The sequence below is a fragment of the Aegilops tauschii genome, chromosome 4, assembly GCF_002575655.3.
Source record: "Aegilops tauschii subsp. strangulata cultivar AL8/78 chromosome 4, Aet v6.0, whole genome shotgun sequence".
NCBI lineage: Eukaryota > Viridiplantae > Streptophyta > Magnoliopsida > Poales > Poaceae > Aegilops > Aegilops tauschii.
The window spans coordinates 522299195-522443373 of NC_053038.3; the positions used below are offsets into that span (position 1 = coordinate 522299195).

At 45.7% G+C, this 144179-nt stretch overlaps 5 protein-coding genes, 2 long non-coding RNA genes and 3 pseudogenes across 13 annotated transcripts in view; 8 read left to right on the forward strand and 2 right to left on the reverse strand.

Annotated features, from left to right (window-relative positions):
* Window positions 1-2815, forward strand: part of LOC109743374 (uncharacterized) — a 5556-nt gene extending 2741 nt beyond the window's left edge. The window contains exons 2-6 of one of the 6 annotated variants that reach the window (XM_020302461.3): window positions 1-177; window positions 300-602; window positions 698-838; window positions 934-1131; window positions 1236-2815. The exon at window positions 1-177 is cut by the window's left edge and continues 1884 nt beyond it. In XM_020302461.3, coding sequence (XP_020158050.1) covers window positions 1-177; window positions 300-602; window positions 698-838; window positions 934-1131; window positions 1236-2597 — 2181 coding nt within the window. In that variant the 3' untranslated portion in view covers window positions 2598-2815. The remainder of the gene's footprint in view (window positions 178-299; window positions 603-697; window positions 839-933; window positions 1132-1235) is intronic. The other 5 variants (XM_020302462.3, XM_020302463.3, XM_020302465.3 and 2 more) reach the window with 5 other exon arrangements.
* A 28717-nt stretch (window positions 2816-31532) lies between these two features.
* Window positions 31533-32210, forward strand: LOC109743367 (dirigent protein 1-like; annotated as a pseudogene).
* Window positions 32211-52260: 20050 nt separating this feature from the next.
* Window positions 52261-54317, forward strand: LOC109743379 (metacaspase-1). The gene is made up of 5 exons (XM_020302468.4): window positions 52261-52628; window positions 52762-53095; window positions 53462-53579; window positions 53663-53857; window positions 53948-54317. The coding sequence occupies exons 1-5, from the start codon at window positions 52265-52267 to the stop codon at window positions 54005-54007; spliced, it is 1071 nt and encodes a 356-aa protein (XP_020158057.1). The 5' UTR covers window positions 52261-52264; the 3' UTR covers window positions 54008-54317.
* Window positions 54318-63301: 8984 nt separating this feature from the next.
* On the forward strand, window positions 63302-66900 carry LOC123493451 (disease resistance protein RGA4-like). The gene is made up of 2 exons (XM_045227279.2): window positions 63302-63549; window positions 65766-66900. Exons 1-2 carry the CDS (start codon window positions 63302-63304, stop codon window positions 66898-66900), a joined length of 1383 nt encoding a protein of 460 aa, XP_045083214.2.
* A 1739-nt stretch (window positions 66901-68639) lies between these two features.
* Window positions 68640-76537, forward strand: LOC109743366 (uncharacterized). Its single transcript, XM_073497419.1, has 8 exons — window positions 68640-69096; window positions 69255-69288; window positions 69827-69853; window positions 69975-70535; window positions 71541-71937; window positions 72043-72170; window positions 74125-74915; window positions 74967-76537. Exons 1-8 carry the CDS (start codon window positions 68825-68827, stop codon window positions 76144-76146), a joined length of 3390 nt encoding a protein of 1129 aa, XP_073353520.1. The 5' UTR covers window positions 68640-68824; the 3' UTR covers window positions 76147-76537.
* A 12626-nt stretch (window positions 76538-89163) lies between these two features.
* LOC109743364 (uncharacterized) lies at window positions 89164-89967 on the reverse strand (annotated as a pseudogene).
* A 1579-nt stretch (window positions 89968-91546) lies between these two features.
* Window positions 91547-93543, forward strand: LOC109743377 (uncharacterized). 2 transcript variants are annotated; one of them, XR_006663204.2, is made up of 3 exons: window positions 91547-91564; window positions 92270-92415; window positions 93068-93543. It is a non-coding gene; the product is annotated as an uncharacterized lncRNA (long non-coding RNA). The 2 variants fall into 2 exon arrangements; XR_002228067.4 differs by lacking the exon at window positions 91547-91564 and having other exon boundaries at window positions 91834-92415.
* Window positions 93544-104218: 10675 nt separating this feature from the next.
* Window positions 104219-106530, forward strand: LOC109782396 (polyphenol oxidase I, chloroplastic-like; annotated as a pseudogene).
* A 6338-nt stretch (window positions 106531-112868) lies between these two features.
* On the forward strand, window positions 112869-114291 carry LOC120962651 (uncharacterized). The gene is made up of 3 exons (XR_012182905.1): window positions 112869-113129; window positions 113215-113659; window positions 113739-114291. It is a non-coding gene; the product is annotated as an uncharacterized lncRNA (long non-coding RNA).
* Window positions 114292-130907: 16616 nt separating this feature from the next.
* LOC109782397 (vacuolar protein sorting-associated protein 24 homolog 1) lies at window positions 130908-134075 on the reverse strand. Its single transcript, XM_020341024.4, has 6 exons — window positions 133823-134075; window positions 133654-133730; window positions 133466-133568; window positions 132305-132426; window positions 132026-132220; window positions 130908-131317 (listed from the first exon to the last, which is right to left on the reverse strand). Exons 1-6 carry the CDS (start codon window positions 133932-133934, stop codon window positions 131234-131236), a joined length of 693 nt encoding a protein of 230 aa, XP_020196613.1. The 5' UTR covers window positions 133935-134075; the 3' UTR covers window positions 130908-131233.
* Between the last annotated feature and the right edge of the window lie 10104 nt (window positions 134076-144179).

The window sequence follows — 144179 nt, forward strand, 5'->3', positions numbered from 1 at the left end:
CGAAGATGGCAACCTTTGGAGAAACTACGGAAGATCAAGAATGTACATAAACAGATGCAAGATGTGGAGAAGCAGCTGCAGGCCCTCGAAGCTTCTTCAAAGCAGCCGACGGAGAAAGAGCACATCGCTATTAATGAGACCATCATGAATTTGCTTCTGAACCTTGACACCATTCAGGTATTGCATCTTTTTAGCTTACTTTGATTTGATTCATTTTCTCGTGTGCCGAAAAATTGCACGCTAGCTAGGTACTTGGCCGTTGAATGGTGTTCGTTTTGATTCTTCATATACTTGTGCAGAACTTGCATCCAGTTGTGAGGGAGGCTAGGAAGTCTGTTGCTCGACAGCTAGTTTGTTTGCAGGAGAAGCTTGACTCTTTGTGCAAGAAACTGCCTGCTGAACCAAATCACCCTAAGAGTGAGGAAGCAAGTCTCACAGGAGTGGATGGGGAACAATTGCCTTCCTCAGTTAACTCCAACGAGTCTATGCACGATGAACTTTCATCGGAAGTTGCCTTGAAGTTGAGCCAAGATGGAGATTCTACTGAACAGAAACATCAGACGGAGGAACCAAGTACTGCAAAAGAAGAAGTGCAAGATGAAGTAAGTTAACTTTAGTTTTCAATTGTTTGGCATTCTAATATTGCAAAACCCTTCTGTTTTGAAGCGGTATATCTGACGCGCATCATGTCCAACAGGAGAAAGCTGCAGCAGCTGGTGAATGTCAAGGAGTACCACCGACGGATGTCATGCCTGATGCAGCTTCATCAGGACTTATCACTGAGAAGAAGCACCAAATTGAAGAGCCAGGCATTTTGAGGGAAGAATGTGCTGAAGAAGTAAGTTGTAGTCCTGTTTGTGTCGTCGGTCCGCATATGATACTTGTTCATCGGTTAGCAAGATGTTTTGTAGTTCACGGATTGAATGTTAACAGTGTTCATGTCAGCAGCAGAAAGATGGAGAGAAGGGTGAAGAATCATCAACGCACCACATCGAGCCATTGCATTATACACCTGCTAGGCAAAACTGCCACACTGAAGAATCAGATCAAAGGGTTTCTCGTACTACAACTGAGGATGGCAAAACTTCAATGACTACAGCATGTATGGACAGTGAATTGGCTGCTGATAATGTGAGTTTCGAATTTATTTATTTTGGAGATGGGTTTAATACCAATATTATCAATATAGAATTTTGTAACGAAAATATTAAATATTTTGTGTCTGATCGATGAAGCAGGACGGTTCGGCAGAAGGGGGTCAGGTGCAGGAATCTGCTCCCGTTGGTATCTCGTGGCTGAAACATGATGCTGCCCCTGCTGAAGACCAGTTCAAAGAACCAGGTGCTCCATCCCTTCATCTGGAGGATGAGGATTCTTCTGTGCCTTCAAAAGCTGCAGATCCACATGAAAATGATCCAGCCATTGCAGATGACTCCATAGCAATCATGACTCCAGCAGATCAACAAGAAGAGTCCGTCAATGCCGACATGCAGAAAGAAGTTGCAGAGACCATGGTTGATTCAGACAAAGAACCAAATGGAATGGGCGATGCCGGTAACATGGACTACGTTACCGGTGCAAATGCAGAGACCACAAAGCAAGAAAAAATTGGTTTGGTAGGACCAGAAGCGACAAGGCAATGTGATGTTTCTCATATGGGCGATTCAGCCCTTGTGGAGCAGCAAAATGAAGGTGGCTCTGCCATGGAAAATACTGTGAATGATGTCATTGGAGTGGAGCCTGAAGCCATTGCATTGGAAAGCAGAGTCGCTGCCATTGTAGAGGAGACTGAAGCTGTACCATTGGAAATCGATGGCAAGACCACCGAAAATACTCTGGATGATGCCGCACCATTGGAGAACAGAGACAAAATCATGGAAAATACTATGAATGTTGCAATTGGAGAGGACCCTGAAGCTGCTGTACCACTGGAAGTCGAAGGCAAGACCATTGAAAATACTCTGAATGATGCAGTTGGAGAGGAGCCTGAAGCCGTACCACTGGAAAGCAGAGTCAAGACCATGGAAAATACACTGAACGACGCAGGATGTCCGAGTAAAACGAGTGCTGAACCTGCCCTGCCTGAAAGTAGAGGCGACGGAGCACCATGTGAACACGGCGGTGCAACGGTTTACGCCAATCCTAACTCCAAGGTGCCTTCGGAGAGCCATGGTGGCGAGCAGAAGGAGCAGGATGATGATGGAGGTAAAGTAGATGTTTCTGAATCTCTAGCATGTGCAGTAGGAGCAAATTCTGCTGTACCTGCACAAGAAGCAGGCGAGCCGGAAGAAGGTGCTGCTGAAGGAGCATTTCCAGAGGAAGAAGAAGCAGCGGCTACGGCCCCTGCGACTCGCGATGATGGCCTGAAGAGCAGCTACGACGGCAACAACACAGGAGTGAGCGACGAGAACCAGAAGCTCAAGGAGATGCTGCAGAAGGTGCTCGCGTCCGGGAACGACCAGATGGGGGTCATCGCGGAGCTGAGCGACAAGGTGAAGTCGCTGGAGAGGAAGCTCGCGGCGCACAAGAGGAGGAGGCCCAAGGTGAGGGTGCAGCACCGGCCGGCCAGGGACGCAACGGCCAACGACGTGCACTGAAGAACGGCCATGATTGATCTCTGAAGCTTCAGGCTATGAAGCCTCCACCAACACTGTCTGTACTTCGTATGTACTCTCTCTCTAGTTACAAAATCTCTTATACGTATTCTGGTACAGAGGTACTGCTGTGCCATGCTGCAGTGTACTGTTAGCGGTTCACATGTACAGTTTAAGAGGGTGCTTGATATATGTGTACCACCCGTGTCTTATCCTTTCAACGCCTACTCGCCTCTCTCCATGTTTCTCTGCATCTCTCGCACATATCCATCCCCGCTCGCCTGGCTCCGGCCAGTGCCGCGGTTTCTCCGGCGAGCCCACCACAGGCGAGGCCCCCCTGCTCCTCTCTTCACCTCTCTTCGACGAGGATTTTCTCCTTTTATCTTGTTGAGCTCGTCGGCCCTCTCCTTTCTTGCTCCCCAACGCCCCCCGTGTGATGGACCATGGGTCGGCGGTGGGCTAAGGAGGAAGCACGCCGGGGAGCTGCACCTGGTTGACGGGAACAGCTACAACCAGCCTCGCCCGGAGCTGCAACCGACCACGGTGGGGAGATGCAACCGGTGGACAGAGGAGCTGCGACGGGTGGGTGACCACGACCACGGGCAGTCAACGGGGTGGGTGACCGCGACCCGACAAGTGCTACAACCACGGTGACCAGATGTTCGGACCAGCGCCTAATTGTGCTACTACAGGCATTTTGATTTCATGGAACCATTGCCCAATTTTCATTTTTTGCTACCACCGTAATATGCATTTGCTGGAACCATCAACATATTTTGCTACCATCGGTGTTTTAATTTTGTTGGAATCACGCCCAAATTTTTTGTTGCTACCACCATAATATTTTTTTGCAGGAACCATCAACATTTTTTGCTACCATCGATTTATTTGGTTTTGTTGGAACAACACCAAATTTTGGCAATTTTGCTATCACAGGCCTTTTGATTTGCTGGAACGAGCTTGATTTTTTGCTACCACTGACATCTTTGATTTTTTGCTTCAACAACGTCCATTTTTTCAATTTTCGCTATCAACACTTTCTAGTTTGTTGGAAGCAGCGCATTTTTTTTTGCTACAACCGCTGTTTTGGATGCGAACCACGGCATCCTCGCCATTGATTCTGGAGGGAGTGAGGGGATGGGCAGCACCAGCGACGGGCGAGCGTCGGCGGCGTTTGTCAACGGCAGACGCGCGCTGCACGACATGGAGGGGCTGCTGGAGGAGGGAGCGACGGCGTCCTGTTGGAGCCAGGCAATGACCGGCGACGAGGCGGAGGCGGCCTACTGCGCTGCGTGGGGAGGGAGGGCGTGAGGCGCGACCTCCTTCGAGGTCTACAGCCGGCGGGGCGCCCGGCGGCGCGTGAAACTACTCGCAGAGAGGGAGTTTTGGGGGGATCTCGCGGTGGTAGAAGACAAGGTCAACGAAGGGCGTGGGCTAGCTGGCAAAAACAGACGGTCGAGAACGCGCTAATCGTGCGGCTGCGGTGCGATCGGGCCAAATTTGTGCCGGCGCACCGGCGCCCAGCAGTGCCCTTTTTTGAAGGGGTGACTGCTTTGCTCCTATGTATTCTCCCAAAATCGTCACTCCATATATTTTTAGGAAGAATGGCGATTCAGGAAGAAACTGGAGAGGGGGCGATTCTGGAAGAATCGCCTAAAAGAACCGGCCCTCAGTTTGCAGTAACTGCTGACGTTGGGCCAACAATTTTCCACCTTTAAGCCTGTTTGTAAGCTAATGTCTCTCTCAGGTTGCGACAAATGGCGCACTGCATGCATGTCACTTGTCACAACATGAGAGTTTTTTTCGTAGATCCATTTATTCAAAACGTTTTATCTCTTAAATCGTGCGTCCAAATCTCAAACCGTTTTCACCATTGGATTGCTCGCGTCGAGAGCTTCAAATTAGATCCCACATTGACATGTTTTGACGAATTCTATTTTTTACGAAAAAACATACGGAAAAACCAAAGCGGGAGCACTTCTTTTTCTTTCTGAAAGAGGCAAGACTATGCCTCTTGCGGAAGCAAATCTGTGCCTCTACAAGAAGTAAACCCGTGTCTCTTGCAGACAAAAAAAACACATTTTTTTTATGTTTTAGAGAAGCAAGATCGTGGCTTCCGAAAAAGCAAATCCGTGCGTCTCGCGGAAACAAAACCGTTCCACTCGCGGAAGGAAAAAACGTGTTTTTTCCTTTTTCGGGAGGCACGACCGTGCCCCTCGCGTAAGCAAATCCGTACCTCTCGCGGAAGCAAAACCGTGCCTCTCGTGAAAGGAAAAAAAGTAAACGTCTTTTTTCCCCTTAACCGAGAGGTACGACCGTGCCTCTCGCGGAAGGAAAAAAACATGTTTTTTTTTTGTTTTCTGAGAGGCACGACTGAGCCTCTGGCAGAAGCAAAACCGTGTCTCTATAGAAGGAAAAAAATGCATTTTTCGCGCTAATTTTTTCGCTCAAAAGCAAAGAAAGACCGATGAAAAACAAAAAAGCCAAAAAAACCCATCCAAAAGCCAAAAACTAGTCCACCACTTATCCTAGCAGTTTTATGCAATGTGCGACCACCAGTGCTGCATATTTATACCCTTTGCGTCAAGCCATAGTTCGTAGATTGCATTTCATTGGCGAAGACAACCAACAAATCTGGAGGAAAGAACCCTCACGAGGACCCTTCGATGGCTACCGCACTCTGTAGGCCCACCACCACATGCAGAAGTGGTCACCACTGCTGGAATTTTGTCTATTTTGGGCCAGCCCAATAGCAGTTTCAGAAATTCCTAATAAATCCTAGAGGCCCACGCAGCCCATTCGTACAAGGCAAGAGGTGGAACTAATGGTTAGTCCCACATTGCTAGTTTGGTGAGAGTTGGACGTCCTTATAAGGAAGGATGTTTCCCCACATGTATGAGCATGAGAACAAGAGGGACATTCACGCGCGCTCCTCCTCCTCCGCCCGCCTCGCCATGACGCGCCGCGGCGCGGCGGGTTGCGGGAAGGAGCTGAGCCGATTTTGCCATGCACGACGAATATACGAAAGGTCACGCGGGAGCTGAAACCTCTCGCCTCCTTCTCTTGCGCCTATAAAAGGGAGGTCGCTCCTCTTAGAGAAACGCACCAGAACTTCTTCTTCCTCTCGCCTCAAGTTCCTGAGCACTGCACTGCTGCTGCGTCCTTCCCCATCCCGGCTTGCGGCGTGCACCGCAGGTCGGGACTGTAGGCCTCCGAAACTGCACCTCTTTGAGTCCTGTACGGGAGAAGGGTGGTAAGGTTTTTGGGGAGCGCTCTGCGCGACTACTGACCTTTCGTCACGGACGCCTCGGACTCCGACGACTACTTCCCCGACGACAACTTCTTCCCCGACGTCGACAACCTCTTCGACGACATGGCTGGCGAGGATGTCGACCCCAAGTCCAGTGCTACTGCTACTGCTGCTGTCCCGTACGTGTTCTTGTTCTTTCTGTTAGAGGTCCTGTCACAGTTCCTTGTTCTAGTGTTTGCCCTAGATATGTTAAGTTCTATTTCATATATGCAACTTGCTCCACTGTCTGCTCTAGATATGTCTGGTTACAGTTCATATATGCAGATACTATTTACCTTCTCTCTATCAGATCGCATGACTTGTTTTATCTCTGCTATATTAGTCATGCATTATCTAATATTTCTGTTAATAAAATCATTCGATAAATTGCTCATATTTCCAACAATCCAAAAACCTTATTATAGGTAATTTATCCCGAGTGGTTTTGCTGCTTCCATGAGACCACCTATGTTTGAGGGTATCCACTATAAGAGGTGGCGCGTGAGAGCAGTCTTATGGTTTCAAACCATGAGTTGCTATGATGCCACTCTTGGCAAACCTGAAGGAGAGTATGATGCTCAACAGGCACAAGCTTTTCAGAAAATGGATAGTCTGTTTAAGGTTGCTCTCTTGAGTGTTCTTTGTGAGAACATAGTTGATGCTTATGCATTAATTGATAATGGAAAAGATATGTGGGACGCACTCGAGGCCAAGTTTGGGGTCTCGGATGCTGGCACTGAGCTGTATATCATGGAGCAATTCTATGATTACAGGATGACTGAAGAGCGCTCCGTGGTTGACCAAGCTCATGAGATACAGTCATTTGTTAGAGAACTTCAGCACTTCAATTGTATGCTACCAGACAAGTTTGTTGCTGGAGGTATCATCACTAAGCTTCCTTCTTCGTGGAGGAACTTTGCTACCTTACTGAAGCATAAGAGACAGGAGTTTTCCGTTCCGGATCTCATTGGTACTCTTGATGTGGAAGAAAAGGTGAGAGCAAAGGACACACGTGCTCGAGGTATTGAGCGAGGATCTAGTGACAATCTTGTACAGAAGAAAAACTTCCAGTCCCACAAGTTCAAGAACAAGGGCAAGTTTAATGGTAAAGCAAAGTTTGATGGGAAAAACAAGGTTGTACAACACACAAACTTCAAGAAGAAGAATGACAAGAAGAAAGGTGTTTGTCATGTGTGCGGAGATCCTGATCATTGGGCTCCTAGTTGCCCTAATCGCTATGACAAGCGTCATCTTGGGAAAGGCGGCAAGACCGAATGTTGTCACTGGAGACACTGACATGAAGGATGCTGAGTATGGTATATTTCCCACTATTCTTTCAGCATGTCATCTCCTGATTGGTTGATTGGCACGGGTGCTAATGTGCATGTATGCGATGATATTTCCATGTTTTCGTCTTATCAGACCGCAGGAACTTCCACCGTGCTAATGGGCAACGATTCAAGTGCTTCTGTTCATGGTGTTGGCACATGGTCGATCTGAAGTTTACTTCCGGGAAGATCGTGCGGCTGAAGAACGTGCATTATGTCCCCTCCGTCAATAAAAATCTTGTTAGCAGATCTCTTCTGTGTATAGATGGCTACAAGCTTGTCTTTGAGTCGAATAAATTTGTAATATCCAAGTATGGAACCTTTGTTGTTAAAGGCTATGAGTCAGGACGCCTGTTTCGTTCATCCTTATCAGACGTTTGCAATGAAGTTATTAATCATGTTTGCAACAGTAGTGAATCAAATGTGTGGCATTCACGTCTTTGTCATGTTAACTTTGGTTGCATGTAGCGACTAGCAAAGTTGAACTTAATCCCTAGTTTCACCACTGTCAAGGGATCTAAGTGTCAAGTGTGTGTGCAAGCTAAGCAACCACGTAAGTCTCATGTGAGTGCGGAAACGAGAAATCTTGCACCATTAGAGCTCATACATTCAGATCTATGTGAAATGAATGGTGTCTTGACAAAAGGTGGAAAGAAGTATTTTATGATGTTAATTGATGACTCCACTAGATACTACCATGTGTATCTTCTAAAATATAAGGATGAGGCTTTGAACTATTTCAAGATTTATAAAGCTGAAGCAGAAAACCAACTTGATAGAAAGATCAAGAGGCTTAGGTCCGATCGTGGTGGAGAGTATTTTTCAAATGAATTTGATTCCTTTTATGCGGAGCATTGTATAATCCATGAGAGGACGCCTCCCTATTCACCTCAGTCAAATCGGGTCTCTCCAAGGCATGGTGGGGGGAGGCGATATTGACGGCATGTCATGTCCTAAACCGAGTTCCCACAAAGAACAAAGAGATAACTCCATTCAAGGAATGGGAGAAGAAAATGTTAAAGCTCTCTTATCTACGAACTTGGGGTTGTTTTGCGAAAGTCAATGTGCCAATTCCAAAGAAGGGCTAACTTGGACCAAAGACTGTGGATTGTGTTTTCCTGGGATATGCTTTTCATAGCATTGGTTATAGATTCTTGGTTGTAAAATCTGAGATACCTGGAATTTTGTCTGTTTTGGGCCAGCCCAATAGGAGTTTCAGAAATTCATAATAAATCCTAGAGGCCCATGCAGCCCATTCGTGCAAGGCAAGATGTTGAACTAAAGTTTAGTCCCACATTGCTAGTTTGGTGGGAGTTGGACCTCCTTATAAGGGAGGATGTTTCCCCACATGTATGAGCATGAGAACAAGAGGGACATTCACGCGCGCTCCTCCTCCGCCGCCCGCCACGCCGAGGGTTGCGGGAACGAGCCGATGTCTAAATTTTTGCCACACACGATGGGTATACGAAGGGAGCTGTCCGTTCGTTTTGTCTCCCTCGTTTGCTTCATCTCCCGTTGCTGGCCTTTCGCCTCCTTCTCTTGCGCCTATAAAAGGGAGGTCGCTCATCTCAGAGAAACGCACCAGAACTTCTTCTTCCTCTCGCCACAAGTTCCTGAGCACTGCGCTGCTGCTGCGTCCTTCCCATCCCGGCTTGCGGCGTGCACCGCAGGTCGGGACAATAGGCCTCCGAAACCACACATCTTTGAGTCATGTTCGGGAGAAGGGTGATAAGGTTTTTTCAGAGCGCTCTGCGCTACTACTGACCTTTCGTCACGGACGCCTCGGACACCGACGACTACTTCCCCGACGACGACTTCTTCCCCGACGTCGACAACCTCTTCGACGACATGGCTGGCGAGGATGTCGACCCCAAGTCCAGTGCTACTGCTACTGCTGCTGTCCCGTACGTGTTCTTGTTCTTTCTGTTAGAGGTCCTGTCACAGTTCCTTGTTCTAGTGTTTGCACTAGATATGTTAAGTTCTATTTCGTATATGCAACTTGCTCCACTGTCTGCTCTAGATATGTCTGGTTACAGTTCATATATGCAGATACTATTTACCTTCTCTCTATCAGATCGCATGACTTGTTTTATCTCTGCTATATTAGTCATGCGTTATCTAATATTTCTGTTAATAAAATCATTCGATAAATTGCTCATATTTCCAAAAATCCAAAAACCTTATTATAGGCAATTTACCCCGAGTGGTTTTGCTGCTTCCATGAGACCACCTATGTTTGAGGGTATCCACTATAAGAGGTGGCGCGTGAGAGCAGTCTTATGGTTTCAAACCATGAGTTGCTATGACGCCACTCTTGGCAAACCTGAAGGAGAGTATGATGCTCAACAGGCACAAGCTTTTCAGAAAATGGATAGTCTGTTTAAGGTTGCTCTCTTGAGTGTTCTTTGTGAGAACATAGTTGATGCTTATGCATTAATTGATAATGGAAAAGATATGTGGGACGCACTCGAGGCCAAGTTTGGGGTCTCGGATGCTGGCACTGAGCTGTATATCATGGAGCAATTCTATGATTACAGGATGACTGAAGAGCGCTCCGTGGTTGAGCAAGCTCATGAGATACAGTCATTTGCTAGAGAACTTGAGCACTTCAATTGTATGCTACCAGACAAGTTTGTTGCTGGAGGTATCATCACTAAGCTTCCTTCTTCGTGGAGGAACTTTGCTACCTTACTGAAGCATAAGAGACAGGAGTTTTTCGTTCCGGATCTCATTGGTACTCTTGATGTGGAAGAAAAGGTGAGAGCAAAGGACACACGTGCTCGAGGTATTGAGCGAGGATCTAGTGACAATCTTGTACAGAAGAAAAACTTCCAGTCCCACAAGTTCAAGAACAAGGGCAAGTTTAATGGTAAAGCAAAGTTTGATGGGAAAAACAAGGTTGTACAGCACACAAACTTCAAGAAGAAGAATGACAAGAAGAAAGGTGTTTGTCATGTGTGCGGAGATCCTGATCACTGGGCTCCTAGTTGCCCTAATCGCTATGACAAGCGTCATCTTGGGAAAGGCGGCAAGACCGCTAATGTTGTCACTGGAGACACTGACATGAAGGATGCCGAGTATGGTATATTTCCCACTATTCTTTCAGTATGTCATTCTCCTGATTGGTTGATTGGCACGGGTGCTAATGTGCATGTATGCGATGATATTTCCATGTTTTCGTCTTATCAGACCGCAGGGACTTCCACCGTGCTAATGGGCAACGATTCAAGTGCTTCTGTTCATGGTGTTGGCACATGGTCGATCTGAAGTTTACTTCCGGGAAGATCGTGCGGCTGAAGAACGTGCATTATGTCCCCTCCGTCAATAAAAATCTTGTTAGCAGATCTCTTCTGTGTATAGATGGCTACAAGCTTGTCTTTGAGTCGAATAAATTTGTAATATCCAAGTATGGAACCTTTGTTGTTAAAGGCTATGAGTCAGGACGCCTGTTTCGTTCATCCTTATCAGACGTTTGCAATGAAGTTATTAATCATGTTTGCAACAATAGTGAATCAAATGTGTGTCATTCACGTCTTTGTCATGTTAACTTTGGTTGCATGTCGCGACTAGCAAAGTTGAACTTAATCCCTAGTTTCACCACTGTCAAGGGATCTAAGTGTCAAGTGTGTGTGCAAGCTAAGCAACCTCGTAAGTCTCATGTGAGTGCGGAAACGAGAAATCTTACACCATTAGAGCTCATACATTCAGATCTATGTGAAATGAATGGTGTCTTGACAAAAGGTGGAAAGAAGTATTTTATGACGTTAATTGATGACTCCACTAGATACTACCATGTGTATCTTCTGAAATCTAAGGATGAGGCTTTGAACTATTTCAAGATTTATAAAGCTGAAGCAGAAAACCAACTTGATAGAAAGATCAAGAGGCTTAGGTCCGATCGTGGTGGAGAGTATTTTTCAAATGAATTTGATTCCTTTTATGCGGAACATTGTATAATCCATGAGAGGACGCCTCCCTATTCACCTCAGTCAAATCGGGTCTCTCCAAGGCATGGTGGGGGGAGGCGATATTGACGGCATGTCATGTCCTAAACCGAGTTCCCACAAAGAACAAAGAGATAACTCCATTCGAGGAATGGGAGAAGAAAATGTTAAAGCTCTCTTATCTACGAACTTGGGGTTGTTTGGCGAAAGTCAATGTGCCAATTCCAAAGAAGGGCTAACTTGGACCAAAGACTGTGGATTGTGTTTTCCTGGGATATGCTTTTCATAGCATTGGTTATAGATTCTTGGTTGTAAAATCTGAGATACCTGGAATTTTGTCTGTTTTGGGCCAGCCCAATAGGAGTTTCAGAAATTCATAATAAATCCTAGAGGCCCACACAGCCCATTCGTGCAAGGCAAGATGTTGAACTAAAGTTTAGTCCCACATTGCTAGTTTGGTGGGAGTTGGACCTCCTTATAAGGGAGGATGTTTCCCCACATGTATGAGCATGAGAACAAGAGGGACATTCACGCGCGCTCCTCCTCCGCTGCCCGCCACGCTGAGGGTTGCGGGAACGAGCCGATGTCTAAATTTTTGCCACGCACGACGGGTATACGAAGGGAGCTGTCCGTTCGTTCTGTCTCCCTCGTTTGCTTCATCTCCCGTCGCTGGCCTTTCGCCTCCTTCTCTTGTGCTTATAAAAGGGAGGTTGCTCATCTCAGAGAAACGCACCAGAACTTCTTCTTCCTCTCGCCACAAGTTCCTGAGCACTGCGCTGCTGCTGCGTCCTTCCCCATCCCGGCTTGCGGCGTGCACCGCAGGTCGGGACAGTAGGCCTCCGAAACCACACATCTTTGAGTCATGTTCGGGAGAAGGGTGATAAGGTTTTTGCAGAGCGCTCTGCGCTAATAATGACCTTTCGTCACGGACGCCTCGGACACCGACGACTACTTCCCCTACGAGGACTTCTTCCCCGACGTCGACAATCTCTTCGACGACATGGCTGGCGAGGATGTCGACCCCAAGTCCAGTGCTACTGCTACTGCTGCTATCCCGTACGTGTTCTTATTCTTTCTGTTAGAGGTCCTGTCATAGTTCCTTGTTCTAGTGTTTGCCCTAGATATGTTAAGTTGTATTTCGTATATGCAACTTGCTCTACCGTCTGCTCTAGTTATGTCTAGTTACAGTTCATATATGCAGATACTATTTACCTTCTCTCTATCAGATCGCATGACTTGTTTTATCTCTGCTATATTAGTCATGCTTTATCTAATATTTCTGTTAATAAAATCATTCGGTAAATTGCTCATATTTCCAACAACCACATGGACCAACACCGAGGATGGATCACACCACCTCCGACTACGACCTTGGCAAAGTGAGCCGTGCCCTTGGCCGCCCACGCTGGATCTGGAGCTCGAAACGTAGATCTGTCCGTCACATGAGAATATGACAAGGAGAGACCTCCACCCGTGGCTGCTGTGCCGGCAAGAGGCCCAGATCCAGCGTCACTAGTATAAAAAGGGGCTTTCGTTCAGGCCTGGCTAGCCCATTAGTCCCGGTTCTGCCACGAACCGGGACCAATGGAGGCATTTGTCCCGGTTCGTGAGCCCAGGGGGCCGGCCGGGGCCTCGTGGGCATTTGTCCCGGTTCGTCTGGGCCCATTTGTCCCGGCTCTTGGCACGAACCGGGACCAATGGGCCTCGCTCCTGGCCCACAACCGTTGGTCCCGGTTCGTGGCAGGAACCGGGACGGAAGGATGGCCTTTAGTCCCGCTTCCAGCCACGAACCGGGACAAATGAGTTGCCTATATATACCCCATCGCCGGCGAGCAGAGCACTCCACAGTGCTCTGTTTTTTACTGGCCGGCGAGGAAGGGCATTTGGGTGCTCTGGCTCACCTCTTATGCATGTGAGGTGTTCGATGAAATGCCCGAGCCACACTAGTTAAGCTTTCTCCTCTCGAAGCTCGACCTCCGAGCTCCATTTTTTCCGAGATTTGTCTAGGTTTAGCGGTCTGTCACGCCCCGTCCTCGTCTTCACCGCCGTCGATCGCCCGCGCCGATCTCGTCGCCGGCACCACCGTGGTGAGCCTCTTGTTCTTATCTTCTTTCTGAAAGAAAAAAAGCTTACTTTAGATAGATACATGTCTAATTTTCTTACTTTTGACACACATAATTATATATAATGCACGCAGATGAACCGGCAATGGATGTACGATGACAGACACACCTCTGAGTACATTAAGGGCGTGCATAATTTTCTCGAAGTGGCTGAGGCAAACAAGTAGAATGGTTTTATGTGTTGTCCATGCCCTAATTGTGGGAATACGAGGTCTTACTCTGACAAGAAAATCCTTCACACCCAACTGCTTTATAAGGGTTTCATGCCACACTATAATGTTTGGACGAAGCACGGAGAAATAGGGGTTATGATGGAAGACAACAAAGAAGAAGAGGACGATGACAACTATGTGCCCCCTGAATACGGTGATGCTGCAACGAGGGAAGCTGAAGATCAAGAGGAAGCTGAAGATCCAGAGGAACCAGACGATGTGCCCGATGATGATCTCCGCCGGGTCATTGTTGATGCAAGGGAAACGTGCGAAAGTGAAAAGGAGAAGCTGAAGTTCGATCGCATGTTAGAGGATCACAAAAAAGGGTTGTACCCGAATTGCGAAGATGGCAACACAAAGCTCGGCACCGTACTGGAATTGCTGCAGTGGAAGGCAGAGAATGCTGTGCCTGACAAAGGATTTGAGAAGCTACTGAAAATATTGAAGAAGAAGCTTCCAAAGGATAACGAATTGCCCGACAGTACGTACGCAACAAAGAAGGTCGTATGCCCTCTAGGATTGGAGGTGGAGAAGATACATGCATGCCCTAATGACTGCATCCTCTATCGCGGTGCGTACAAGGATTTCAACGCATGCCCGGTATGCGGTGCATTGCGGTATAAGATCAGACGAGATGACCCTGGTGATGTTGAGGGCGAGCCCCGCATGAACAGGGTTCCTGCAAAGGTGATGTGGTATGCTCCTATAATACCACGGTTGAAACGACTATTCAGAAACAAAGAGCATGTCAAGTTGATGCGATGGCACAGTGAGTACCGTAAGAAAGACGGGAAGTTGAGAGCACCCGCTGACGGGTCGCAGTGGAGAAAAATCGAGAGAAAGTTCTGGGCTGAGTTTGCAAGTGACCCAAGGAATGTATGGTTTGCTTTAAGCGCAGATGGCATTAATCCTTTCGGGGAGCAGAGCAGCAATCACAGCACCTGGCCCGTGACTCTATGTATGTATAACCTTCCTCCTTGGATGTGCATGAAGCGGAAGTTCATTATGATGCCAATTCTCATCCAAGGCCCTAAGCAACCCGGCAACGACATTGATGTGTACCTAAGGCCATTAGTTGAAGAACTCTTACAGTTGTGGAATGGAACAGGTGTACGTGCGTGGGATGAGCACATGGGGGAAGAATTTGACCTAAAGGCGTTGCTGTTCGTGACCATCAATGATTGGCCCGCTCTCAGTAACCTTTCAGGACAGACAAACAAGGGATACCATGCATGCACGCACTGTTTAGCTGACACCGAAAGTATATACCTGGACAGATGCAGGAAGAATGTGTACCTGGGTCATCGTCGATTTCTCCCGACCAACCATCAATGTCGAAAGAAAGGCAAGCATTTCAAAGGCGAGGCAGATCACCGGAAGAAGCCCGCCATGCGTACCGGCGATCACGTACTTGCTATGGTCACTAATTTACACGTAATATTTGGAAAGTGTCCCGGCGGACTAGCTGTTCCGAATGACGCTGAGGGACGCGCACCCATGTGGAAGAAGAAATCTATATTTTGGGACCTACCCTACTGGAAAGAGCTAGAGGTACGCTCTTCAATCGACGTGATGTATGTGACAAAGAACCTTTGCGTGAACCTGTTAGGCTTCTTGGGCGTGTATGGGAAGACAAAAGATACACCTGAGGCAAGGGAGGACCTGCAACGTTTGCACGAAAAAGACGGCATGCCTCCAAAGCAGTACGAAGATCCTGCCAGCTACGCTCTTACCAAAGAAGAGAAGGAAATCTTTTTTGAATGCCTGCTTAGTATGAAGGTCCCGACTGGCTTCTCGTCGAATATAAAGAGAATAATAAATATTCCAGAGAAAAAGTTCCAGAACCTAAAGTCTCATGACTGCCACGTGATTATGACGCAACTGCTTCCGGTTGCATTGAGGGGGCTTCTACCGGAAAACGTCTGATTAGCCATTGTGAAGCTATGTGCATTCCTCAATGCAATCTCTCAGAAGGTGATCGATCCAGAAATCATACCAAGGCTAAGGAGTGATGTGGCGCAATGTCTTGTCAGTTTCGAGCTGGTGTTCCCACCATCCTTCTTCAATATCATGACGCATGTCCTAGTTCATCTAGTCGACGAGATTGTCATTCTGGGCCCCGTATTTCTACACAATATGTTCCCCTTTGAGAGGTTCATGGGAGTCCTAAAGAAATATGTCCGTTACAAAGGATACGAGATAAATGGGAATACATTTTACACGATCGCCCAAGATCAAAAGAGCACCAACCAAAACAGCGGTGTCCGCTTTGATGCAGCAACCGAGAGGGGAAAGGACACATATTATGGTTACATAATGGACATATGGGAACTTGACTACGGACATGATTTTAAGGTCCCTTTGTTTAAGTGCAAATGGGTCAATCTGTCAGGACGCGGGGTAGAGGTAGACCCACAGTACGGAATGACAACAGTGGATCTGAACAATCTTGGGTACACTGACGAACCGTTCGTCCTAGCCAATGATGTGGCACAGGTTATCTATGTGAAGGACATGTCTACCAAACCGAGAAAAAGAAAAGATAAGGAAGCGAATACATCATATGATGAGCCAAAGCGCCACATAGTTCTTTCAGGAAAAAGGGACATAGTGGGAGTGGAGGGCAAGACAGACATGTCTGAAGATTATGAAAAGTTTCATGAAATTCCTCCCTTCAAAGTCAAGGCTGACCCAAGCATCCTGATAAACGATGAAGATTATCCATGGTTACGGCGCAATAAGCAAAGCACACAAGCGAAAAAAAAGTGAAGACTTTCTCTCCACAACTATTATGATGATACCATGCCAACTTTCAACCTTTTCGTAGTTCATTTGAAATGCCCGTTGTAACAGACGAGTTTCCGTATGAAATCGTGATACTTCGAAACAGATTGTCCGTTTTGTACACGAAGTGCATCCAGTTTTTGCCGTAACCCTCTCTACTTTCTTGCACATGCTATGTGGGTGAAATGATGATACCATGCCAACTTTCAACCTTTTCAGAGTTCATTTGTAGTGCTTTTCAATTTCATGGTCTGATAGCTCAAAATAATCAGTAAATGCATGGAAAATAACAAATGAAGTCAGAAAGGGTTAAAAATTGATGATGTGGCTTTGAATGGTGCATTTTGAACACAGAAAAACTATGGAGTTCAAATAAGTTCAAAAAATGAAATCCCTTTGTAACAGATGAGCTTTCGTCCGAAACCCTGATACTTCGAAAGAGATTGTCTGTTCTGTACACGAAGTGCATCTAGTTTGTGTCGTAACCCTCTCAACTTTCTTGCACATGCTATGTGGGTGAAATGATGATACCATGCCAATTTTCAACCTTTTCGGAGTTCATTTGAAATGCTTTTCAATTTCCGGGTCTTATAGCTCCTACTGGGCCACCACTGCCTGAATACGACTAGAAACCAACCAATGGGCCAGGATTCAGGCCAGCAGAAGGCCCAGTAGGCCCATCAGGCCAGCAGTGTCAATTAGGCCTGTAAGCCTGCAATGGAGAGGAGCTCGAGAGGGGTGCTGCAGTGGGGCTTATAAACCACTGCGCGCCCCTCTCAACTAGCGAGGTGGGACTAAACTTTCTGTTGGAAATATGCCCCAGAGGCAATAATAAATGGTTATTATTATATTTCTTTGTTCATGATAATTGTCTATTGTTCATGCTATAATTGTATTATCCGGAAATCGTAATACATGTGTGAATGCATAGACCACAACGTGTCCCTAGTAAGCCTCTAGTTGACTAGCTCGTTGATCAACAGATAGTCATGGGTTTCCTGACTATGGACATTGGATGTCATTGATAACGGGATCACATCATTAGGAGAATGATGTGATGGACAAGACCCAAACCTAAGCATAGCACAAAAGATCGTGTAGTTCGTTTGCTAGAGCTTTTCCAATGTCAAGTATCTTTTCCTTAGACCATGAGATCGTGTAACTCCCGGATGCCGTAGGAGTGCTTTGGGTGTACCAAACGTCACAACGTAACTGGGTGACTATAAAGGTACACTACGGGTATCTCCGAAAGTGTCTGTTGAGTTGGCACGGATCGAGACTGGGATTTGTCACTCCGTATGACGGAGAGGTATCTCTGGGCCCACTCGGTAATGCATCATCATAATGAGCTCAATGTGACTAAGGAGTTAGTCACGGGATCATGCATTGCGGTACGAGTAAAGAGACTTGCCGGTAACGAGATTGAACAAGGTATTGGGATACCGACGATCGAATCTCGGGCAAGTAACATACCGATTGACAAAGGGAATTGTATACGGGATTGATTGAATCCTCGACATCATGGTTCATCCGATGAGATCATCGTGGAACATGTGGGAGCCAACATGGGTATCCAGATCCCGCTGTTGGTTATTGACCGGAGAGGCGTCTCGGTCATGTCTGCATGTCTCCCGAACCCGTAGGGTCTACACACTTAAGGTTCGGTGACGCTAGGGTTGTAGAGATATGAGTATGCGGAAACACGAAAGTTGTTCGGAGTCCCGGATGAGATCCCGGACATCACGAGGAGTTCCGGAATGGTCTGGAGGTGAAGAATTATATATAGGAAGTCCAGTTTTGGCCACCGGGAAAGTTTCGGGGGTTATCGGTATTGTACCGGGACCACCGGAAGGGTCCCGGGGGTCCACCGGGTGGGGCCACCTATCCCGGAGGGCCCCATGGGCTGAAGTGGGAAGGGAACCAGCCCTTAGTGGGCTGGGGCGCCCCCCATGGGCCTCCCCCTGCGCCTAGGGTTGGAAACCCTAGGGTGGGGGGGTGGGCGCCCCACTTGACTTGGGGGGGAAGTTTCCCCTCCTTGGCCGCCGCCCCCCCCATAGATGGGTTCTTGGCCGGCGCCCCCCTCCCAGGGGGCCTATATAAAGGGGGGGGAGGGAGGGCAGCAATACTACAACCTTTGGTGCCTCCCTCCTCCCCTGCAACACCTCTCCCTCTCGCAGAAGCTTGGCGAAGCCCTGCCGAGATCCCGCTACATCCACCACCACGCCGTCGTGCTGCTGGATCTCCATCAACCTCTCCTTCCCCCTTGCTGGATCAAGAAGGAGGAGACGTCGCTGCTCCGTACGTGTGTTGAACGTGGAGATGCCGTCCGTTCGGCACTCGGTCATCGGTGATTTGGATCACGGCGAGTACGACTCCATCAACCCCGTTCATTGGAACGCTTCTGCTCGCGATCTACAAGGGTATGTAGATGCACTCCTTTCCCCTCGTTGCTAGTATACTCCATAGATGGATCTTGGTGATGCGTAGGAAATTTTAAAATTCTGCTACGATCCCCAACAGTGGCATCATGAGCCAGGCCTATGCGTAGTTACTATGCACGAGTAGAACACAAAGCAGTTGTGGGCGTAGATGTTGCCAATTCTTCTTGCCGCTACTAGTCTTATCTTGTTTCGGTGGTATTGTGGGATGAAGCGGCCCGGACCGACCTTACACGTACGCTTACGTGAGACAGGTTCCACCGACTGACATGCACTAGTTGCATAAGGTGGCTAGCGGGTGTCTGTCTCTCCCACTTTAGTCGGAACGGATTCGATGAAAAGGGTCCTTATGAAGGGTAAATTGAAATTGGCATATCACGTTGTGGTTTTATGTAGGTAAGAAACGTTCTTGCTAGAAACCTATACAAGCCACGTAAAAAACTTGCAACAACAATTAGAGGACGTCTAACTTGTTTTTGCAGCATGTGCTATGTGATGTGATATGGCCAGAAGATGTGATGAATGATATATGTGATGTATGAGATTGATCATATTCTTGTAATAGGAATCACGACTTGCATGTCGATGAGTATAACAACCGGCAGGAGCCATATGAGTTGTCTTTATTATTTTGCATGACCTGCGTGTCATTGAATAACGCCATGTAAATTACTTTACTTTGTTGCTAAACACGTTAGCCATAGAAGTAGAAGTAATCGTTGGCGTGACAACTTCATGAAGACACAATGATGGAGATCATGATGATGGAGATCATGGTGTCATGCCGGTGACGAAGATGATCATGGTGCCCCAAAGATGGAGATCAAAGGAGCAAAATGATATTGGCCATATCATGTCACTGTTTGATTGCATGTGATGTTTATCATGTTTTGCATCTTATTTGCTTAAAACGACGGTAGTAAGTAAGATGATCCCTTATAATAATTTCAAGAAAGTGTTCCCCCTAACTGTGCACCGTTGCGAAGGTTCGTTGTTTCGAAGCACCACGTGATGATCGGGTGTGATAGATTCTAACGTTCGCATACAACGGGTGTTGACGAGCCTAGCATGTACAGACATGGCCTCGGAACACACGCAATACACTTAGGTTGACTTGACGAGCCTAGCATGTACAGACATGGCCTCGGAACACAGAGGACCGAAAGGTCGAGCATGAGTCGTATAGAAGATACGATCAACATGGAGATGTTCACCGATCTTGACTAGTCCGTCTCACGTGATGATTGGACACGGCCTAGTTAACTCGGATCATGTTTCACTTGGATGACTAGAGGGATGTCTATCTGAGTGGGAGTTCATTGAATAATTTGATTATATGAACTTAATTATCATGAACTTAGTCTAAAATCTTTACAATATGTCTTGTAGATCAAATGGCCCACGTTGTCCTCAACTTCAACGCGTTCCTAGAGAAAACCAAGCTGAAAGATGATGGCAGTAACTATACGGACTGGGTCCGGAACCTGAGGATCATCCTCATAGCTGCCAAGAAAGATTATGTCCTAGAAGCACCGCTAGGTGAAGCACCAATCCCAGAGAACCAAGACGTTATGAACGCTTGGCAATCACGTGCTGATGATTACTCCCTCGTTCAGTGCGGCATGCTTTACAACTTAGAACCGGGTCTCCAAAAGCGTTTTGAGAAACATGGAGCATATGAGATGTTCGAAGAGCTGAAAATGGTTTTCCAAGCTCATGCCCGGGTCGAGAGATATGAAGTCTCCGACAAGTTTTTCAGCTGTAAAATGGAGGAGAATAGGTCTGTTAGTGAGCACATACTCAGAATGTCTGGGTTACACAACCGCTTGTCTCAACTGGGAGTTAATCTCCCGGATGACGCGGTCATTGACAGAATCCTTCAGTCGCTTCCACCAAGCTACAAGAGCTTTGTGATTAACTTCAATATGCAGGGGATGGAAAAGACCATTCCTGAGGTATATTCGATGCTGAAATCAGCGGAGGTGGAGATCAGAAAGGAACATCAAGTGTTGATGGTGAATAAAACCACTAAGTTCAAGAAGGGCAAGGGTAGGAAGAACTTCAAGATGGACGGCAAGGGAGTTGCCGCGCCCGGTAAGCCAGTTGCCGGGAAGAAGCCAAAGAATGGACCCAAGCCTGAGACTGAGTGCTTTTATTGCAAGGGAAGTGGTCACTGGAAGCGGAACTGCCCCAAATACTTAGCGGACAAGAAGGCCGGCAACACTAAAGGTATATGTGATATACATGTAATTGATGTGTACCTTACCAGTACTCGTAGTAGCTCCTGGGTATTTGATACCGGTGCGGTTGCTCATATTTGTAACTCAAAACAGGAGCTGCGGAATAAGCGGAGACTGGCGAAGGACGAGGTGACGATGCGCGTCGGGAATGGTTCCAAGGTCGATGTGATCGCCGTCAGCACGCTACCTCTGCATCTACCTACGGGATTAGTTTTAAACCTCGATAATTGTTATTTAGTGCCAGCTTTGAGCATGAACATTGTATCTGGATCTCGTTTAATTCGAGATGGCTACTCATTTAAATCCGAGAATAATGGTTGTTCTATTTATTTGAGAGATATGTTTTATGGTCATGCCCCGCTGGTCAATGGTTTATTCTTGATGAATCTCGAACGTGATGTTACACATATTCATAGTGTGAATACCAAAAGATGTAAAGTTGATAACGATAGTCCCACATACTTGTGGCACTGCCGCCTTGGTCACATTGGTGTCAAGCGCATGAAGAAGCTCCATGCAGATGGACTTTTGGAGTCTCTTGATTATGAATCATTTGACACGTGCGAGCCATGCCTCATGGGTAAGATGACCAAGAATCTGTTCTCCGGAACAATGGAGCGAGCAACCAACTTATTGGAAATCATACATACCGATGTGTGCGGTCCAATGAGTGTTGAGGCTCGCGGAGGATATCATTATGTTCTCACTCTCACTGATGACTTGAGTAGATATGGGTATGTCTACCTAATGAAACACAAGTCTGAAACCTTTGAAAAGTTCAAGGAATTTCAGAGTGAGGTTGAGAATCAACTTGACAGGAAAATAAAGTTCTTACGATTAGATCGTGGTGGAGAATATTTAAGTCACGAATTTGGTACGCACTTAAAGAAATGTGGAATTGTTTCACAACTCACGCCGCCTGGAACACCTCAGCGAAATGGTGTGCCCGAACGTCGTAATCGCACTCTATTGGATATGGTGCGATCTATGATGTCTCTTACCGATCTACCGCTCTCATTTTGGGGCTATGCTTTAGAGACTGCCGCATTCACTTTAAATAGGGCTCCGTCGAAATCCGTTGAGACGACACCGTATGAATTATGGTTTGGGAAGAAACCTAAGCTGTCGTTTCTAAAAGTTTGGGGATGCGATGCTTATGTCAAGAAACTTCAACCTGAAAAGCTCGAACCCAAGTCGGAGAAATGCGTCTTCATAGGATACCCTAAGGAAACTATTGGGTATACCTTCTACCTCAGATCCGAAGGCAAGATCTTTGTTGCCAAGAACGGGTCCTTTCTGGAGAAAGAGTTTCTCTCGAAAGAATTAAGTGGGAGGAAAGTGGAACTTGATGAGGTGATAGTCACCCCTTCCGAACCGGAAAGTAGCGCAGCGCGGGAAGATGTTCCTGTGGTGCCTACACCGATTGGAGAGGAAGTTAATGATGATGATCATGAAGCTTCGGATCAAGTTACTGCTGAACTTCGTAGGTCCACAAGGACACGTTCCGCACCAGAGTGGTACGGCAACCGTGTCCTGGAAATCATGTTGTTAGACAACGGTGAACCTTCGAACTATGAAGAAGCGATGGCGGGCCCGGATTCCGACAAACGGCTAGAAGCCATGAAATCCGAGATAGGATCCATGTATGAAAACGAAGTATGGACTTTGACTGACTTGCCCGATGATCGGCGAGCCATAGAAAATAAATGGATCTTTAAGAAGAAGACAGATGCGGATGGTAATGTGACCATCTATAAGGCTCGACTTGTCGCTAAGGGTTATCGACAAGTTCAAGCGGTTGACTACGATGAGACTTTCTCACCCGTAGCGAAGCTGAAGTCCGTCCGAATCATGTTAGCAATTGCCGCATACTATGATTATGAGATATGGCAGATGGACGTCAAAACGGCATTCCTTAATGGCTTCCTTAAGGAAGAATTGTATATGATGCAGCCGGAAGGTTTTGTCGATCCTAAGAATGCTGACAAAGTATGCAAGCTCCAGCGCTCAATCTATGGGCTGGTGCAAGCATCTCGGAGTTGGAACATTCGCTTTGATGAGATGATCAAAGCATTTGGGTTTACACAGACTTATGGAGAAGCCTGTGTTTACAAGAAAGTGAGTGGGAGCTCTGTAGCATTTCTCATATTATATGTGGATGACATACTATTGATGGGAAATGATATAGAATTCTTGGAAAGTATAAAGGCCTATTTGAATAAGTGTTTTTCAATGAAGGACCTTGGAGAAGCTGCTTATATATTAGGCATCAAGATCTATAGAGATAGATCAAGACGCCTCATTGGTCTTTCACAGAGTACGTACCTTGACAAGATATTGAAGAAGTTCAATATGGATCAGTCCAAGAAGGGGTTCTTGCCTGTATTGCAAGGTGTGCAATTGAGCACGGCTCAATGCCCGACCACGGCAGAAGATAGAGAAAAGATGAGTGTCATCCCCTATGCCTCGGCCATAGGGTCTATTATGTATGCCATGCTGTATACCAGACCTGATGTAAACCTTGCCGTAAGTTTGGTAGGAAGGTACCAAAGTAATCCCGGCATGGAACACTGGACAGCGGTCAAGAATATCCTGAAGTACCTGAAGAGGACTAAGGATATGTTTCTCGTTTATGGAGGTGACGAAGAGCTCGTCGTAAAGGGTTACGTCGACGCTAGCTTCGACACAGATCTGGATGACTCGAAGTCACAAACCGGATACATGTATATTTTGAATGGAGGAGCAGTAAGCTGGTGCAGTTGCAAGCAAAGCGTCGTGGCGGGATCTACATGTGAAGCGGAGTAGATGGCGGCCTCAGAGGCAGCACAGGAAGCAGTCTGGATAAAGGAGTTCATTACCGACCTAGGGGTGATTCCCAATGCGTCGGGCCCGATGACTCTCTTCTGTGACAACACTGGAGCTATTGCCCTTGCCAAGGAGCCCAGGTTTCACAGGAAGACCAGGCATATCAAGCGTCGCTTCAACTCCATTCGTGAAAGTGTTCAGAATGGAGACATAGATATTTGTAAAGTACATACGGACCTGAATGTAGCAGATCCGTTGACTAAACCTCTCCCTAGAGCAAAACATGATCAACACCAGAACGCTATGGGTGTTCGATTCATCACAATGTAACTAGATTATTGACTCTAGTGCAAGTGGGAGACTGTTGGAAATATGCCCTAGAGGCAATAATAAATGGTTATTATTATATTTCTTTGTTCATGATAATTGTCTATTGTTCATGCTATAATTGTATTATCCGGAAATCGTAATACATGTGTGAATGCATAGACCACAACGTGTCCCTAGTAAGCCTCTAGTTGACTAGCTCGTTGATCAACAGATAGTCATGGGTTTCCTGACTATGGACATTGGATGTCATTGATAACGGGATCACATCATTAGGAGAATGATGTGATGGACAAGACCCAAACCTAAGCATAGCACAAAAGATCGTGTAGTTCATTTGCTAGAGCTTTTCCAATGTCAAGTATCTTTTCCTTAGACCATGAGATCGTGTAACTCCCGGATGCCGTAGGAGTGCTTTGGGTGTACCAAACGTCACAACGTAACTGGGTGACTATAAAGGTACACTACGGGTATCTCCGAAAGTGTCTGTTGAGTTGGCACGGATCGAGACTGGGATTTGTCACTCCGTATGACGGAGAGGTATCTCTGGGCCCACTCGGTAATGCATCATCATAATGAGCTCAATGTGACTAAGGAGTTAGTAACGGGATCATGCATTGCGGTACGAGTAAAGAGACTTGCTGGTAACGAGATTGAACAAGGTATTGGGATACCGACGATCGAATCTCGGGCAAGTAACATACCGATTGACAAAGGGAATTGTATACGGGATTGATTGAATCCTCGACATCGTGGTTCAACCGATGAGATCATCGTGGAACATGTGGGAGCCAACATGGGTATCCAGATCCCGCTGTTGGTTATTGACCGGAGAGGCGTCTCGGTCATGTCTGCATGTCTCCCGAACCCGTAGGGTCTACACACTTAAGGTTCGGTGACGCTAGGGTTGTAGAGATATGAGTATGCGGAAACCCGAAAGTTGTTCGGAGTCCCGGATGAGATCCCGGACGTCACGAGGAGTTCCGGAATGGTCTGGAGGTGAAGAATTATATATAGGAAGTCCAGTTTTGGCCACCGGGAAAGTTTCGGGGGTTATCGGTATTGTACCGGGACCACCGGAAGGGTCCCGGGGGTCCACCGGGTGGGGCCACCTATCCCGAAGGGCCCCATGGGCTGAGTGGGAAGGGAACCAGCCCTTAGTGGGCTGGGGCGCCCCCCATGGGCCTCCCCCCTGCGCCTAGGGTTGGAAACCCTAGGGTGGGGGGGCGCCCCACTTGACTTGGGGGGGGGGGGAGTTTCCCCCGTTGGCCGCCGCCCCCCCCATAGATGGGTTCTTGGCCGGGGCCCCCCTCCCAGGGGGCCTATATAAAGGGGGGGAGGGAGGGCAGCAATACTACAGCCTTTGGCGCCTCCCTCCTCCCCTGCAACACCTCTCCCTCTCGCAGAAGCTTGGCGAAGCCCTGCCGAGATCCCGCTACATCCACCACCACGCCGTCGTGCTGCTGGATCTCCATCAACCTCTCCTTCCCCCTTGCTGGATCAAGAAGGAGGAGACGTCGCTGCTCCGTACGTGTGTTGAACGCGGAGATGCCGTCCGTTCGGCACTCGGTCATCGGTGATTTGGATCACGGCGAGTACGACTCCATCAACCCCGTTCATTGGAACGCTTCCGCTCGCGATCTACAAGGGTATGTAGACGCACTCCTTTCCCCTCGTTGCTAGTATACTCCATAGATGGATCTTGGTGATGCGTAGGAAATTTTAAAATTCTGCTACGATCCCCAACACTTTCGACGCGGGCGCAGCAGCACAAGGCCTTTGGTCCCGGTTGGTGGCACTAACCGGGACTAAAGGGGTGCATTGGTACCGGTCCGTGGCACTAACCGGTACCAATGCCACCCTTTAGTCCCGGTTGGTGCCACCAACCGGGACCAAAGGCCTCTTTTCAGCATGGTCCCGGTTGGTGGCACCAACCGGGACTAAAGGATGGCATTGGTACCGGTTGCTGTCACGAACCGGAACCAATGCTTCGTCTATATAACTAGCACTTGTGAAATTTTTCATTCAGTTCGTCTTCCCCGCCCGACGACGCCGACAGGCTGCCCCTCTGCGCCTCGCTGTCGCCGTCGTCGCCCTGCCTCCGACACCGTCCCGCGCCGCCCAGACGCCGTCGTCGCCCCGCGCCCCCTGCCTCCTCGCCGCCTGTCGCCGCGCCCCTCACCGTCTCCGCGCCGCGCCCCTCACCGCCGCCGTCGCCGCGCCCCTCAACGTCGCCGTCGCCGCGCCCCTCACCGTCGCCGTCGCCGCGCCCCTCACCGTCGCCCCCGTGCCCTGCCTCCTTGTCGATCGCCGCCCCGTTGCGCAGTGAGAGCTCCATATGTGAATTTCCTAATTTAGATGTGTAGTTAATTTAGATGCATAGCTTAGATGTGTAGTTAATTGAGTTGTTGTAATTTGTTCATAAATGAATACTATGCAAAAGTTAGAATTTATTTCTGTTCATAGATTTTTTTGGTGATATTATTGTTGAATATGCAAATGTTTGTGTGTTCATATATATGCAAAGAATATGTCAATTTTTTTCATAGAATTTTTATGATTTTTTTCTGTTGTAATTTTGTTCATAGAATTTTTATTTTGTTCATAGAATTTTTATGATTTTTTCTGTTGTAATTTTGTTCATAGAATAAGAAGAGAAAGTGTTTAATATAATTAGTTAGAAAAATAATAGAACTAGTTAAACTAGTTTATTTTTAATTAGTAAGTACTACTTTATTCTATTTATAGTAAGTGCTTAGTAGTTGAACTAGTTGATTTAACAAAACTAGTTTATTTTACTATAGAAGTAGTTTATTTTTAGGAAGAAAATTAATAGAACTAGTTTATTTTTTTAGTTAAAGCAATTATTCCCGCATCGACGTCGACGATGCCAATCCCGCATCATCGTCGTCGACTCGGCGGAGGAGGCCGGCTTGATCAGAGGGGCCATGTCCGGGACTGGGCTCCGCCGGGCTGGTTTTGGGAGGTGCTACCTTCCGGGGGCGTAGGTTGGTGAGGAGCCAGCCCGTCGTTGACCCGATCCTTGTTTGGTGGCGGTCGCGTGGGCCAGTGACGGTGTCGAGGCTTCCGGACACCGCGGAGGTGGTACGTCACCGTGTCAGCGAGGAGGACGAGCACGTCCGTCGCTACATGGTTGCGTTGGAGGGCAGGTTCGACAATACCTGACAGGTTCTTCAGGGATCTCACTGGAGCGATCCTGTGATGGTTCCTTCTCTTTGGGCGTCCACCGCCCGCGCCGATACCCGTCGGGCGCTACGGTTCTAGCTGTACTGGCGAGGCTATATGTATGATAGTATTCGAGGTGTATTATTGATAATATTCGACGATGTATGGACGCATGGAGATGATGTAGTTTTGCTTATAATTGAATGCATCCTAATTTGAATACTACTTTATTTTGCGATTTGATTTTGCTTATTGAATGCTCAAATTGGAAAACTACTCCTACTTTGAATGCTAAAATTGGAGAGCACTATGCAAGGCGTATGCATATGATTAGTTGATAGCTTATAGGGTTTTTGTTTTCGTAGAAATCTAGGAGCCCCCGGCCCCTCCATCATCCCCGCAGTCGTCCCCGTCACCGACCCCCTCCGACCTCGAGGTGAGACCAGCCAAATCCTCTTTTAGAAAGATAATTAAACGATATTTCGGGTTGACTTTAAGTCTGTCGAGTCTCCACCATATATGAGAGGACGAAGAATCCCGACTGTTGTCGTGGGGGTAGCTTCTCCTTCGTTCCCGTGTGCTAGACAATTTGGTGTAATGCACTCGGGAACGAAAGGAGGAGCTACCATCACCGACGGTCGCAAATGTCAGAGAGGAATCAGTGAGGGAGAGTTCCACCATATATATATGAGAGGACGAAGAATCCGGACTGTTGTCGTGGGGGTCGCTTCTCCTTCGTTCCCGTGTGCTAGACATTTTGGTGTAATGCACTCGGGGACAAATGGAGGAGCGACCATCATCAACGGTCGAATGTATACACCACGTGAGCTGAGAGTTTTCAAGAAAAGACTCGACAAACCGATAGTCAACCCGTGATGAATAATAATGATCTAATTTAGTTTTTGTAGTACATATATTTAATTGTACAAGTTTAATCTTTGAATTATGAACGTAGGAAATGTCATCATCGGACGACGAAAGTCTCCCGGGGGAGTGCGGCTGGTGCCACGACGATCGAGGTTTGTGCGACATGCCTCACCTGGACGATGATCGGCGCTTCAGCATTAAGCTCGAGGAGACCTTTGATGTTGAAAAGGTACGCAACGACGACATGTGTTTTTTCGTAATTAAGCATGACTTCAACTATTTCAACGTGTAATTTTCATCTTTTACAATTCGAGTATAGCTTATCCCATGCCATGCAAGACGCTATGTCTTGGAGAGGATGGATTTTGAAGACCATGAAAATTTTGAAACGAAGAAAATTCACCTAAGGACCCATCATGATGTGGATTTTGAAGTAAATCTGTATAATGCTGAGAGCGTAACCCATTTTGGTTGCAAAAATTGGGAAGCATTTCGCAAGATGTATGGTTTGATGAGGGTATGCTTGTCACCATGGATCTTGGTGATCCTGACATCGACCAAGACAATATGGACATTTGGGTCCTTGTTGATACGCCTCCAGTTCTACCGCTATGTGAGTTTCTCAAACATAGTTAATTATTAACTAATTTATATTGTTTATTTCAAAATAGTTGACAACTTATTTCCATTGACAGCTTATTTTGATTCTTCAAACAATGTGCGGAACATGGTAGACAAAACCCACTACACCGATGGCTCCGAGTTAACTTATCAGGAGAAAAATCATCTGGTCGGATTTTGTACTGATCTTGAGAATGACAATATCTACAATCAAACTCCTCAACATTATGGTCAATACGTGCCACTAGTGCACGGGTTGAACTACGGTAACTACCATGGAGATACCCTGGTAAGATTTTTTACTATTACGACATCCGTGCATCTTTTGCATACTTCTAAAACTAGTACATCATTGCTAACTATGAAGTTATTACTATGTTTTTCAACAGAGAATCCCAGAGGATTGCGTGCCTCATTTGATGTATCAGAATGGCAGCCTTCGTGTTTTGAACATATATCCAGGTCATCCTACGAATCTCAACTGTCCATACCGGATTTCTAAAAGAAGTGGAGACATGCTAATCAGATAATGGAAAAAAATGTATGGACAGTCGTAAGGAGGTTCTTGGAAGCAAAAGGAAGCGCCGCGCAAGAATTGGAGATAGGATGATCTCCATTCTCCATAATGGAGAGTCGGGGTCTATATTGTTTTATGCTATTTTACCTTAAATAGGGTATTTAGGTCCTGCATAATACTGATGATCATGTGCTAAGAACAATTAAGTAGGGTTGGTTCGATGACTATCAGGATGATGATCGTATGACTTGTTATTAATAACGAGTAGAAGTTGTATGATGATGATTAGTAGGACTTGTTATTATGATGATGCATGATGCGAGCATGAAGAGTTATTATATATCTGTGGGTGAAATGAACATGGATTGGATTGAAGTGAAGCCAACATGCATGTGGTGCATGTCGAAAGTAGTACAATCCAAACTTGATCAAGTTAGGATTAGTATTACTTTCGACATGCACCACATGTTGCCTCACTTCAATCTAAGTCATGTTTAGAAATAGTAGTATAGCAGTAGCACGCAGATAAGAGAGGACACATCTCTCTATTCAAAAAAATCCCTAAAAAAACCAGCCCCTGAAATGCTGACGCGTGGAAGCTTATTGGTCCCGTTTAGTGCTACCAACCGGGACCAAAGGCCCTCCTGCCTGGGCTCGCCGGAGCGGCCACGTGGAGGCCCATCTGTCCCGGTTGATATAAGAACCGGGACTAAAGGCCTAGGGCATTAGTAACGACCCTTTAGTCCCGGTTCCACAATCAGGACAGATGGGCCTTATGAACCGGGACAAATGGCCCTTTTTCTACTAGTGCGTGGAAACATGCGTACAAGTAAATTAGCTAGCCATTTGATAGCAGTTGGAAACATGCGTGTTCCTAGCAAGCTACCCGTTGCAAACTGAAGGGCCATGCACAAGGACCACCAGCATGCATACACATGTTGATTTACTGATCATCATCATCACTTATCAATGATTTGGTTGATTAGTTGGACGAAACTGCTCTGCGTACGATTCATATTCGTTGTAGACCGGTACGACCTGCAGATGCTATGGTCCACAAATTGAATCATTAACGATTTGTCTCCAATCGTAAGTATTGGACGGGGATTTCATCGTACACATAGCAAGGTCGTTAGTTGGATATGGACCCTCGTGTGTTGTGGCTGGCACCAATGAGCAAAAATCGCACAAGCAAGAGGAGCAGTAGGTTAGCCCTACAGCCAGCAGAGCTGCAGATGCTATGACCGGCACCGCGCTCGGCTAGCAGGTTGAAGTTGTACGAGAAGATAACGTGAGGCGTTTTTTTCGCTAGCTTGGTTTTAAAAAAAGAGGTCCAGGGTTCTTTTTTAAATACAGAGAAAATACCATAGTTTTGCCAATACCACTGTATTAAAAACACCGTTTTTAGTGATAGACAAATGGCTCACGGTAAATAAAACCATGGTAATATAAAAAACTGTAGTATTCTATAATAAATACTTAGAAAAAACTGAGCTATCAAACTGGGATCCTATTTGTCCCGTTTGTAACAGAGTTGAATCTTATCCATATTGAAAATGAATCTTTCAAGGCCATTTTTTGTGTTGAAAAAACTTGTATTTGAGTTTCAATTTTTCTTTTGTCCTAACATGTTCGCCCCGGCTAACTTGATTTTCTGGGTCCGCCACTGGTCACAGGAGAAGGTGACAAGGAGAGACCTCCACCCGTGGCTGCTGTACGGCAAGAGGCCCAGATCCATGGCCAACTATGCCAGCCGCGCCAGAAGCCGCCGGGAGGACGAAAGGAACCGTCGTCCTTGACTGTCGTGTCGGCCATCACCGAATGCCGCGGCAGGAGACCCAGCAACCACGTGATGCTCGGGTGAAGGTCCCGCCGCCGCCGTTGCCACATATATAGGCTTTGCCCACCGGCGAGGGGAGGCTTGCTAGAGTTGGCCGCTGTAGCGGCGAGATCGGGAACCGCTGTAGCGGCTGAAACGTTTTCTGGCTGTGGCTGGTCCAGGTTCCCTGACAGCTACAGTGAAGTGACATACAATCGCACTAGGAACAGCGGAGCAGTGATCGAGTACTAGTCTACTTTGGTGGCATGCATCCATCTTTATTACCTTAGCTAGCAGTGCGAGTAGCTCGGTGTCAATTCTCATCGTCTTGTGGCGAGTAATCAAGGTCAAGGCCACTCAAGGAAACGACCCCTTGCTGGATGCTCATGCTATTTAAGGACGTCCTTGTATGCACTAGTATTACTTTGTTAGGTCCGTCACCGCATGCAAGATCGGTCGACCAATATGGCTCGCCGACTCGCCTTTGCAGCTCTAGTCCCCCTGCTACTCATGTTCATGGCCTTCGTCGTCTCCCTTGCCTGTGCCTTCGGCCCGCAGCAATCCCACCACCTGCACTTGTACATGCACGACTTCGCCGCAGGCCCCAACGTCAGCACCATCCGTGTCGGTGTCGCCCATGACACCGGCCCGCTCCTCGGAGGCTCCAAGCTCTGGCGCTTTGGCGACATGGTGGTCATGGACGACGCACTCACCGAGGGCCCTGGCATGGGGTCCAGGGCTCTCGGACGCGCCCAGGGGTTCTACATCGCGGCGTCATCCAAGGGCAGCGACCCCACGCTGCACATGTCATTCGATCTGCTGCTCACCAGTGGGCCTTACAACGGGAGCACGCTTGCGGTCACGGGCCGCGACAACGTCATGGCGCCGGTGCGGGAGCTCTCGGTGGTGGGCGGCATGGGGAGGTTCAGGATGGCAACCGGGTACGTGCTGATGCAGACCGTCGAGTGGTGGCATGGCGAGTACGCTCTTAGAGCTCGATGTTTACGTGCATGCATGAACAGGTCCCATCACCTAATTAATAGGCCTGTTTGTGCTACTATTGTGAGTTGTGTGATATTTTTCTCATTTCTGTCGGTTTTATTTTCGTGTGAAAAAATGGGATGCAGATTGGAATAAAACAAAATGATTGTGCTTCAGCGGAAGTAGTTCGCGTCCCATTCTCTAGCATGGCCCGTGTCCTATGCTGGGCCATTTGGTTTAGAGCTCTCATATGTTACTCTGCAATATAGCGTCACTATGTAAAACTCAATTTATTTTTTCGGCTCAAATTTGCATGTACTCTCGCCATGATTGATCGAGCTGTACTTGTTTCATAATCGTGCTCGTTTCAATGCGTGATGCGTTGGATTTTGAGTTTGTGTTCTAGATCGAATCTGGTTTGAATGAGGGATGTGAAAAGCAAGTTCTTCGAGCCTAGACCCTACTCACTCTCAAGATGATTTTTTTCATACTTAGAACATTTCCGAAGCTGCAAACTTAGGACTAGACCACTAGTAGAAAAAGGGCCTTTAGTCCCGGTTCATAAGGGCCTTTAGAGCATCTCCAGCCGCGCCCCCAACAAGGCTTCCCAGGCGATTTTTCGGCCGCCGGCGCCAAAAAATCGGCCCAGTCGTGCCCCCAGGGGCCTTTTTTTCGCCGGCTGGGGCCGAAATTGGCGCCGGCGAACCCAACCCGAACCCGGTGCGCTGGGGGGGCGCTCGGGGGCGCCGGGCGAATCGTTTTTGGCGCGAAAGCGCCGCGGGCCAGCCGCGTCAGCAACACCGCCCACCTCGTCTTCTCCCGACGCCTCGGTTTCCCGCGGGGAATCAATGGCAAGGCTGCCGCCGGTCAGCTTTGCCATTGATTCCTCACGGGCGGCGCGTTCACAGGGCGGCGCGCCGACGCCTCCCCTCCCTCGGACGCATACACACGGACGCGGCGCGGCTATATATGGCCTCGCTCGCCTGTGATGAGTGCCACCTCTCCAGCTCTCCCGAGCGCCGCCGCCGAGCTCTTCTCCCCCAGCCCTCCCTCTCCCGAGCGCCGCCGCCGATCTCTTCTCCCCCAGCCACTCCATCTCCCGAGCGCCGCCGCCGATCTCTTCTCCCCAGCCACTCCATCTCCTCGATGGCCGAGCGTTTCCCCGGAGACGAGGCGGCGGCCAACGACTTCGGCCGCCGTTCGCTCCGCGAACAGGAGTCCTGGCTCCTGTTCCAGGCGAACATCCCGGCGCCGCCGGACATGCGCGCCGGGCCGACGGGCTGGAGGCTCAGCAATGGGGGAGTGCCGATTCCCCCGTTGCCCAACACCGTGGCCAAACCATCCTACTTCGCCGACGAGGTCGAGATCGTGCGCGCCTCCCTCACCGACGCCGAGCTCTCCCTCCCCCAGTACGCCGCCGACAACCACGCGGCTTGGGCGGCGTACTTCGAGCGCCGCCAGCAGCAGCGGTTGGCGTCCACCAACGGGGCGCCGGTGGTCGGCGGCGTGAAGAACAGCGAGGGGCGCCACCTGTGGTGGGGCGCCCCCGGCCGCACACTTGAGGGCGTGCTGACGCACCTCGAGGGCGGCAACAACCCGCCGTTGGCGTACCCCCCGGCGAGGGCGGCCGCCCCGGCGCACCGCCGACGCGACGGGCAATGGGCGCCAAGGAGGTTCGGCGCGTCCTCCTCCTCTTCCTCCTCCCACTCCTCCGGCACTCCGACGCTGCTCGGCGTCAAGGCCGAGCCCGCGGCGGAGACGCCGCTCGGTCGGCGCACTCGCAGCGCCGGCATCGTCATCAACGAGGGCGGCCGGCGCGCCTCCTCGTCGGCTCCTCCTCCGCGCTTCGTCAAGCCAAAGACGGAGCCGGGCTGGCGCCGGTGAAGACAGAGCACGGCGAGGTCGAGCTCGACGACGACGCGGCCCTTGAATGGGCACGCCAGGACTCCATCAAGATGGCGACGGAGTGCCAGTGCGCCACCCTGCGGCGCTTCGAGCAGCGCCGCCGAGGCCGCGACGAAGGAGGAGTCGTCATCATCGACGACAGCGACGACGACGACGACGCGCCACCGCTGCCACCAGCCGGGGAGGGGTCCAGCAGGGGCGCCCGAGTCAAGGAGGAGAAGGCCGACGATGGCGGCGACGACGGCGACTTCTCGGCCTTCAGCAAGTTTTTTTGATTAGTTTTTATATGTAATGGCGACTACTCGACTTAAATCCGCGAATATAAGCCCAAGTTTGCTGAAATTTGGCGTGTTTTAGCCGAACTTTGCGTAAATTTGCTACACAATTTTTTCCCCACGTCTGGGGCCGGCCCTGGGGGCGGCGGCTGGGAGCCAACTCGCCCCCAGGCCCATTTTTTTCGCCGGGTCACCCCCGGGCGGCGATTTTAGGCACCCCCTGGGGGGCCAACGGCTTGAATTATTTTAACCTCGAATCTCTAATCACCCTCATCACTGCTCAATTTAACCTCTAATCTCTAATCACCCCTCATCATTCCAAATCATCTAACTTTCCGAACGGTCACCCATCCTCTCACTATTCCAGCTTGAGCACGCTTAACTTTCGGGTTCTATTCTCCCTCGTTTCCAAGTCTGCACTTGTTGTTTTCCTGACAATAGTAAGATGTCAATCCTATTAACCCTCAGGAATTTAGCTTGAGCATGAAGTCACACATTTCACTGTTTGAGTTTGAAATTATTGTTCTAAAAAACAATAATTATTTAGTAACACTAATATTTCTTGAATAAGTAGTTTGACCACAGTTTGACCAGATTTGACCAAAATTCAAAAAAACTGAAATAATTATTTAGTAACACTAATATTTCTCAAATAATTAGTTTGACCATTGTTTGACCACAGTTTGACCAGATTTGACCAAAATTCAAAAAACTGAAATAATTATTTAGTAACACTAATATTCTTGAATAATTATTTAGTAACACTAATACTTCTTGAATAAGTAGTTTGACCATAGTTTGACCAGATTTAACAAAATTAAAAAAAAACAGAAATTTGAGCATAACTTTTTTTCCTTTTAGAATTTGAGGATTTTAAAAATTTGCAAACAAGCCATAGGCCGTCAAAATCGGATGCGGATTTTCGTGCTGAACATTTTGATATATTATACGTTTTTTTTCTGACATCGTATGCAAAAGTTATAGCCGTTTTACATTTTTCCTACACTTTTTGCAAAACATGTCCAAATTTAAGTTTTTAAATTTTCCTAACTTGTACATGTAGTAACATAACTACATCTGGAAGGATTTTAATTTTTGAAGTTTTTATCATTTTCTTTTGCTTTTTGCAAAACTGAAAAGGCGATCCAAGGGGGGGGGGGGTAGAGTTTGAAAATGGGACCTTTAGTACCTGTTCGTGCCATGAACCGGTACTAATGCCTCAAACCCCATTAGTACCGGTTGGTGGCTCGAACCGGGACTAAAGGTCTAACCTTTAGTACCGGTTGGTGCCACGAACCGGTACTACTGAGCATCGCACCCTTTAGTCCCGGTTTGTGGCACCAACCGAGACTAAAAAGGTCCCATTTGAACCGGGACTAATGCCTGTACGGTGCCCTAGCCGCTCGAACCGGGACTAATGCTCACATTAGTCCCTGTTCGTAATGCAACCGGGATTAATGCTCTTTTCTGGCCGAACCAAAGCCCTGTTTTCTACTAGTGGACAAAATGCCATCCTAAACGGTTTTCTTCTTCATTTTGTAGTGATGATGCTATTTGCAGGTGGACTTCGGGTTCTGGCGGTGGGCCATGCTTGAAGGCCGACAACTTCGAATTCGGCTTCTGTAGTGATGGTGTGACTTGGTTTTATGTTATATTGTTGGTTTAGATGATGATGTTACTTTGTTCGATGATATGATGCTCTATGTTTGAGTTGATGCTATGTGATCATATGATACGGTTTCATGTTGTATAGTTGGTTCAATTGATGATTTGATGATGTGTGATGAAGATGCTATATGTGTGATGATGCTCTAGCTGTAGGATTTTTAATCTGTAGGGCAAAACCAAATAGTAACAAATAAAATTGACCAAAACTATGCCGACAGCTAAACCGTCGGCATAGCCTCGGTGTAGCACCAGGTGGTAACTTCTCACGCCCAATATGCGGTCCTATCCTCAAGGAACTTGGTAGTCCCGCCAAGGATAGAAGCGCACACAGTACAAGAAACTGGTAATTTGCCGTTTGTGGATCACAGACGGCAAAGACCTAAATCCATACGACAAAGATTTTGCCGTCAGGAAGCAGACGACAAACTCAGACGGCAAAGCTAAGTCGGCAAAGAGTACTTTGCCGCCAGCTTTTTATCGAACAGAGGACAAAGTCTTTGCCGTCAGCTTGAGTCATGTTTTGCCGTCAGCCGATTAAACAACAGACGGTAAAATCCAAGCTCTTTGTCGTCAGTAATGCTTCTTCTTTGCCGTTTGCCCTCAAACCCATAGACGGCAAACAATTGTTTTTATATAAAAAACAATGGCTGGTAGTTCGTGTTCCTTTTTTATTTTACTTTTAGTTTTTTGAACGGGAGACGGTCGCGAAGGACCCAGAAGTTGCTTCATTGATAATTATTATGCAAGACTGTACAACTGCCACAAGGACCGCCAAAGAAAGTGAAATTACAACATAGTATGGGAACTTTACAGGAAAGACCAGAAACGCGAGATGGAAAACGCGATCTGGTCCATCTTCTTCTTTGCTTCGACATCGGACAAAGAACTCTAATACCAGGGTTGGGCCACCGCGGCTGTCACCCAGGCGGCGGCCTCCTCTGCTCGAGGCTGGAACAGAGCAGCGACGGGGAGGCTGGAACATGGCCGACAGGTGCAGATTACAGAGGCCCATTGAGCAAGGAGGAAAGGCAAGGCCGGCTGGGCTTGGGTGGTGCTGCGGACGAACTGGCAGTACACGATGAGGTGGGCCATGGCGGTGAAGGAGACGGTGAGACGGACCGCGATGTACGCGTTCCGGCCGACGTGGTTGGGGGAGGAGGCAGGCACCCGTTGTGGAGAGAAGAGGCTGCCTCGGGCAAAGATGAGGAGAGCAGCGGGTGGCCCGTCGCGCCCCACGTTGCCGGCCCTCGCCCGCGCCGGCCGTCGCCTGCCCTCGCACACGCCGGCCGACGCCCGCGCCAGCCGCCGCCTGCCCTCGCACACGCCGGCCGACGCCCGCGCCAGCCGCCGCCCTCGCACGCGCTGGCCTCTGCCCTCGCCCGCGGCTGCCGTCCTGCTCGCCATCCACGCCGTCGCACGCCCTGGCCTCCCTGCTCGCCATCCCCGCCGCGGGCAGTGGTGGGCGTGTGTGTGTGCGTCGTGGGCAGGTGGGGTGGGCCAAGGGTTATTTTTTAGTTGAGTGGTGGAGTGGGTCACGTGGGTGGGGTGAAAGGAGAGATGGGGGAGGGCACGGTCGAGCAGCACGCGGTGGTGGATGGCTCCCACGTCATCGATCCGGGTGTTGGATCCGTGTGTTGTGCTTTCTCGGTTTGCCGTTTGTGAAACAAAATACAGACGGCAGAGAGCTCACTTTGCCGTCTGCAAACAAAAGATTCTTTGCCGTCTGCCAAAACAAACACAGACGGCAAAAAATCTTTGCCGTGTGTGTTTTCTTTGGCAGACGGCAAAGTGAGCTAATTGTCGTCTGTCTTTTTTTCGCAGACGGCAAAGTCTATTTTGCCGTCATTGTTTCTTTGCCGTCTGTTGATGACAGCAAACCCTTTCTTTGTCTTTTGCCCGATGAAAAGCTGACGGCAAAGACGCCCCCTGATGGCAAATTAGCTGTTTCCCGTAGTGATAGCGGTGAGGCTTCGCAAGGTGGATATCATCACTACATACCATGTACCGAATAAATGTAAAGACCAGATAAATTCTTACGCTCACCACAAGCTACACAACATGAATACATCAATACATCAACACATACCAATCATTGTACAAAAGAGCAGGATCTGACTACGGATGAAATCAAACGAAACAAGAACGACATCCACCCTGCTAATCCTAGGCTACCAATCAGGAACCCATCCTATGATCGACGACGAAGAAGAAGAAGTAGAAGAAGAACTCCAAATACAACAAGCATCCCTTTACCTGTACTTGCACCTGTTGTTGTAGTAATCTGTGAGCCACGGGAACTCTCATTACCATGGGTATCAAAACTAACAAAGCTTAATGGGTAAGGAATGGTTAAGTGGAGAGCTTGCAGCAAGCACTAAGCATTTATATGTGGCTAACTTACGAGTACGAGAAGAAGAAGAGTAAACTACGTGTAACAGACGCAAACTACTATGATCAAGAAGTGATTCTGAACACCTACTTATGAGAGATACATAACCTCACCATGTTATGTTCCCGAACTCCCTCCAAAAGAGACGATCACAGTTATGCACGTGGTTAGTGTATTTTAATTGAATTTACTGTCAAGTTCTCTGCAACCGGATATTATAAATTTCCAAGTCGCCACATAACAACGGGCTCGGCTTTTCGAAAGATTTAACCCTGCAGAGGTGTCCCAACTTAGTCCATCACAAACTATCACAATCAGCTTTGGAAGACCTCAACATTGGGATAGCCCGAATCATCATCGGAATCCCGGTGCACAAGACATTTCGGCAATGGTAAAATAAAAACAGAAAGACCTCCCGGTGTGCCGACGATCCCAATAGGATCCGCGCGTATCTCGTTCATAGGGCACAGCGGATGAGCCATACGTCGAGTTAGCTGAGACCCTGGTTTCCCAGGGGGCGCCGGACATCGCCCAGTTTGGGCCAACACTCATGAGGAGCACTGGCCTGGGTTGTTGATTAATTATCCATGGGGGGCGGCCAGTCCCTATGCGTGTTTTAGTTGTTATTAGACAAATTTAAAACCAATGTTTGGTCTTGCTCGCGGAATTTTATTCAAAGCAAACTATAAAGGGGGTCCATAAACACCAATCATGTTAGGAACGCTAATTAAGGAATATAACATCGGTATGACGGAAAGTAAGGAAGCATGATTGGAACAAAACACTAGGCAAAAGACCGAGTCTTCCACACACAACCAATTATATAGGTGCATTGATTAAATAAGAGTTATTGTGATATCCCATGATATCCATGTTTCAAACATGAAACAATCTGCATTGCACCTGCAACTAGCAACTCTATAAGAGGGGTTGAGCAAAGCGGTAACATAGCCAAACAATGTTTGCTAGGATAGTGGAGGTTACATGCTGTATCATGGTATTTAAGGAGGCTCGGAACAAGTGGTAGGTAAAGAGACAAAGCGATAGCATCGAGACAACTAGGAAATATAGATAGTAGTGATATCCAAGGTAAGGGTCATCTTGCCTGGAATCCAGCTTGGAAGATCGAATCCATGAAGTAGTCGAACAATCGTAGTCGAACGAATCCTCACACTCGCAACATTACTGGGAACTATCGAGAAGAAGCACAACCGGAAAGAAGCAAACAACACGGTAAATAAACATCACATAATCATGACATGATGCACCACCAATTATGATGGATGTCTAGTTAAAGAGGCATGTCATGGCAAAATGCAACAATCAAATACTACACATTAAGTGAAGCTCAATATGCAACGAGTTACATATTGACGAAACTTCACAATCAAGTATCTAGTTCACTCTCGTTTATGCTACCCATCATATTAAATGTTGTTAAACATGGCAAGTGGTGAAGCATAATGTAAACTATCTATCTAGGCCATTTAAATGAGGCCGGAAACAACACATAACAATTCCGGAAAACCCCCAAGTGCAAATTTTGAAGTTCGTACTGTTCTGCCTAAACCATAATTTTAATGTTGTTAAACAGGAAAATTAAGTGCATCATGTTATTCTACACATTTTTCTAGTCAATTTACATATATAATTTATTTAATTCGGAGGTACGTTATTTTGTTATGAAACAAACATTTTTTGTATGGATGAAAGTTGCAAATTGTAAGCATTTTACATATATAAATTATTTTAATCGATGCACGGTTGTGGAGTTATTAAATGCATGAACTTTGACGGTTTTTCTGTAAAACAGTAAATCACTGGATAAATAGCTAAATTCACAGCGCACGAAAAAAATATAGACGGCCCGAATGTGTCTACAAGGGTCGGGTCGCAATCGGCGACAGACAGCTAAAACATGCTCAGGGCCGAGGTTAGCAGGCGCTCACCATGGGCTTGGGCCTAGTCGGCGAAGCGGCTAGGTTGCTGCTGAGGCGGGCTGGGGTGGGACGGAGCTGGCGTGGGCGTGGCTGGGCTGGGCCTTGGCGCGGTTGTGGACGTGCGCTCATCGTCCCGACCGATCGAGCGGTTCCTGCTCGAACCCGAGCAGGGATAGGGCGCGACGGTTCAGGCAAGGCTCCAGCGAAGGGCGATGAAGGGCGGGGCTCGGGGAGGTCCTGGATCCAGAGCAAAGAAGCTCCGGGAGGCTGCGGAGGCGAGCGACGCTAGAACTTAAAGCTGACGATGTAGTGAAGACGACCGACGATGGGGCGGCGTTGGCTGGGTCGTGGGGCAGGGGAAAGGCAAATCCGGGCGAGGAAGGTCATCGGGATTCGGTTTCCGATCGGCTCGGGCAGAGAGAAAGCTAGGCGGCGCTCCGGTGAGGGTCTCCTATGTGGAGGTTCCCTGTGAACGCGGACAGAGGGAGAAGGGATTTAGAGAGAGAGAGAGAGAGAGAGAGAGAGAGAGAGAGAGAGAGAGATCGGGGCAGGAGGTAGGTAGAGAGGAAGAGAAAGGGGGCGCGGTTCCTGGTGGCGTGTGTCGCCTACGGCGTGAGGCGGTGGCTCGCTCCCGCAAGGGAAGCGTCGGGTGCAAGAGGAAGCTCAAGGATGAGCGTTGGGCTGCGCGTGGGACGAGGTGGAGGTGGTGGCTCGGGCATGGGGCACTATAGGTGGTCGGGCAGGAGGTGGGAGGAGGCTGCAGGAGTGGACGACGGTTGGTTGGTGGCGCAGGAGTGGCTAGGGGCGAAAATCGAGGAGGATTGAGGTCGGCAAGGGAATGCGTTGGTTGGATCAGTGGGGAAGGTGGGTGGCGGCTGTAGATATCTGTATCATCGTTGTTAGTCCGGCCATCCATTGGCGCCACCACGGCGTGCAACGGCGTGACCTCCCTGCTCTCGTCCATCCAGACGCAAATACTCTAGAAGATCTATCATGGGTAGCACTCGCCGAACAGGCATGACACAACGTAACACATGTCCGCGCGCTAGGCATGACTTACATCTCCACGGAAGCTCAATGCAAGACAAAGATGCTCCACCTCCTACCTCTGTCTTCCAGCGCTGCTCCACAAATGATGTTCCAAATAGATAAACGACACCGAAGTGCCACCATCTTCCGATCTGGGATACCAGATCCCAAGGTTTCCCCCGGAGCAGCACGAGTTAGTCTACAGTAGTTACATGACGATGCCTTCATCAAGGTAACGATGTAGAACGCCGCCATCGCCCGTCGTTGGCTCGATTTTCACTAGCAACTATGTCTCCCCGACTCGCAGCTAGGACTAGATGGCGGATCTCGAGATCGGACCTTCGACGGAGGAGATCGCCACCACCGCCAAACCCAGGGCCACCATGTCGCCGCTCGCCCGCCGCGAGGATGCCGCTGCCGTGAGTCGCCGATGTTGTGCCACCGAGCTCTGTACCGGACCAACGCCACCGCCTGGATAGGCCGCTCCACATCGGCCATCCCCGAGCAGCGGAGAAAAGGGGCCCTGCTGCCGGCTACCGCGAGGGGCTTTGCCGCGGGAGCTTTGCCCTGGGGCCTTCGGCCGGCGGCGAGGGTCTGGGAGGGCGGGGAGGAGGAGAGGGGAGGGATGTAGGAGATATGCCCTAGAGGCAATAATAAATGTTATTGATTATCTCCCTGTTCATAATTATGTTTATGTTCCATGCTATAACTGCAATGATTCTCGAGTCTGCAATATCCACGAGGCTCGGAGGAAGACTCATATGCACGTGTGGAATAATAAACGGTAAGAAGTATTCCTAGTCTGGCCTCTAAGACTAGCTCAAGTGTTGCATGATGATTCTGTTTTCCTGGTCATGGGCATGTCTATGCCAGCAACTTTGAGGGCACAATGTTAAGAGAACATTTGTGTTGAATCGACCCGGATTGATGTTATGCTATGAGATTCATTCGTCACAAGTTTATTGGTACATAACACAGAGATGGTTAACGTTTGCATGATTCCTTAGACCATGAGAGTATCGAGTTTCTTCATGCTTGCTTCATGAACTTTGGGGTTTGTTAAACGTCATCCGTAAATGGGTGGCTATTACGGCGGCTTACGGGTTCATGGAAAAGTGTGTCAAGTAACTTGATAGCTCAAGATTGGGATTTGCTCCTCCGACGATGGAGAGATATCTCTGGGCCCTCTCGGTGTTACGGTATCCATCATCGTCTGGCCAGACACTTTGTGATTTGATCACGGGGATGCCGGAACACGATAACGAGAAAAGAGAACAATACCGGTAACGAGGTAACTAGCATAGTGGACAAGTTGTTGATCCACGGGAATGCCAACATGTCTCACCTCGGGTATTTGTAACATATCGCGAAGCAACAGGAATAGCACACTGCAACTGGAGGTTCACTCGAATATTTATTCGTGTGGGTATAGGGGTCAATATGGGTGTCCACGGCTCCGATGTTGATCATTGATCGGAAGGGGTTCCGGGTCATGTCTATACTTCACCGAACCTATAGGGTCACACGCTTAAGGGTCATCTATCTGCTGAATACTAGACAGGGAGTCTGAGAGAAAATCATCGAAAAAGTTTCTGACACCGAAAAGTTTCGGACAGCGGAATCGTACCGCAGAGAGAGGTCATCGGATAAGTTTCGATGATACCGAAAAGTTGTTTCGGGATACACCATTAAGTCAAATTGGTTTCGGCACATGCCTGATAATTCTTGGAGGATGCCAGAATCATTCTGGAAGCTTTTTGGAATTTTCTGAGATAAAAAACCGGAAATGTTCCGGAGCTGCCGGAGCCACTTCAGATGCGTTTCGCAAATGAAAATCACTAAAACCGGAATTGTTTCGGAACGCGTTGAAAATCATTTTAGTGGGTATTGGAAATGTTCTTAGCCCACATAAATATTTTCAGTTCGATCAGACGCTGAAAAATGTCGTCGTGAATAGTGAAAATCAGCTTTATGGTTACTTTATGGAAAGCCACCTTTTGGGCTTTGCTCCAAAAGATCTTGGGGATGACATGGATGGATAGGAGCCATTTTTTGGGCCCCTCATGGGGGTGTGGCCGGCCACATGGGGTATCCCCCCTTGGGGACCCTCTTGTTCCTTGGTTTCACTCCTAGGTCCTTGTGGAAGGACTTCATTCATGTGCATTTTGGGTTTTTTGTGAAACTACCCTACCCCCTTGGGATTTCCTATAAATAGAGGTGGAGGGGCAGCCCTCCACACTCATCCCTTGCTCTCATACACATGCCATGCATTATCTGGCTTCTTCTCTCCCTCCCACGAAAAGAGTTTCGTAGAGCCGTAAGGCTGTCTGGGTTCCGGCAGGAACTAATTCTGGACGGCGAAGCCCTGCCGGATAGATGACACCGTATGTGTGCAACTCTGTAGAGAGATCGTAGTTTCGGTCTTAGTTCGTGAGTGCCTCCCGAAGGGCTGTCCGTGTGACCGTCCGAGTTTCGAAGGTCCTCCCGAAGGGCTGTCCGAGTGACCGTTCGAGTTTCGAAGGTCCTCCCGAAGGGCTGTCCGCGACACCGTCCGGGGGGTTGTTCGACCGCCTCCCGGAGGGCTGTCTGAGGAGAAGATAAGGGTATACATCCTCGCGGTTGGGAGGTTGTAAATCCTAGCCGCGGGGATCTGCACCGCCGATCGTCATCGACTCTACTTCCCGCTGCACTACGAGTCGGTAACGAAAAAGATCAAACCATGTATGCAGTCTCCATAGTGGTCCTGGGCTGGTGCGTAGGTCGGAAATTTTTTGTTTTCTGCTGCGTTCCCCTACAAGGGAGGCATTCCCCGCTGCCCGAGTCGCCCGCGGGAGGGACGACACACTGATAATCATCCATGCCAAAGCTAGGTGTCTCTTTTGTACATACCTGTCACTCATGCGTATGTGCGTGTGTGCAGCTACCTGGGCCGATGCGACGGTTGGCGGAGGTGGGCAGCGAGATGTGGTGGATCTCGGGATCTCATGTCTTGCAAATTATTCAGACGGTCGGTGGCCCTAGTGGTCTTTGCGTGAAATCACGGATCTACCTGTGGTCGGCCCTCCTCGATATGGCCATCAGCGAGTTCTAGACTTCTCTTCAGAGGAAAACAAGGACTGGCGCATATGGCGCTCCTTGGACACCTTGATTGAAGAGGGGCTGGTCGTGTGCGCCCGGAACGTCAACCGAACTGGCTTCTCTGGGTGTATCGTGAAGCTCTGCTTTTTGTTGACACGATGGACATGTCTGCACCTAGATTTCCAAGGGATCAACAATTGTGGAGAATGCCATAGAGGTTGTGATTGGAGGACTTGACACTAGCGAGGTCATTGTCTTGGATGCGATGAAGACTTTGCTTCACATGCTATTATTTGGACTTGGCTTGCAGGATATGTTCCTGTCCAGACCGAACACGAGTTCCTATGAGCCTGGTAGTACGTGACTTGCAGTAGCAGACACCGTAAGTGGGGGCGGCAGCATTGGTGGACTTCTTTGGTGGTGGTGCTCCTTGAGTACCGAGTCATGACTTCTAGGGTGAAACCCCAAGGTTAGGCCCTTATTGGTTGTACCTAGCAGTGGCCTTGTTAAAGAAATTGTTTTGGGGACGTTGTCTTTCTCCAGGGTGAAGACCTAATATCTTTGGTCGGGCAACGACGACCCTTGTGGATTGTTGCCTTCTGGGAGGCGTTGATTTTGGAGTACCTCCTTTGTAGTCCGGGTGTGTGTGTCTTTGATGGTGGTTAGAGTGCTGCTGGTGGTGGTGATTGATCACCGTGGTGGGCCATTTTTTTCGTTTTTCTTTTCTTTTTATCTTTTTTTCCTGTGTGCATCCTGGATGTCTTTAGGCGTCTTGTTCGTGCAGAAGCTGAGTGTAATTGGTAGCGCGATATATTCTCTTTATCAAAATTATAATAACTAGGAGCTACGATTGGATGGCCAGCTCCCAGTTCAGTGTCCGCGGACTGGTCCCCACAGATCCGTAGACGAATAAGGTGTCCGGTTTAAGAGTCAGCGTTAGAGATGCCTGTTGGCGCCGCCTTCTCGTAGCGCCCCTTCTTCCTCGGTGTTGCCTCACTCAACTCTCTCTTCTTTCTCAACAACACAAGATGCGCACACACTAGGGGAACACACACACGTATGGACCAAGGAGGAGCCTAGAAAGCTTTTCCCAGATGCTCTTCCCCTTGGTGAATACACTGGCTACATTGTTTGTGCCTCAGCCCTCTCGGCCTCCTTTGAGTATTTAACAAAAAACTACCACATTTCGTGGAACCGTGTCTACAAACTACCACTTTACATGCCAAAAACTACCATTTTTTGACTAATTTTTGACTAGAAACTATTATGTCGGGAAAGTGCTCGATTCGCCTCTTCTAAACGCCTGTCTGACAGGATGGGCCCATCTGTCAGCATCAATCTTGTTCCTCCTCCTTCTCTCTCTCTGGCATTTCCTCGAACACATCATATGCACTCGGTGCTCTTCTCCATGGCGAAGCCCCGGCGAAGCACCTCTTCGGCGTTGGTCGGGACTGGAGACGGCGGCGCAACCACGCCGGCTGGAGCCGCCTCAGTCGTGCTGGCGTGCCGCAGCCGCCATCACCGCGAGCGTGCATGCAGCCGCCGCCGCTTGCTGGCCGGCTTTCATGATGACTGCCTTAGCAGAAGGAGGCAATTTAACCCTAAACCACTTTTCATGATGCTATTCATCACTAACAACTTCAGTTGCCTAGGGGAAAGTGAATTCGATGAGCAACTTGGATGGCTCCAATCCAAATGAAAAGAAAAGGAAGGCACAGCTGTCTATAAAGCAGAAAATGATGGCACTCGAATCCGAATCGTATTATCTTCTTGTCCGGCTCACAGCTCCTTGCCTTGCTTCTTATCGGGAGGAATATATATCATCAGCATGGGCCGGCCGGCTGCAGGCACTTCTCCCTCTCCTCTTTCCATTTCCGTTTTGAGAATAATTACAGTGGTGATTCTAGTCTAGTTAATTTGCAGACAGATGTGCACCGCCACTCATTTGTAGCTGGTGTTTTCAATAACATCTAACTTGGATCCTTTCATTTTCCTCGATGGATATGGGCATTTCTCCCTTTGTATGGACAGTGAGTGAGATAGCATCTCAGATATTTCTCTTGTACGCATGCTTGAGATTCCTGCTGATCAGCTCCTCCAACAAACCATTATTTCCATCCTTTTTTATAATAGCACCAAATAAGCTGTGCACATTCTGACTGCAAAATGATCGTATCACCATGCATGTAACAAAGGGCTCAAATATATAGACCCTAAGGTCAAAGGGGGTGGTTTCCCACTGAATAAACAACGCCAAAAAAGCATACAATAAATCAAGAAAAATGAAAGCATCCATGCCAAGTCTATCAATTTAACCCGGGCTGACTGGTTCCACCATAATTAAATAACCTACCCATATTTTTTGGTAAAGGGTGGATTTGTTTGGTTTCAAATGGAGCATCAAAATGATACAAACATAATGAGCAAACATCCAGCCTCTGCATAATTAGAATACACACAACCAACACTAACGCACGCCCACACTAAATGCGCTAGCAAATTGCAAAATCATATAAGATCAAAACTATGCGTATGCAAGGAAAAAGAAGAAGGAACCAAATTAGTCGGATCAGCACTCGGCAAACTACAACAATGACCATATCCGCACCAACCATCTCATGCAACCACACAGACGCCATGGTTCTTCAATAGCAATGCCTTCAGGAAGGGAATGACGATCAAACGCCGCCGTCACCGGATATTACCAACCAAGGTCAGAATCTAGGTTCTCCCCTGAAGAATCAGTCTGAGCATATCCGAAGAATGCCTTCAACAAGGTAACAACATAGAAACTTCGTCATTGCCAGGTATAACCAACTCGGGTCAGACTTAGGTTATCACCCCGGAGTTCGAGACCAGGTGCTCGAGTAGCACCACCATGGACGTTACAAGTGTTGTCACCATCATTTTTTCGCGGTCCCAGCAGCCACATGTGATGGATTATCGTCACCGCTGCACAACTATCCCTCTGAAATAACCTACCACTACTAGGGAAAAGCCTAGCAGTAGCGCTGATTTTTAGCCTAGCAGTAGCTAAAGGTTAGCAGTAGCGTTGGTTTACCCGCGCTACTGCTATACCTACATAGTAGTAGTGCTTCTTACAGAAAGCGCTACTGGTAATTACTAGCAGCGCGCCTCTCTGCCCGCGCTACTACTATTATTCCCTATTCTATTTCTTTTTTATTTTATGTCATATTCATACACCATTATACAAGTTTTCATACAATAGCAATTTAGAGATTGTTTTTACATCATAATGAGTTATTATATTATTTTGTGAAAGAACCGCGGATTAGTTTCAAGTGGATGGATCCTAAGTGGCCAAGTCATGGATTAAACTAATCCGCGGTTCTTTCACCCAATGATATAATAACTCATCATCGTCATCATCATCATATCATTAACAACTTATCATCGTAATACATTATTTTCATATAACAACTCCTCATGATCATCATTTTCGTCCATGAGACATCATATAACAACTTGGTCACTAGTCATAATCACAACTCCTCCTCCGCATCATCATCAGCTCTAACACATTGTAGCACATAATAACACATTGTACCTAGGACCTACTCCTCTCTCTCATAGGACCGACTACCCTCTCTAAGGTAAAATAACATAAAACAAGATAGGCCCTGACTCTCCATTATGGAGAATGGAGACTATCCTGTCTCCAATTCTTGCGCTTCACATAATGTTGCTTTCAAGTAGCTCCCTAAGATTGTCCATACATTTTTTTCATGCTTTGATTGTCATGTCTACATCGGTTTTAGAAATCTGGTATGAACAGCAGTGAAGCCTAGGATGACCTGGCCATAAGCTAATAACATTGAGGCGGCCTTTCGAAAACATCAGATCAGGCACACAATCCTTCGGGATTTTCTGTTGAAAAACATAGTAATAACGTCGTAGTTAGCAATGTAGTTTATCTTTAGAAGAATTTATGCAAAAGATGCACGAATGTCGTAATAGTAAAAAATCTTACCATGCCATCTTCATATATGTTACCATAGTTCAACCCGTGCACTAGTGACACGTATTGACCATAATGTGCAGGAGTTTGATAATTGATATTGTAATTCTCAACATCAATAATAAATGAGATAAGATGATCTTTCTCCTGGTAAGTTAATTCTGCGCCATCGGTGTAGTAGGTTGTGTCTACCATCTTCCGTACATTTTTTAAAGAATGAAAATAAGCTATCAATGGAAATGAGCTGCCAACTATTTTGAAATAAACAATATAAAATACTTAGTAAATATGTTTGGGAAACTCACATAGCGGTAGAATTGGAAGCGTATCAACAAGGACCCAAATGTCAATATTCTCTTCATCGATGTCAGGATCACCAAGATCCAATGTGACAAGCATACCCTCATGAAAATCATACGTCTTGCAAAGTGCTTCCCAATTCAGGCAACCAAAATGGGATACGCTCTTAGAATTGTATAGATTTATAGAAAAATCATAACCATGATGGATCCTTAGGTGAACTATCTTGGTCTCCATGTTTTCATGATCTTCAAAATCCAGCTTCTCCAAGACATAATGTCTTGCATGGCACGGCATAAGATAGTCGAATTGTAAAAGACGGAAATTACACGTTGAAGAAGCAGAAGTCATGCTTAATTACGAAAAAACACTTGTCGTCGTTGCGTACCGTTTCAACATCAAAGGTCTCGTGGCTCTTAATACTAAAGCGCTCACCTTCTACCAGGTGAGGCATGTCGCACATACCCCGGTCTTCGCCGCACCAGTTGCACTCCGGGAGCCTATCGTCGTCGGACGGCATTTCCCATGTTGATAATTCAAAGATTAAACTTCTAAAATTAAATATATGTACTACAAAAACTAAATTAGATCATTATTATTCATCACGGGTTGACTATCGGTCTGTCGAGTATTTTCTTGAAAACTCTGAGCTGACATTGTGTAGATATTCGACCGTCGGTGATGGTAGCTCCTCCCTTCATTCCCGATCGAGTGCATTACACCAAATTGTGTAGCACACGGGAACGAAGGAGAAGCTACCCCCACGACAACATTCGGGATTTTTCGTCCTCTCATATATGTTGGAGACTCTCCCTCACTGATTCCTCTCTGACATTTGCGACCGTCGGTGATGGTCCTTCTTCTCTTCCTTCCCGTGCATTACCAAAAGGTCTATCACGAGAAGGAAGAGGATGAACGACCCCCACGACAACAATCGGCATTCTTCTTCTCTCATATATGATGGAGTCCCGACAGACTTTAAGTCAACCCGAAATGTCGTTTAATTATCTTCCTAGAAAATCCGGGCCACTCGATATTTCCTACATATTCTAGTCACGGAAAAATCCGGCATGACCTTTGCTAAAAAAGGACATATCAAGCGCCTGAAATTTACCGGAACGGAAATTAATCAACACTCCGGCAAAACATAGGCCACTCGGAGTTGTTCCCTGCAAACATGGCCACATGGGCAAGCACATATCCTATTTGAGCAACACTAGATATACATGTTTATATCTACATCATATGAGCATTCAAACTTGATGGTCGTTGCATTTCAATGGTTGAAAATATGAACAAAAACATTTCAAAATATCTTATGTATAATCCTAACATAACTAAATTTGCCAATATAGGTCTCTCTCTCTAAACTAGTTCTATTAAGCACTTACTAAATAAACTAGTTCTGTTAAGTACTTACTAAATAAACTAGTTCTATTAACCACTTACTAAATAAACTAGTTCCATTAAGCACTTACTAAATAAACTAGTTCTATTCAACACTTACTAAAAGCAGTACAAAAAACTACATTATACAAGAACAGATCAGTGAGGAGAGATGGAGGGAGGCAGGAGGGAGGAGGGGATGGGAGGAGGGAGGAGGAGGAGGGAGGAGAGAGGAGGAGGGGGAGGAGGGCTGCCGGAGGAGGGCTTGGCCGGAGGAGGAGGAGGAGGGTCACGGCCAGAGGAGGGAGGAGGGCGCGGCCGGAGGAGAAGGGAGGAGGGGGTGGGAGGAGGGAGGAGGAGGGCAGGAGGGACGAGGAGGGAGGAGGGTCTCCGCATACCGAGGAAGGAGGAGGGAGGACGGCGGCGGCAATGCGGCGGCGGGGGAGGGCCAAACGTCGGCGGCGGCGGACGATGGGGCGCGTGAGAGAGTGAGAGTGGGAGTGGGAGGAGAGTGAGGGGCGGACGGTGTGGAGAAGATAAACTACTTAGCAGTAGCGCGTGTTAGGGGAAATCGCTATTGCTAAACTACCTAGCAGTAGCGCCTTTCAAGGGAAAGCACTACTACTACACTTAGCCTAGCGGCAATGGTGAGGCAATTTAAGTAGTAGCGCCCTTTGCCCCTGCCGCGCTACTGCTATGTATATAGCAGTAGCGCCTTCTGTGGACACGCGCTACTGCTAAGTAGCAGTAGCACCTCATTTTATCCAGCACTATTGCTAAGATTCTGTGTATAAGGTTTTTCCTAGTAGTGTACCCATATAAGCAGCAATGTGTTTGCATCTGCAACACAACAATATTGGTTATGTAAGCTCAAGGGCTTTCATTGTTTTTTTGTGAGGGAATCTACTAAAGGTTTAGCTGATAGTCATGTGCTAATTATTTAACAAGGTTATGTTCCAATTTCCCATAAGAGAAAAGGAAAAGAATAATCCAAAAAATGCGAATATCCATTTCTGAGCCAAGGCTCATCTGCACCCGTGCTGAAGAAAAAATTATTATAATAATAGAAAAAATTAGAAAAACTCCATTTTTTTGCATGGTAGATAAAGATGTGTGAGGTCCACTCCAATTTTCAGTTCATTTGGATATTTGAGCAGCTCTTGGCAAAAAAGACAAATTTGGGGTCTGTAAAAAAAATTATTGTTCATGTACTGTTCTGACCTGATTTATGTTTTTGCTGAGAGCTACTTAGATGTCCAAATGATCTGAAAATTGGAGAGGATCTCACACGATAAATTATCTACCATGCAAAAAATAATTGGATATTTTGATTTTTTTTTGTGAATTATTTTCTGATCGGGTACAGATGAGCCTGGGCACCGAATCGCTGCACTCCAAAAGATGTAACTATCCATTTTTGGAACATATCTAACATATTTTTTGATATTTCTAGCACACCAAAATTAAATCCAGCAATATTCCAAATATGTTTGGCCAGAGGACAGGCAAAGAAGTTGTGCTCCATCATTTCGTGACCGGCACAAAACCCACACAAATCTTCTCCATACCATCATATTTTCAACAAATTGTCTCTAATTGAAATCCTATCTCAGGGTCAATGGCTGTTTCAGCTTCCACAACTGAAATATAAGGAACATTAGCTCTACAAAATCCAGAACATGTACATATGTTTAACAGTAAATACACCATCTTTAGTTAAATCCACATCACTCTGTCAGGCTTGTCTAACATGACACAAAACTTGGTTGCGCATATAAGGGCTATCATTGAACATAATGATTTTTTTTGCGTGGAATCTACTAAAGGTTTGTCAGAGTCATGTGCTGATTATTTTACGGAAGTCATGTGTCAATTGCCCCAAAATAAATGGAAAAAAATCCCACAAAAGAAGAACATACAATAATAATAGCAATAAAGAATCACATACCCATTTCCACTTGTGGTATGGAGTATATGCACAGCATCAATGGCGTTCTCTTGAAAAAGCCAACAGAAATGTTCCATCGACAACAATATATGCCCATTTCCACTAAAGAAAACCTTTATTTTCTGAGACAGAATACTTGAATATATAAATCGTAGTGGACCAGTTTCAACATGCATAGCTTCCATCATCCAGGTGCTATATAAAGGGCGGGAAGGAGCGAGAGGCAGAGACAGTGCAAGCAAGCAAGCAGCGCTCACCAACTCAGCTAACGAACCCACCCACCCACCAGGTCATGCAGCGCTCAGCAGCCATGAACTGCGGAAGCGGTCCCGCTCCGGCGACGATGGTGCGCTGCAGGCAGTGCAGCGCCAGCGTTGCCGCGCCGCCCGGTGCCCGTGCCGTCCAGTGCATGCAGTGCTGCTGCGTTACCCGCGTCGGCGGGGGTGGCCGACAGCACGGGGCGATGGTGCCGGCGATGCGCCCCATTCCGGGCTTCGGCGGCGGCCGCGGCAAGAAGCGCGCCGTGCTGGTCGGGATCAAGTACACCAACACTCGCGCCTGCGAGCTGAGGGGCCCCATCAACGACGTCAAGTGCATGAGGTACCTCCTCACCGAGCACTTCGGCTTCGCCAACGACTGCGTCCTCATCCTCACCGGTACGTATAAGAGACCGACCAAGAATTTTTCAATCCAACATCTTGTCTTTGTTTTGAGTCGTGGCATGATCAGCATTCAGCACAGATGATTTCTTTGGCTTACGTGTGTTGGTGAATGAACTCATTGGTGCAGATGAGGAGAGGGACCCGTGCAGGCAGCCGACAAAGAACAACATCCGCATGGCGATGCACTGGCTGGTGCAGGGTTGCAGCTCCGGAGACTCCCTGGTGTTCCAGTTCTCCGGCGCTGGTGTGCAGGTCCCCGACTGCAGTGGCGAAGAACGTGACGGCATGGACGAAGCCATCTGCCCCCTGGACTCGTTCCAGCAGGGCCCCATCCTGGACGACGAGATCAACCAGGCCATCGTACGCCCGCTCGTGCACGGTGTCAAGCTCCACGCCATCGTCGACGCCTGCCACAGTGCCACCGTCCTCGATCTCCCATACCAGTGCACCTTCTCCAAGCAGTCAGTAACTAACAACCTCTATCCCTCCCATATATATATATATTGACCAAGTAATAGTAGGGACCATCAGCTGGTTTTTTCATGTCTTCATCAAGTGTGGTTTCACTTCCAGTGAGATGAATGAGATGTCAATGAAATCCACTGAATTTCAATAATTTTAGTGGACATCGAAATATTTACCCCTTGATAAAAATATTTCAGTCATCAAATAAATTTCAAAATATTTTTCATGTTTTTAAAAATATTTGGTTGAATTGTAACTTGTAAATGAACATTTCTTTTCTTTGGCTAACCAAAATTCACTGAATTTCAGTGATTACGGTAGTAGCTGAAATATTTTTGAAACTAATATTCAAAATAATTCAGGTACGGGTGCTTGAGGTGGAGGGATGAGCGCCCTCTGAACGGCGCCTTCAAAGGCACCAGCGGAGGCCAGGCCGTGCTCATCAGTGGCAGCAGCAACGGAAAGACCCAGATGAACATGGTCAGCTAGCGTTGATAATCATCCATGTCAAAGCTAGGTGTCCATTCCGTGCTGACATGTCACTGATGTGTGCGTGCGTGCAGATGCCTGGACCCGATGCAACGGTTGGCGCCATGACGCACAGCTTCATCAGAGCAGTGGAGTGCGAGCCGCGCACCACCTACGGCCACCTGCTCACCTCCATGAGGACCATCATGCGCGACGGCGGTGGCAACTGCAACCTGCAGGGCCCCGCCGGCGGCTGCGTCCGCAAGGTGGCCAACTTCAGCGGGGTGGAGGTGAGTACATCACATTTTCTCTCCAGCCAATGAAATGTGGAGTGACACATTATATATGTTCACATATGCTGCATTTGGTTAACTCTGCAGGAGCCTCAGCTGTCTTCTGCTTGCAAGTTTGACATCCACCGCGAGCCGTTCTGCATGTAGAACCCGCGTCCGGGTTCGTCGTCGTTCTGCACTCGACGATTACCACCTACACGGCTAATCATCGACCGTATCGAGATAGCCGATCAGTGGGACAAATAACTATGATGCTTGCTGCTAGTATGTGTGATAGCCGATCACCTCACCAGCCGCCATGACATCCAGAATGAGCATAGCTCATACAAGGCTCTGGAGGACCACGTTCCCTACTGTACTGTACGTCTGTATCTACGTACCTCACTGTAATAAGGCTGTTGTGGTGTTGTGTGTCGTCTCATACCCTATCAAATTATATGCTGCTTCATCTTCAAAAGAGATGCGTAAAAGCAATCCAAATTGTGGCAATTATGTTCAAGTGGTGTCAAGAAACCAAAGTGCGTTGGGTGCATGTTTTATGAAACTGAAACCCACACTACCAGAATAACTGGCGATGCCGACGGCCGAACCTATGCCGATGGCCCCCGTCGGCATAGATTGTCCTATCCTGACGGCCCAGCCCAAGCCGTCGGCATAGAAAAGCCGTCGGCGTATATCCACCTATGCCGACGGCCCCCGTCGGCAAAGTTCGGCCGTCGGCGTCGCTAGAAATATGCCTACGGCGGCCGTTGGCATAGATAAGCCCGTCGGCATAGAACGTGGACCCGGCTACCCGGGCGGAAACGGCCTTTTGACGGCGTCAGTCTACGCCGACGGGCTAACGGCGGCCGTCGGCATAGCCCCCACGTCATCGATCCGCGTCGCCCGCCACGTCATCGATCCGCGTCGCTCGCCGGTCCGTGGGATGGCAAATCTATGCCGACGGCTTGGCCGTCGGCATAGGCCTGGCCCATGGATGTTGCCACATCATCGATCCCCGCCCTTTGCCACGTCATCGATCCGTGGCCGTGTGCGCAGGTATGCCGACGGCCTTGCCGTCGGCATACCTCTATTTTTTTATTTATATTATTTACTTTTTCCTTTTTTTTCACAACATAAATGTGCCTTATGTAACAAAAAAACATACCCCGATGGTATATCGATTGCCCCCCTCACGGACGTTGCTGCCGCCGTGCCCCACAGCGATGCCGATGAGGGGGGCACACCCCGGAGCTGCGTGCCGGGTGCCTGCGCCAGCCACCACGCTTCCACAACCGTAGGAGGGCCCAAAGCAACACCTAGCGGCATTGCTACCCCCCAGGTACACCGTCCCGTCTAACCGGGCCCTCATACATGCGGGGCGGTGTGGTGCCATGTCTGAAGAGGCGGGACGGGGGCCCTGGGGGGATAGCAATACCACCGGAGCATCGCACCGGGCCCTCATACATGCGGGGTGGTGTGGTGCCATGTCCAAAGAGGCGGCGCGCATCTCCGGGGTGTGCCCCCCTCACGGATGGCGGCGCCGCCGGCACCTGGAGGGGGGAAACGGACGCGTCGGGTCTACACGGAGGGGATCTTGCTGTGGGTCTGGCCCGGATGTTGCTCCAAAGTGTTCCTATGGGCTGACCTAACACAACCGGGTGGAGAGTTCCACTGGTCAAAGACCGTCCGTGTAAAGACAAAGGGCTAGATCTCGTGGTCTAACGCTACATGGTTAGGCGGGACGGGGGCCCTGGGGGGATAGCAATGCCACCGGAGCGTCGCACCGGGCCCTCATATATACATGCAGGGTGGTGTGGTGCCATGTCCGAAGAGGCGACACGCGTCTCCGGGGTGTGCCCCCCTCACGGACGGTGGCGCCGCCGGCACCTGGAGGGGGGAAACGGACGCGTAGGGTCTACACGGAGGGGATCTTGCTGTGGGTCTGGCCCGGTTGTTGCTCCAAAGTGTTCCTATGGGCTGACCTAACACAACCGGGTGGAGAGTTCCACTGGTCAAAGCCCGTCCGTGTAAAGTCAAAGGGCTAGATCTCGTGGTCTAACGCTACATGGTTAGGCGGGACGGGTGCCCTGGGGGTAGCAATGCCACCGGAGCGTCGCACCGGGCCCTCATACATGGGGGGTGGTGTGGTGGCATGTCCGGAGAGGCGGCACGCGTCTCCGGGCTGTGGCCCCCCTCACGGACGGCGCCGCCGCCGGCGCCTGGAGGGGTGAAACAGACACGTCGGGTCTACACGGAGGGAATCTTGCTGTGGGTTTGGCCCGGATGTTGCTCCAAAGTGTTCCTATGGGCTGACCTAACACAACCGGGGGGAGAGTTCCACTGGTCAAAGCCTGTCTGCGTAAAGTCAAAGGGCTAGATCTCGTGGTCTAACGCTACAGGGTTAGGCGGGACGGGGCCCGGGGGGTAGCAATGCCACCAGAGCGTCGCACCGGGCCCTCATATATACATGCAGGGTGGTGTCGTGGCATGTCCGAAGAGGCGGCACGCGTCTCCGGGGTGTGGACCCCTCACGGACGGCGCCGCCGCCGGCACCTGGAGGGGTGAAACAGACGCATAGGGTCTCCACGGAGGGGATCTTGCTGTGGGTATGGCCCGGATGTTGCTCCAAAGTGTTCCTATGGGCTGGCCTAACACAACCGGGGGGAGAGTTCCACTGGTCAAAGCCCGTCCGTGTAAAGTCAAAGGGCTAGATCTCGTGGTCTAACGCTACAGGGTTAGGCGGGACGGGGGCCCTGGGGGGTAGCAATGCTACCGGAGCGTCGCACCGGGCCCTCATACATGCGGGGTGGTGTGGTGGCATGTCCGAAGAGGCGGCACGCGGCTCCGGGGTGTGGCCCCCCTCATGGACGGCGCCGCCGCCGGCACCTGGAGGGGTGAAACAGACGCGTCGGGTCTACACGGAGGGGATCTTGCTGTGAGTTTGACCCGGATGTTGCACCTGTGGAAAACCATCGGGTCCTCCTGCTTTGGTTGGAAACATCTGAAACAGAGCAGTTTTTACTTCCTCGCCCATCTTTGCTCTCTTCTCATTTTCAAGCACATGATCGTTGAAAGTTACCTGCAATGGCTAGGCTAGGCTGTTGGTACAAGCCGGTATATAAGATTTTTGGTCACGTTCGGCCACCATGTGATGGGCCTGGGCCAGTAACGCTATTCCTTCTGTCTAGGTGTGTAAGTCATTTTACGAAAATTAAATAATCCCAAAACACTTAGGCGCGATACATTAACTCTCATCTCGTTTCTTGTTTCGTGACATATCATCCAATAAGAGATGTGGGCCATGCATGCTTTAAATTACTTGAGACTATCAAACTCGACATGCAGTGGTTAGTTCATTGCATACAATATTATTAATTAGTGAAATTACATTACATTAAGTTCTCTCGTTTTCCTTTCCACCTTGGTCATGGTGCGCAACCTAAGATGACTTACATACCTAGACGGAAGGAGTATTTTGTTCCTTTCCTTAGATTAGACGGAGTTGTAGAGAGTTTCTCAAAAATAAAAGACGGGAGTTGTAGCTAGAGAGCCATCACAAAAAAAAGAGCCCTAAAAAAAACAAGACGGAGTAGTAGAGGAGGCCAGGAGGGTTTACGTTTTCGTTCGGATGGAACTGCGATCGGGGCGTCGTCTCAGGCGCTCGCCGCCGCCGCCGCCGCATGGAGCTTCGTCGTCCAGGCGTGGTCCAGGCGGAGGAGCCGACCTCATCAGCGCCCTCCCCGATGAGATGCTTCTCCTAGTCCTTGTACGCCTACGTTGCGTCCGCGCCGCCGTGCAGACCAGCCTCCTCTCGCGTCGGTGGCGCGATGTCTGGACCGGTCTCACCGACCTCAGCTTCCGCTACCTCGAGCCCGCCACGATCGAAGCGGTGCTGGGCCGCTTGGCTGCAGCTTCAACGCCGGTGTCCACAATCGACGTCCGTCTTCATAGGAGAGAGACAGCCTACCACGCCAACTTGTTGCTGCGTGCCGCCGCACGTCTCTCGCCGAGGGAGATGGTCTTCATCGTCCCGTCATCAAATATGGGAGGCGTGGTAGGCATGATCGAGCTGCCATGCTTCAACCGCACTGCCTCAATCGAGCTGGACACCCAACGCTTTCATGTCCATGTCGGGCCACCGCCGGCCGGCGAGTTCACCTTGCTCGAGAGGTTGTCCCTATCCGGCAACAACATCGACCTTAGCGGCTTGCGCAACTGCTGCCCTCGCCTGAGCATGCTCAGCGTCACCTCGGAGAGCAGCATCACGTTGCCACCGGACAATGCGTACCCTGCGCTCGAAAGTTTGTTCCTCACTGGAGAAATCTTCGGCCTTGACTCCTTGCTACACTGCTGCCAACTGCTCCGCGTGCTCAGTGTTACCTACTTGTACTCACAGCAGCTCACGCTGGGTCCGGCGGGCGAGTTCCTCGCGCTCGAAAAGCTGTCCCTTGACGGCAACATCGTCAACCTTGGTGACATACTCAAACGATACCCGCGTCTGCGCGTGCTCAGTGCCACCTTTCGCGGTGTTGAGCCCTGCTCGATCGAAGCGGCCCTCCTCTCGCTAGAAGGGGCGGTGGCACTCGGCCTCGTGTTGTCCCTCATTGGTATCCACATTCAACGAAGTGGAGGAGGACATACAACGTCGATGCCAATCGATTCATCTCCCTTTTGCGCGGGGTGGCGAGACTATCGCCACAAAAGGTCGTCTTCACTGACGAGTTATACGGAGACATCACTACCGACCTGCTGTGCTTCGACCATGCAACCTCAATCGTAATGAACTCGCAAAGCAACATATGCTTCACACTGCTACCGTCCAGCGAGTTCTCCAGCGAGGACAATGCAGGGTCCAGGACATTGGCACCTTGGTCACCAGTTGCCCACGCCTGCGCATACTAAAGGCTACTGTAGCAGGAAACATCATAGTCCACTCGGCATCGCTGCAGGAGCTTGATGTCGATAGAGATATCAACACGGGGTGTCGCGGCATTGACATAGTAACTCCCATGCTTAAGAAACTGCAGCTGAAGGTTCGAGCCGGGGAAAACATCGGTGTGTTCATCTCGGCACCAGCAGTAGAAACGGTCTTGTGGCAGCGATGGTACACAGGGTTGCCTCTTGTTTTTGATTGTTGGTGGCTCGAGAGGATGAGGGTACAGACGATAGAGAGGAGCTGGGACAACTGGGAAGACTCGGGTTCTCAAGTGCAGCAGCTTCCACGCTGTCATGTCCTGTGCTTGCAGCTATATTCCGGTGTACGTCTCTTGTCTCTTCCATGTCAATATGCTATTGGATTTATGCACTCAATTTTAATTACTTCTATGATAAATGATATTCTTCCCACACGTGTACGCAGAATCATTTGGATTCACAGATGAACTTCGCACAAGAGATGGAAAAACTACCGGTTACCAACTTTTCTGAGTTGGAGCTAAAATTTGAATCAGATTCACATGTTTACGGACCACTTGTGCTGCATCTACTTCGAATGTATCAGATTAGTGCCACTACCAAAAAGCTTAAGGCCGTCTTACCATGGTGGTCCAAGGTAATTCTTTATACAATCCTTATAGATCTTAAATTAGCAGCTTCGGTGCCTTAAAGGCACCTGCCTTTCGGTCACTGACATGTGGGCCAGCCACCTATTGGACCCACATATCATAGACATAAAGGTACGTGCCTTAAGGCACTGAAGCATCGTCCTTAAACTACATAGTTCATGTTCAATAGGATTTCTCTAGGCATAGTTCATGTTCAATACGATTTTTCTACGCAATTTTGATGTGAGGTCTCATCCGAGAAGCTGATACCAGTAACCATGCAAAAGAAGAAGAAGAAGCTGATACCAGTAAATAATACATTGTCATGCCCATCATTTTCTTTAGGGGAGACGCCAAGCATGTCAAGGTCCTTGTGACAAGTCGAACTGGAGCGGCCAAAGACCCTTCTGTACACGTCTCGAAGAAGTGGAGATCCTTAACTTTGGTGGAGAGGATCACGAGTATGACTTTTTAGCACTAATATTCAAATGCTCGCCAACGCTTACAAAAATGACCGTGAGACTGGCACGAACATTTAGTGGTTGCACCACAAGATTTCATAGCATTTTCTTGGCACATCCTTCCGTGAATTGCTATGGTGATTTCAGCAATATATGGTGAACTGGTTCCATGTGCATCTGACTAGCATACTCCTTGATGCAACAAAATTGAAGTGAGGAGAGAACCAACCTCTGGTTGGACGGTACCCACAAACCATGAGGAATCAAATCCCAGGCTTTGACACATGCATCTTATGAAGGCGGAATATTCTTTGAGTGAGAAGTGATGTTCTCGTCGATAGCGAGGTGTCTGTAGTTTCCAAGATTTGTTGGCTTGGCCTCTCGAAGATGTTTACAGAGATAGGGTTGTGTGCATGCGTACATTGGATGATTGTATGTGCGTGTATGTGAGTGTCTGCGTATTTATTGTGTTTCTCAACAAAAAAAATTGAACTGGGGGATGTGTATATTTGTTAATTGTTATTTTAATTATTTATGTTTTGCGAAAATGCCACAACCTAGAAATATTTTGTTGAGACACATAATGCTTTTGTCAAAGTCTTTCATTAACTTTAACCATGTCATTACTATTCACTTTTCTATGAGTACGATTTTATGTCCCATGGTGAAAAAAGATATCTATTTATCATCAGTTATTTGACAATCTGGAACTTTGCAAAGAGCTAAAGGCTTTATCTACTCTTAACTAGCTCATCTGCAACTGCTAACACAATGGGTGAATGATCACTTCTTTTTAATCTCAAACACCGACGACACTCTCGGTCTCAGTTTCAGGGAACCAAGGCATATATCCATCACAACATCATTTTTCTGTGTAATAGTCAATAGCTGGAAACTACCCGCAAAAAAAAAGTAGCTGGAAACAAGCCTTCCTCCTCGTTGTATTCTAAACATAAGCAAGAGAAGATGACTTGCCAATACCGTGCAACAACTGCCTCTGCCTCTTCTCCGGCTGGTGCCCCCTGGGAGTTGTGGCTGTTCCTCTCTGTGATCATCGCCATATTCGTTTCTCTGTGCTGTTGTGCGGAGATGCACGAGCAACGGCGCAACACCTGCTGGCACTGAACTGCTCCGTAGTTACTGGCCATGTCGGCACTGCCTGTGGTTACACGTCCTTTTATCAACTCTCACAACTCACAAGTACAACCGGGCATCTACCCTCATTATTTCGAAGTACGCACAGCGTCAGCCCACTCACCATTTGACCATATGCGCAAATTTTGCCAGTGGTACATGTGATACGTGGATCACGAGTTAATTGTACATATGCGTGAATCATATGCTCCTTGCGTCGGCGCCCAGCACTACTGTTAAAGTATACAATTAACTCGTTCGACGCTCAGCACTACTTCTTGCGTCGGCGCCAAAAGTGAGACTGGGATAACTCGTTCAACGCCCAACGCTACTTCTTGCTTCGGCGCAAGTGAGACTGGGATTCAACCTAGCAACTATGCATCGATTAGGATAAAAATGATGGAGCCCCTGTTCCTGTACGAGAATTCATCAAATTAACCAGTTAACATGCCGATACTCTCATAGGTTCATCGAATAGTCAATAAACTGATAAATCACCCTATTAATTGATTGAATGGCCGATTAACTTACTGATTAGACTTTTAATCCCCTACTCCCACCAGCCAACCGAGCAGCTCCCAGTTAACGATTTCCTCAACAATGCTTTAAATGAAGCGTCAATTTTGGATGCTCTAATCCCTCCTAATCTTTCACTGACCCCATGTGAAATTCACTGAGGGGCCTGGTAACAAACCATGTGATACCATGTCACCCTGTAATGTAATCCCATAGAAAATATGTCATAAGTGTAGCGAAACTCATACACAATCCTCTTGAAGTCAACACGCAACATGCACGGTGCGTGATCAGTGTAGAAAGAAAAAGGCACAACCACCTAATGAACAAGATATTGAGATCTTGTACTTGCCGTACAATTAGTGGAAACTGCCTTTATGATGAAATAATCTTCCCTATTTATTGGTTTATTGCAGATAGAGGTGAGAAGCTTGAACGATACGCTTGGCAGAAACTAGTGCAGCTCCTTTCTCAATTGGCACCTATATAAACTTACACACCTGAAATTACATATTTATATCAGGGAAAACATTGGGATGCGAGAATGTGCAATTTGAAGATACACTGTTAAAAGTCTATACGTTTCGGAAAAATATATCCATACAAAGCAATATTAATATGCTCCAGGTTCCACCGTCAAAATAACGGACCGAGTTACAGAAGAAAATGGACAAAATGCCATAATAATATGTATGGCGACTGCAACTTCTTGGAAATTTACTGATACATGTTAGCATTCACAAAAATCCAATGGAAAAATATGGTGAGATCAAAGAGCAAACTTGCCAGATTAATATTGTGCTACGAAGTACGAGGATTATATACTGAGATCAAAGAACAAACTTGCCAGATTAAATTAGCATAGCTTAGAAGACGAGTTAGCAATAAAAGCCCTGAATTTACCTAGCACCATGTGCCTGGGCAGCTCAGATCTCCTGTTCTTTGCAGATCAAGCAAAAATCAGGGGAAATCATAGAGCAAGGGGACATGTGATCCCGTGAATGATTAGTTTTTGGCTGACATATTATCTTGAGTGGCTATATAGAATCATGCCATATCAGCCACATCCAGATATGGATCTTGGCAGGCAACTTAGCTGTCCATTAACTCTTGAAAGATCTGTTACTCCATGCTTCAAACAAACAATTATACTGAGATTAAAGAACAAACTTGCCAGCTTTAATGAGCATAACTTAGAAGATGGGTTAGCGATAAAACCCCTGAATTCACCCAGCACCATATGCCTAAGCTTCTTACATCTCCTATTCATTGCAGATCAAGTAAAGATCAGGGGAAATCATAGAGTAAGGGGACATGTGATCCCGTGAATGATTAGTTTTTGCCTGGCAACTCTATACTATATGTATTATTAGAATAGCTCAATACATGAGTGGTCACTAATGAACTGCATAGTCCACTTGAGGTGATGAAGTCAACACACAAAGGTGCATGATCAGGGATGCGGAGCTAGCGGCGTCCCACAAAGCGCCGACAAAGTGATGAGCCAGTACAGATTAAACTAACGCCACTAGTACATACAATCCTGCTAGGACCGATTTCTCTAATTTTGAATATGTAGCGGGCTGGATGAATCATGATACTGCATACAGATACGCCGTGATTCCAGTTCCATGTGTGCGCGTTTGTTGCCTATAAAAAGAGCACCTCCCTGCTCTCATACGGGCACCACACATTCCCAGTTCCCGATCCATCTTCTTGCACCATCTTTCCTAGTACGTAGTAGGTACCCAACCAGCCCAGCCACTTCGTCGTAACTAGGATCAATGGCCACATCCGCGCTTAAGATGGCGGCCATCTGCGCGGTACTGGTGGTCATCCTCATGTCTGCTGCGGGCAAGCCGGCGATGGCCTACGTCGACGGGCAACCCCTAGCTTGCCCTAGTGCAGCGACGGCATGCCGCACAGCATGCATACCTGCGTGCAACGCCTTTGCAGAGAAGATGTGCAGCGTGCTCTGCGCCCTTGCTCCAGGGGCGGGCCAGACCTGCGTGAACCAGTTGTTCACCCCTTGCCAGGTTACCTGCAAGAACTTGTGCGAGCCCCTCCCGGGTCAGGCTCGCTGACCAGACCCATGGCGGCACTGCCGGCGCTGGGGTATGACATTGCCGGCCATGCATGTTAGTACTTCGGAGCTTATTTACCATTCTGCAGTGAACGTGATGTACCTATGTTCGCATGTATGGTCAGCTCTTCAATGCTTTCTTTCCTTGCACAACAATTTCTGTCACGCATCACAGCTGGTCGACCATCCATGCATGGATCTATGATGATGGCACGTGTACTGTCATGTTACAGTATGTTTTACTTTTACTACTACTCCCAGTAGGGAGTGGCGTAACCCTGCGTTGCTGCAGTTTAACAAGAACATGTAATGGCATTGAAAATAACAAAAAAGACAATCATTTCGCCAAATGAGGGTGTCAATACGTGGTTTAAAAATGCTGGACAATTGGGATGATCAAGACATAGGCATAGCCAATTCTAGCTGGCCTCGTTTCCTAGCTAACACAATGGGTGAATTATCACTTCTGTTGGCTCGGGCCAACCTTTCCTGCTATCATCTGTTGGCTCGGGCCACGTTGCCACTACTCTTCGGTGACATGCGAGAATGGACGACCAAGACGATGAAGCGGGGCTCACGGTCTTGCTTCATGTTCTCAGCTGGCCTGCGCTGCACGTACACAACGACGTAGGTTACCTCGCTTGCAAACTCGCCGCCGGCCGGCTAGATACAAAAGCACGTCACACAGCGTACGCGACAATCGGATCGCTGCTTGCTCTCGTGACACAAATACGCACCCGAGACCCTTGTCGATGGCCACGGGCACATATCGTCCCTGCCTCCCCGGTGACTTTTCTTTATCGCTGCAACTCACAGTGTGATTACAAGGCCGGTGGCGGCGAGTAGAGCTCTGGGAGTGCGGGATCGAAGATAGGCACGCGATACACTAGGTCTTCCTCCGGAAAGTCCCCACCGGACGCCTCCGGGACAACGCGCCACCTTGACAGGAGGCTCTTGGCCTGCGAGTAGGGGATCAACATTCCGGTTGTCGCCTCTCCCGCAGGGCCGCTCCGGCAGCCTGAGGGAGCAGCAGCGATGTGGGCCACAGAGGTAACCCACTCGTGCCTCAGCGCGAGGCTCACAGAGTACAGCGAGGTACGGTGTCGGACGAGCAGCACCACCACGCCCGCCGCTGCAGACAGGCGTCGCACACCCGTGCTGCTTTGCTCGCCGTTGCACCGTCCGCCGCCTTGCCGTTGCAGCTAATCAAATGAAAATCACACCGGTTAGCGCATCGCTTGCCACACCGAGCTGTGTTGTTCTGTGCACGCACAACTGGCTGCACCGGAGTCAGTCTATAGCGGAAGTCCTTGCGCCGGCGCACTGCATGGACATTTTGCGGCGGCGTGTAGCCGCGAGTAGCGCACGAACGGTGTCCCGTCGGATGGGATGTGATTAACTTAATTAATTAGATTGTTAAATTACGATTAAAACTAAGAAATAAAAAATCTATGTGTAATCAGGAATTACCAATATGTCCCTGAGCAAATATTTGACGGATCACTATTGACCATTGGATCAACAAAATACTACTCATTATATTGTGTAGTATTGTTTACTGCTACTCCCGGTAGGGACTGGCGTATCCCTGCGCTGTTACGGTTTTATCAAGAACATGTATTGGCATTGAAAATAAGAAAGAGAAAACAGTCATTTCACCAAATGAGGGTGTCAACACGTGGTTTACAAATGCTGGACAATTGGGATGATCAAGACATAGCCAATTCTAGCTGGCCTCGTTTCCTAGCCTACTTTCCAGTTTCTACTAGTGGAGATCATGATGAGCTAGCCTACGTACATACCGTCGCTGCTCGTTAGCGTGCTTACTGCTTAGTCTTTAACTAGTGATGCGGCTGAGAAGAAGACCATCATTGAAAGCACCACCTTTCACTTTAGTCTTTAGTGCACGGAAAAAAGCATTACTCCCTGATTAAAGATGAATGGGTAGCTAGGTGCTGGCCCGCGATAGATGGAAAAGAATCATGGAGACGTGATTTAGCAGATGGGTGCACCTTTGTGCCAAGGAGGCAAGGCATCGGGCGAAGGTGATCTCAGGCAGAAGGCTATCTGCTTTGCAGCGCATCGGGTACTATCCAAAACATTTGGCTTCCTCAACGAATAGATGCGTTCTCCGGAGAAGGTTTTCTTCCATCTGCTTCCCTGCTTTATAACCCATCTGCATGCAGATTAGCGACATCGCCTCACAAGCCGCCTTCTACCATACGAGTACCCAAGAAGGAAACACATTGTAGAGACCTTGAGAGCACAAGCAAAACAATGGCGGACTTCGCACTTGGGCTGACCAAGACGGCGGTGGAGGGGACGCTGAGCAGGGTAAAGTCGGCGATAGAGGAGGAGGCCAAGCTCAAGGAGAAGGTGCACCAAGACCTGGTGTTCATCATCGGCGAGTTCCAGATGATGCAATCCTTTCTGGAGACCGCCAAATGGGAGCGTGCCAAGAACAAGGTGGCAAACACATGGGTGCGGCAGCTCCGCGAGCTGGCCTTCGACGTGGAGGACTGTGTTGAGTTCGTTGTCCACCTGGACAAGGACTCTGCATGGTGGTGGCGTGTGGTGCCTTCCTGCATGGCACCACCACGGCACCTAGACGAGGCGGCCGCTGAGATAAAGCAGCTCAAGGCCAGGGTGGAGGATGTAAGCCATAGGAACATGCGCAACAACCTCATCAGTGATTCTGGCTCCCACTCGAAGATCGTCATGCCGATGGCCCCGGCGGCCACCACCTCCAGCCCATTAGCATTCGACAACCTACGCCAAGTGTGGGAGGCTGCTGGGAAGATACGTGACACCGGGGACCTTCAAGATTTGATCAGGCATGAAGACAGTGACCTTCGAGTGATATCGGTATGGGGAAGTACAGGAGATGATCTTGGAATGACGTCCATCTTCAGCAAGGCGTATTGTGGCAAGAAAATCAGCCAAGAATTCAAAAGCCGTGCATGGGTAAAGCTCATACATCCTTTTAACCCTGAAGAATTCCTCAAGAACTTGCTGACTCAGTTCTACGAGAGCTCTCACCAAGCAAACGTAGATGTTGGTCATCTCAACAAGGCCCAGCTCATGCAACAAGTGATGGAACACAAGTATCTCATCATCGTCGAAGGAGTATCCACCGTGGTAGAGTGGAATGCTATTAAAATGTATCTTCCAAACAACAAGAAAGGCAGCCGGATCCTTGTCTCGACGCAGGACTTAGGGATTGCACTTCAATCTCCTGGGGAGCCCTACCTAGTATCAGAGCTCGGGCGGTTTTCGGATGGAAAATCACTTTGTGCCTTTTTCAAGAGGGTAAGTCCATAAGCCTGGAACAAAATCAACTACTTACATTAAAGTTAAATTATGTCATAAGAGCATGCAGATTTTATTTTTTGCTCTATATACTACTCGGACTCCAGAGCATAATTAAGTTCTAATTAAAAAAACACCAAATTATGTCTATAATTTACCTCATACTTTTACCATTCTTCCTAGAGATATGTTAATTTAATTGTTTTTTTCTGGCCGAAATCTTGAATTAAATATTTATGTGGTTACTACATTAACTATTACAAATATCTATTGCTTATATTCTTTAATATCTCCTGTATATATTATTGCCTGAGTTGCATAGATGTCATCTAGATCTAAATATGGGACTATATGGTGGAATTAATATTTTATTTAACCCAAATGATAACGCCCACATGTGTGGCAAGTTTACACTTCACCCACACGCGTTGATCTTCGTCTGTTATGTTTTGCACGAATCATGAAGAAATCTGTTGGAATTTCAATGCCATGTAGGCATAGCGTGTTGTGTGGGCATTAGAGTGCTCGCCCACACGAACCGAAGTGCGCGGTTGCCAGCTGCGTCACGTGGGCGAACCAGTTCCCGCACACACAGTCACCATCCATTCCATGCGCGTGTGGGTGAACTGTTCTTCACCCACACGACCCCGTACGGTGATAGATAGCAATTGCAGTTGTGCGTATGTGGAAAATGACAACTATGATTTGTTGGTAGATAGCAACTGCAGTTGTGCGTACATGGCAACCAGGTAAACATACATGGAAACTATGATTAAACATACATGGCAACTATGGTTGGACCACACGTGGCAACTAGGTGAATACACATGGCAACTATTTGTTTGACCATGTGGCAAGTAGTTAATCACACACGGCAACTATGGTTTGATTACACGCGGCAACTACCATAAATTAGACATGGCAACTATACTTAACCAAAAAAGAGAGAGTTGTCATGCTTGTACAACTACATTTGCCATCCCGGATAACTAAAATTGTCATTCCCCGGGGTAACTAAAGGTCATCCCGCCGGTAACTAACATAGCTGCGCCAGGACGTGTGCCATATTTTCCTCATGCCACATGCACGGGGTGGATATGAGTAGTATTTATTGGGCGTGTGGCACGAAGTAGCTGCGCCCACACGCGTGGGCAGTTCTAATGTTCGCCCACATAGGACCCGTGTGGGCTGCCTCCTGCTTATGCCACACAAGGTGTGTGGGCGGATGTCTAATATGCCACACGTGTCGGCGTTATCAGCGTCCTTATTTAAAGCACATATGGTATTGTTTCAAAGTTAATTCCTGTATTCGCCTAGAAGGTGGGGCACACTAGCCTCCCAATGCAACCAACATATTGTACTGGCCTTTACACCTTGGATTTCAATTATATGGAACATATCAACTACATTCCACCCAAGGAAAGTGACATGTTATGTCAATAAATTATTATGGAAGAGAGGGAATAACAATCTATAAAAAGGGATTGATAGACTTCATGGATCATATTTGCACTTGCAAACATCTGCACAAAATATGTTTATCCATATGCATTCTCCAAGTTTCCATTACAAAAAATAATAATCTATTTATTGTATTCTATAAATACACAAATGACTATATTTTTAGATTAATTTTTCAAAGATTCACCGATCTATTAATAACTATCAACAACAGTGCAAAAGCACTAAAAGTAATAGAAATCACAAATAGGTGCTTGGACCACCTAGCGACGAGTGAAAGCATTGAAGCAAGCCGAAGGAAGTCGTCATCCTAAGGCCCCAAAGGACCAGTACACTAGAGCAACAACCGTCGCCAATGATGAGAACCATAAAATAGAAAAACGAATCCTTAAACCACACCAACAAACATGAAAACCGACCAGACCCCAGGAGATACGTCGGACACACAACTCCACGTGCCCTCCAGCGGTGCTAGATGCACCACCGGAGCGAGGATACGTGGGGAGGACATTATTCTGACTTCAAGATGTCGCCACCGCCTCACCATCTCGAAAAAGACAATGAGAAAACTAAAGCAAGAAACATGAACCCTCCCTCCGATGAGTGGGTGGGATCCGCAGGACCTCCAAGACTGGAAAGGCCATCGGAGGTGGGACAGACCGACGACGGCTCCAACAGTGGGGACAGAAACCATAGCTACCCAGGGATTGCCTCAACTCTCCTCTCGTACAGGAACAACACGAGGAGGTGTTTACATTGAACAAGCAACTATATGGACCCATATTTTTACATTGATTTTCATGCGTGCATGTTACTCATTGTTTTTTCGAATGCCAAATTGTAACTATAGAGTTTTATCTTACAAATGGTTTGATGATCTACTATTTTTTTATTTGGGCTCACAGTTCAACATTCCTATTGGATTCTGTTAACAAACTTGTATGTGTTGTTTCAGCCTTCGATCATTTAAATTTTCGAAATGACAGCATTTCACATATTTGAGGTTGGTTTGATTTTTCCAACCATTCTGGTTGGTTAACTTATCGTATGTTAAGGGTTTATAAAACGTTCACAACATTGAACTCAAACCTCATTAACTCAGGTGTGGTTCACAGATAAATACATAGCCCAACTCTTAAACCCAAACCAAATCACGCTTATTTGGCAGCCCATAATTTGGGGGAAAGAGGAAATGAACCCTAGACGTAGAAACACAAGAAGACCATTATTTAGTTATTGTGATTTGATATAATATACCATTCCCGAATGGCAGAAAATATTGAGCTTACTTAATGACGTGAACTTCTGCATACTTTGTTATGCACCTTAGTCGATCGGTATACCCGTTACCTGAGCCTGTCTTCCTCTCGTGTCAGTGTGCCAAACCCTTGAAGTGAAATCTTACTTGAATCATTGAGGTATAAGTTTAACTTCAAAATTTGAATTTTAAATATTTCTGCTGATTTGCTACCTGCAGGATTTATTTATTAATTTGAAACCCATGGTAGGCAGAGATTGGTTCCATAAAATCAGGATATAATTTTGGGATTATAATTGTTTTTGAATCCCCATCCATTAATTTTGGTCACGTACTTTAACAACTACATTTCTTATATATATGGCAGACCCCCCGACGGCACAGTGATATGGGTGAACTTAAATGGCAAATAAAATGCCGCGGTATGATCTCGGTGCATGGTAGTGCTCCGAGCAAATCAATTATTGCCAGAAGGTTGTACCGCGGCATAATGTATAACAGGGAAGAATTTGATGGAGTAGAATTTCAAACACACAGATGGGTCCATGTGGTCCATCCGTTCGATTTGATGGACTTCTCACGGCGCTTATTTTTGGATCTTTCCTCCTATGGCTTCAATGATGATGAATTAGGAAAAATATTATGTAATCAAGACATAGATCCTCAAACTGAGGACACTATTCAAGCAGTTTTAAAAATGGGTGACCATGACCTATTTGAAGGGTGTCGTAGAATTCTGGATGAAAATGATTGTCTCATCGTTATTGATGGCCTACGGTCGAGGGATGACTGGAACATGATAAAGTCTACCTTATTATCCGGGCCTATTAAAGGTTGTGTCCTGGTCATTACAAATGAAGAGTGTGTGGCCACACATTGTGTCGATGATAAAGATCGAGCGCTCAACTCTAATTGTAGGGTAGCTGAGGTATGTTTGCTTAACTAATTAAGCTTATCCTTTACTATGTACTAGTACTATCTATTTTACTTATGCATTTAGTTGTAGTAAAAATTCGTCATGCATTCTCACCTCTCTTTCATATTTCCTATAAACCAATTTGCCATGTCATGCGGCACGGAGGTAGAAACTATGCACCACTTCTGGCATGTGTTATCGTTTTAGGCATTTTTCTTAGGTATGCTCCAGCTACTCGACCTCCTTATAACCACACATTGGAAAAATAGGTGATGCGACACATGAATGATAAATAAGCAATGCATCTGGTTTGGATATGTGTCTTGAGAGGAGTGTCATCTTTTAATGTTATTCAATCAACAATCTTCTCATCTTTTTCATGTGTGAATACATGTAAACCCCCATTCTCCACCAAAATATGCCTAATATTGAGCGGGAGCAGTCTATTTTGTATATTATATTTTTTTAGATTGTCTATTTGGTATATATATGGGATTGACTATTCGTCACCCTGGGTGAGGAATAGTTATTCTTCAACCCCTCTATTTTAACATCAATGCATCGTAATTTCACGTTTCATAACTTTTTGTCTTATTTCATACGTAATAAGAGAGCGTAACAAAATATGTAATCACCGTAAAAAAGATTTTATGTTACGTGAAATTACAGACGTAAAAATATAGTGTAAAATATACATAAAATGCAATTTTTCTAGTTTTATGATCTATATTTTATTTTTTATGCCAAATTTTACGTAGTGAATCGACATGAATGTATGTATTCCATATGTAATTTATTTATGAAACGATCATAAGATTACCTCGGGTGAAGAATAACTTATTCTGCACCCTGGGTGATGAATAGTAACACTATATATATAACGGTGGTTGAGCAAAGTACACGAGCATCCATAAGGTCCAACTAAGTTGTTAACCTCGTCGTGAAATAGACCCAGCCCAGCCCAGCCCAGTATAACCCCTCAAGCTCAAATGATTCAAGCCTCTCTCATACTTGCAGGGGCTCGCTCTTTCCACCAGAAAAGAAGAGGCACAGGACTGGACCAACAATTTTGAACTTCTTAGGCATGAAGATATAGACATTACCAACCTTTTAAAAGAAGGTCCTGGTGTGGCGTCGGTGTGGGGTATTGCAGGTGTTGGGAAATCAGCTCTGGTGAAAAGTGTTTACTATCGTGTAATGCTTGGACTGTATCCAATTTATCGGTGGGCGAAGGATCCCAGGGATAGATTACGAAGGAAATTTACAGCATACAGCTGGGTCGATGTGCCCCATCCATTCAATTTGACGGAGTTCTCTCGGCGCTTACTTCTAGATTTTCACTCAGATGACCTTCAAGCTAAGGAAACTGCAATAGTTGGCATCATCGAAGGCCAAGACCCAATTCAAGGGTGTCGTAGATTTTTGCGTGAACACGAATGCTTCGTCGTTATTGATGGCCTGTGGTCAACGGATGACTAGGACTTGATAAAGTCCGTCTTCTTATCTTGGCCTATTGCAGGCAATATCATTATCATTACAAATGAAGGAAGTGTGGCCAAGCATTGTGTAGATAATAGGGATGATTTTCACGTGCTCAATGTCCAAGGTCTTTATACTTGGGATGCCTTTCAACTCTTCAATGAAAAGGTGGGTTTACTCTAAACAAAAAATGTATGCTTGCTTTACTTCAAATCAACCTTTTTAAGAGAACGCAAGCTTTCATTTATTTGATTCTTCCATCAAGTAACAAATTTAATATGGATATAAATCAGTGTCCTGATCTACTTCAAGCAATATAGCTAGTTACTTTTCCATTATGGATGCCACGATCTATCATCCATACGAACATTACATAAATGGTCTAATTCAAGCTGTGCCCATATTTAAGCAGCCACCATCTCTATGCACGAGTCTAATTTGTTTCGATTACATGGGTATATACGTGCCACTTCCTCCATTTCAAACTACTTATAATTCTAGCTTTGTGACCACATTTTAATAAATGTGTACCATCATATGCAATGCAAAATTAGAATTACTAGGTCCATGATATATGATGTGTTTATAATATAACTATTTGATATTACTGGTGTTGATACTTCTGGCATATAAATTTAGTCAAACTTATAAAAGTTTGACTTAGAGAAATGATAGAATAACAATTATTCGGAAATGAGGAAGTACAAACACTCTAATACCTTTGCCGACATTTAAAAACATACAATATAATGGTATAGATGGTTGCATCCAATTTTTTTATGTATCGCATGCTTGTATCCCTGGACTACAGGGCATACTTCCCTTAACATTTGCTTTACTATTTTTCATTCTGCGGTTGTTGGAGGTATTTATAATGTGCTTTCATACACAAAATAGGCATAAAATTAGACAAAAATTGATCTGCTAAATAACAAAAAAGTAGGCAAAAATGATTTATTATAATCCATTTCTCTCTCCTTTCGCTTTCCTCCAAATTAGTATTTTTTTCTACATATCAGTGCAAGCTTCAAGGCTGAAGTTCACCCATCGCACATGCCGTTAATTTACTTTCCGCTTCCGGTTTATCTTTCTCTCTCAAATCTCAATTTTCCTTGGCTATTTTCTTTCAAAAGGACAGACGCGGGAGAGAGAGATTGGGAGTCAGGGAACATAGGGGAATATGGGAGCTGCAAACAATGCTCTCTCAGATACAAAATATAAAACTTCTTGTCGAAATAGCAGAAACACCTCCTTGAGGTGGTGGTAGCAGTGAGTGGTGAATGCAAAAGTCTACCCCATCCATTTCACAGTAACTGCATTTATTTCTAGGTTTCTCTTAAGTCAAGCTAGTTCCATAATGGAGATGGGGATGGTGCCGCGGAGATGCACAGCTGGAGACAAGGCAGGCCAGCAAATGCGGTCATTGCAATGGCTATGTGAGTGTCAACATTGCCAAGTGCAAGGGCACATCCTTGTTGTTTGATAGTAGCGTTTAAATTTTTAGCTGGTCTATGGGATACATGGATATATGCATGGGTTTACCTAATAAGTTAATGCATAATATTAACAATTTGGTTTGAGAACATATTACACCATAAATAAGTGATCAAAAAGGTATTTTGGAGAGGACGCCAAGTTTAGACGAACTTTAAAGGGAGGGAGGGAGGGGGGCGGATTTCTTCACGACAAGGGTAAAGTACCCAACCTATAATTGGGTATGTGACAAATTCATCTTCTAATAGTCTGGTAACCCATACATATACCACATACTTGACAAAACTACGATGAGGTGGAAGCTAGAGCTAGATCAGGGGCTATGCATCTACAACTCATCTATTCATCTTGTCGGAGCTACTGGCTGCACAATAGTATCTTGGGCATGTACAAATATTATTATCTCGAAGAGCAGGTTTCTCCCTTTTTCATACATGTCTAGTGTAGTTTCATTCGAAATTGAGACTCTTGCTTAATATACTTACCATATTCTACAATAAAAGGCTGGATTTGATTTTAGGTTTAAATCTGACTAAAATTTAATAAATAATGTTATTACATTAGCTAGTGTTTTTCTGAATTGAATTTGTATATATATTTCAAATTCTAATTTATTTCACAATTCTAGGTAGCTTTGAACAACAAGCAATTGGCTCCGAACGAGATGCCACAATCAAAACTTATCGTGGATATGTGTGGTGGGATTCCCAAACTAATTGTGGCTATTGGCAATCACTCCCTCGTGTCCCCTTCCTTTTTGAATAATCTGAATGATGATTTTATTGGAAAGTTGGAGACCGATCCGGGATTCCATGGCTTAAGAGATCTACTCTCCTGGATGCATTCCTACTTTGATGCTTGCTCCGATTCACTGAAACCTTGCATCTTCTATCTGTCAATTTTCTCTGCCGACCAGAATATTAGACGGAAGCGTTTGCTAAGGCGGTGGATTGCAGAGGGTTACTGCAGGGACACATTTAATAGTACAGCAGAGCAAAACGGGGACAGGCTATTCTCAGAGCTTGTTGGCTTGAGCATAATCCAGTACATCACATATTTACTAAGCATGAAGAACCAGTGCCAAGTCAATGGTTTTTTCCATGAGTACATCATCTCACGGCCAATGGAGGATAACCTTGTCTTTGCACTGGAGGGGTGTTGTGGCCTAAACTCGCAACGCGGAGGACAAAACCTCACCTTAAGGCAAAACTGGGACATGGACATGAATGTATTTGAGAACATCGACTTCTCACGGCTACGATCTTTGACTGTGTTTGGAGATTGGAGTCCAATGTTCATCTCAAAAAATATTCAGATGAGATTTCTTCGGGTGCTGGATCTGCAGGACACATCAGGGGTAAAAGATGATGAACTCGACCAAATTGGAGAGCTACTACCACGCCTTAAGTTCTTGTCACTGTGAGGATGTAGAGAGGTTAGCCGTCTGCCAAATTCAATAGGTGACCTAAGGCAGCTGCAGACTCTAGATATCAGACACACCTCCATAGCCACGCTTCCACCAGCTATCATCAAGCTGCAGAGATTGCAGTATATTCGTGCTGGCACAACTACTAAACCTTTTGATGAAGGTGGCACGGTCCCAAGCCTACCAGCAACAGATGAGGACATGACACCAGCAATAGCAGAAAATCATGGTGAACCTGAAGCCACAGCACCAGCACCAGCAGAACATGGTGATGACAAAGCGACGGTAACAACACTAGTAGAAGATGTTGATGGCATGGCCCCAAGCCAACCAGCAACAGCAGCAGCAGCAGAAGGCGTGGTTCATACATTAACAAGGTCAAGGAGCAGAAGACATACTTTGTTATCTAGCAGGTTGTCTAAGCTCTGCCAGAGGCATGGACTACTTGATAATGGGGGTGTCGAGCTTCCTGCAGGGTTTGGGAACCTGATGGCCTTGCATACTCTTGGTGTTATCAATGTCAGTGGGGCAGGTGGAAAGGCCATCCTTAAGGAGCTCAAGAAACTTACTCAACTGCGCAAGATCGGGCTGCGCGGTGTCAATCAAGAAAACTGGAAGGAATTCTGTTCTGTCATCTCAGGCCACGGCCATCTGGAATCTTTGTCGGTGCATGTCGACAAGGATAAGGAGGAATGTTCTTTCTATTGTTTTGATGATATCTCCCAGCCACCCAAGACATTAAAGAGCCTTAAATTGCACGGGCATGTGCGCACTATGCCTGGATGGATCAAGCAGCATCATTATCTCGAAAAGTTATATCTTGAGATGACCATATTCAGCCAAGAGGACGTGCACGTCTTTGATGACTTCAAAGAATCTGTATTGCATCGTCTATTAGTCAGGCCGATTCAAGATGGTGAGCTTCACTTTAGCCTATCGCCGCATGATCATTCCTTCTACAACTTCAAGGTCCTGGAGATATATTGCACCTCCAGGTTAAAGGTAACCTTTGGACCTTGGATGGCGGGATCTGTTCGTCTGCTTCTGGTCCACTGCTCTAGTGGGTCATCTTTCCAGATATCTGGGCTATGCGAACTACAGAGTCTCGAGGAGGTGTGGCTCAAGGGTTCATATAGCAATGCACTCAAGAAAGACTTACAGAAACAACTTTCCGAGCACCCATGCAAACCCGTGTTGAAGCTGGTGCAACCACGTTCGTCCTGATACCACATTCAAATCACACCTACCACTGCCAAGTCATAGGATCGTAAACCTATAGGATTCATGCTTCTTAGTTGCTTTTCTTCTTTTATCGAGCATAATGTATGTATGTGTAGTTGTTTATATGCCCCATGTATGTATCTATCTGTATTTCCACAAGGAAAACTAGAATTTGCAACTGCAATTTGTGTTCAAAAGATATATCCGGGACATGACCCTGTATATTGCTTCTTGCCAATTTCATAAAGGTAATACTGCTGTATGGGTGAATATAGGGGTTACTATGCAAGATGTAGGTAAAATATTCCTTTGTCTTTCTTGATATTTTATTTAGTACCTTTCACTTACCTTGAGTATTAATAGTAGTGTCTCCAAATGTTAGATATGAAGTGGAGTAACTGTATTTGTCGTAGCATACTGCCAGGACCAAATGTGTGTATGCTTGAGTATGATTTGTATGTCCCATGATGAAAAAAGAGATCTATTTATCATCAGTTATTTGACAATCTGGAACTTTGCAAAGAGCTCAAGCCTGCACCTACTCCTAACTAGATCATCTGCAACTGCTAACACAATGGCTGAATGATCACTTCTTTTCAATCTCAAACACCGACACTCTGAGTCTCGGTTTCAGGGAACCAAGGCATATATACATCATTCTGTACTGCTCACTCAGTACCATAATATAATTTGTTATTATAACCAATATATGAGTACATTGATTGTAATAACATCTTATATTACAGGACAAAGAGTACTTATTAACATATTCTTCATGTAAAACATACGCAAGAAGATGATTTTTGGCCGTTCCGCAAAAAAGGAGGCTAATCCCCATGCCGCCTCGATAGTCGATACGCATTTGGGAACGTGTGGGATGGCATATTTAGGGGCTGTTTGGTTGGAGAGTCAAATTGCCACACCTAAGGTTAGTCACTAGCCACAATGTGTGGCAAAATCAGACTATTTGGTTGGTAGCCATGCCTTAGGTTAGGTGTGGCAGATTTTGTGTGGTGTCTGTTTGGACTGCTTCCACACATGTTTGGCAAAGAACTGTGGCTTATGTTTGGTTTCCTGCCACATCTGGTTAGAATCACCTTAGTGCTAGAGTGGTGAGATTATGCCATTTTTGTTACAAACCAATCAGATTACAACATGCTCTAGTAAATGTAAGAAGATTTTGTCACAGTACTAATAGCCATAAAAAATTACATGGATCATTTTACGTTAAATACCATCTGTGCAAAATAAGTCACAACCACAATTCAGTATCAAGATACAAAATAAGATAGATGCATGCAAGTTCCAGCCATCATTCATAAAGTCATGAAGTAACAGTCCTAACCATAGCACAAGTTCCAGCCACCTTACATTAAAGTGTTTCAGTACACATCAAAAGATCAATAGGTGTAGCACAAGTTCAACTCCCAAAAGCAGCGAGCAGACACATCACAATCTCCTAAATAACAAAAGTTGCCATCTTCTAAACATCATAAGTGAGCAACTAGCAAACCACACAGGTTGCTATCTCCTAAACTTCATCTTTGTCAAAGAACTTCCAAACCCAAGTTTCAAAAGTTTTGTCACTTGCACAACATAGCCAACCACACAAACCTTCATTTTCCTTGCTAGACAAGTGCATACCAACAGTAATATTTTGATCCATGGTAATTGGGAGTACCTCCAACCTGTGCCATAAACTAGCATATGGATCAATAACTTGGGGCATTTGAGGAGCAGGGGCAGCAAGCACTAGTAGAAAAAGGGTCAAATGTTCAGCTCATTAGTCCCGGTTGGAATTTGAGCCGGCACTAATGTGACCATTAGTGCTGGTTCCAACGGCTAGGCGGGCCGCTCTCATTAGTACCGGTTCGTGCTGAACTTTTAGCACCGGTTCGTGCCACGAGCCGGTACTAAAGAGAGTGGTGGCAGGATGTTGTCAGTTTGGGGCCCCTCCAGCACCTATAGTACCGGTTCGTGCCACGAACCGGTACTAAAGGTCGTCCTATATAAACCCTTCGTCCACCCGCGCTCTGTTCTTCCTCCTTTCCCCCCTCTCCTCTCTGTTCTTCCCTTCTTCCTCTCGAGCTCATCACAAATTTTTCCCAAATTTTGTCAAGATTGAAGGCCCCCATCCATTCAAATGATCACAAAGGTTAGAAACTTTGTCCTTTCATCTCTCATTGCTACATTAGCTCTTGCAATGGTTTATATAGTGATTAATTTGTGGGTTTTAGTAATTTGGGAGGAATTATATATATATGTGGTAGTATTTGATTTATATGCAATTTGAGGTCAAAATAACACTTAGTTTACATATGTTGGTGTGGTTTTCTTAGTGCCTTCTAAATCTCCGTCGTAACCACCGTCGATCGCCCGCACCGTCCCGTCGCCGGCACCACCTTGTGGTGAGCCTCTTGTTCTTATCTTTTTTATATAAAAAATTCATGCTTGTGTGATTTGGATATATAGTTACTCGTATAATTATCTTACATGTACGTTGTTTGTTATACATAGTGCCATGGTTTTGATGTCCGTCCCCGTCGGCCCTCGTCCATGTTATGATTCGGATGTGGTATATTCTCTTTTGAAACTATTTGTTGCATTTTGTGTTTATGACAAATTATGCCCATCAAGTTGACATAGATATTTTTATCTAGGAGGTGTGTGAACCGGAAATTCCAACCGACCCTATTGTCGAGATGTTAAATTTAGTTGAAAGAGAAAACGAGTATTTGAAAGAAAAATTGAAAAGAATTTAGGGAGATAAGATGGAATTGGAGTTGCATGTTGCGGATGTCGTCGATGATCACAAGATCAAGATGGAGAAAATGCGCTTGAAGATTAGGAAGATTAGAAAATATGCCATTGATAGTGAGGCTTGGTATCATTATGCTGTTGGATCAATTGTTACCTTAGTTGCGATCTTGATCGCATTTGTTGTTGCATTTAAATGCTTTAGCTAGAGAGTTATTTGTTTGTTGCATTTAAGTGTTGTATGAACTTTATGTATGAACTTTATATGTATGAACTTTATATGTATGAACTTTATGTATGAACTTGTATTAATTTGGTCTTTTCAGTGTTGTATAATGAAGATGAGCCGACAATGTATGTACGATAACCGATGCTCTCCTGAGTTCATTAATGGCGTGCATACTTTTCTGCTTGTGGCTGAGGCAAACAAGCGGGCGGATGGTTTTATGCCTTGTCCATGTGCTGGCTGTAAGAATGATCACAATTACACTAACTGAAGAACCATTCACATCCACCTGTTTGAGTCCGGTTTCATGCCCCACTGTAATGTTTGGACCAAGCACGGAGAAAGAGGGGTTATGGTGGAAGACAATGAAGAAGAAGAGGACGACGACAGCTATCCTGGCCATGGGTTCCCTGAATACGATGATACAACAATGGGGGAAGAAGCTGAGCCGGCAATGCGGGAAGAAGCTGAAGAAGAGGCATCAGATGAGCCCGCTGATGATCTAGGTCGGGCCATTGCCGATGCAAAGAGAAACTACGCAAGTGAAAAGGAGAAGAAGAAGTTGCAGCGCATGTTAGAGGATCACAAGAAATTGTTGTACCCGAATTGCGAAGCTGACAAGAAAAAGTTGGGCACCACACTGGAATTGCTGCAATGGAAGGCAGAGAATGGTGTATCTGACAAGGGATTTGGAAAGTTGCTGGTAATGATAAAGAATATGCTTCCAAAGGATAACGAATTGCCCGAGAGTACGTACGAAGCAAAAAAGGTTGTCCGCCCTCTAGGGTTAGAGGTGCAGAAGATACATGCATGCCCTAATGACTGCATCCTCTACCGTGGTGAGTACGAGGATTTGAACGCGTCCCCGGTATGCGGTGCATTGCGCTATAAGATCAGCCGCGGTGATGTCGAGGGCGAGCGACCCAGGAAAAAGATTCCTGCCAAGGTGATGTGGTATGCTCCTATAATACCACGGTTGAAACGTTTCTTCCAAAATAAAGAGCATGCCAAGGCGATGCGATGGCACAGAGAAGACCGTAAGAAATACGGAAAGTTGAGAGTACCCGCTGACGGGCCGCAGTGGAGAAAAATCAAGAGAAAGTACAGGGAGGAGTTTGCAGGTGACGCAAGGAACATATGGTTTGGTCTAAGCGCAGATGGCATTAATCCTTTTGGGGAGCAGAGTAGCAACCATAGCACATGGCCTGTGACTCTATGTATGTATAACCTTCCTCCTTGGTTGTGCATGAAGCGAAAGTTCATTATGATGCCAGTGCTCATCCAAGGCCCTAAGCAACCCGACAATGACATTGATGTGTAACTAAGGCCATTAGTTGAAGAACTCTTACAGCTGTGGAATGGAACAGGTGTACGTGCGTGGGATGAGCACGGACAGGAAGAATTTGACCTAAAGGCATTGCTGTTCGTGACCATCAATGATTGGCCTGCTCTCAGTAACCTTTCAGGACAGACAAACAAGGGATACCGCGCATGCACGCATTGTTTGGATGATACCGACAGTATATATTTGGATAATTGTAGGAAGAATGTGTACCTGGGACATCATCGATTTCTTCCGAGCAGGCATCCCGTAAGAAAGAAAGGCAAGCATTTCAAAGGTGAGGCGGATCACCGGACGAAGCCTCGCCACTGTACTGGTGCTGATGTACATGATTTGGTCAAGATTTGAAGGTAGTCTTTGGAAAGGGTCCTGGCGGACAACCTGTTCCGAATGACGCTGACGGACGCGCACCCATGTGGAAGAACAAATCTATATTTTGGGACCTGTCGTATTGGAAAGGCCTAGAGGTCCGCTCCGCAATCGACGTGATGCACGTGACGAAGAATCTTTGTGTGACCCTGCTTGGCTTCTTGGGCATGTATGGGAAGACAAAAGATACACCGGAGGCACAGGAGGACCAGCAACGTATGCACAGAAAAGATGGCATACATCAGGGTCATGCCAGCTACGCTCTTATCAAAGAAGAGAAGGAAATCTTCTTTGAGTGCCTGCTCAGTATTAAGGTACCGTCTGGCTTCTCGTCGAATATAAAGGGAATAATAAATATGGCAGAGAAAAAGTTCCAGAACCTAAAGTCTCATGACTGCCACGTGATTATGATGCAACTGCTTTTGGTTGCATTGAGGGGGCTTCTACCGGAAAACGTTCGATTAGCCATTGTGAAGCTATGTGCATTCCTCAATGCAATCTCTCAGAAGGAAATCGATCCAGAAATCATACCAAGGTTAGAGAATGATTTGGTGCAATGTCTTTTCAGTTTTGAGTTGGTGTTCCCACCATCCTTCTTCAACATCATGACGCACGTCCTAGTTCACCTATGCGAAGAGATTAACGTTCTTGGTCCTATATTTCTACACAATATGTTCCCCTTTGAGAGGTTCATGGGAGTCTTAAAGAAATATGTTCATAACCATCTAGGCCAGAAGGAAGCATCTCCAAGGGCCATGAAAATGAGGAGGTCATTGAGTTTTGTATTGACTTTATTCCTGAACTTAAGCCGATTGGTGTTCCTGAATCGTGACATAAGGGCAGACTGGATGGAAAAGGCATGCTAGGAGGGGATCAAATAATATGTATGGACGGGCATTCTCTCACTCAAGCACACTACACAGTTCTACAAAATTCCACGTTGGTGGCTCCGTATATGGACGAACACAAGAATTTTCTACGCTCCAAACACCCGGAGAAGTCTGACGACTGGATTACACGTGAACAAACGGGGACTTTCGCCGGCTGGTTGCAGACACGTGCCATGCATGACGCCTCTATTGAAGATGACCTGTACTTGATGTCCCAGTTACCATCTTCGAATATAATAGGAATACATTTTACACGATCGCACAAGATCAGAAGAGCACCAACCAAAACATTGGTGTCCGCTTTGATGCACCAACCAAGACGGGAAAGGAAACATATTATGGTTACATAGAGGACATATGGGAACTTGACTATGGACGTGGTTTGAAGGTCCCTTTGTTTCGGTGCAAATGGGTCAATATGACACGAGGCGGGGTAACGGAAGACCCGCAGTACGGAATGACAAAGTGGATCTCAACAATCTTGCGTATGCAGACGAACCATTCATCCTAGCCAGTGATGTGGCACATGTTTTCTATGTGAAGGACATGTCTACAAAGCCGAGAAAAAGAAAAGATAAGGTAGCGAATGCATCATGCGATGAGCCAAAGCGCCACATAGTTCTTTCTGGGAAAAGAAACATCGTGGGAGTGGATGACCAGACAGACATGTCAGAAGATTATGAAAAGTTCGATGAAATTGCTCCATTCACAGTGAATATTGACCCGAGCATCCAGTTAAATGGTGAAGATTGTCCATGGTTACGGCGCAAAGGGACACACGCGAAGAAAAAGTTTCACACGGCCCAAAGATCCCACTCTAGGATGTGATCGGCTTCACTGTCATCACTTTCTTCTCTAGTGAGTTTCTAGACTTATATATCTGGAAAGTCCCACTTTGGACAAACCGTAGGGAATCTTTGTAATATTTAGGGTACTTATGTGTTTTGGCATTTGAAACGTGTACTTTTTGTGCGTTCAGTATGCACCATTAAAAGCCACGTCATCAACTTTCAACCCTTTCTGACATCATTTGCTACTTTTCATGCAATTACTGATTTTTTTGAGCTAAATGACCCTGAAATTGGAAAGCACTACAAATGAACTCTGAATAGGTTGAAAGTTGGCATCATCATTTCATATCATGTGCAAAAAAGTAGAGAGGGTTACGGCAAAAACTGGATGACCTTCGTGTACAAAATGGACGATCTCTTTCGAAGTATCAGGGTTTCGGACGAAAACTCATCTGTTACAAAGGCATTTCATTTTTTAAATAACTTAAGTATTACCAAATTGAATATAATGATAAAACACACTAATATTAAAACATAAGAAAAAAGAATCACTGAAAAATCTATTTTTAAAGTTAAGTTATTCACACAAATTTCAAATAATTCAAATTTAAACTATTCAAATTTGAAAACTACTGACACTAACAGAAAGTTTGTAAATTTTTGGACCTAAAGAAAAAATATTCACAAATAAATTCTAAATACAACAGAAAACAACTCAGAAGTAAATAAAGCAGAAAAGAAAAAAAAAGAAAAAAACCCGCCTACTGGGCCATAGCGGCCTGCATACGACTAGAAACCCAACCTCTAGTTGGGCTAGGATGCAGGCCTGCAAGGCCCAATAGGCCCACAGGGCAGAGTTAGGCCCAGAAGCCTGCTATAGAGAGGAGTTCGATACCTCGCCCGCGCCGGGGCTTATAAACAGGTGTGGCCGCTCTTCGCTAGGCGAGGTGGGACTAAACTTCCCGCACCGCAACTGCGCCAGCGCACCCCCTTTAGTACCGGGTCATGGCTCCAACCGGTACTAAAGGTGGGGTCTTTAGTACCGGTTGGAGCCACCACCCGGTACTAAAGGGGTGCGCCTTCCCGCCGCTTGGCCTGGCCAAAACAAGCCTATAGTACCGGTTGGTGGCTCCAACCGGTACTAAAGGTGCCTCCTATATAAGAAACACTTCAAAAAAACAGTTTCTCATCTCCCACTTCTCTCTGCTTCGACATCCGCCGCCGCCCCGTCCCGCGCCGTCGCCGCCCCTGTCGCACCATCCCCTTCGACTCCGCGCCGCCCACGTCCTTGTCGCGTCGTCCACATCGACTCCGCGCCGCCCCCGTCGCCGGCCCGTCCATGTCGCCGCACTGGCCCGTCGTCGTCCCCTCGCCTTGCCGTCGCCGTCACCTTGGACCTCGCCGTCGCCGTCGCCTAGACCTCGCCGTCGTCGTTGCCTCGACCTCGCCCGCACTGTGAGCCCCTCTCCCCCTCTCCTCCCTCCAATCGAAGCCGTCGTGCCGCCGGCACCGTAGGTGCACACACACACAATAATTTGTTCATCTTTTGCACTCGATTCTGTTTTTAGTTTTTAGTTTTTCTGTTTTTTATACAAAGGTTTTATGTCAAATAGTATAATGTCAAAGGTTTTAGATATTTTAATGTTATAGAAATGTTAGTTATATAGAAATGTTAGAAATGTTAGAAATTTTAGAAATGTTAGTTTTAGCTAGATGAATTAGATTAATTTCAATTTGTTAGACGATGATCGATGTTTTTTAGTTTCTTATAATTTTAGTTATAGAAATTTAGAATTTGCATATAAGAAATCACAATCCAATAATTTGAAAATGTTACTTTTGCGGCATATAGTATTTGTTCTCGACGATGCCCGGCCCGCATCGTCACCGTTGACCCGTTCGCGACGACGTCCTGCTTCAGAGGACCCAGGTCCGGGACTGGGCTCCGCCGGGCAGGCACTGGGAGGTGCTACCTTCAGGGGCTCGCCACTTGGTGAGGAACCCGGCCCCGGGTCCCGTCGTCGACCCTGAGCTCCTTTGGTGGCGTTCGCGTGGGCCACGTTCGGTGCAGAGGGAGCCGGCCCCGCCGGAGGTGGTGCGTCGCCGTGTCAGGGAGGAGGACGAGCACGTCCGTCGCTACATGGCTGCTATGGACGTCAGGTTCTCCAATACCTGGCAGGTTCTTTTGGGAGATGACCGGAGCTATGATCCTGTGATGGTTCCTTCTCTTTGGGTGTCCACCGCCCACGCCTCAGGAACCGCGAGTGGCCTAGATTCTTCTATAGTATTCGATCTTTATTAGCTAGCTAGCTAGTGATGTATTCGATATATAATATTCGAGACGATGTATTCGAGATTATATATATTATTTGAGACGATGTATTCGAGATTATATATTATTCAAGACGATGTATTCGAGATTATATATTATTCGAGACGATGCATATTATGTACTATGATTTAGTTTTTCCTTATTGATTGCATCCATGCATTGTAATTTGAATACTAAATTGTTTTATATTTCTTCTGGGTTAGTTAAATAAAAGCTATGGCGGACAATACCGGCAGAGAGGGAGAAGAGACCCTGTTCGAGATCATACACAGCCCTCGCGGGCCAGATGATCAGAATGAAGAAGATGACGGCTCCCAATATCTGAACAATGCTGAGGAGGGTGATGATATGATATTCGATCGCGACGACCGAATTGATGAAGTCATGAACTAAGATTATGATTATGATGACGCCGACAATGTTGATTTGAAATAACAGAGACCGGCGAGGTATATTTATATAAGCAGGCATCTGGTGATCATCACATGTTTTTTTTATTTGAAGATATATTAACGAATCGATCTTTCTTCTTTCAGCCCTCCAGATCGAGCAAATCTGCTTCTACAGGCAGCAGGACAGTGCGAGGCCCGGGCAAAAAGTTGAAGGAGGGTGTAAAGTACAACATCGATGCCATCAAAACTGATGGCGAACCAATCACGCCTAAGAACATTGCGAACAAGTTCATTCATCAGTGCGAAGTTCTTGTGAGGGACCAACTCTCGATCTCCATTCAAGAATGGAAAGAGCCAACAAAGAAACGTCCAGATCTTACTTGGGTCGACGACAGAGCAAAAAAAAAGCTTTGGGAATCTCTCATGGAACATTTCACCCTACCACATCATTTCACTAATGCAAATGTGGAGAAAGTCAAGGACGCTGCTCTTAGGAAGATGGCAATTGCATTCAACACCCACAAGAAAACTATATGGGGCAAGTACGTCGAAGGAGGAAAGAAGACTCCAGAATTCATGGGAACACTGGAGAAGCAAAGAGAACACTGGCCCGCTTTCGTGAAATTCAAGGAATCAGAATTATCTAAGGAACGGTCGAGAAAAAACAAGGCCAATGCCGCAAAAAAGGAGCAGTTCCATAGGCTGGGGCCAGGTGGCTATGCGGTGGCAATGCCTAAGTGGGATAAGTCTGAGCAAGAGATGCTGGATGCGGAGGTCACTCCAGTTACTAGGAGCTGCCCCCCCAGGTGAAGAACTTGGTTCTATGCGCATGGGGGGCGTTGGACCCGAAGACAGGCCTGGTTTCGAAGAAGGCAAGTCTAAAAGGAGCCAAAGATAAGTTACTTCAAGCAATAGAAGATGATCGAAAGGGGGTGTTCACGCCCAACAGAGAGAACGACGAGCTTACGCGCGCCCTGGGAAATCCTGAACACCTGGGAAGAATATGAGGCTAGAGCGTTGTTCCATGGTATGAGGGCTTTTCGGACTGGAACGCCGACTACAGAAGCCGTGCAAGAAGGAAGATGGAGGAGGAGAAGAAGAGGAAGCTGGAGGAGGAGCAGAGGAAGCAGGAAGCAGAACGCCTTCAAGGCCTAGAATCAGCGCACGCGGACTTGGCACTCAAATTCCAGCGGCAACAGCAGCAGATCGACTCACTTAGCCAGTAAAGGGGGTCTCAGCAGCGGCAGCAGCTAGCGGATGATCCAGCATTGGATAGCACCGTCCCATCCATGTCGAGAAGCAGCGTTGGTTCTGCCCCTGGCGACGCACTACTGGATAGATACCCTGTGGATGACATCATGGAGAGCACTAACTTTGAGCTACACTTCAAAATGAAGAAGATATCCATGAAGGTGGCGGACGCCATTGCTTATACAAATTCCCCCGATGCAACCTTCCATTGCAACCCGATTCCAGCCGGCTATGCTTGTGTCGTGGATGAGGAGGTGGTGGACCAATATTCGGGGCTAGAGCTTAACATTCCTAGAGGTGACGAGGAGCACACACTGGGAGAGGCCAAACACCGTATCATCCTATGGAGAAAGGACTGCATCATCTTTCGAAGGCCACCGACTCCTCCTCGAAGTCAGCCACCGCGTCACCAGACTCCCGCTTCTCCAAGTCCACCAACGCGTCATGCCACTCCTCCTCCTCCAAGTCCGGCACAGCGTCAAGCCACTCCTCCTGCTCCAACTCAGCCACGTCAGCCGTCTCCGCCGCCTCAGCAATCGCAGAAGAGAGCCGCCGCAGCTATGGTGTGTAGCGGTACGAGTCGAGGTAGTACAGGAGGTACAGGCGGAGGCAAGCGATATAAATATGGTCCAAGCCTCACTCCTCTTCCTCAGAGGCCTTACGACATGACCGAGAAGCAAAACGCAGCCATAGTGAAGGCCCAAGTGGACGCCCATTTTGGACCGAAACCGGCACCGCCGCCAAGGGAGAAAGTGCCTGAGGAAAAGATTGACCACTTTATTCGTATGGCTAGACCACCAGCTCCCAAGCCTGTTGACTCATACTATGAGCGCCAAATCAGGAAGGCACATCGAGCACGACTACAGAAGGAGTCGAGCACGAGCTCGAGCCAAGCAGCTGGCCAAAAATGCGGGAAAACCGTTCCCCAGCTGGGAGAACAGGCGGCGCAGTTGATCCCCCCGCTTGTTGTGCCAACACATGAGAGTACGGGCACCCCATGTGGGCAAACCGTTCCCCAGCTGGACAATCAGCTGGTAATAACCGACGAGCATAGAAGCCAGGCTAAAATGCTCGGTATCACTGCTAGACAACTCCTCGAGATTGAGCCCATGTCTCCGCTTAGATAGGAGGACATAAAACGGAAATATGTCCGCGGCCAACCTTTGGTCAAGCCTGAGGAGGTCAAGAAACTCCCAACGCGAATGTATGAATTGCATGATTGGTATATGAAAATTACCAAGAGTTCCAATCGAGAGTCCCTCATGGTGAAAGTCAAGGAGGAGCGTTACTTCCATGGGCTAGCTCTCTCCGTTGAGTATTCAAAACTATTTCAGTTATTCAATCAAGATGCACTCGACAAATCTATCCTCAGTTGCTATTGTCTGTAAGTGATTTCTTTCTGTAATTTAAGTCTCAAGCTAGCTGTAGTGCTCATTGATCGATCATTACCTGTAATTATCCTCACTATATTCTTTTCTATGGTATTATGCAGGATGAAGATGTATGAAATGAAAAAAGCTGGACGCTATGGCATTGGGTTCATTGACCCAAATACCATTAATGAAGACATATGGAAATTGGAATGGTATAAAGCAGATGTAGAGAAAAACATGCTAGAGTTCTTGAAGCGCCTCAACACCAATGAACATATACTACTTCCCTACAACTTACTGTGAGTAACACTGTCTTGTACTACAAATTTTGTTTTTGCTTACTAGATAGCTAGCTAGATGTTAATAATTAAGTGATAGGGTTTAGGGTAGTTGATTAGTGTTATGCACATGCCCGCTTATGCAAACGTGTGCGCATGCAGTTACCACTGGATCTTGTTAGTCATTAAAGTTGAAGATGGAACAGTTGAAGTACTGGACTCACTACTTAAAAAAGAAAGTGACTTCACCATCTTGAAGGGGATAGTCGGTAGGTAATTTCAATCATTATTAACTATATCTCGGCCTTTTTAGTTCGTCATTTCCTGATATCAACTATTTAATAACCCCTTTATTCATTTTCTTTGACGGCGGGCAGGGCTTGGGCAAAGTTCATCAAGGTGACTCCAGGCAAATGGCGACAAAAGTTGTTTTGGTTTCGACCCAAGGTAAGTAATTAAGTAGTACTAGCTATCTACCATCTCTTTAATTCTTGTTTCAATACCATAATTAATTATCATGCTTGATTAATTATTATCTGATTAAATTCCATTCTCGTAGAGGCCCTGAAGCAGGCGCAGGGGACTGATCTGTGTGCATACTACGTTTGCGAGAACATTCGTATGATGGCGTCCGAAAGGAGCAAATCTGATAGACAGCAATGGGTACGTTTACCAGAACACTATTCACAATTTTTACATGATTATCCATATCTAGTCACACAACTAATACACATGCATATTGATATCCTTCTTACCAGTTCAAAGACGTGCGGGAGCAGCTCCTACCAACGGAGCGCATACTAGCAATTCAAGAGGAAATAGCGGGATTTTTGCTCGACCAGGTCATAGATCCCAAAGAAGAATACCATTACCCGCTACCGCCCCAATGAACCACTACCAATTGTCATCGACCTTTAGTCCCCACCCTTTAGTGCCGGTTGCAGAACCGGCACTAAAGGCCCTTACGAACCGGTGCTATAGCCCGGTTCTGCACTAGTGAAGAGATTGCTGGAGTGACTTCAATGTAGAGTTGGTTTCTTCAGCGGACTCCGCGAAACGACTCTTGATTTTTTGTCGCTCTTACTAGGTGACCTGCTACCTCTTGGGCGCTTTGTACCAACTCGGCTAGTGCTAGATGAGGAATTATCAGCACCTACATGAACTGGAGGTCTTTTAGGACCATATGTTGTTGGCAAAGTGTCAGAATCCTCCTCAAGAGGGCCCTCATATTGTGGATAGCAGTTAAGGTCATACAACCCTTCATCATTATCTGAGTCATCAGAATCAATTGTGCATGTATGCTGGTCCATGGCCAAAGAACCATCAGCACTAGTGCCTGTGAATAGCTCTTGCATCTCATAGTAGAACTTGATGGGCTTAGAAAGCAAGCGCCTTGCTCTATCATGCATTACAGGCACACAAAAATTAAGTTCCTAAATGCAATAGCCATAGTAAGTTTCAAAAAAGAAACTAAATTATACGTACATTGAGGCAAGACTTTCCAGACTCAGAAATGGTTATCACACATCTAATATCATCGAAAACGTTGCCACTCTTGCTAATTGCTGTAGCAATGTACTTCCAATTTTCTTTGTAGTGTCTGAAGTATCGATCAACTTGAGCAATTGTAACCCCCATAGCAAATTTCCTATTTAAAGCATCAGCACACTTCATGAGATGATGCTTCCTGAACCTAAATCCTGCATTTTGTTCCTTCACGTATTCAATGCACCAATCCAGCATAAACTTGGTCTGATCATCAGCGAAATGGTCCTCTCACGAGAGCACCCATCACCATCAGCCTTCTTCTTTCCCTTAGCCATCGTTGTTTCTCATGGAGGGAGTCATTTTAATTAAAATAGGTGAGGGAAAATAAGCATGAAACAACCAACAATTTTACTGGAGAGAAAATAAGTGCTACAAGTTAACAAAGGTACAACCAACATAGTCTTACATGAAACAAAACATAACAACCAAACATAACAAAATAATACTCATGTTTGATACATAGAAACATGATAGATCACAAATTAACTTCTTAATCATCTTGATCTTGAGCTGCTAGTTCTGCTAATTTATCCTCCCACATTTTTTGAGATAATTCGTCCCTTTTGCATGCCCATGCCAGACTCTCTTTGTAAACGTCAGACGATGTCGTCTACTCCGTGGAAGGGCCGAGTACCAAGTAGCATCATCATATACATACTCATCAGGACCATCCTCTAAAATCCAATTATGGAGCACACAACAAGCAAACACAACTGACTTGCAAATATTTTAAATCGATTCTTGAAGGTACCAAATGCTCTTTCATCAGTTGTTCTAAGTGAGGAATGACGATGGTTGAATAACTCCCTTGGGTTCTCATCGTCTCTAGCTCCCCTATATTCCTTTAGGTGATATCGAACAGCACGATATGGGGGCAGTATACCAGGTCTTGCAGCATATCCCGCATCCGCTAGAAAAAATTTACCTACATCATGATGATGCTAACACATTAGCTAAGAACTAAGGAAAGTTTCAATTTGAAGCCATGGGTTAGAACCCCACCTTCTGGTATTTTAAGGCCATTGGGACGTTTTTTTTAGGAAATGCCATCATGGCTAGTTTTATTTCATCTCGAATAACGACAAATCATCCAAAATAAGGCTACGGATAAAAGAGGGAGGATTGTCCGTCCACACACCCGGAGGATCAACCCTAGCCCTTCTAGCCAGCTCATGAGCCACGCGATTCGATTCACGCGCACAATGCTCAAAACTAACATGGCCAAAATTATTACAAATCTCAAAGTAATCATTAAGAATAGGGGCCACTACTGAATTAATTGCTCCTTGATTAATCTCCTTGACCAATTATGCACAATCTGTGTGAACTAGCAGTTTATGAATATCCAGAGATGCAAGTTGCAGACCCTTCTTCATAGCAATAGCTTCCGCTGTATATGCATCAATTGTTTGAGCTCTTTTACGGTGATTGTAGAGTTACGATTTGTAATTTCATGTAACTCCAACTCTGAATTTTTCTGGCCATTGGATCTCGAAAAATCATTTAAAGAATTATTTTTTCTTTAAAAGGGTATAATAGTAACCGAATCTCTCGTCCGTTTCCGTTCCAATTCTCCTCGCATAGCCGCCGCCGCACATCCCGCACGTAGATGGCTTGGCAGTGCGCCGTGCGGATCATCCCCGCGCGGCGGACCCGATCCAAGCGAGAAGCAGCAATCCGGTATCTTGGTGTCGCTCCTGCCGTCAATGTTCCGGCCGGCCGGCAGTACTGCAGGTCGTACATCGCGGCGCGCCGAAGCCTCGGCTAGTCGGCTGACCCACCGCCCCCAACCTGCCAGGATCTCTCTCCACCGTACGTCGGATACCCTACTGCATGAGTCAGCGCCGCCGGCGACCTTCCCTCCCACTACAGGTAACTTGCATACGTGTTGCACTAGCTCTTCTGATCCTCATGTTTGCGTGACGGCTGTCCCATGGTGTGATTGCCACTCAACAACGCCCAACCAGCTGTTAGTTCAGAGGAATACACTTGCCGATACGCTCTAGTAGTACAACTCTGTTTTTTGGCCTGTTCACAAATCTGAACATATTATGTTCATGCTTACTGTGGTGAACTGGTGATTAGCATACTCATGTCTTTTCCCACGAAAAAAAGAATACGCATGTATTGGGTTGTGCTCACAATTAAGCTCTCCCCTGCGACATGATGAAGATGTATGGTTTATGCCCTGGGGGATGTTTCATAAAATGTAATCCTCTTTAGTTCAGATATATTGATTTCAGCACCTGATTAGGGCGATTTACCAGTTGTATGAATTGTTGGCATGCATGATTAGAGTAGCTGTGAGAGTCCAAATCTGAAATCTAGCTTGCTTTATGACGGAAAATTAAATAAGTATACTGAGAGCAAGCTTATGACTTCTCTAGATCATGGAAACATCTACTTAGCATAATCACCTAGTCCTTGGGGTGCTTTCGTTGGTGGTGTGGTTTGGAAGTTATTATCGGCATGCGCTGCGTCGCTTGTGAGGCCTTTTCGGGCATGTATTGAACCTATTTGCTTTTGTTCCCAATCTTTAACCTCTGGAATTTGCCGAATTTTCTTTTTGTTTGTTAGGTTGAAGAGCTATTGTTTCAGTTCGTCCATGACCCTTATGGGGTTGTGGGGGATGTTGCACTCAGAGAACTTGTTTCTTGCAGTAGTAGGATGAACTGGATCAGATATTGGAAGTGGTACTGTCACATATCCTGGCATCTGCTCAGGTATGACTGGTTTTGAATTTGGGACCTTATACTTTATGAATTGTAATATGTATTCTGATATAACTGTTATATTTAAGCGTTGTCATTTGCCCCATACTGATTAAAAACGACAACAAACGACAGTTCTAATTATGTTTTCACATGTCCACAATTCAAGTTAATCAACCTTGGTGAAACTTGAACATGTAGCTTCCAACCAGCTTAAGGAAAAGGTGTGCTGCCAATTTCCCGAGCCTTATTCTAATCCATAATTTTCACTCAAATCACTTGATTCATATTCGTAATTTAGTGCCTATATATTTTATTTTCTGTTATCACTGAAACTGTGTGTGTTCGCCCTCTGAAAAAATTTACTGGTCCATATCCATGATATCTTGGTACATGATGTTGTTATCCAAAACAAGACAGAAGATATTTGCATTAGTAAATTTATAGTTCTAGCTGATGGATTGTCCAAAGGAGAAAAATTTAGTTTAAATAACAACACTTATGTGGATGTTTCTTATTGGCTAGTTTTGACATGGAGAGCTACATCTGATTTTTCCTACTTGTATTTCTATTCCATTATACTTTTCAGGAGCACGTGAAGCTCGCATGTCATTGTACTAAGAACTATATTTCACATAACTATACTAACTTGACGCAATTTCAGCCTGCAGCATGGCACATGAGTCTTCGACATCATTGAGGATTTCTGCATCGGCAAATTGGAAGACTGATGTGGAATAGGAGAGGATGTAAAAGCTCCCAAGTGTGAACCCATGTGCTCGTCTACAATTCCTTGAAGATGATGAGAACGAACAAAACCATTTCGTAATTGTGATGAGGACTGCTCCAGGGCCCAGCTTTGTGGTTCTGATCACATGTTTGACCTCCTGCTTACTCTGGTACATGGTCTCCATCCACCCATCGTCAACATATGGCCTCGCCGGATCGCCAGACAACACCGTCGTCTACGTCTGTCTCGCCTGACAGGCACTGTCCTCGACCTCTGCGTCACAGTTAATTGTGTACTAGTAATTCCTTTGGAGAACTTGTTACAGTTATTCTAACTCCGCCATGTATCCATGAACTTGTTAGATTCTGAATATGTAATTTTCCAGACAGTCGGGTAGCATTCAAGTGCTCCGTATGCGCCAACACTCTCAAAATTCACTTCCTTTTCTGCTCTTTTGCTCCCTGAGACACAACTCTGACTGACTTATTCATGTCTTAGAGCATCTGCAACCGGACACTATACCCACCCCACACGTCTAGGTGGGCTGCCAGGTCACCGCTTGGTCGCAAAAACCGCATCCAACTACGCTGCTTAAAACCGGCCCAAACGCCCAGACTGATCGGCAGTCTCCATATCCGGCCTAGACGCGCCCGCTCACCATCGCCATGTCGAATCGGCCCACTCTGGCCCACCCTGCTCCCACTGCCATCACCACAAAAACCCCACCCGCTCGGACGAACCATAGTCACTCTCGGTCCTCTCACCCTCTCCGCTCCCCTCATGTCCTCTCCACTTCCTCTCCTCTCCGCCTCCTTCGCCATGGCCAGGTCTAGCCACGACTCCGGCAGCGAGACCGATCCCATGGACTTGGACGACCTCGTGAAGGAGGATGCCGGTTCTAGCAGTGACGTGTCCGACGACGAGAAGCTCCTGCTCTGCAATGCCATCTAGCGTTTGCGGTTGGAGACCGGCGGGAGCTCGAGCTCCGTCTCGTTCGCCGCCGGCTCCTCCGGGACACACCGATGCATTGCAGGCCGTGTTCGCCCGTCTCGCTCTGCGCCGCTCCAGATCCTGGAGCAAGGCGGCCCTCTCCCCTTCCCCTTCGTTGCCAGCACCGCCCGGGCAGCGCTGGGTGCTCGTGCTCTTGGCTCCCGTGGGGAGGCACATGCCATATTCGGAGGCGAAGGCAGCCCAGCGTGCGCGGCAACGGGCCGCGGCCACGGTGGAGCCCCACTGTTCCCGCCAATATGTGCACGCTCGGGCCTTGTCAACCCGGAGAAGGCACTCCTCCGCGAGGTCATGCGGCATTCGCTGACCACGGAGGAGTCCAACGCTAGGCGCCTTCAGCGCAAAAACTCAAAGGCACTCTAGCTCGGGCTCGAAACTTCCTAGCGCCCCGCAAGGGAGAAGGGGGCCACCAAATGAGCTAAATTTTTATCATAATGTCTAGTATAAAATTAAGGAATTTTGGCTATGATATTTCTTTTACTTCCAATGTTATAAAAATAAAAATCAAACCATGGAAGATATTGCAATGAGAAGGTGTTAGATATAAGTGAGAAAAACACATGCCCGTAGAATTCCTTATGTTGAAAATGTTGAAATGCTGAAAATTAGTACAAGCCACTATTTAGTGTGTGGGCATCAAACGAACCATCATCTGAAAATGAACAAAACTTTGAAGTTGAAAGCATATACTTGTAAAAATAGTCTCACAATTATGTCTTGAATGAAGTGTTTTTTGGTTGGAGATAAATTATAAACATTGTTTGGAGCAACAGATCAGCTCTCAAGCTTGATAAACATGAACAAAAAGTAAAAGGCTACTAAAGAAGATCGCCATTGCTGCCAAAAGTCAATGCCTTCCAGGGATTGTTAAATGCTCATTTCTTCGTTCTTGGCGATGACCCATCTTCGTCCGAGCCCCCTCGCCCCTATCCCTGAACTCACATGAATTTCTGTTTTGTTCGTACATACCCTGTCCAAAAGCATAGAATGGTAGTTAGATCAACATAGAAATGATGTAGCCATTTGTATTATATAATATGTAGTAACTTGGCATTATAACCAACATGTTCATTCATGGCATCGCCACTATCATCCGATAATCGATAATTTTTCACAATGTACAAGTAAAATTTCTTGATAATGGTATTGTGCCTGCTCATCCTGCTGCGGTTATAAAATGGTTTTGGTTTGTATGTCGATGACATAATGATAAAATAAGTAAATAAAAGAACATACCTTCTGTCTGTACTAGCATGGTCCTGTATCATTCAATTAGCAGTATTCAAAAGAATGTGAGCGAACTAAATGTAAGAGTGCTTGCTGGTAGGTGAACTACAGAATTCAATTACTAACTCCCATACTGCTACATCCAACTACTAGCTGAGAAGAAAAGGTTGATTACACTTCAGTTTTGTAATCTATGATTTTGTTGCTTCCAAATAAAAATGTAATATCTGAAAGATTTAATCTTTTCTTATGAAGCGAGAGGCACCAGAAATTTGAAGACATAACAATAAAATAATCCTAATAGATCAACTTCAGTACTGACCGCTACTGCTACTGCTACTGCTTCTGCAATTCAAGCTATCCAGATAGTTCAAGCTAGCTTGTTGTGGAATTTAGTTGGGCATGACACTGCAATGCAGAGAGTTCAGGTTGGTTGCAATCCACGATAGCCAAACAGGCTACATGATTACTACTTACATGATTTCCTTGTCTTTTAACCACTTATTTCCTTGGGAGTCTCAACCATTTCCTTTTGATTTAGATTATTTTTCTTTTCATTCTAGAATTTTTTAAAAAAAATCCAAAAAGCCTTTTCTACTTATCCATTTTAATTTCATCATTAAATAGAAACCCTTTCGGAATTTTTTTCTGCTAATTGTTCTCTAATGGCACCTGCTCCTATCGCAGTTTCCCGATTTCGAAATGTCTTTTACATTTTGAGTACATGAACAGAACTCTGCTTCTTATACTAACCATCTTTATGCTAGATCTGCAATTGTGAATTTAGTGATATAAACTCTCTACAAAAATTAACAGTAACTAATAGCCTACTAGTTACTGATAATTATCAACACTTGTAATATTCCTCTTGTATCTCCTGTTATCTGGCTACTCCTGTTATGTAGTACACATATGTGGAGTTTCTAGTGTTGTAGAATTATTTTTGCCATGGAAGCACACCAGTATCATGATTCATGCCATTCTGGTATAAGATGAACTAAAGCTTATTCATCAACTCAGCAAATGAAAATACTGCATCCTACTTCTACAGATTATGTGTTCTGTTATCCTAATGAAACAAGACCTCATTGATGTGTTTCTACTCGAACCTGCAGACCATCCAGAGAATATGCTAATTGGAGAACAAAGGGGAGAACTTGGAGCTTTTATGCTAATTGGAAGAGGGGGTTTACCTTATTGTAGATTGTTACAAATTCTTCTCTGACGCTGCAATCATCCTAGTCCTCTTGGATCTTGATCTTGGGGATTCATGTCCGCCTCTTCTTGCGGACCTTGCCGGCGATGGGAATGGTGAGATAGGGGGATGGATTGGTGATGGGAAGAGCTGCTGGGGGCCATGGTCGAGGTAAACAACGGCAGTTGGGTGAGTGAGCACGGTGGAAGCAGGCGGCGGCGCTGAGGCAGACATGGGGGAGGTGGGCAGCGACGCCATTGCAGCCATGGAGGAGGTGGACAGAGGCGCTGGGCCGGTCATGGTGCACATGGACGGCGGCGCTAGGCCGGCCATGGCGGAGGTGGACAGCGGCGACGTGGCCATGGCTGAGCCATGCGGCGGCGATCCATTATCCCCGCGGCGGCGTGGCTGGCTAGGCAGATACGTGAGTTCGATGTGGGCACCGCAGGTTATGGTGTGACGGATTTACCCTTGCAAAAAACAACTGGTCCCACTAAAATATTGTAATGGTCCCATCGTTACATATAATTTTCCGTAATTTTAGTTTTGTAACTCCTCGTAACTCTTATTTTCCCACCGTCAGATCGGGGTGGATGGACGGCTCATAAAATCGCCAATCACCATAACAGTTGTACAATTGTTTTACCCATATAGGAGACCTCAGCTGCAATAAAATCGCCAGCATCATCTCTCAAGATCGTGCCAATGGAAGCAGTACTCCCTTCATACTCAACTGATGCATCTATATTCAGCTTGACTGTACCCTGCGGTGGTTTAGCCCACATTACCTCTCTTGCCGCAAGTTGAACAGTGCCCGCCCGACAAAAGTTAAGAGCAAGAGCTTGTATTGATAAGGCAGAACGTTCAGGTTCAGGTATATTTTCTCCTTTTGCACATTGTCTCCTTTCCCACCATAGGAACCAACTGGCCACCGCAATCAAACATGATACAGGGATTTGAGCAAGATATAGTGGGTCATCAATCGAAGTACAAATCAGCTCCTCCAGTACAGTTAACCGGCCCTATCAACATTCAGAGTTCTTTCAACTTTTTCCAATAAACCCAGATTTTCCCAAACCATCTGCGCTCGGGCACATTCAAATAAAGCATGCCGAATGTCTTCAGTATACACCTGACACACAGGACATGCAGTATGAATTTTCATATGCTTGTTAGCAAGAATAGATTTACATGGAATAGCACCATGTGGCATTTGCCACGCATGAACCTTGACTTTCCCTGGGATTTTCAATTTCCATATTATTCTCCAAATTGGGTTAGCAGCCGAACCACCTTGTATGTTACGTCCTTCAAACTTTCTGCCATACCTACAGTTCCACTCAATGTAGTAGGCTGATTGTACAGTAAAATTATGTGACTTTGTATATTGCCAACCAACGAAATCTTCCATATCTCCGTTTGACAATGGGATTTGAAGGATTCTGTCTGCATCCACTCCCGAAAAAATATCTCTAATTAATGTCTCGTCCTAATATCCAGTACCCGAATCAATAAGCTCATGTACCATTGTGAGGAGAGAGGAACCTCGCATGGTAACTATCTTCCTGGAGCTACTAGTAGGGATCCATGGATCATCCCAAATATTTACTGTTAAACCATTCCCAATTCTCCAAGTACATCCTTGATTAATAGTTTCAATACCTGAGTATATGCTTTGCCAAACATAAGAAGATCCCTTCTTCAACTGAACTGATAAGATATTACCGTCCGGATAATATTTGGCCCTGAGAATTCTTGCAGATAAGGATTCAGTATTTTCAATCAAACGGCAAACTTGTTTAGCTAGGAGTGCTTTATTAAAGCTACACAAGTCTCTAAATCCCATTCCTCCTATATCCTTAGGAACACACATTTTCCACCATGCTAGCCAGTGCATTCTTCTCTGGTTCTCATCATCACCCCACCAATACTGCGCCATCGCGTCGGTGATTCCCTTGCAAATTTTATTTGGCAGCCTAAAGACGGACATTGCATATGTTGGGATTGCCTGAGCAACCGCTTTTAGAAGCACTTCCTTGCCCCCAAGGGACAATGTCTTCTCTTTCCATCCATTCACCATTTGAGAAACTCGATCAATAAGATGCATAAAACAATCCGACCTGTCGAGGCCCACCATCAAGGGTAAACCAAGATACGTATCTGATAGCGACTCAGTGAGAATATTCAATATTTGACAAATTTCGGCCTTAGTTGAAACTTCAGTATTTGGACTAACGTAAATAGAGGATTTAGCTTCACTTACTAATTGGCCGGAAGCTGCACAGTACCTATTTAGAATATCGTGAAGGGCTATTGCATTCTGCGAGTCTGCGTTCATAAGGATTAATGAATCATCAGCAAATAACAGATTTGAGACCGACGGGGAATCTCGACATACCTGCACTCCTATCAACTCATTCTTCCTTTCAGCCTCATTAATAAGTGCAGTCAATCCCTCAGTACAAAGGAGAAATAGGTATGGGGAGAGGGGATCCCCCTGCCGAAGTCCCCTTGTTGGTATGATCTCCTCCGTCTCAAAATTATTAAACCTAAACCTGACATTATATCTTACTGTGCTTACACACTGCATTATCATCTCAACCCATGCCAGTGAGAAGCCCATTCTGAGAAGAATGGCTCTCGGGAAACTCCATTCAACACGATCATATGCCTTGTGCATATCTAACTTTACCGCACACAAGCCAATTTTTCCTTTCTTTTTCTTCATTGTGTGGAGACACTCATAAGCCACTATAACATTATCTGTAATGACACGTCCTGGAAAAAATGCACTTTGAGTGTCACTAATCAGCTCTGGGAGGAACACTTTCAGCCTGGCTGCCATCATTTTGGAAATTACCTTGTAAACAACATTACATAAGCTGATGGGGCGATTCTGTGTGATGTTCTCTGGATCAACTGTTTTTGGAATGAGCACAATTGTGGTATTATTCCATCCCTTCGGTATTGTACTAGAGTTAATAGCTTCCAGAACAGCCAAGACCAACTCATTCCCTAGCAACGGCCAAAACTTTTTATAAAAGATCGCGTGAAGTCCATCAGGACTAGGGGCTTTGAGATCTCCTATACTAAACAGAGTTTTTTTTTACTTCTTCTGCGGTGTATGGAGCTGTTAATGACTCATTCATATACCTTGTAACCCTCGGATTCACTTTATTGATAACCTCCATATCTGGATCAGACACATCCGCACTGAACAGATTAGTAAAATAAGAGGAAATGAGACTCCCCAATTCATCATTACCTTCACGCCAGTTACCATCATCACCCTTTAACCATTTAATAAAGTTCCATTTCTTCCTGGCCGAAGCAAAATTCTGAAAGAAATTAGTATTACGGTCTCCATTCCTAAGCCAATTTGCACAGTAGCGTTGCAGCCAATATACTTCCTCCTTTTCTAGTATATTTTCAATTTCCATCAATATTTCTCGTAACCGAGCTGAGTTCTCATATGTTGGTTGCTCCCTACAGGTCGCCTCAAGCCGTGCCTTCAGGTCATCCAACCTCTTCTTTGGGGCCTTCAGAATTTCTTTGTCCCACTTATGAAGCACGGCATGCACAAGGGTTGTGCGTGTAGCGAAATTTGGCTCCCCTGCCGCATTCTCCCATGCGTTGGCGACAGTCTCCTGAACTGAATTTTCTTGTAACCACCGAGCTTTGAATTTCTTGCAACCACCTGACCGAGGGATAGGAATATCATTCGGCTCAAGATCAATTATAAGCGGACGATGGTCTGATTTACTATGGTCTCCATTTGTTACAGTAGCTGCAGGAAATAGACATTGCCACAATCCGTTCCCTACAGCACGATCAAGACGCTCCTTGATACGACCTCTGCGCCAAGTGAATAAATCTCCAGAATAACCAGATCCTCTAAACCACAATCAGCGAGTACCTCCCTGAAGTCCTCCATCATTTTAACCGGTCTCAGGTTACCACCCTCCTTTTCATGAGAGTACAAGATCTCGTTAAAATCACCAGCAACAAGCCAAGGGATAGAAGATTGATGGTGTAGATCTCTAAGAGTTCTCCATGATAGGTGCCTCCTCTCCATTTTGGTTCTCCGTAAAAGCACGTAAATCTCCAAAAGATTCCATCATTGTTTTCTACCCGCACATCTATAAGGCCATTGGGACGTGATAGGGCATCTTGGAGCACATAAGAATCATGGGTTGATCCCTCCCATCCAGCAAGAACATATATAAACCTTAGGTCAAAATCAACAGCTGCTAGCACATTCTGTGTGGGCAAGGACTTTCTACCCCTAAACCTATCATGCATGTGGATAGGCACACATGCCGGTATATGATTACCATCTAGAGCTCCTATGCATCCCTACAAATACATTGCAGATACTAGTGACTAAATTTGGGTGTACCTCAAAGTAAGGGTGAAATCTGGAGCTACTTGTTATTTTCAATTGTGTTTCAATAGTTCTGATGCATATGACATCACGGGCAAGGATACACAGCGCATCTAAAACAGCATTAAAGTACCTACTAACTGTCTCGCCTGATCGATAAAACTCAAAACCAATTGATCTATTTTTTCAGTTATGCCCCGCAACATGGACGAACATGCCAACTTGCTCCTCCACTGTTACATGGAATGTGTCCACCAGCAGACCACGACGTCTCAGGTTGGCACACAGCTTGTGAAAAACATATTTCCGCATGCGCAACTCACTTATGCAGTGAGCTTTGGTTCCATAATACATACGGTTTAGGCGTGACATCCTTTCGACATCTCGTTCGAACATGGGAGCATAAGTTATAGATTTTCTCTTCCTTTTTCGGACATTAATCCTGTACCAGTACATGGCTAAACACACAAGAATGGCTGCAAGCAATCTTCTCCTCCACATGTAGTAGTCATAATAATGCGTGTAATACTGTAAGCATAATGTCCTTCGGTCCATCTATGAAACAATAAAATCATTAAAAGAAATCTATGATGGCATCAGTGAGTGGAACAGTGTAAATTTTTCATTCAACATAAATACAAATGACTAAATAGATTATGGAGGAAATAAACAGTCTAACACATCTCTAAGAAAGAACACAGAGAGATGCCCAATCTTACATTAAGTCATTAACATCACATATTTTACAAGAAATTACTTATGTATGCTCTCACTCGTACAAATAGGCAACAATTGATTTTCTAAAAAAATGTAACAATTCCAAAAGGGGATTACGGTGTTACCTTTGCTCTTAACAAGATTGACCTTTGACTATAAGGAGGAAGATCGTAGATGCAAGAGGGGCAGAACTAAGCAGCTGCTAGACTAGGAAATCCCGCAGATCACGGAAGAAGGCTGCTATTTTTCTCTTGAAAAAACAAGAACGCCTAGATCTGCATGTATGAGATGAATAGTAGGTGATGAGATAGAGGAGATGGAGGAGAGAAGAGAAGGTCGATTGCAGCGGGGAGCTCCTCCTCAGTTGGATCGGTCAGGAGAGAGAAGGGCTCTCATCCATGGCGGTCAAGATTATGAGGAGCAGAGTTTTGGGGGGGGGGGGGGGGGGGGGACAGGGAAGCGGCGACTTTATTAATCAGGCCCGCGGGGATTTTTGCGGCTTCTTTGGCGCGCCGCGGCGAGTGTGGCGGGCAAATCGAGCGCCACACATTTGGCGAATTTTTCTGCGGCAAAGGCCCTGTGGCGCCGTGGCGAGCCTAACCTTGGTGGAGAACCAAACTCCTGCCTAAGAGGTCGTGGCACGCCTCATCTTAGGCGTGGCGAGCTGAGGCTGAGAACCAAACAGCCTCTTAGTGTTAACGGTGGTGGCAGTTTTCAAAAAAAGCATGTCAGTTGCTTATTTTTACTTGAATTTTCTTCGATAACTACCATCCTTTGGATCTGGGTCGTGTGGCTCTGGGGGCATTCATTGGGATCTCACTCCCAGCAAAAGTTTGTCAGGTATCATTACAGAAAAAAAAGTGATTTCTGACTGGAAAGTTTTTCCAGATCAAATGGGCATACTCTGGCCGTGCTCGAGTTGTATATTTTCATAGTTGTGTTTATTCCAAACTAGCACATATGCCCGTGCGTTGCAATGGGTGAGATTGTTTTCCGAGAAGGATCGAGAGAGATAATTGATGTGTCCATCAAAACGGTTTCCACAACAGTGGGACGATAGAGTGAAGAGTTGTAGTGTTCTCGCGGGTCATGTTTGGCCCGCGACATCTTTATAGTAGTGGGGTTGGTCGGACCGGCGGCCACTACCCAACTCGTGCCGTTATTTCTTTCACGTGCGCCTCCTTGTCGAGGTTGTGATGACCTCCTGATTTTTTAAAAGGATGCGATCATTTTTTTGGAAAAAATCGTTAATTTCTGGAAAAGGGCAAACAATACTTGAAATAGGAAGATTTTTAAAAATTCACAAACATTTTTCGAAAACAGGAACCATTCTTAAGGCGGAGAAACGAACTTTCTTTGAATTTGATAAGAATTCTTAGGAATGGAAACTTGTTTTGAACATTCAAAACCATTTTCAAAAATGTGTTTTAATCACGAACATTATTTTGAATTTGTGAACATTTCCATAAAAAGGAATATTTTATGAATTTCTATAACTTTTAGAAAGCAATTTATTCTAAAATTCACGAAGAATTTTGCATTTTTTTGAAAAACTGTGATTTTTTTTAATTTCGAATGAATCCGTCGCCAAGAGAATCCATCGTCACACGAATCAACTCAGCACTCTAACCACCCTTTCAGCGTAGCCAACTGGACCCACGAGTTCAGCATTGAGAGAAATCATCGGCATAGTCTTCTTGGGCGGGGTCTGTAAGCTAAACGATTGTCCACTAGCTAGGTGGTCATCCCATATAGGATTTAACGTGCCCTTTTGATAGCGGGAGTCAGAGTCATGACTACCTAAGAAAACAAACACACCCACAAGGGTCATGTGGTTGCACGGGACTGGTGAGCACGACATGTGGCACTATGACTCAATTGCCCCAATGAGCACGACATGTGGCACTATGACTCAATTGCCCCGACGGAAGAAATACCCTTAACCAATAGGGTTTCCCAAGGGCTTGTGTCCGTTGGCAAATAAAATTAAGAACAAGTCATAGATAAAACAGGTATACCTTTTGACAGAAAGCATCGAGCTGCAAAAAGAGCGACACTCCCAGGTTTGGAAGATCAATCGCACACAGAACAAGGCTGGACATGCCATGGCAGCTCTAGGGCGTGGACAACAAAGGATGGCTTTGTTGGCTTGCAAATGTCCATCAGGAGTTGGCATTATCATTATGAAGGATTCTAACACTACGAATGATTAAGTAATGAAATGCTTTCCCCGTAAAAAAAAATCTCTTTTTTTGCGAATGAAAAATAATAACAATCTTAACTAGCTACAACCATGGGGAATGGGATCATGCGTGTTACCTAGCTTGTTTAGGTGAGAGCAAAATGCCAATCAAATCAAGCGTGGTTCACATGTAAACACAAAAAGGAAAGTCCTTCTCCACACGTTACCAAAGAATCAAGATCATTGATCTCTGACAGCAGCTTATAAGCCGTATATGCAATAAAGTTCACGTTGAATAATATTTGTATTCGCAGTTGGTAGTACGTATGCAGGGCTGCCGAGGCAAACATCTTCTTCCCAAATATAGTACACCATTGCCTTCATGTGCGAGGCAACATGCAAGCACGTGAAGCCATGGCATGCAGAGGCGGCTGTGCTCCATTCGCAGCCTGCGTCTTTCTCGTCTGCGCCGTGGCCACGGCCGTCTACACCGGCTTCCCGGCGTCCATGAGCCCATGTGGCTCCACTCTTGCGAGAGCGCTCCTCGCCGTCTCTGGCCTGCATCAGTACATCATCCCCACCGCCCCACATGCACTTGTCAGCGGCGATAAGAAAATCGGTGGGCCTCTCGCGACCAGCCTCCACACGTGCGGCAAGCCGAAGCTCCCGCCGCACGCGCTGCCGCCCTTCTACTGCTGCCCACCGGCGCCCGCGTCGGAGCCGATCAACTTCAGCTACCGGACCCGACGGAGCCGCTCCGGCTCCGGCGGCTGGTGCACGCGGTGGGGGCGGAGTACATGGACAAGTACGAGCGCGTGATGGCGCTGATGAAGGCGCTGCCGCACTGTTTTGTTTCCGGTGGGTGCCGCAGGGGTGGGTCAACCTCGCTTTGCCAAGCTGCCGTGGTTAGCATTTGTTTTTCAGTTTTGCTAGAACTCATCTAGATGAGATATAGTTTGGTCTTATTAATCTTTTATAGCCATTGGATATGATGCTATAAGATGCGTGTGTGCTGACGTGGGTTGTATCTGTTTTTGTTTTCAAGGTGAACGAGACCAAATTATATCTCATCTAAATGAGTTCTAGGCACTCCCTTTGTTTTTTCTTCTTTTTCTCTTGATGTGTTATGCTGCTCGCCACAGCGTTATTTATATTCGGTGTTGGTTGCTTTGGAATACAAAACGGGAGAAACCCTTTTTCGATAAGGCGCTGCCGCACAGCGACCCGCGCAGCTTCTACCAATTGGTCAACGTTCACTGCGCCTACTGCACTAGCTCATACCGCCAGACGGCCAACCCGGAGCTGGACATGCAGATCCACTACTCCTGGTTCTTCTTCCCGTTCCACCGCGCCTACCTCTACTTCTTCGAGCGCATCGCGGCCAAGCTGCTTGGCGAGCCCGACTTTGCCCTGCCGTTCTGGAGCTGGGACGTGCCGGAGGGGATGCGGATGCCGCCCGAGTTCGCCAACTCGTCGTTGCCGCTCTACGACCCGGCACAGAACCCGAGGCACGCGCCCCCCAGGGTCGTGGACCTGGACTTCGTCGACGTCGAGAGCAACTTGACCGACGAGCAGCAGATCCAACACAACCTCAAGGCCATGTACAAACAAGTGTACTACCTACGTTCACGTGTACCTTTTTATTTTTGAACTTACTTACAAACAATATGATTCATCGACTGTTTGATAAATCCGTTTTTTCAACTATATATATTTCAGATAATTTTTTGAGTTGATAATTGTTTTTTAAGATAGGTACCCACTTATTTCAAGCGGTATATTTCAGATGATTGGCAATGCAGCTTTACCGCCCCTCTTCCATGGGCAACCCTTCCGTGCTGGCCAGTTTAATCAGCCGGGCGGTGGGTCAGTGGAGCTCTCCGCACACGACGCGGTGCACGCCTGGACTGGTGATATAGGCCTCCCTAACGTGGAGAACATGGGCACGTACTACTCCGCCGGCCGGGACCCGCTCTTCTACCTGCACCACAACAACATTGACCGCCTGTGGCAGGCATGGCGCGACATCGGCACTGCCCGTGGCTACCGCGGCCATGTCGACTTCACGGACCCCGACTGGCTGGACTCCTCCTTCCTCTTCTATGACGAGGAGTTCCACCGGGTGCGGATCACCGTTCAGGACGTGCTTGACACCAAGAAGCTTCGGTATAGGTTCGATGGTGTCGGCATGCCGTGGGCCGACGCACGTCCACCAACAACTCCGAACGTGAATGGCAACACAAGTTCTGTCAAGTCCGTCAGGTTCCCAGTGTCCGTCGACGACGCGGCTGTGAGCGCGGAGGTGAGACGGTCGGGAGTGCTACGGAGCTCGCGGGAGCTGGTGTTGGTGTTAGAGGGAACCAAGACCAACGGCACAGGGATGGTTAAGTTCGACGTGTACATCAACGCCATGGAGCACGAGAAGGTCAAATCGGGTGGGCGGGAGATGGCCGGGAGCTACATGTGCTTGAGCCATCCCCGTATGGATGGCACCGGGAAGGGGATGAGGATAGAGACGAGCATGAGGGTGGCGTTGAACGAACTCTTAGAGGACCTGGGTGCCGATGGAGACAAGTGCGTAACGGTGACATTGGTGCCCAGGCGTGGGAAGGCTAAAGTCGGAAGCCTGAGAATAGTGTACATGGAGGAGTGAGACTACAACACGGACAAACCACACATATATAGCTAATTTTTTTTAAATAATACAATTTTTTTTAAATTACAGAAATAATATGCAGAAAAAAGAATTTACAAGAATATACACCGTCGGCCCACTGCAGGCCGACTGAGCCCAGTCGGCCCACAGCAGGCCGATCGGCTATCAGGAGGCCGACTGCAGGCCGGGCAGCCACGCGGCGGCCTGTGGTTGGTCGTGCCACGTCGCGAGGGGGGAGGCAGCGGCCTGTCGGCGTGGTGCGCCCCTGTCGGCTTGCCGCTCGCCGATCGGCCACCTGGTGGCCGACAGGGTGCAGCCGACCTGACAAGCGCTGGCCAGCCCGCCCTTATCCTCTCCCTCTCTCTGCATTATTTCTTCTCCCTAGCCTTCTCCCCTGCCCGCCCATACCCTCTCCTTCCTCCATTATTCTTCTCCCGTGGCTCATTCTGTTGTGTTCTTCCTCCTCGTCTCTCTACAGAAAAATGGCACACATTTGTACACCTAAATGAGCTACATTTTCACGATTTTGGCACCGTGAATGGGTTCAACTCATTTAGGGCAGCCAAAAGAGGTGTCGATCTACTGACGGGGTAGCTCGTGGTGGTCGTGGTGAGCATTTTGGTGAAGGTGGTGGTGGTGAAGTTGGGGCAGTGTTCGTCGTTGGGGCAGTTGGGGTGGTGATGTGGTGGTGGTGGTGGAGGTGGTGGAGGTGGTGGAGGTGGTGGTGGTGGAGGTCGTTCGTCGTTCGTCGTTCGTCGTTCGTTGTTCGTCGTTCGTCGTTCTTCGTTCGTGGTTCTTCGTTTTTCGTTCGCACGCACGCTTCAAGGGTATATTTCAGCCCTCATTTTATTTTTCGTAGGTGCTCCGGGAGTATACGTAAATATTGTTATTTGCCGCGGTAGTATACGTAAATATTTGTGTGCGATTATTATTTTTTGGCCCGGTAGTATACGAAAATATTGTTATTTGCCCCGGTAGTATACGTAAATATTATTCGTTCGCACGCACGCTTCGTTCGATGTGAAAATAAATTTGTGTGCGATTATTGTTATTTGCCCCGGTAGTATACGTAAATATTTGTAGTTGCTACGGCAAATATTCGTAATATAGTTGTAGGTGTGTGAATTGTATTAGTTGTTAGTGGGATAATAAGTTGTTGCTTAATACTTGACACGTACACGGGTGCTGGATAAGAAGTTGGAAACATGAATAAAAAGTTGGAAAGAAGAGAGAAGGTTTTTTTTTGAAGAGTTGGGGTCGGCATGTGCATAGCATGTTAGTTTGACGAAAATTTAATAAGCAAGCAAAAAATAGGAAAAGTAGAACTACATGTTAAAAAACGTTTCAGTCCGTACCCGATGCGAATATGAAGCGGATTACCCGCTAACCTTTATTATGCGTATTTTCTAAAGTTTAACCCATAACAAGCAATGCCACACTGTTTTTTTTAAACAGCCACGCTGTAGTTTAACAAAAAAACTTCTTAGCAAGGAAGAATTTTACATGATCGTAGAAATAAGACGCATGCCTTTTTCTAAATTATTTTAACATAGATTAAAATAAAAAATACATCAACATGGCCATATAATTCAAATAAACTGAATTATCAACATGGCATATTTATTATTAGTAAACATGGGCCTATTTATTATATTATTTACTATGGTCCTGGTAATATATATATATAGACATCTAATACTTGTATTTCTATGTTGAAAAAAAATAGATGAGTCGAGATGTCCGATGTAGTGAAGTTGAGATTTTACTATGGTCCTGGTACTGTCCAAACAAATGAGTTGGGAGCAGATCTGAGTGAATTTACTCACATAGAGGTTGCAATCAGCGCACCACAAACATGGTCTGTTAGTCAGTTGAAAGAATGGATTGCGGCAAGTTTAGGTCTTGATACTGAAACACACACCGTCGGTGTTCATGCATTGTGGACACGGTCAAGTTCAAAAATTTACTTTTATTTGAGGCCAATAGAGGGAGACTCCGATTGGGTGCGGTGGTTACAAGGTTGTGAACGAAGGGGATGCAATCCTGTTGCTTTAGTGCTTCCCGTCGTGAAGGAGGTCACTGCACATGAAGGGGAGGGTGGCTACGAAGGACAGAGCAGTCATGTAGAAGGAGGAAATGCTTATGGTTACGACCAAGGACAGAGCAGTCAGGTAGAAGGAGGAAATGCTTATGGTTATGAACCAGGGCAGAGTAGTCAGGTAGAAGGAGGAAATGCTGATGGTGATTACAATGGCGAGGTGGACGCTGACGAGGTAGATGGGCACATGCAGAACCAGATGGAAGAAGAAGACACCGATGTTGAAAGGGGTCATGCCGATGATTCTGACGAGTCAGATGAAGAAGAAAATGCAGAGGAGGTCCCGAATCCTGCATGGTGGAATCATGACTTATCATCTGCAATGACCGTGAATGATGGACATGATTCAGCCTGGCAATATCACCAGAACAATATTGCGACGGGTGCTATGTATCCGAACAAGCAAGCCCTGAAGGATGCAATAATTAATTGGGCAATGTCCACGCAAAGGGTTTTCAAAGCTGAGGTGTCCAGTCAGAAATTCCTCACTATGGTATGCAAGAATGCAGATTGTCCCGCAAGGGTGCACGGCTTTCTCCCTAAGTATGGCACAAGTTGGGTGATAAGTGACTTAGTTAATCACACTTGTCTTATTCCCTGCATCCCTCAAGATCATGCCAACCTTTCATCCACGCTTATTGCTCGACTGTTTTACGATGAGATAGTGCAAGGCAAAGCTATGGAAGTGAAGGCAGTGCAGACAAAAGTGTTCGCCAGGTTGAAGTACAGAATTTCTTATGGCAAGGCTTGGAGGGCTAAGCATGCAGCGCTTGAGAGGAGATTTGGTTCTTATTTTGATGCATATGACTCTGTTGTCCACCTCCTCCACACCCTGCAGCAGCGGAATCCAGGCACCTATATCGATATCCAAGAGTTGTTCATGCCAGAGTTCCCAACCGTGAGGGTTTTGCATCGTCTCTTCTTCTCTTTCGGTGTATGCATCGAAGCTTTCAGGCATTGCCGACCGGTGATATGTGTTGACGGTACTTTTCTCACAGGCAAGTACAAGGGTCAGATACTGACAGCCATAGGTCAAGACGGCCAAAATCAAGTCGTCCCACTGGCATTTGCTTTTGTGGAGAGTGAGAACATTGAAAGTTGGACATGGTTCTTCAGGCAGTTGAAAATATCAGTTGTCAAGGAGAAGCCGAATGTGTGCATCCTTCATGATAGGCATGCAGGTATACTCAGTGCGATAAGGACACTGACAAACCCAGGCCCTGAGGAACAAGTTCCATGGCAGGACTTGCAGAGCCGTTGGTGCATGCGCCATCTCGGGGCTAATTTCTTCTCGCAGTTTAGAAATAAGAACCTGGTGAATCTGTTCAAAAAACTCTGCAAGCAGAACCAGTTATGAAAGTACAATTTGATACGCGACAGACTTAATGTGTGCACGCAGAGACACGTGAGGGACAGGAAAGCTGCAAGAGATGCAGCGGTGAGGGCACATGTTGAAGCAGTAGCTGCACAGTTGGCAATAGGAACATCGGCCGTGGAGGAGGAGGCTGTTGGGCTATGTGACCTGCCAGGCTTTGACCCACCTGGTACTAGGAGAAGGCTCGGGAGGTCGATTAAAACCTTCGAGCAGTGGATAGAGCATGAGCCTCTGGAGAGGTGGTCTTTGCTACATGACACACATGGAGCAAGGTACGGTGTCATGACAACGAACCTCGCGGAAACATACAACTTTGTCCTCAGAGGAAACCGGGCATTGCCACTTACAGCCATCGTTGAGGGTATTTTCTATGGCACCGTCAAGTATTTCAGAGACAGACGTCAAATAGCAGAGCAGCATATCTTGAACAACCCAAATACACGGTACTGTGAAAGAGTCACGAAGTACATGGACAACAAGATGCAAAAAGCTAGGTCACACACTGTAGTCGCCATCGGTAATCAAGAAAGAAGGTTTGAGGTCCACTTAGCCAACAACAAATTCGGATGTGCAAATGAGTTGAGGACACATGAGGTGAAAATTGGCAATGAAGCCTGGCCAACGTGTGAGTGCACATGCAATAAATCGAAATTGCTTCACCTACCTTGCTCACATGTACTTGCTGCTTGCGGGCAGCTTGGAATGGACGCAATATCGTTTGTGTCTCCATATTTTCTGAAAGAGGCTGTCCTCAATACCTGGACAGGTGAGCTGATGGGTTTTCGATCAATGGGTAATTTCAACAGCGTCAACCCCGCCGATAGGCGTTACATTCCAAACCCAGAGCATATGCGTACAAGTAGAGGCAGACGGCAGTGTCAGCGCATCCGAAATGATATGGATGAATCTGAAGCAGGAGGTCCGACTAGGCAATGCATTCTATGCAATGAATTTGGCCATAGGGACACTAATTGTCCCACTTTCGTCACTGGGCGTGGACGAGGCAACCGGGGAAGAAGAGGAGGTAGAGGTAGTAGAGGAGTAAGGGCGAGAGGAAGAAGCTAAGCTAGCACTAGTTTGTTCTGAATTTATATTAAGTGTGCTGTGGCACTATGTTCTGAAATTTGTATTAAGTGTGGCACTATGTTCTGAATTTTTATTAAGTGTGACACTATGTTCTGAATTTTTATTAAGTGTGCCACTATGTTATGAATTTTTATTAAGTGTGGCACTTTGTTCTGAATTTTTATTAAGTGTGACACTATGTTCTGAATTTTTATTAAGTGTGGCACTATGTTCTGAATTTTTATTAAGTGTGGCACTATGTTCTGAATTTTGTAAGTGCAGGAATGTCGGGATTGTGGTTGCTGAATGGGAACATTGATAAGGGTCATCGTGGTGCGATATGGTATGAGCGCAAGCTTGAGCCTCTCGTCACTCGCACTCCTAAGGAAAACATGAAGATACACTCAGGATGGCTTCAGCGGTACGTGCTTTATTAATTTGCACACTGACATGCATATTAATGGTTGAAATGGGAGACAGTAACTGAAAAGTTCTCTGATGAAAGTTGAAATGGGCCGGCCTTTTACCTTTCGCGCGTCTGGTTGAGTCTATCCCGGGTGAGAAACGCGTCGCCATCGATGGGTCTTTGCTGAGCTGCTTAGTGGACCGTTGGAGGCCAGAGACCCACACGTTTCACTTCAGATGGGGAGAGATGGCTCCTACTCTGGAGGATGTGTCACTTTTGCTCGGACTACCGTTGGCAGGTCATGCCGTAGGACCGTTGGACACACCGGCTGGTTGGGAGCGAGCTCTTACAGAACGTTTTCACGGTGTTTTTCCGGATGCTCCCGATCTGGTATGGGAGCATCACGGACCTAAGTATGAGTGGTTGCTAAATTTCCGGGTAATTTCCCCTACCTATTCTCTTCAAGTTATCGCGCATAAAGTTTTACAGAAAATAATTGCGGCTTACTAAAACTTTCTCTTCGCTTAATGCAGATCCAGAACTTCCGGGCGCCATTGACTGCGGAACAGATCACTCGGAGCCTCGAGGCCTACTTACTGTGGCTTTTCGGCAAGGTGATGTTCACGGAGAACCATGTCACCACTATTAGCGCCCTCTACATCCCTATGGCACTCGAGATAGCGAGCGCTCAGACGGCGGATCAGATCAGACAGAGGAGTTGGGGTTCGGCGGTGTTAGCGGCTACATACCGAGGTATGTGCAACGGTTGCCAGCTTACATCGAGAAAGCCAGCCCTTCTTGGATGCCCTCTATTCCTACAGCTGTGGTCGTGGGAGAGGTTCTCTATAGGGCGACCAGATGTACGGGTTCATGAGCCTATAGACGCCATGTTTGATGTTGACGGCATCGACATGCCTACTTTCGGTCTGTGTTGGACTCGTCGCAAGGTATGCACCGTGTTGTAGTTTAATGCAACTTCTTCTGCACAAGAGATCGATCGATGCTAGCGGCTACTAACTTTTATTCTCTGCAGAGAAGCTTTGCTAGTGATCAGACCAGGAAGGCGTACACAGCATTGAACGAGCAGTTCGATGCGTACACCGGGGTCATCTGGCAGCCCTACACGGAAGCAGCCATACAAGCGAGATACCCTGCTGGTATGTCTGTGCTATGCACAAGGGACCGAGATTACTGGATGACAAAATCGAAGATCATCTTCGATGTCTTCGTCGAGGAGATGGCACAACAGAGGGTTACGAGGCAATTTGGTCTTCTGCAGTTGGAGCTACCTCCCCCTATAGAGAACCCGGTGCCAGCACACATCCACAGATATTAACCAGTTTTTCAATGTTGCATTTTCTTTCATAGTACTCCATTCGAAGCTTTAGGTAATTGTTGAACACACACCACAATGTTAGGACGCCAAGGAAGGGCATGAACAGGACAACTGCTGACTGGCTAGTTAGACTAGGGCCGTATGTTATAGAATGGGAGACAGCAAACACAAATCTATGGCACGAGAATCACAATTTCGATCTCGATGAATTCAATCTCTATTTGCGGCGCTACATGACCGGAACACGGTTACGCATTGTTGAGTACTCCCACCCAGAGGAGTTACCGGATCCTACTCCGTCGGATATGTACCCGAGCTATGATACTTCGGGCTCTAGGCAGTACGCGGTAAGATATTTTTTCTTTACGTAATGTTGTCACATACTTTGACGTGCAAGAGACAGACATTATTAATCGTCATGGAAATTTGCAGGCTACCTTGACACGCGAACTGTACGACGACGTGACCACGTTTGGACGATCACTATCGTCTGGACCTCTTCTTCAACATTGTCCAGTGGTACAGCCCTTCTTGGAAAGAATTCAGAATAAGATACGGACGGTGTACGAGGCTATCACGTGCACCCGGAGAACCGATGTTGTTCAGCACGAGCAGGAGCAGCCGCGTCACTCCATGCAACGACATCAACCACGTCCACGCCTAGCACAGCAGCCGACAACCAGGCCACCCCGTCCTGACCAACCTGGCAGTTCTACGTGGCACCCGCAGCACTATGGTCCCACGTCGAGCTTCGTGTTTTCTCCACAGCCACAGCAACACGGTCCCTCGTCGAGCTTCGTGTTTTCTCCACAGCCACAGCAGCACGGTCCCTCGTCCAGTTTCGTGTTTCAGCCAGAGCAGACGTCACACCCAGCAGGTATGTGTCTTCATATTTATTGTTTTCAATATTAATTGACGCGACCTCATTCTTCATGATGAACCGTTCCATCGCGTAGGGGCCTATGGATATCAGGCGTCTATGTCGGCATCACATGATACGTGGGGGAGTGATCAACATCCCGAGGACAACTTACAGGCTCAAATGTCGCAGCACACCCAGTGGATGAACATGTTTTCGACTCCTCCACCAGGCCCCACACAGGATACACAGCATGACCAGGGAGAGTCTGAGATTCCTCCTCGTCACGTTAGGGCACCCGACAGGTTGGGATGGTCCCCGATTCCAGATCCGCCTCCCCGCCAGGCCAGACGTCGTCACTGACGCTTCTATGTATCTGTATCAGTAGAGACATTACCATCTATTTATGTGTAAGACTTATGTCTATTCTATGTATGAGACAAATGACTATGTACTTATGTATGAGACATATGCCTACTTTATTTTAGTACTCTGTTATCGGAACTACAAGATCATATGTAGATAGAACATAATATTCATACAACGAGACATTGCAAGCAAATAGATAGAACTACATCTAAATTAAATGGTACGTAACTGAACTCACAACATACAGCATAAAAACTACATGAAGTCATCATCGTCATATGTTCGCGCCAACTTTTTCCCGCCATATGTTCCCGCCAACTTTTTCCCGCCACCCGTTTCCCGCCACCCGTTTCCCGCCACCCGTTTCCCGCCACCCATTTCCCTCCTCCCATTTCCCGCCAACCCTTTCCCGCCATATCGCAGTCGTTCTTTCCCGCCATTTTCTCCTCTCTACCTATAAAACCCCTTCAGACGGAGCTGCATAAGCATTGCAGTGTGCTGGTGGTGAAATTGGAGCACTGTGGTGGAGAAGAAGCTGTTGTTCGTCGTTCTTCGTTGGAGCCGGAGCACCGGCAGTTTGGTGGCCGCCGTTCGTCCTTCATCCTTCGCACGCTTCAAGGGTATATTTAAGCCCACATTTTATTTTTCGTAGGTGCTCCGGTAGTTTTTGTTAATATATTTAGATGTCAACTAATTAATCTGTCAATATTTGTAGTTGCTACGGCAAATATTCGTAATATAATTATAGGAGGGTGAATTGTATTAGTTGCTCCGTTAATATTCTGTAATATATAGCGATTTGTGTGTTGCAGATGGCTGAGAGTACTCAGTGGGTGCTTAGCCCTATTGTTCATGTCCAAGGCTTGTCTCCAAGTGTTGTGCAAGTTAGTGAAGTGGACCTCACTTTTGATTGGTTGAAGACTAAATTCGTGTTGAAGCAAGGGTTGAAGGAAGACGATTTTGTGTACTACGTCAGCAGGAAGCATTCAGATGGCCCTGGGGAAAGAAAATTGATTGACATAACTGATGATGGCAAGATTCAAGAAATGCTGAGCGAATGGGAATGGAAAAGGGTTGTTCAGTTGCATTGCTACAGGAAACCGAGTTATATGTGATGCATTTGTCATTCGAGATCCGCCTCCCCGCCAGGCCAGACGTCGTCATTGCCGCTCCTATGTATCAGTAGAGACATTACCACCTATTTCTGTGTGAGACTTATGTCTATTCTATGTATGAGACAAATGACTATGTACTTATGTACGAGACATATGCCTACTCTACAAGATCATATTTAGATAGAACATAATATTCATACAACGAGACATTACAAACAACTAGATAGAACTACATCCAAATTAAATGGCACGTAACTGAACTCACAACATACAGCATAAAAACTACATGAAGTCATCATCGTCATCCTCGATCGATGCAGAACTCTTGCCCTTCGACGATGAAGAACTCTTGCCCTTCGACGATGCAGAAACCTTGCCCTTCGATGATGAAGAACTCTTGCCCTTCGATGATGCAGAAACCTTGCCCTTCGATGATGAAGAACTCTTGCCCTTCGATGTTGCAGAACCCGAAAGCGGCGGCATGAAGATATCATCTTCGTCCTCGCTCTCCTCAGTCCATAAACATGGATTATTTGCTGCAATCCTTCTGAAAGTTTCACTCTTCGGCACCACTACCTTCTTCCACCTGTCATGCAACCTAAGAAGTTCTTTACGTACCTCCTCATAGGTCCTTTCAGGCCACCCAGAACTACGTAATTGGTGAGCCAACTCATTCATTATGGTGTCACTACCGGTGAGTTCGTCCCATGGAACTATCCTATTATCCATCCTGAAATCGGTAGCTAGCCTCAGAAGAGTCCTGCTCATCCCAGGGTGAAAATTACGATCGAAAGGATAATGGGACATCTCAACTACACTACACTGCAATGCTTATCCAGCTCCGTCTGAAGGGGGTTTTATAGATAGAGACGAGAAAATGGCGGGAAAGAACGACTGCGGTATGGCGGGAAAGGTTGGCGGGAAATGGGAGGAGGGAAACGGGTGGCGGGAAACGGGTGGCGGGAAATTGGTTGGCGGGAAATGGGTGGCGGGAAATGGATGGCGGGAAATAGATGGCGGGAAATGGGTGGCGGGAAATGGGTGGCGGAAAATGGGTGGCGGGAAATGGATGGCGGGAAAAGCGCAGTTTGGAAATGTCGATAACTTTCAAAACAAATGTTCATCACAATGGAAAAAGTTTCCCGCCTTTCAAATGCATGCAATTTTTTTGGAAAATATGGTAAGAAATGGTTCCTGCCACTAAATGAATGTACGTCACCTTTGCTGGAAATATTCTCGTGTTTCCAAAAAATATCCATGACATTCTACAAAATGGTACTCCCTTCATCCCATAATATAAGATGATATTACAATCAATATACTCACATATCACGTGGGTTAACAAATGTTTAGATGGATCAAGACATTTTAAGAAAATATTCACGTGTTTCTAAAAAAAGTTTGTGAAAATTTCAAAAAAGCATTTTAAAAAATGTTGTGTGGTTTAAAAAAATGGTATTTCCATTAAAAATGTATTTGAATAAATGTTACCATGTATTCATAACGTGTTAAAATATATACTTTTAAAAAATATTCGCCTGTATTATTAAAAATGGGCATGCACCAGTCGGCCCACAGCAGGCCGACAGAGCCCAGTCGGCCCACTACAGGCCTATCGGTGTACTGCTGGCCGACTGGACCCTGTCGGCCAACTGCAGGCCGACTGGGCTTGAATCTGGTGGCCGACAGCCCAATCGGCCAGCAGCAAACTGATGGGCCACCAGTCGGCCTGTTGTGGGCCGACTGGGCTCTGTCGGCCTGCAGTAGGCTGATGGTGTATTATTTTTGAAAAATCTTTTTTTTTGCGTATTATTTCTGTAAATTTTTTTAGAAAAATGTATTATTTAAAAAAATTAGCCATATATACCGTATTACCGTATTGTAATGCAAATACATCTACTCGTATATTGTAAATCTCTGAGTTCTTTTTTTTTTGCGTGTAGAGATGTTTTTCTGTAACTACGCAAATATGTTTGCGTTACTATGGAACGACAACAAGGACGTATAGAACCATCAACCAATGGGGCTTTATTATGTGAGATGATGAAAAGCGTGCATTATATGACTCCAGCATAAGAGTCATGTGCTCCCGTAATGGCTGGAAGACTCAAAGTCGAACCACTGGATGGTTGTGCAATTACCTGACTTCCGAGAATGTTTTTCTTTTTTAACTTGGTACAGATGCAGACTGTCCTACATACGCACATACACTCACTCCTATGAAACCTGAACACATACCCTATTCCTATGAGTATCTTCGAGAGTTTGAGCTGGCACATCATCTTCAGATAGATGAAGTCATCGTAGACGTCTTCGTAGTCGACGGGCACGTCTACTCCCATTAAATGAACATCGCCGAAATATCTATAAATTCAAAACAATTACGAGCACCAATGCGAGGCGAGCAAAGTTTCAAGCCAAGATGACTGGTAGTTTAAACTCCTCAAGCTTTTTCCCATTAAAAAGAACTGAGAAAGATACTGAATTTACCATGCTCAGGTAACCCACCTATCTACGAAGCCCAGCTTGAGCATTATAGCGTCCAGATATTCTCATTCCACTATATCATATGCCTTCATCATGTCCAACTTCAACGCACAATGCCGATGTCTCAATGCCATGTTTCTCATCATAAAGTGCACACACTAATAGGCCATTATGATGTTATCTGTAATTAACCGGCCTCGAACAAAGGTTGATTGCTATGGTGAAATAATTTCTGGCAAGATCTCCTTGAGCCGGTTAGCAAGAACTTTCAAAGCAATTTTATACATGACATTGCATAGAATAATGGGGCAAAACTGAATAGAGATTTAGGGGAACTAACCTTCGGTATGAGAACATGGAACGTGTTGTTGATACAGTCAACACTCTCCTCACTTTCCACTATGCGGATCACTGCTTTAATCACTTCGTCATCACAGGCATCCCAATGATTTTGAAAAAAGTGGGCAGGGAAACCATCGGGTCCTCGTGCTTTGGTTGGAAACATCTGAAATAGAGCAGTTTTTACTTCCTCACCCATCTTTGCTCTCTTACTTCTCATTTTCGATGACATGATCGTTGAGAGTTACCTGCAATGACTAGGCTAGCTGTTGGTACAAGCCGATATATATGATTTTTTTTCTTTTTGCAGGGAGCCGATATATATGATTTGTGGTTACGTTTGGCCATCATGTGATGGGCCTGGGCCAGTAACGCTGTTTTGTTCCTTTTCTTAGATTAGACGGAGTTGTAGAGAGCCCTCAGAAAAAAATGAGCCCTAAAAAAACAAGACGGAGTAGTAGAGGAGGCCTGGAGGGGTTTAGGTTTTCTTTCGGATGGAACTGCGATCGGGACGTCGTCTCAGACGCTCGCCGCCGCCGCCGCCGCATGGAGCTCCGTCCCGGCGTCGTTTAGGCGGAGGAGCCGACCTCATCAGCGCCCTGCCCGACGAGATGCTTCTCCTAGTCCTTGTTCGCCTACGTTGCGTCCGCACCGCCGTGCAAAGCAGCCTCCTCTCACGTCGGTGGCGCGATCTATGGACCGGTCTCACCGATCTCACCTTCCGCTACATCGATCCCGCCACAATCGGAGCGGTGCTGGCCCGCTTGGCTGCAGCTTCAACACCGGTGTCCAAGCTCGGCGTCCACCTTCAAACGAGAGAGACCGCCTACGATGCCAACTTGCTGCTGCGCGCCGCCGCAAGGCTCTCGCCGCGGGAGCTGGTCTTCACCCTCTGGTCGTCATACATGGGAGACTTGGAGGACATGATCGAGCTGCCATGTTTCAACTGCACCACCTCCATCAAACTGGACACGCACGATTCCGTGTCCGTGTGGCGGCCGGCGAGTTCACCTCGCTCGAGAGGTTGTCCCTATCCGGCAACATCGACTTTGGCGCCTTGCTACACCGCTGCCAGGTGCTGCGCGAGCTCAGCGTTACCGACATGGATTCGCGGCAGCTATCGCTGCCTCCGACGACGGAGTTCCTCTCGCTCGAGAAGCTGTCGCTCAACGGCAACATCGTCAACCTTGGTACCATGCTCAGACAGTGTCCGCGTCTGCGCGTGCTCAGTGCCACCTTTCGCGGTGTTGAGCCCTGCTCGATCGAGGCGGCACTCCTCACACTCGAAGGGGCAGTGGCACTCGGCCTCGTCGTGTCCCTCCTTGGTATCCACATTGATAGAGGTGGATACAATGTCGACGCCAATCGATTCGCCTCTCTTCTCCGCGCAGCGGCGAGACTATCGCCACAAGATGTCGTCGTCACTCACGAGATATACGGACACGTCACTGTCGACCTGCCATGCTTTCACCATGCAACATCAATCATGATGGACTTGCACTACAACATTTCCTTCACAGTGCTACCGAACAGCGAGTTCTCTGCACTCGAGATGTTGTCCCTATCAGGAAAATGCAGGGTCTTAGACATTGGCACCTTGGTCACCTGTTGCCCACGCCTGCGCACGCTAAAGGCAACTGTAGCAGGAAACATCATAGTCCACTCGGCATTGCTGCAGGAGCTTGATATCGATAGAGATATTGACACCGGGTGTCGTGGCATCGACATAGTAACTCCTGTGCTTAAGCAACTGCAGCTAAAGGTTCGTGCCGGTGGAGACATTGGCGTGTCCATCTCGGCGCCAGCAATAGAGAAGGTCTGGTGGCAGCGATGGTATACAGGGTTGCCTCTTGTTTTTGGTTGTTGGTGGCTCGAGAGGATGAGCATAGAGACGATAGAGAGAAGCCATGTAGACAGCTGGGAAGACTCGTGTTCTCAAATGCAACAGCTTCCACGCTTTCATGTCCTATGCTTGCAGCTATATTCAAGTGTACGTCTCTTGTCTCTTCCATCTCAATATGCTATTGGATTTACTGTCTTAATTTTAATTAGTTTTATGCATGATAATCTGACCCCTCCCCCCTCCCAACCTGTATCACAGAATTATTTGGATGCACAGCTGGATTTTGCACAAGAGATGGAGAAACTACCGGTTACCAACTTCTCTGTGTTGGAGCTAAATTTTGAATCATATTCACATGTTTATGGAGCCCTTGTGCTGCATCTGCTTCGAATGCGCCGAATTCGTGCCACTACGAAAAGGCTGAAGGTCGTCTTACCATGTTGGCCCAAGGTATTTCTCTACCATGCTTATAGATCTTACATACACAGTTCATGTTCAATACATTTTCTCTAGGCAATTTTGATATAAGGTTTCAACCGAGAAGCTAGCACGTGCAAATAATGCATTGTCATACTCATCATTTTCTTTAGGGGAGAAGCCAAGCATGTCTAGGAAATTGTTTTTGCTATAAGCCAGAGAACTGGAGCTGCCAAAGTGCCTTCTGCACACGTCTTGAAGAAGTGGAGATCCATGACTTTGAAGGACGGGATCACGAGCATGATTTCTTAAAACTGATTTTCAGATGCTCGCCAAAGCTTAAAAGAATGACCGTGAGACTTGCATGCACATTTAAAGGCTGCACTACAAAATTGCACAACATTTTCTTGGCACATCCTTCGGTGAATTGCTATGGTGATTTTAGATAGGGTGAACTGGTTCCGCATGCATCTGGTTAGCGTGCTCCTTGATGAAACAAATTGAATGACGGAGATGTGCCTATGTTTCTTAATTGTTACATTTAATTACTTATTGTTGTCAGAAATAACAAAACTTAAACTGATACAGTGACTTTGAACATGTTATCCAAAAGTATTTTGTTGAGACATATATAATGTTCTTATCAGTGTCTTTCATTAAATTTGAACATGACATTTCCAAGAGAATTACATTAAGATGTTGCACCACACACTAACAGATGAATGGCTAGCAGTGGCAGGCTTTGGACCCCGCCAACCACTGATCTCTCGCCACTCGTAACATGCCACCAGTGGCGGGCATAACAACTTTCCCGCCACTGCATAACTTGCTGCCCGCCACTACTAAATGATGCACGAGCGGCAGACCCTTAGTTCTGCCCATCAGTGCTAGCAATTTTAGGATTAAAAAAAATGCATGTATTGTACTGTGTGATGTACACAGTATAGTTCATGTTATTACTGTGATGTACACACTGAAAAAAAGAGCGCGCTATAGCATGTAGAGAATTGTCTCGCTAAATAAATTATAATATCTCATTAATAGAATGCTATAACGCGATATAGCACATTAATAGCGTATTTTAAGAGGAGGCGCTATTTTGTATAGCGCGCTATTTTTTCCTTGAATATACACAATACAATACAAGTTATATTGTTCACACGTATACACATAGCGTATTCAAATTAAAGTTTGTTCATACATCATCACCGATTTACACATTTACATAGGATGACAAACGAGCGCACACACATATCATCAGTGTTGTGATCGAACAAGAAACAAAATAGGAAGAATTAAATGCTACGGTAGACGCTGCTTCTCCTAGTATCCTTCTGCTCACACATTCTTTCCCGGTTGGATCTCTCTATGGTCGGTGAAGGATCTGGGAAGCAGGGAGGTCGTGGCAGCGACGACATCATTGTGGTGGACATGTGTCCTCGGGCTCCGCCATAGAGACGGCATCTGCTCCTTTGTCATCCTGTCTGGAGCGGATGCAGATTGTGGTCTACATCGACGCATCTGGAAGACAGAACGTGTGTTGGGCTCGTGGTTTATGGATGGCAGGTATGGTTTCCTCCTCTGACGTCTTAGTCATGTGGGGGTGCCAGATCTGGAGTTCGATGGCGTGTCTGGGGCGTTGCCCCGGTCTGATTCGTTCAACGGTAATGGTTTCGCCTTTGATCACAATGTATACGTCTTACTTTTCTCCACCTTTCTATCATATGGTCAGTTTCTGTGTGTCAGCCTTTTTTAAATAATGTTCTTTCGTTTGGATGCCTCTCCCTTTTGCAACTCTATCCCAAAAATATATTTTCTCTTTCTATTTAAAGATTCGGATGCTTGATATCTTCTGAAATAAAAGTTTGTGTTATATTCTATTTGGACAAATGTGTCTATACTGGCGAGATATTAAAAAAAAAATACAAAACTGATTTATAAAAAACTCGATGAAACTTGGTACATACAGTTGTATTTTACAGTTTCGTAAGGTCTCTCCATGTTTCATATTTCAATTTTAAAATTTGTGAAAATATATTCAAGAGTGATCTTATTTCAATGTTCTCTTCACAAGGAACATAAATTTGCAAATGTATCATAAATGAAACTTACGGTTCAAAAGATAAAATAAATTTAAATTTTATAATCATATGAAAAAAAACCTGAGTGAGTGTAGTACTAGTCGTTTCTACTTTGTGAGTGAGAGGAGAGATATTGCAGGTAATAACTACGGGGAAAAGTTGTCAGGAGAAATAGTGATTGATTGATATGACATATAATAGAACAAGGGGTCATAAATTGAGGTTAACTATGCAACACAAAGACTAGATGCATGCACGGATCCGAATCTCAAAGACAACCGGTGGCTGATCACTAGTAGAAAAAGGGTCAAATGTGAAGCACATTAGTGCCGATTTGATTTTGAGCCGGCACTAATGTGTCCATTAGTGCCGGCTCCAACGGCTAGGCGGGAGGAGCTCTTTAGTACCGGTTCGTGGCGAACCTTTAGCACCGGTTCGTGCCACGAACCGGTACTAATGAGGCTGTGGCCCCCACGAGCACCTTTAGTACCGGTTCGTGGCACGAACCGGTACTAGAGTTTCTTACTAAGCTGTTTTTTAGTACCACCTCACGAAGAGAGAGGCACTAGGAGCGGTTTATAAGCCGTGAGTGCAGAGACGATGAAGAAGAGGCGTAATGCTCACCTTCATGTTGCTTAGCTTCAAGCCTTGAGGAATAGGGTAGACTGCATGGAGCTATGTGCAGTGCAGTCTACACTCCGAAAGGCTTGAAGCTAATTAACGAGCATTGCGCCTCTTTTCTATTTTTAATAACTTATTACAACTCCGAACTTCTTGTGTTACGGCAAAAACTGGATGCACTTCGTGTACAAACTGGACAATACGACAAAAATTGGATGCACTTCGTGTAAAAACTGGACAATCTCTTTCGAAGTATCAGAGCCGGTTTCGGACGAACCTTTATTACCGGTTCATGCCACGAACCGGTACTAAAGAGAATGGGGCCCGGCCAGCACCTTTAGTACCGGTTCGTGGCACGAACCGGTAGTAAAGAGGTTGTGGCAGGCTGTTTTTAGTCCCACCTCGCTCCCCTAGCAAGATTTTTACCACCTTAAATATGTTACTTCTCAAACTATCACAAGCACTTGGTCTTCATTGAACTCTATGTGTAGAATTTGTGGTCGCAATATGAGTCTTTACCGGTTTCTAAACCGTTGAGGACTCATATTGACAATTCAGATTGTACACAAAAAGATCATTGATAATCAATGTATTTTTTATGATAATCATCTCGTGTACAAACTGGACGCACCTCTTGTACAAACTGGACAATCTCTTCCGGAGTATCAGGGTTTCGGACGAGAACTCATCTGTTACACGGGCACTTCAATGTTTTTAAACTTATTTGAACTCCAGCCTATTTTTGCGTTCAGTATGCACTATTCAAAGCAACGTCATCAATTTCCAACACGTTCTGACATCATTGTTGTTTTTCAGTCATTTACCGATTTGTTTAGAGAGCTAAATGACGGTGAAATTGAAAATCACTACAAAATGAACTCTGAAAATGTTGGAACTTGGCATGGTATCATCATTTCACCCGCATAGCATGTGCAAAAGAGTAGAGAGGGTCACGGCGAAAACTGGACGCACCTCGTGTACAAACTGGACAATCTCTTTCGGAGTATCAGGGTTTCGGACGAGAACTCATCTGTTACACGGGCACTTCAATGTTTTTTAAACTTATTTGAACTCCAGCCTATTTTTGCATTCAGTATGCATCATTCAAAGCGACGTCATCAATTTCTAACACGTTCTGACATCATTTGTTGTTTTTCAGTCATTTACCGATTTGTTTAGAGAGCTAAATGACGGTGAAATTGAAAATCACTACAAAATGAACTCTGAAAATGTTGGAACTTGGCATGGTATCATCATTTCACCCGCATAGCATGTGCAAAAGAGTAGAGAGGGTCACAGCAAAAACTGGACGCACCTCGTGTACAAACTGGACAATCTCTTTTGGAGTATCAGGGTTTCGGACAAGAACTCATCTGTTACACGGGCACTTCAATGTTTTCTAAACTTATTTGAACTGCAGCCTATTTTTGCGTTCAGTATGCATCATTCCAAGCGACGTCATCAATTTCCAACACGTTCTGACATTATTTGCTGTTTTTCAGTCATTTACCGATTTGTTTAGAGAGCTAAATGACGATGAAATTGAAAAAAAAACTACAAAATAAACTCTGAAAATGTTGGAACTTGGCATGGTATCATCATTTCACCCGCATAGCATGTGCAAAAGAGTAGAGAGGGTCACGGCGAAAACTGGACGCACCTCGTGTACAAACTGGACAATCTCTTTCGGAGTATCAGGGTTTCGGACGAGAACTCACCTGTTACACGGGCACTTAAATATTTTTGAAACTTATTTGAACTCCAACCTATTTTTGCGTTCAGTATGCATCAGAATAAAACAGAAAATAAATAAAACAGAAATGACAAAAACTATATAAAAAAATTACTCAAAAATAAATAGCAGAAAATAAATAATGCAGAAAAGAAAAAACTATATAATTTTTTTTTATATTCACAAAGAAACTAAATACAGCAAAAAAAACTACTCAGAAATAAATAGAAGAAAATTATATAAAAAATTGTTGGGGCGCTGCCCAGTGGGCCTGCCAGACCTAGGGTTTGCAAATACAGGCCCAGAAGGGCCAGCAGGCTCACAGGGCAGCGCGCCAAAGTTAGGCCTAGAAGCCTGCTATAGAGAGGAGTTCGAGACAGCAGCCGCGCCGGGGCTTTTAAACTGGTGCGGGCGCCCCTCGGCTAGCGAGGTGGGACTAAACTTGCCCGCACCGCTCCTGCGCCAGCGCACCCCTTTAGTACCGGGTCGTGGCTCCAACCGGTACTAAAGGGGGGCCTTTAGTACCGGTTGGAGCCATGAACCGGTACTAAAGGGGCAGTTTCCCGCCCCTTGGCCCGGCGAAAATTGGCCTTTAGTACCGGTTGGTGGCTCCAACCGATACTAAAGGCCCCTTCTATATATATGGCACTTACGAAAAATTCAGTTTCATCGACCACCACTTCTTCTCCAACTACTTCGCGCGACATCGCCGCCGCCGCGCCGTCGCCCATCGCGCGCCGCCCTCACAGGCCCCGCCGCCCCCGCCGCGCGTCGTCGCCGTCACCGCCGTCGCCCCCGCCGCCCGTAGCCGCCGCCCCGTACTACGTCGTCGTCTCGATCGCGTCGTCGGCCCCGGCCCGCCTCTCGTCGTCGCGCCGTCCCCGTCGCATCGCCGTCTCGCGCCGCCGCCCGTACGCCGCCGCCCCCCGCTCGTACACACACACACACATACAGACACACACACACACACACACACACACACACACACACACACACATTGTTTTTACTTATTTTCTGTTTTCTGTTGTTTAGATTAATGTTTGATAAATTACGTAGATAAGAATGTTAGAATGTTAATGTTAGATGAATTATATGGAAAAGATGTTAAATATTAATGTCAATTTTAGATGAATTAGCTAGATATTAATTAGGTATATATATGAGATTTGAACTAGTTGAATTAATATAACTAGTTTATGTTTGGTATGAAAATTAATAGAACAAGTTTATTTTTAGTAAGAAAATTTAGGTATATGAGATTATTTGAACTAGTTGAATTAATATAACTAGTTTATTTTTAGTAAATGCTTAGTTGAACTAGTTGAATTAGTAGAACTAGTTTATTTTTAGTAAGAAAATTTAGGTATATGAGATTTGATGATCTAATTAAAATATTACTATATATATAGCTACTTTATATATTTTAGTAAGAAAATTAATAGAACTAGTTTATTTTTAGTAAAATTCTTAGTTAAATTAGTTGAATTAATAAAACTAGTTTATTTTTAGTAAGAAAATTTAGATATCTGAGATTTGATGATTTAATTAAAATATTACTATATAGAACTAGCTACTTTATTTAGTAAGAAAATTAATAGAACAAGTTTATTTTTATTAAATGCTTAGTTGAATTAGTTGAATTAACAGAACTAGTTGAACTAATAGAAGTAGTTGAATTAGTTGAATTAATAAAACTAGTAAGTGTTTAATGTTTCACCTATATGAACATAGGAAATGTCGTCTGACGACGAAAAAGATTTCATTAAGTGCGAATACTGTGAAGACCAGCGTGGCCCGTGCGACAGAAATTTCCTTGTTGATGATAGGCGCTTCAGCATCAAGCTGGATGAGACCTTCGAAGTGGATACAGTAAGTCACAACGACAAGTCTTTTTTCGTAATTAAGCATGACTTATATATGATTCATTTGCTTCAACTTATAATTTTAAATTTTCACTATTCTACTAGTGCATCCCCTTCCATGCAAGAATTTTTGTCTTGGATAAGATAGGTTTCAGTGCTATGGAAACTATGGAGGTAAAGAGAGTTTACCTGAAGACCAAGCATGGTTATACTTTCAACGTCAAATTATACAATGCAGACACATACACCTATTTTGAATGCAAAACTTGGCAAGCACTATGCAAGGCTTATGCATTTGAGCCTGATATGGTTATCACCTTTGATATTCGTCCGGAAGATGATATTGAAGGTAATAGAGACATCTGCGTCGATGTGCAGACGCCTCCAGTTCTACCATTATGTGAGTTTCTCAACCATATTTATGTCTTTGATATTGTTTATTCAAAAATAGTTGATAACTAATTTCTATTGACAGCTTATTTCCATTCAAGCAAACATGTCCGGTGCTTGGTAGACAGGACCTACTACTGTCCCGGAGCTGAACTAAACTGCGAGGAGATAAGTCATTATGTTTCATGGCTTGAGGATCTTCATACTGTTAAGACAAATTTTCTTCCTGCACTTAGAAATGTTAGTACTCAAAACGTGCGACCAATAGTGATCGTATTGAACTACGGTCACGTCTATTTACGAAAGATGGTAAGATTTTTACTATTTGTCCTCAGTGCATCTTTTGCATACATTATTTTTTTGCTAAACTTTCATTGCTAAGTATATTAATTACTATACGATGTTCTTCAACAGGGACTCCCGATGACAGTTGTGCCTCAGTGGATCGAGACTAAAGGTCACATGTCAATTTAGCTTACGGCCGAGATATCCTACATTGCACATGAGTGCATTTAGGATTTCTAACAGCGATGAATGCTTAATAGTGAAAGATTGGAGCAAAATTGTTAACGATCCCAGCAGAGAAGTACTAGGGGGCAGCAATGAGAAGCGCAGCCCACGATTAGGAGACAGATTCATCTGCATGCTCCAGTATGATGAATCCGGAGAGCTATACATGTTCTATGCTATTTTACCTGAGAGAGAGTAGCAGGAGTGATTTAGCTAGTTCATGCTCTTAGTACTTTTGTCCTCTCATGTCCGTGTTCTTCGTCCTGAACTTAATCTCAAAGGGTGATTTGCTATTGTGGTGTTATGAACGCTTATAATATGATGACCATGTTGAACTCGATGATATCTTTGCTTCTGGTACAAGTGAATGTTTTTTCTTTAAGCTAGTGTTGGTGCTGATTAGATAGCGGTAATGACTATGATGATTAAACAGTGGTAATGACGACTATGATGATTTTTAGCTAGCTAATTTACTGTTGTTGATGATATGATGCAAGAGTTTTTATGTTAATATGATGATGATGATGAGTTATTATATCATTTATAAAAAAACCGCAGATTAGTTTCAGCTGGATGGATCCTAGCTAAGTGATCAAGTATATGCCATATGGATATGGCATATACTTGATCACTTAGCTAGGATCCACATGCATCCAGTCAAAACTAATCTGCGGTACTAATGTCCTGCACGCACCCGGGCCTGGCTCGTGCCACATGGTGGGACTTTAGCGCCGGTTCGTGATGAACCGGTACTAAAGGGAGGGGGGGGCTTTAGTCTCCACTCTTTAGTGTTGGTTGCAGAACCGGCACTAAAGGTCCTTACGAACCGGCGCTAAAGCCCGGTTCTGCACTAGTGGATACATGCACGGTATATACCGTGCATGGTAGAATGTCTTTTCTCATCAAAGTACAAACAGCCTACGGTACGGTTCAATGCCGGCAGGTGTTGCGTCGTTGCTCGTGCATTTCCACCGCCATTGTACTGACAGTTTGCAAAAAACACTGATGGATCGATTAAAGTAGTTTAAGTGAAAACCTGACAGATGGGTCCCACTGTCAGGTGCCACGTGGCAGGGGAAATTGATGGAACAGACGGCCGTTAAGTGACCGGTCAATGGCTCCTCTGCCTCCTTGGCATTTTGTCAAACACGCAGCGGGCGCACCAGAGTTGCAGCCCGGTGCATCCCGCCGGCCGCCCACCTCGTCGGCAGCCGCCGCCCCGGCGCGCCGCCACCTGCTTGGCCCGCTTTGACATGCTGCGCTCTGCGCTGGCACTTGCAGCGCAAAATTAGGTGTTCGAGCATGTCGGCATCGCCATCGAGAGCACTCCGCGGTCGACCACACGCAGCCTCCAAACGAACTGTTGCGGCGGCTTGGGGATTCCATTGGGCTGCGTTGTGGGTCTTCGAGCAAGTACACGTGAATGAGGAAATACATGTCCCTGCAAACTTTGCTTCAGAAGCACCTGAATTGGTTCCGGCCAGATGCGTACATACACGAAGCGGACGCCGCCTAATCCGGCGAGGCCGAGCTTCAGCGAGCCCTCGCACATGACCGCTCCGTCGAGTACGATCTCCTGCGCGCCGCACCCCTGCCCGCTTCGGCAAGGCCGAGCTCCAGCGCGCCCGCGCCCCTGCCCGCTCGGCGCGGCCGAGCTCGATTTGATCGGGAGGTCGAGCGCCAGACCTCGCCGTCGCCTCCAGCAGCTTCGCATAAACACCCCGGTGCCGCATGGCATCTTTATGACGAGCCCTGCAACCTCCTACTACTTCCCGTCGTCGCCCTGCTCCGGCAGCAGCCGCCGCGCCCCAAGCCATCGTCCTCGAGCTCCCCTGCCACCTCTGCGTCGACTACAAGCTCCTCCTTCCCCTTCTCCCGCTCTCCAGTGTCTCTTGGCAAGCACCAGTGGCTGGGACGACGCCGGCGAGGGCACCGGTGCGTCCGTGTCGTGAATGAGTGCGTTTGTGTTGACCAGAGGAGGAAGAGGGGTGGTAGTGAGGATGACGGGTGGGCCCTACGCCAGCCTAATATTTGAGTCAAACGGTGTGAGTTATTTTCATGCCACGTCATCATTTACAGAAGGACCCAGATGTCAGTTTCCTAATAAAAAGCTCTAATCAACCCATCAGTGTTTTTTGCAAATGGTCAGTACAATGGTGGTGGGTTTTTAAAAAAAAATTAAAAGGTGGTGATTTTTTAAATTAGGGTCCCCAATTGTGATGGTTTTTTGCAATTTACTCCACTGCCCGCCGGGGAGCAGCGGGGCGCAGTCGGCGCCGTGGCCGTACGCGTAGTCCAGCGTACTCTGCAGCGCCGCCGCCGGCAGCTCTGGTTTGCACACGCACCAGCTGCTACCTGCAGCCGCCGACGATTCTTGCGTCGACATGGCGAGCACCACCAAGAGCAGGAAGATCCAGAGTGCTGAAGTCGCCGCCATGGATGAGGGATCGGTTCTTGGCTTCTGCTTCTGTTGATTATGTAGAGCACGGGCTCGAAGAAGTTGCCTATCCGTAGTACCTGCTCAGGGTCAGATTCAATCTACAACGAGGGCTCAGGGTCCAAGCACATAATAATGGATTGATTTATTTGGAAAAACACAATTCTGAAACAATATACAACTCGATCACGGCCAGGGTATGCCAATTTGAGCTGGAAAAACCTTCCGGTCAGAAATCATCCTTACATGTTTAGATATTTAAGATACTCCCTCTGTAAAGTAATAAAAAAAATTATATTTATTTACAGGGGGAGTACTCTTTTAAAAGAAAAACAGTAAGATATAGCTTGCGAGCAATCGCACTTTGAGAACCTATCTTCAGTCCACACCGTGCTTTGCTCTAGTGAGTACAATAATGTTACAACTGAACTCTCAAAATACGCAATGTCATGACGGATCACCTTCTCACTCAGACCTTCAAGGTGGCTCGTAATTGGAATTGAGTCACCCAATTTTGACCAAGTCAACAATTTCTCAAAGCTCTCATTCAATTTTTATACTATACACTATGTTTTCCAATTTTTTAGTTCTCACAATTAATTGAAGTCTCTGGTTTAAAACTTGGTCATTGATTTTGACCGGGTCAATAATTTCTCAAAGTGCTCTCTCATTTAATTATTTTAATTCACCATATTCCTTAATTTTGAAGCTCTTTTATTCGATTGAGATATTCAATTTTAAATTTGGTTTATAATTTTTATCGGGCCAACGCTTTTATCAAATCAATCAACACCAATCAGCTAAAAAAACATATCAACCCTGTGGCACTCTCTTACCACCTACAAAAAAGAAGCGCTACCATACAATGATACTAGAGTACCAATATAGTAATTTCTTTATGACCCTGAAATAATTAAGCGGCTGATCAATGCACGGTATATCTGGGTCAAACTGACAATCTGGGTCAGAGCTACTTTTTTCCATCTTTTTTGCCTAAAAGAGCCAGTACATAATCGAGGGAATCTGCAAAACTAAATAGAACATACCATTGTGCAAAGTGAAGTGGAACAACAAAAGTTCAAGTTCAGGCTTTCAGCATTTCAGTTTGTAGTTCTGCATAGATAGCTAGCTGTGTGCATCCAGCTTTACTGACATGATATCTGTATGTAACCAGAATATTTATGTGTTCGCAACAGGTAGAAATAAACAAAATACAGGACACCTTGATCACACGTGACGATCCTCACATACAGATTACAACAGAGATCGAACAACTTGTACGTTGGTGACTCTGGGCAGTTTGTGAGTGAGAAGGGCGACATCTGCCAAGTTGTGTATCGTACATTACCAAATGGACTATTATACACATGTCAGCACATCGATTCTCTTTTACGACCTCACTTTGGCGAGCCTTTCTCTTATCTTCTCTAGATCATCGTCGTCGTCGTCAACGGATTCCGCTACAGCAGTTCTCTGCACACGGTGAAAAGTTTCTTGTGAGGCGTTTGCAATGTTTAAGAAAGCGGTAAGCGTAAGCGGAGCGGAAGGCCACAGCTTAGAGCAATGGCCGCTTAAGCGCAGCTTAACCGGGATTAAGCGTTTTTTTAAATTGGCCAGAATTTGGTTGTTTTTGAATAATATGCACAAGAAAACAGGAAATATAGCACATAAGTAACTGAAAATCTGAAATAGCATATAAGGTTGATGTTCAGTGGTTCACACACCACAACAAATAGCCAAATAACACATAAGGATAGGTTCAGTGGTTCACACAGCAAGCATAAATGCATAATATTGTCTTAGAGCATATAAGATAAAATGGCAGCTGCAGGCAAGCAGCAGCAGCAGCCAAACAGCAGCCCCAGCCCAGCCCAAGCAGTAATTCAGATCCAGTCCAGGGACGAGGAGGTAGAATGCATGGAGCTGAGTTGGATGCAGAACAGGAGCAGCCGCCACTGGAGCTCCCCCCCCCCCCCCCCCCCCCTTACCTCCAGCCTGTGGCCCATTCCTCGCTTTTTGAACGCTTAAGCGCGCTTAGCGCTAAAGCGGCCGCTAAATCCCGCCTTTTTTTGCTAAACGCTAAAACTTCCGCCTAGGGCAGAAGCACGCCTAAGCGTGCACCTAAAAAGTTTTCTTGAAAATTGCAAAATGTGCAAGGCAAGCATGGTCGTCTTGTATTACCTGTGCAGATTCGCTTGTCGAAGGTTGTGTGACCTTCTCTTTTTGTTTGCGGACAGCGTCAGGAAGCTGGGACGCAGTCTCCCCGGCGATTGCAGAAAGGACCTTATCAACCTCCTCCTCGATCTCCTCCTCCATGCCCTCATCGTCCAGTGCTGAATCCATGGCATCATTGACCATTTCTTCCATCACGCCGGCCTGCACCACAACAACCATTTAGTGAGAACCGACACCAATACAAAACACAAGAAAGACCTTCGAACGAGGCCTTATGGTTTATACCTTTGTCATCTCTTTACTGAATTCCTGCATGGTGACTGCTATTTCTGGGGCCTTCATAAGATTATTGACAAGTTTCATTACTTCAGTGCTCTTGGACAAATGTCCTACTGTTCTAGTAGTAGCTGCAAGATTACAAGCAGAGCATGTCGTTAGTACAAACCTTCAATTCAGAATGAAACGAAAGAAGCTAATCCTACTTCTCCATAAGCTAAGCCATGCCACAATAACTTCTAGGCAAGCACCGAGGAGTGGTACAGGTTCGTTTCAGTTCAAGTCTTATGTTCAAAAAACAAAATTTCAAGTCAAAGAATTTTTAAGCAATACCACTTGCAAGTATGCTGTCTGGTATGTATTCACAAGCAAATAAGTTTAACAACCAGCTAGGAACAAAATCTGCATATTTAAAGGATTCACAAGCAAGGTTAACTAACAACTAGGAAGAAAATTTGCATATTAATGTGCACATTAGTATCTTTCCTGTATTTATAACTTCTCCCCTTGGCCCTACTCCTGATCCACATAAACTTGAAGCCCGATACAGCAGAGGTTAATTTTGCATCTAGGTGTGGAATTTCAGCCACATCTATGAAGATTAGCACAGTTTTTTTTGAGCTGAAAACAGTAGGAGAGGCTCCTACTGTGCTATATCAAATAAAGGCATCTTTACATACCTTGAGGAGGCTATATCTATACAAGTGAACAGCACTCTGTATTTGGATGCAATCTATACTAGTATGGAATGATACGAGGTAGTCAGGTAGACACTGTTTGTTACTGACGATGTCGCCGAGAGTGCACAGTTGGTAAGAAAGGAAGCACATTGGGCTGAGCCAATTTTCAGAGTTTGTAAGCATCATGAACAGCAGCTGTAAATCACATGTTACCATACTGAATGCTATCTAGAAAGATACGGGGTCAGTAGACAACAAACTGGGATGCTATTTATCCATACTAGTATAGAATGATACGAGGTCAGTAGACACTGTTTGCTACCGACGAGCTCGCCAAGGTGCACAGTTGTTTGGAAAGGAAACACATGGACTGAAGTACCAGATTTCAGAGTTTGTAATAGCATCATGAACAGCAGCTGTAAATTACTAAATGTTACCATACTAGAGTGCTATCTAGAAAGAAAGATACGAGGCAGGCGGCGTCCATTACCGACGATCTCGCCGAGGTGCATGGAGATGGAGTTGAGCTGGGCCTTGTTCTCGTAGAGGCGGTTGACCGCCTTCCTCGACTGCACCAGCTCCTTGGCCAGCGCCTTGAGGAAGAAGCATCACCAGCAGAGGAAACAAGATCAGTAAATCCCAAATCGATCCATGGCGCAGGCAGAGTAGGATATATACCTTGGCGGATCCCATGTCGCCGCGCTTGGCGGCGTCCCGGATGGCCTTCTCCACCTTCTTCTCCTCCTTCTGCACGTCTGCGCCCCCACAACCGAACCAAAAATCAGCAACCAGGTGAAGGCCTAGAGCCCTGGATTGGATCGAATCGGGGAGGGAGGGAAGGGGGAACCTCGGATCTGGCGCTCGATGTTGCGGCCCTCGTTGCGGAGGCGGCGCTGCCACTCGCGGAGCTGCTGCTGCGGCGTCGGCTTCGGCTTCAGGAGGCTCTTCACCGCCTCCATCGCGGCGGCGGCTGGTGGTGCTCCGGTGGTTCGTCTCGATCGACCGGAAGCAGAGGCAGTGGGGAACGAACACGCCGATGCGGAAGGAGTTGCTCCCAGGTGCTATATCTCGCCAGTTCTGATTCCATAATTTCTTTTTTTCTTTTGAGAAATATACTGATTCCATATAGGAATCGAATACGGGCGAGCTAATCGGGCCAGCCCATTAGGGGCAGTCCCTCCCTTGCGTTCCTGCGACGCTGTAGCCGCTCGCTGTGCTCTGTTTTTTTTTCCTTTTCCTTTTATTTTTTCACCGTTTTTCTATGCTTTTTCTTGGTTAAATACTGTGGTTTTCCATTTGCCTATCGGATTTCCTCATGTTTTTCTTCTTTCTTTTTTTATCGGGTTTTCTATCAGCACATGTACATATTTTTCACAGGTGCTGTCCATTTTTTCCGCATATAGGTGAAACATTTTTATCGTGCTCATTAAAATTTTATTAAATAAATGCTTAGCATTTTTTGGAAATATATATTTTTCATGCCTACTCTGTTTTATACACATTGTACATTTTTAATATACATCTAAAACATTATATAAATATATATATTTCAAATTAATAAATACGTGATTTCACTTTTTTCTAATTGAATATTTGTTTTCGAGTAGGTGTTAAGAATTTCTTTCAATTATACGTTTATACCTTTTTTGAATGATAAAAAACTTTTTCTTACCTTGTGTAAACATTTTATTACATTTGTATAAACATTTTTTCAAAATTCGAGGCACACATTTTTGAAAATTTAATATATACTTTTAATGTATGAAACATTTTTTTAATTATACATACATTTTTTAAATGTCATGTTCAGTTTTTCTAAGGTGTGTCTTTTTTTGTAAATGTCATAAACATTATGATGAATGTGGGTGAACCAGTTTGTCATATGTGAAATTGTGCACCCCGCCATACATTATCAAATTGACTATATTCAACACGTCAGCGCATCAGTTCTCTTTTACGACCTCACTTTGTTGAGCCTCTCCCTTATCTTTTCTAGATCATCCTCGTCGTTGTTAACTGATTCCACTATATGAATTCTCTGCACATAATGTAAAGCTACTTCTAAGGTGAATACTCACAGTAACAAAGAGCCTTAAAATGTACAGAACAAATACTAGAGTAGTATTAGATCTGCAGGTTAGTTTGTCGAAGCTTGTGTGAACTTATCCTTTTGCTTTTGGACAGCGTCAGGAAGCTGGGATGCAGTCTCCCCAGTGATTGTGAAGAAAGTCCTATTGTCCCATGTCAAATCCATGTATCATTCACCATATTTTCAATTATGGTGACCCGCACCGATCAACTCACAACTGGCATGAGTACCAAATATAACATATTTTTTTAAGCAGGTCAACACGTTACTATAATTCGTTATACCTTTCTTATCTCTTTCCTGAATTTCCACAAAATAACAGCTATTTATGGGGCTTTCATAAGGTTATTGACAAGTTTCATTATTTTGTTTCTCTTGAACAAATGTCCAACTTTCCTAGTAGTAGCTAAAAGATCAACATATCATTATTACAAACTCAATTCAAAATGAAACAAATAAATATAAGCCCACTTCTCGTAAAAGTAAGCAATACCACCTTTAGAAATTATAAAAATAAACGGTATGGGTCGTTTTAGTTAAGTCAAAGAATTTATGAGTAAAGTCACTTCTAACTACGTTGGTCAGTATATATTTAAGATTGTTTAAAAAAGTTACTGTTCTACATAAAGTCAAAGCAAAATATAGCATCACGAGTCAACTTCACAACTCAACAACTGTGCATATTAACATTAAATCACACTGGAGTGAAACAAGTTTCAGACATGGGTGGTACACATTTTTTTTAAACTGGGTCTAACTAAAATAAGTATTTTATACCAAAAATTTATCTGATTTTTTATCATATTACATTAATGACTTTAATTTCTATAATTTAGCTGACACTAGTAACCACATGACAATGTTGTGTCATATTAATTATGTCACTTTTATTATTTTAATGTTTTTTTACTCAAAATATCAACCCTGTGAAATTTTATTTGTGTGTTTTAACAAAAAAATTGTTTAAACTAAAGTTGAAAATTTGCATAAATTATATGGGGCATATATATTTGTGTGTATTTACATGTGTCGGTGCATATTTTAATATCATTGTAGAGATCTCTAAAAGTGCATTGTCTAACTAATATCAATTTTGGTTTATAGTATATTATTAGATAACCATATTTTCAGAACCTCCTAGAGTAAATCGAACCATTTTCAAATGAAGCAAAGTTATGTTCAGTAATAAATTGGCAAAATGTGACTAGTAGGCTAACTAATAAGTATATTGTCTAACTAATAAATGAAGCAAAGTTATGTTTAGTAATAAGTTGACAAAATTATGATTTTTATATAGTACAATCTTTAAAACTAAATGGATAATAGCATGTAGTGGTTGCTACAATAATTTAATATTGGGCTCCCTCATCCTCTGGAGCCCTGGGGTGGTCGACCTCTTTGCCCTGCCGATGGGCCGGCCCTAGTTTCAGAGTTTGTACAACATGATGAACAACAACTGTAAATTACACTTTTTACCATTAGACAGTGCTATCTAGTCAAAGAATGATCAGAGATGGACAATGTTGGTTACCAACAATCTCATCGAGGTGCATGGAGATGGAGTTGAGCTGGGCCTTGTTTTTGTAGAGGCAGTTGACGACCTTCCTGGGCTGCACCACCTCCTTGGCCAGCGCCTTCAGACATCAACAACAGAGGAAAATAAAAAAAACACATGCTAATACGCATCATCTGGACCCAAATCGATGGTGTAGAGTAGTATATGTACTAGGTATCTTGGCAGATCCCCCTATCGCCATGATTGGCAGCCTCCCTGATGGTATTCTCCACCTTCTGCACGTCTGCGCCTGTCTGGGTCATCTACTAGGGGTAGGGTCAGAAGACATGCATCTTGGATCTTACGTAGGGCCCCAAATCAACAAGCATCAAGGCCCGCAGGTCACAAGCATTAAGGCCCGCAGATGTCCATCGAGACCTGCTTCACTCGGATGCCATTCATCCACTCGAACACTATCTGTCCACTCAGATAACAATCCACTAGGATGTCATTCCATTTACTCGGCTATGCTGCAACCACTCGGCTATCCCACCAGGACTCAGCCAAGGGAATGCGGACAACCAGCGTGGAATCTGGAGCATACAAATGGGCACATCGTCGAGCATTATTAGCAATCAATACGACAGTTATCAATAGTAACGCATGTAATAAACCCAAGTCATCATTCTCCTCTATACATAGCTAAAGGAAGGGGCGGCGCACTCTATATAAGCCGCCCCATGGCACTTAGACAGGGGTTCGCATCCATTATAATCATCTAGACGCGAGAAAAAGAAACAGCTCCACAGCTCGAGATGTAGGGTGTTTACCTCCACCGTGAGGGGCCTGAACTCGCAAATCCTTGTGTCACACCTTCACCGTAGCTAGGACTAACCTTTATTCATACCCCTAGTACCCATTGTTAGAATAATTTCCTAGACAGTTGGCGCCCATCGTGGGGTTGCGCATCTAGCAGTACACGACGCAGGTGGAATTTCCTAATCAATCATGATTTCCAACGTCGAGACGGTGACTGGCAGCGAGATCCGTTTTGGTGCCTTCTGCTTTGTCACCAACGACTCAACGTGGCTTTAGAAATCCCCGTTGGACATGGAGTCGATGTCCATCTGTGGTGTAGTGCACTTCCGTGCAAGGTCCTATGCAGTACTCCTTCGGAAGTCGTCTGTTCCGTATAAGACACCCCTGCGACTCCCCACTAGGCATCGACGCAAGCGCTTCGGTCGCTCGCTGCTACTTGTGAGCTACGTTGGGATTTCCCCAAAGAGGAGGGGATGATGCAGTACAGTAGAGATAAGTATTTCTCTCGGTTAGAAACCAAGGTTGTCAATCCAGTAGGAGAACCACGCAACAACTCATTAACAGCACCTACACACAAAATAACAAATATTTGCACCCAACGCAAACAAGGGTTGTCAATCCCTTGGAGGTTAATTGCAAGGATCAAATCTCGTAGTGATACAAAATAAAATAACAGGGCAACACTATATTTTTTTGATTTTAATATATGATTTAGATAGACCCCGGGGCCATAGTTTTCACTAGAGGCTTCACTCTTGCAGATAGCATACGGTAGGTAAACAAATTACTTTTGGGCAATTGATAGAAAAGCGAATAATCATGATGATATCTAACAGGATGCATTGTGGAGTAGTAATTAGATGATAGGTTGCTAGAGTGACAGAAGCTTAAACCCTAGTTTATGCGCTATTACATAAGGGGCTGATTTGGATTCATATGTTTCATGCTATGGTTAGATTGATCTTAATTCTCTTTCGTAGTTGCGGATGCTTGCGAGAGGGGTTAATCATAAGTGGGAGGCTTGATCAATTAAGGATAGCACCAAGCACCGGTTCACCCACATATCAAATTATCAAAGTAACGAATACGAATCAATCAACCATGATGAAAATGCCTAGATGAATTCTCATGTGTCCTCAAGAACACTTTGCTTACTATAAGTGAAAGTTCTGGCCTGTCATTTGTTATAAAAAAGATTGGGATACCTTGCTGCACCTTTGTTACAATTGCTACTTGTTACTCGTTACAAATTACCTTGCTATCAAACTATATGTTACCGATAATTTCAGTGCTTGCCGAAGATACCTTGCTGAAAACCGCTTTGTCATTTCCTTCTACTCCTCGTTGGGTTCCACACTCTTACTTATCAGAAGGACTATGATTGGTCCCATATACCTATGGGTCATCAACCCACCATGCCAATGTCGTCCGAGGTCGCCGGGGGACGGGAGCCGTCGGAGGATGGCGCTGGAAACTTGGCCTCTCCTAGGGGTGGCTGGGGTTCCAGCCGCTAGGCCTGAAAGAAAGGCGAGTTGGAAATACTCATATGTCATGGGCAATCCCTATGCCCGAGCTATGTCCGGCCCGTATCGAGACGTAACACGTCTTGCCTACAATCGTGCATTATTGGGCCAGCGCAATACTATATCTACGTGCATGTTTTTTCTTGTTTTCTAATAGTTTTCACTTTTTTAAAAATGTTTTCTTTCTTTTTTATGGATTTCTTGGGTTTGTCATTTTTCTTTTTCCTTGTCCGTTTACTTTCTATATGGCTTATATTGGTTTTCTTTGTTACTTTCTTCTATTTATTCTATTCTTTTTTTTCAACACATGTCTACTTTCATACATATTGTATATTTTTTTAATATAAATCAGCTGCATTTTTATAAACATTTACATTTTTCAAATACAATATTAATTTTTTAAATATATGTTTTCATGCATAATTTTTTTGCATTGTATATGTTTCATATACATCTAAAATGTTCTATATACATTAAAATTTTAAATACATGATTATTATTTTGCTAAATGCTTTCTTTGAACATTTTCCGTATGTGTTAATATTTTCAAATACATCTTTAAACATTTTTTATATGATACAAAACATTTTTCTAAAACTACGCAAATACTTTTTTTTACATCAGATAATTTTGTTTTAAATGTCACAAAAACAATTTGCAGCGCTTGACTATTCTTTCCATATGTAACATACATTATTTTTAATTACAACTACACTTTTCTATTTGAGAACATTTTTGAAAAATAGCATTTAGTTTTTTATGAAATGTGTGAACATTTTTGAAATATCACATACATTTTTTAATGGTACAAACATTTTAAAAATTGATTGAACATATGTCTACACTCCATGAACATTTTATAAATGTGTGACTAAAATATTTAAAAAATTAAACATACACACACAGAGACACACACACTCAAAATCACTACTATTAAAAAGAATGTTAGTTTTTATGTTTCACTTTTCTCCCACAACCCATTCGTACAATCTTTTCTGTATGATGATTAATCATCTTAATTTACTTCCGTTTTGAATCAGTTTCACTTTAATTTATTTATCAAACTTTTCATAAAAACATAAGGTAAATCAAGGGCAGGATTTGATAACCATTTATTTACGTAATCACATTAATATAGACAAGTAAATCACAAGATAACATAATAAAATATTTATATCTCATTACAACGCATAGACATTGTCCTACTATAAACAAAACAAACATGCAATGTTAGTGTGCTAGTCCACTACCGGCTCCCCTGCAGGCGACGCATTCTTTTGTATCGCATAAGGCAATGCATAGACTCGCACCGTCAACTAAGTGTGCTTTCGCGCTCTTTTCTTCTTCCCGGGGTAGGAGACGGCGGCGGTGTGGCTCCGTTTGGTAGCGGTCCGGCAACCCTGCGGCGGTGGCCGGTGGCAGGCGAGGTGGTGGCGCGGCTCCTTGGCGGCGGGACGGCGTGGTGGTGCGGCGGCGGACCCCCGGCCCAGATTTGGGCACTGCGGGCCCCATCTGGGTCCTAGCGGGCCAACCCCCGGCGCGGCTTTGGTGTCTTCTGTGCGGTGGGGAGGAGGAGTAGCTTGGACCGGGGGCGGCGACACTGACGACGTGCTTGCTGCAGCGCGAAGTTGGGAGCTTTACGGGCCTATGAGGGCCCGTCTAGGCCTGTGGGCCCACGGGCCTGGTATGCTCCTATTATTGCGTCCGGTCGGTGACATGTATCTATAATTTTTTTATTGTTCCATGTTATTATATTATCTAGTTTGGATGTTTTATATGCATTAATTTGCTATTTTATTATTATTTTAGGGACTAACCTATTAACCTAGAGCATGGTGCCAGTTTATGTTTTTTCCTTGTTTTTGAGTTTTACAGAAAAGGAATATCAAACGGAGTCCAAACGACCTGAAAATTTACAGTGATTCTTTATGGACTAGAAGAAGCCCACGGAGCATCGGAGTTGGGCCAGAAGAGTCCGGAGGCAACCACAAGGGTGGAGGGCACCCCCCCCCTAGGGCGTGCCCGTGGCTTGTGGACTCATGAGGAACCACCCTGACTTGTCTCCGACGCCAAAAATTCCTATAAATATAGAAACCCCCGAAAAGAAACCTAGATCGGAAGTTCCGCCGCCGTAAGCCTCTGTAGCCACAAAAAACCAATCGGGAGCCCATTCCGGCACCCTGCCGGAGGGGGAAACCATCACCGGTGGCCAACTTCATCATCCCGCAGTCTCCATGACGAGGAGGGAGTAGTTCACCCTCGGGGCTGAGGGTATGTACTAGTAGCTATGTGTTTGATCTCTCTCTCTCTCTCGCTCGCTCTCTCTCGCTCTCTCTTTCTCGCTCTCTCTCTCATGTTCTTGATTTGGCATGATCTTGACGTACCGCGAGCTTTGTTACTATAGTTGGATCATCTGGTGTTTCTTCCCTCTCTATCTCTTGCTGTGATAAATTGAGTCTTGCTCTTTGAGGTTCTGTTATGTTGGATTGAGTATTGGCTTTGAGAACACTTGATGTATGTCTTGCGATCGGATACCTGTGGTGACAATGGGATGTTCTATTGATTCACTTGATGTATGTTTTGGCACTCAACTCGCGGATTCCCGAGGTGACATTGGGGTAATCTATGCATAGGGGTTGATGCATGTTTTCGTCCTACGTTCTCTGATAGGAACTTTGGAGTGACTCTTTGTTGCACGTTGAGGGACTATTATGTGATCCAATTATGTTATCATTGTTGAGAGAATTTGGACTAGTGAAAGTATGAACCCTAGGCCTTGTTTTCAAGCATTGCGATACCGTTTTTGCTCACTTTTGTTACTAGTTACCTTGCTGTTTTTATATTTTCATATTACTAAAACCTATATCTACTATCCATATTACACTTGTATCACCATCTCTTCGCCGAACTAGTGCACCTATACAATTTACCATTGTATTTGGTGTGTTGGGGACACAAGAGACTCTTTGTTATTTGGTTGCAGGGTTTTTTGAGAGAGACCATCTTCATCCTACGCCTCCCTCGAATTGATAAACCTTAGGTCATCCACTTGATGGAAATTTGCTACTGTCCTATAGAACTCTGTGCTTGGAGGCCCAACACAAGTCTACAAGAAGAAGGTTGCGTAGTAGACATCAAGCTCTTTTCTGGCGTCGTTGCCGAGGAGGTGAGTGCTTGAAAGTATATCTTTAGATCTTGCAATCGAATCTTTTAGTTTCTTGTTTTATCACTAGTTTAGTCTGTAAAAGAAAACTACAAAAAATGGAATTGAGGTTGCCACATATAATTCATCTTTATAATGTCTTTCTTGAAAACGATGGATCGCAAAATTGTGCCAAAGTGTTAGAAGAAAAAGTCAATAAAATGTTTGGCACTAAATCTTTGAATGATGAGCATGATTGCAATGTTGTTAGTGTGTATTCTTTGAATATCCATGATGCTAATGATATGCAAAGCCATAAGCTTGGGGATGCTATGTTTGATGAAGATGATATTTTTAGTCCCCTAAGTTTTGATGAGAATATTTATTACGATGATGGCATGCCTCCTGTTTATGATGATTATATTGATGAAAGTGGGTTTGGAAGAGTGTCAACTCTAGGTAGTATCGATTCCACTATTTTGGAGGGTGTTGAATCTTTTCATAATATTGAGAAAAGTAGATTTGGAGAGGTCAGGACTTTATTTAGTGATGAATCCACTATTTTGGAAGAGGTTTCAATTGATTATTATGAGAACAAAGTTGCTATCTATGATTATTAATATGATGACATGTATGCTATAAAGAATAATTATAACCATGAAACTTGTCATCATGATTTTAGTGTCCAAATTGATTATGTAAATCAAGTGTCACATGATAGTTATTTTGTTGAGTTTTCTCCCACTGCTATTGATGAGAATAAATTTTCTTATGTGGAGAGTAACAAAATTTCTATGCTTATGCATCATGAAAAGAGTGTTTTATGTAATAGATATATTGTTGAATTCATTCATGATGCTACTGAAAATTATTGTGAGAGAGGAACATTTGCTTTTACATATTGCAATAATATCAAGTTTCCTCTCTATGTGTTGAAAATCTTGAAGTTTTGTCTGTTTTGCCTTCCTATGCAAGTCAATTCTTGTTCCCATAAATTGTTTGCTCACAAAATCCCTATGCATAGGAAGTGGGTTAGACTTAAATGTGTTAGTCATATGCTTCATGATGCTCTCCTTGTGTTCCAATTCTTATCTTTTATGCGAGCATCATTGAAATCATCATGCCTAGCTAAAAAGGCATTAAAGAAAAGCGCTTGTTGGGAGATAAGCCAATATTTACCCCTACTGTTTTTTGTGTTCACATGATTAGGATACTGTAGTAATCATATTTTAAAATTTTTGTTTCAGTAAAGTGCCAAGTAAAGCCTTTAGGATAGTGTGGATGATAGTTGACTTGATTCTGTGCAAAAACAAAAACCTTTGCTCTTAGTCCAGGAATTTTGTAAATTCACAAGAACTTGCTTTTGATCTGAATTTTTGTTGCATGATTTATATACAAATTGTCAACGTTGTGCTAATTTTTCAGAATTTGTGGAGTTACAGAAGTATGGATAGTTTACAGATTACTTCAGACTGTTCTGTTTTTGACAGATTCTGTTTTCATTGTGTTGTTTGCTTATTTTGATGAATCGATGAGTAGTATCGGAGGGTATGAACCATGGAGAAGTTGGAATATAGTAGATATAACACTAATACAAATTTAGAATGAGTTCACAAAAGTACCTAAGTGGTTATTTTCTTTATTATACTAACAGAGCTTACGAGTTTTCTGTTGAGTTTTGTGTTGTGAAGTTTTCAAGTTTTGGGTAAAGTTTTGATGTACTACGGAATAAGGAGTGGAAAGAGCCTAAGCTTGGGGATGCCCAAGGCACCGCAAGGTAATATTCAAGGAGAACCAAGCATATAAGCTTGGGGATGCCCCGGATGGCATCCCCACTTTTGTCTTCAATCCATCGGTAAAATTACTTGAGGCTATATTTTTATTCACCACATGATATGAGTTTTGCTTGGAGCGTCATTTTATTTTGTTGAGATTTTCTGGATTCTATTTGTAATAATGTTTTGTATATTTTATTTCAATAAAAGTGTCAATGATAGCCTTCACCATGCACAATTTGCAAGTATATGAGTTGCTGTTCCAAAACAGAAAGTTTGTCGCTATTGCAAAAAATCTCTAGTAAAGTCAGAATGTGATAAAAGCTTGAAATTTTGACACAATATGCAATGATAAATTCTA

Excerpts from the sequence above, each read along its gene's own strand:
- LOC109743379 (XM_020302468.4), top strand. The coding sequence starts at position 52,265 with ATGCAGCGCTCAGCAGCCATGAACTGCGGAAGCGGTCCCGCTCCGGCG. Across the intron at positions 52,629-52,761 it reads CTGCGTCCTCATCCTCACCG|ATGAGGAGAGGGACCCGTGC; the intron begins GTACGTATAAGA and ends TCATTGGTGCAG. Across the intron at positions 53,580-53,662 it reads GAAAGACCCAGATGAACATG|ATGCCTGGACCCGATGCAAC; the intron begins GTCAGCTAGCGT and ends GCGTGCGTGCAG.
- LOC123493451 (XM_045227279.2), top strand. The coding sequence starts at position 63,302 with ATGGCGGCCATCTGCGCGGTACTGGTGGTCATCCTCATGTCTGCTGCG. Across the intron at positions 63,550-65,765 it reads CAGGTTACCTGCAAGAACTT|ATTAGCGACATCGCCTCACA; the intron begins GTGCGAGCCCCT and ends ATCTGCATGCAG.
- LOC109743366 (XM_073497419.1), top strand. The coding sequence starts at position 68,825 with ATGCACCACCGGAGCGAGGATACGTGGGGAGGACATTATTCTGACTTC. Across the intron at positions 69,097-69,254 it reads TACAGGAACAACACGAGGAG|TTCAACATTCCTATTGGATT; the intron begins GTGTTTACATTG and ends TTGGGCTCACAG. Across the intron at positions 71,938-72,042 it reads AGACCCAATTCAAGGGTGTC|GCAATATCATTATCATTACA; the intron begins GTAGATTTTTGC and ends GGCCTATTGCAG.
- LOC109782397 (XM_020341024.4), bottom strand. The coding sequence starts at position 133,934 with ATGGAGGCGGTGAAGAGCCTCCTGAAGCCGAAGCCGACGCCGCAGCAG. Across the intron at positions 133,569-133,653 it reads GCGACATGGGATCCGCCAAG|GCGCTGGCCAAGGAGCTGGT; the intron begins GTATATATCCTA and ends TTCTTCCTCAAG. Across the intron at positions 132,221-132,304 it reads TCAGTAAAGAGATGACAAAG|GCCGGCGTGATGGAAGAAAT; the intron begins GTATAAACCATA and ends GTTGTGGTGCAG.